This window comes from Oryzias latipes, chromosome 5 (assembly GCF_002234675.1).
Source record: "Oryzias latipes chromosome 5, ASM223467v1".
Lineage (NCBI taxonomy): Eukaryota > Metazoa > Chordata > Actinopteri > Beloniformes > Adrianichthyidae > Oryzias > Oryzias latipes.
In genome coordinates this window covers 13,665,012-13,788,774 of record NC_019863.2, presented here as the reverse complement: position 1 = coordinate 13,788,774, position 123,763 = coordinate 13,665,012, and the positions used below count along the sequence as shown (strand labels likewise).

Genomic DNA, 123,763 nt, shown 5'->3' with positions numbered 1-123,763 from the left:
TCAATGTTAAAATACAAAAGTTTACAATGTGCTTTGACTGAATCATTGGGCTTGAGGCTGAAAATGTCTTGGTAAATCTGGAATGCAAACAGACACTTTTAAGACCCACATGTTTGAGATGAAGACGTGATTTAACTTGCTTTAACTTTTCAGGTCTACCTGCATGCATTTGTCACTTGGATTATTGTTTTAATCTTGAGCAGCCCTTTAGTCCACCGCTGCGTCAGTAAAGTTGCATTTACAGTTTTGACATTTTTTTGGTTTGTTTTGTTTTTGAAATAGGGTTCTAAGTTCACAGACAGCAGTTTTGAATTTTGATCATTTATTTAAGGAGACTGTTGGAAAACGTCAACAGTGAATTTTATTTCTGCGAAGACTTTCGTAAAGAGGCTTTTTGTTGTTGTTACATAAACGTATCCACTTTGAACAGCAGTGGGTCATGGCAGTACAGTAGTCAAAGAAAGGGGGGTGTTGCTGAGATTCATGTTGTGAGGGCCTATTGTTGCTAGCTCCAATCGTTACATAACATGCTTTGCCACACACCTTGACTTTTTAAGGTGTTCATCAGCAGTGGAAAAAACCAGAAGAAATATATTTTGAAGAAAACCTGTGTCCCTGCCATTTTACTTGGAAAAAATTGATATAAATGACCATTTTCCTTTCATTTCAAGAACAAGCAACAGTCATTCTTTCTGGACTCCTCTTTGAACTTTCTCATCCTTACAGCCAGTCGTCACAGCTATTATTTTAGAAGAGCATAATCTAGTTGTTGATCTTTGCCGCTGGCTAAATGCTAACTTGCTGTGACAGACCCCACAGAGAGCGAGGAGGAGGGCGGATGCTGATCTCTGATCATAGATCTGACAGCTGGCTCCCTCAGTAGGACGCTGCCTGGGGTGTCAGGGGCTTTGATCCACTCATGGTCCTCTCAGGAATGCACAAACATGCAACTCACACTTAAATCAGTGTAGCTTTCTGATGTTTATAGTAAATGTACGCTCATCAGCTTCACGCTCACTCCCTTTCCTTTCTGACACTCACACACACATTGGAGCTCTGTTGGCACAGCAGTGCTGGAGTTGGCGTAAAAATCTGACAAATGGTCAACCTTTCTTATGACTAAATAATTTCCCAATCTTGTAACCAATCCCCTTCTGGGTGTGAGCTGCTGCACCAACCTCGGTGGGCTCTGTGTGTGGCGCGTGTTTGTTTGGGCATGTTTCCGACACTTCAGCTCACACGGACAGACACACTTCTCAACCTTCACTTGAGTAATCACGTCTAAGTTCACACGGTATGCAGCCTGACAAATAACTTTAGAGTCCATTCATATCTGTTGCTGACGTTGGTGAGGCCCATCAGCGCCCTCAGTAGGCATCTGACTTGATGTGCATTCCAGATTACATTGCACTTCTGCACTTATTTCTCTACATTTTAATTAGCAAAACTGAAAAAAGGAGAAAAAAACTAAAGAAGAAGACTTCAGATGTGGGACATTGAAAACTAAAAGCTTGAGATTGAAAGACCAGGAAAATGAATTTAACCGTCACCTTTAGCCCCGCCCATTGTTTGACATTAGAATTAGGGGAGAAAAGCGAAAAAGGTGTTTTGTAACAGCAGATCATTTAATCATTAATGTTTTACCCTAAAGTTTCATACCCGGGGGTGAGGGCGGGGGCTGTGGTTCTGAGAAAAAGACCGATTTCACAAAACCTGTGTGTTATAGTTAAACTTACCTAAAGCTATTTGATTTTGATCATTAACATATTTGAACAATTGTCTTTTTATTCTAAAAAAAAAGAAAAAAAGTTATTTAGATTCCATCTTGGAAGTAGCGAGTAATTGTTGCTTTGCTCACCGGTGGTGGGTGAGGACTGTGGGAGCATGGAGAGGTTACTCTGGTCTTCTGAAACTGATGTTTTGGTTTTTGCATTAGTTGAAGCTTTTGGGAAAAGCTGTTATTATTCCCTGAGAGAAAATGTGTTTTCTATGCTGTTTTGCTGGAAAACAAAGGCCTTTTATTTCTGCTTTAAGGGAGTTTTTTGTTACCCCAGCAGGGTTCTCATTATACCTACCCATGTTAAGATGCTTTTTACTTTTTTTTTCTTCAATCTTTAATGACTGTTTGGAAAATTCACATGTCAATTTCTACATAAACGTTGGATTGAAAAACCAAAGACTTGTATATAGTTTTACAATTCCAATAGATCTATATATAAAAAAAGATCTATAAAACAACATGGTGTGTCCTCACCACACCTTGTCTCCAGTCCTTTATTTTAAAAGACTTATGATTCATACCAAATCGTATTCATGACAAAAATTGCCCCACAGTAACGTTACAGAAACGTATTGATGGTGTCTGACTGTAGCAGGTCTTTGGTTTTATCAAAAAGTGACACGGAGCATTTACAAAGGACTGGAAGGACATGCAAAGTACCACAGCCAAGAAGGAGCGACTCTGTGACTTCTTGTTTGCAGGTATAAGAGTGAAGTTAATTGGAGCCAGGTAGGCAGCCATTAGGTGGCTTGATAGTGACACATGTGTAGGTCAGCCCCAATTTACTCTAATGTAAAACGTTTGACTCAAACAAAGATATTTACACATTGGTTAAACTTTTTTTTATCTTCTTTATTTGACAGTTCATTCATTCAATTGTCAGAAGTAACATGCTTTGACCAAGCACTTACATTCTTGTTTCTGGTTCCTAAAGTCTACCAGGAAAGATCGTTGTTGCAGTTTCTCAAAAGACCACCTGGGAAGAGAACAATATAATGACTCCCCTGTTGAAGTGAGATTTTACTCCAAAAGTAAACATTGACAGGCTGCTGTCAAAAACGTTTTAAATGTTTGTTGCCGTGTTTTCTACTCCTGACAACTGCAGGGTGTTATGCACGGTGTTTGAGCACAAAATTATGTATATTTAAGGACAGGGTCTTTCATTAGGCAAGTGGGTGAATCAAAAAGAGATTCAAGCTTTTCTTTGTTCGTTTAAAGGCCGGTCAATGTTCCTTTCCTCCATCAGACTTGTGTCGTAGAATCTTGTGTGTAACGTCAGCGATTGTATATGTAGTGTATTTAAATTGACAGTTCCAGAAACTAAAAGACTTATACTCTTGCCCTGCAGGAAAAACAAGTATTTTACGATGTGAGGACTTACAAACACAGTGGCAACCATACATTTGTAAACTGGCTTTAAATCATACTAATTCAAACCACTGAACCTTGTCACACCAACTTATCTTGTCTCATAAACTTGTAACCAAAATTCTGGCTAAATTTAAATCTAAGTGAAATTCATACAAGAAAACCTTTGCAGGGGAAAATGTTTTAAATATTAAACATTTGTCAGAAATGATGGAGATTCAAGTAGAATTGTGTAAAAATCCAATTTATCTGCATAAAACTCTATATGTATGTGAACACCAAACCGACTGGTACATTTTTGCTGGTGTGCATACAGACAGGCTGTTTTCCAAGTAATATTAAAAAACACGACTCATATTTGCTGGGTTAGGCTCATTTTTGATATAAACCTATGCTCCATTTAAAATCACAGAATCCAACTCTGACAACTTTAACCCTTGTGCTATCCTAGGCACTTTAACATTGGGAGTTGGGTCATCTAGACCCACTAGACAGTGCGTTAAAACTTTTTTCTTCAATGATTTGTGATCTTCACTGGTGTCCATGGATTACATGAAATCTTTCCACCTTTATCCACCTTTGTCATGGTAGGGAGAACACGTCAATGTAAGGGTGGGGTCATCTAAGATAGCACAAGGGTTAAATCAAACACTTTGGAGCAATTGTGACTTGTTTATTCTAAATGTTAATTTCAGACCCAATCCTGTGCCACCCATACATTAAAAAGCCCCAAACCAAACTTTTCTGCTATTTTATAACAGATAGACAGGTTTTTCTTTAAAAAGAAAATCCGCTTTTCTGTTCTTGTGTTATTGGACATGTCGTTGTGGGTGTGAGTGTTTCATAATAGGATTCAGAGGTTTTACTCTTGGCCACACCAATGCCAGCTGCAAATAAGACTATAATTAGCTTCACACATTCATGTCTTTGCCTCTTATCTCCAACAAGCGTAACACCAGCCATGAGGAAAGACAGACACCCACATGGCTTAATTCTTTAGTCTTTGTTCGTGTGGCTTCATGTTCCAAGAAATCCATCTACAGTCCACCAGCAACACGATTTACTCACATAAAGTGAACATCGGTGAACGGTGAACATCAAGCTCACAGCCATGTTGACAGTGTTGGGTGGTGGAACCAGATGAGATCTGGGAGACTGTGATGTTGTGATACTTTCTAAATGCACAGATGGAAAGATAGCGCACATGTGCATTTGATGTTGTAATACTGCAGATGTCTAAACATGTTACACTGAAATCAAGAGGAGGAATGTTATCATCTCTGCTATCACTACCAGAGCACACAAACATTTTGAAAGAGCAGAGAAAGATCCACTCTGCCTCTGTATAACATGCACTGACCGTACTGTAGATTTAAAGGAACAGTGGGGCTTCTCAGAGCAATCCCATGTAATCATTTTGCACTCAGAAATGTTTTTGCAATGAACTGTTTACATTTTTAAAGCAAATGTTGTCTTTTCTATAAAGTTTGTTTTATTTTTTAATTTGTGTGTGTGTGGTGGGGTATTTGCTGCCACGCATGCTTTCAATTTGACAAACTATCTCTCTTATCAGCTCAGGTTTAGGGTTTTTTATTCATGCTAATGTAGAGCCAAACAGCTACTGTTTCAATTGTCTTTGTTAGTATAATGGCAATTGTCCATACCTTTACAAGTGGTCAAACACATCTCACACTAACACAGCATGGCTTACTAACCAAATGCTTTTAGATCTTTTTAATGGTACTTTTTTGTTTTAGTTTCTGAAGTTGTTGTATTATAGTACAACCACCATCTGTTTCGTGCACAGAGGAAAAACCTAGTTTGTTGTTCCCCCATCGGCATATCCCTTCTGAGGCTGCCACAGCAATTCACTGATTGGTGGTTTGGCAGAGATTTTTACACCGGATGCCCTTCCTGGCACAACCCTGGATTTTATCCGAGCTGGGTGGCTGTATATTCAGGAAGTAGTCCGAAGGGTCTTGCCCAAGGACCCACACTGGATGAAACTCATCGCTCCCCCTGGTAAACCAACCCTGGTTTCCCATGCGCCAGTCCTACAACTGATCCAGCCAGCCGCTAGCTAAAAAACCTGCTTGAAGAGGTGAAATTTTACTTATTTTTTTACTGTGATTTTTTTTTTCTTCTCAGAGCCAATAATATTGCTTTGTGCCATTTGTTACCGTATAAGCAAAACAAGATAATAATTAAGAACAACAGGTAATATTAGATAATAAATGAGATTAATATTGATGATGGTTACATTTCATTTTAAGTCAAACATTCCTGCCTTGTTTCCTCTTCTTTTTTTCCGTCCGGTCCAAAAAGAAAAAATGATACAAATGCAATCAATTTAAATTTTTTTTAGCCTAAATTACCAGAGGGGTTCATACAAATACACACCTTGAGTCTCAGAAGATCCACAAGACCCTGTTTTAACAGTAACATATGTCCAACACAAGAGGCCTTCAGCTCTTCTGTCTGCCCAGCTGCTGGACAGAACAAATAAAAAAAAAAAGGTTTTTAGGACATGTTCATATTTCTTTCATATAGTTGCTTCATACATTTAATATGTTGTACATAAAGGGTTCATTTTTTTAATTTCCTCACCATTGTATAAAAACAGCAAATATTTGCAATTTATATACAATGGGGAATTATGGTGAATTGTTCTACAATGGTGAAAGGTGAATGCCATAGATACCTTAGTAAAAATAATAAGTTTCTTCTAACACACTACAAAGGCAAATTATCATTTTAAGTCCCGAGGCATCCTCTAAAACTGCATCACCCATGTGTCGCATAAAGGCTCAAGGGGTTCAAAGTGTCCAACAATGATGTGGAAAGGGGGGTAGAGATAAACCTGTCCTTTACATTGTCCCACTTCTTCCTTGTCATAACTTTCATGGCTTAAAATAATTCTGAGGGGCTCAACTGATGTGGATGAGCTCAAAGGACGTTCAGACATGCGAGCTCCAGACGTATTGATTTATCCCCAAAAGCCAGGCTCATTTGTCCTCCCCCACAGGGTTCACTTAGAGATCATGGAATTAATACATAATGCTTCAGAGGACCACAAAACTCTTTAAACTCAACCGTTTGCTACATTTTTAGGTTTTTCCTTTGTGTTTATGTTTATTGTTTTAATGGGAGAAAAATGAATCAATAGAACTTTACATTTGCAGCTTTTTTTAATCAGCAATTAAAATACCTCCAGTAACTGTAGAAGTGAATCTCTATATGTGGTGACTGATGGAAGCAGAGAGCTTTAATGTTTCTTTGCTCTTTGGCTTGTCTCGTAATGTCACATTACCTGGTTTTGCTCTCAGCTGGATTAGAGATGACACACAGCTCAGTCCTCATCCACAAATGTGCAACAGTAAAATGTGGCCACCTCCTTTAATCTTTTCAGAATTGTTGTTCTTTAATCACTCTATCTTATCCTATTATCTCAAATGCAACATTCTGCGAAGGAGCACAAGTGTTTTTGATTACTTTGATCTGCTGATTGGCTGCTTAAACTTTCAGGACCACATCAAAAATGTTAACTTAGATCAAGCTTTGGAAAAAAAGAAAAGTAAACTAAAAACAAAGTTATGGATTTCAGGATGCACTACGTAGTGCATGGGATAAGTAGTCATTTTCTAAATAAGAGGTCATCTCTGACAGATGTGAGTCACTTTTGCTTGATATAGATTACAAAATGGATCTAATGGAGGAAGAGGGTGGGGTTTCAATGCTGTCAGATGTCCACATAGGTTGCTCCTGTTATTGATAAAGCTGCCATCATTGCTCTTCTTTTCATCTATCAGCCAGATCTGACTGAGAAACCCCACTGCTGTGTAACATGACCCAGATGATGGATCTCCTGTCACGGGGAATGTGCGGGCACTCACACACAAACATGGGGAAAGGAAACACTTGAGCAAACATGGTCTATCCACACACACGGACACAAACGCACACATCCTACATTCAAAAGCTTTCCGCTGTGGATGCTGTCATCTGCTATTTGGATCCATATCGTCTGCCTTCCAAATCTGCCCGCATATTATTTTACTTGACCTCAGCCGGCAGAAGATATTTCATCCTGGGTCGCAAATGGGAACCTGACATGCGAAAGTCGTGTTGATCTAGATCAACAGGCAGAGCGAGACCTTATACACGCTAACTTGAAATGTTGACACCGCCTGCTCACTGCCACCAGTGATTTATGTGCGATGTGATGCCCAGTCATCACATTCTTTCAGCGTCAGCCTTCCAAAAAGTACAGGAGGAATGATAATTGTTTTTTATGTGCTGCACTTATTTAATTTTTAAAATAGGTCCGATCTGTGGAATTTGCTCTGAATTTTAAGGTCTGTGAGAATTTCTTGGATCATCCTAAAAGCCTTTCTGATGAACTTGCACGATGTATGCAAGTGAAAAACACCTTGATTTTTGTTTCAGGTGATTTCAGGTGACAAAGGTCAGGGACGTCTTATATCCTGTGATTTATAGCTCGTCTCAAGTCTTTGCTTGAAAGGACAGAGATGTGGGGGCGGAGTTTGCAGCAGTGGCAGTCTCATGACTTGTCACATTCCAGTGGAGGTCTCCGCAAGGGCTTCTGGTCCTAGAATGAGAGATTAGAGAAAGACATGAAGAGGCTGGCTGAGGTGAGAGCTGATCCTGACCACAGATTGCACCTCTGAGGGCAATGGTACAGCCAGGTCATGCTCTGTTTAAACTACTTTTTCTACTTCATAAAGCGCCATTAAGCTGTTGGTTGCCTCAAAAGAAAAATTGCACTATTACCACACAAAAAAAAAACTAAAAGAATGTTTACATGACGGATATTGTCCTCTGGATACAATTGGAAGGGCCGTAGTGATGCCAAACAATGCTCAGAAGATTAACCGCAGTTGGAAATCAAAATATGAAAAAAAAAGCAAGACAGTGACCTTTGTAGACTAACAGTTGATTGTTAAATTATTTTTCCTCAAGAGGAATCTGAGGTCTAAAGAGCCAGCGCTTTTTTCAAGGTGATCAGCAGCAGGCGGGGAAAGGGTGTCTGAAAAGCTCAGCAGGACCATGATCCTTCAGGGCAGGTCATCTAACTAAGACTTCTGAACTCTTACATTCACAAAGAATCAGCTCAAGACCTAGGCAAAAATCTGAAAAGAGGGGATATCCGAGAACTGAAGGTGTTTGATACACATCTACTAAAATTGACAGCTTCTGAAAGCAATGTATGTTTGGTTTTAAAGACCACTAAACTGTAGATATCTTGTCTGATTGGGATCATCATACCTTCAATTGTCTTCCAGGCCTGTAATTTAGTTGGAGATGTAGATGCTGACAGATGCAGTGAGAGGCAGATGAGGGCAGGCAGATAAGAACAGGGAACAGGCAGGTGAGAGCAGATATTGAATCTTTCTTTCATTTCATACCTGTAGACAGGTGCTCATAGGGGTTAAATGTGAATGAAGGATGTGGGAAAGGAGTGCAAAGGGAGACTAGGAATGATGAAGACTTTCTAAAGGGATCAAAGAAGGTCACACTGCCCCCCCCCCCCCCCCCAAAGTCTCCCTCCTCCACTGATCTGGAAACGATAGATTTCAGACCCTCTTTTGCTCTCGAAGTGGGGAAGTGGTGTCAGATTATCGGAGTGGGATCTGAAAATGAGATTTGGAATAAAGGCCAGGCTTAAGGGCCAATGTTACTTAAAAAAAAATAAACAAACAAAAAAAGATGCTGGCTACTTCTGAAGAGTTTGTGCCCTGTTCTGAAAAAAGAGGGCTGTGCAAATGAAGAGCAGCCGTTTTTTGCTCTTATTTGAACAGTGCTAGTAAAGCATTCTTTACAATATATCATAACTGTTTAATGAATGTGCTGTTGGAACCGGACAAATAAAAATGCTTTACTTGAATTACAGGGGTGATTGTGGCAGTCAGCTTAAAACTTTCAGACCACATAAAGCATATAAAGCTCAAGGACAGCCCGTAAAAAAGAGGGGCTGAAATGATTTAGAGGCAGAAACTGCGCGGCGTGGAGAGGGGACCTCATTTTCACTCACTTTAACCAGGACGCCAGTGTATTCTTTTGATTAAAAAAATGTGTCTTTATTAAATTTTTTGTTGACAAATCCTAAAAATGTAGGTTGATACCATTCATCTTGGACTGCTATACATGCTTATGATTTAAAATAGAAAAGCAAATTAAACAGGACAAGTTCATGATCATGCTTATGGTCTGTTTGCTTCTTTTCCTTTGTTTTCAAGCATCCAGTGTCTGGGTTTTATGGGATCTAATTACTGCAGACAGATCTGCTGCACCATAACTCTCATCTGTTGAGTCTACAGAGCGTGGATTTATTGCATCAGCTCCCTTTATGAATTTCTACTGTAAAGGAAATAGTCTGGCACAAAGGTGGAGCTGCTGGTGGTTATTTAGTGCATTCTACCTTGGAAACGCACAGCCATGATACGGGACAGCAGGCATGCAGAAATTACATTACACCAGAAATTTAGTGATCTTTGGAAGAATAGGCTCCCTTGTTGGGCAGGTTTTCCCATGTTGCAATAAAATTCCCACTTTGTAACGGCCAGCAAGAGCAAACACAAGATCAAGTCAAAAGCACAGGGGTGAGAGATCTTAAAGGGGTGAGAGATCTTAAATTAATTGTGAGGGTGGTCTGCAGGCACAGTGTGCAGCTGGCACACTGGCTTGTGTTTGGATTAAAAAAGGTTGATGCCTAATTATCTGTTCAGATGTGGTTGGGTTTGAAGTAGCTCTTTTGACAGCACGTCTATCTTCTTGATGAGGAAATCACAGCCTAAAGACCGGCTCGCGCTGCCATGACGTGCTTTCCAAGGTCTTCACCTGCCCCTGCTCTTCTTTGTGGGTCTGAGTGATGTGGTGGCAGGAATTCCTGCTCATCAGAAGTGAAGTGAGTTTATTTTCAATGCTGCTTTGATGAGCAGGGGGTTTTTAAAGCTTAATTTTGCATGAAAAGTATTTTGATTGCTTTTGATTAAGCCACACTGAACATCTGCGTCTTCTGAGCCAAACGTCGGGGTGTGTTAAGACATGACATCAAAAAGCACGTCACCTGTGGAGGATTTAAATTAAGATTGTGTGTTTGTGGACAACGAGGGCACACACAGGGCAGCACGGATTATCCGGCTGCCCTTGATAACTCACAGGTGGCTGATCTTGGGGTTTAGTCTCGAACGCTGTCGCTAAATCTGCCACTTCCTATGCTGTGCTCACAAAGACACACACACAGCTAGACAAACATAATTCCTGTCCAGGGAGTTCATGAAGGATCATGGCAGATCAGGTTACTGTCCAGGTGCACAGCTTTAGGATTGTGTAGAGTTAATAGTTGGATGAAATAGATAGTCAGTTTAATATTCTGCCAGTTCGTGCAAAGGTTAGGGGTTATTGATGGGGGCTTCGTTGTTTCAGAGGAATGTCTGACGTCCTCCGAATTCCTGTTTGGCTTGAAGTTTAATGGCCTGTTGCTGGAGAGATGAATAGCGCCATTACAGAAGAAGTGAGAAAAGAAGATTTTAAGACACAAACAAAATAAGCTATCAATCTCTCTATGTGTCTGCAGCACATTCTTCTGTGACAACGATTCATCCTCAATTTCACACCCGGGTTTTCCAGTGTAAGCCCCCCGTAAGGTAGTGATGAGGTGAGCTGAAACTCTGCTGTTGGTGTTAGCAGTGGGGGATGGAGAGCCAGAGCGTTGACATTTATGGATGAGGTTTTCCACGACTTTACTATCAGGTTTTAAGAGCAGCAGGAAGCACCTACGACTGCAGCGTTGAAGGCCGAGAGGCAGGATTCGACAGGGGGGATCTGCGCCAGCCTCACTGTATTCATGCAAACGTTGCAAACTGGAGCTGTTATGTCACCATCTATCACTGACCGGTGACGTGCTGAGTTTTGGGATGGGAATTCATTAGTTATACTGACAAGGCCGTGAGCATAAGAGAAGGAGGACGTTTATCAGTGGGGAAGTGGGACAGAGCAAGCCAGGGTCAAGATTAGGGTGTCGAGGTTGATTGGGGAATATGGTTTGGTTTGAGTGGTCCTGAGGTAAAAAGATTTTGTGAGGAAATACAGCATCATGGAAGCTGCAACACTCAGAAATATCACTACCTTCCGACACATTTCACAGTGTCAGGAAGAGAGCACTCTTGGTTACCAGACTTCACACATATTTTGCTGGAGAGAATGTTAATGAAACTTTGTTTACACACTTCAAAAAACAGAAAATCATTGTGAAAATAATTAAAAATATTACATTTCAAGTCAAAGTTGCTGCACAAATAAAAGATGTTGAGCTCAAAATATCCCCTGTACTCATCAATTCTATTGTTTACATTGTAAAGACCAGTTACTCTGGTATTTGTACATACAGAAGAGTACAAGCAAAAAAACACGATTTGTTTTTATCTTTATATAGTTTCTTGAGCTTCAGTGAAGCTCTGCATAACTAAAAATAGAGTGGCCGATTTCAGAAAACATTTAAAAAGAAAAATGAAGCAGCTGCCTTGGATTGACAGAAGGAAAACCCGAAGTGTTTTCAAAATGGTTTTGTTTTAACTATTTACAGTATTTTTGTTCCTGGCTGCATAAAGCTTCTTCAGACGGGTTGCAAGGGGGGGAATTACATACTAGAGTCCTTTAAAGAAAGTTTTTGTTTAAGATTGGTTTTGTGGGGTACGAAACTTTGATGAACTAGTAAAAAATTATACACAGCTACACATCTAGACAAAATAAGAGCAGAGTTTGACCTAATGCATTCAAACCTGCTCACTTTGTCTGGACCAACATGCGAAACCAACCCTGATCTGTTTAAACTGAGCTAATTACAGCAGGAATGAGTTTATAATATATTTTTTACCATGCAGAGCAGATCAAACAAAATCACAGCTTGAAAAAAAATGTAATTTATTGATTTACTTAAAGGTACTTCAAAAAAACAACTCAAAGTGTTCTGTAAGTATCTTCCTTTAAATTAACCCTTGTGCCATCCTAGGCACTTTACCATTGGGAGTTGGGTCATCTAGACCCACTAGACAGTGCGCTGAACCTTTTTTCTTCAATGATTTGTGATCTTCACTGGTGTCCATGGATTACATGAAATCTTTCCACCTTTATCCACCTTTGTCATGGTAGGGAGAACACGCTAATGTAAAGGTGGGGTCATCTAAGATAGAACAAGGGTTAAACACTTGTTGACCTTCATAAATATGCATTAAACTATGTCAATTTGGAATTTTGTATTTTGCAAAGCATCATGGGATCTGAGCGACAACCAATGACTTGCTAAAGTAGCTAAAAATGGTTGGAAAATGTGACTAAACTGTCTCTAGGATACCTTTCAGTAAAAAGTTGGCAGGCTGGTTTCACACTCGGGCTTTGAAGGATTTCTGTGTCCTCAGAGGGGAAGTGAAGACGGCAGCTGAAGGTGTTGAAATCTTTGCTTAAGCCGTTTCCTCACTGCCACTCAGAAAGTGGCAGAACATGGATAGATGGATCTCTCTGTGCAACAGAACCCCTTTCACGCATGTTTCCATGTAATCTCATAGACATCAAATCACTTTTTAGCTCAAAAGGAAGGAATGTTCAAACTTTTTGTGACACTTCTGTCAGCTCGCAAGATAATGTGCACTAACATTTAGAGGACAGCATTTCTTTTTTAGTTTACCGACAGCTACGACAGATGCATCTCCACTCTTACAAGGTTTAAACAGACATTTCAATGATTACTAGAGACACCACTTGAGATAACAGAGAAAGACAGGAACCCACTTTTCATGACAATAGGAAAATGACTGTTTGGTGAGTCCTTTCCTTTCTTCTCCACTTCCACCCTGTAATCTGGGCTAAACAGGGGGTCTGGTGTTGGGTGGTGGAAAAAAGACAGATAATGTAAAGGGACATCAAAGTGAATGGAGGAATGAGGGAAGGGGGAAGGAGAGGAGGAAAGATATTAGGGTGATAGAAGAGAAAGTATAGACCAGAAGCGAAGATGCACTCAAAACAAGATGAGAAAGAAGTAGCTCTGAGTTAAAAAAAAGTATTCTAAAACTTAGCAAAGTGTGGAAATTATACAGCGTTGCATGAAAGACAGAAGCCTCCTGCAACCAATTTGGCATAACTACTGATTAATCCTTGCTGAACAGGATACTGATACTGAGTTGTGGATTTAGACAGAGGGGCAGAGTCAGGGCTGATTGCTTTATCACAAATAGTGTGTGAGAGTGCTTGAGATGTTCACTGTGTCATATGAAGAGACAGTTAGGCTGTGCTCTGACATCCAAACACTCCAATCATACATAATAGTTTCCATTTGCTAGCAGCAGCCAGATGGGAAAATTGTGTCCATCTCAGCACAATTATTCCTCCATTCTTGTGCAGAAATGACTGCAAGCCCTAAATTCAGTGCTAAGTGAAAAATAACAGGCCTCAAATATCCCTGCTTTGATCAGAAGACATTTTCTCTGTGACATTTATAGAAATATGTTCAACTCATTGTTTGCAATTTCAGCATTGAATGGTTTGTTTATTTCCTTTTGCGCAGTAAAAGGAAGAGGACTTATGGAAAAAGGATTAAAAAGATAATTTAACTAAACAATAGAGCATTAATTTACAGAAATAAAGAAGATGGAAAATGTCTGAGCTGAGAGGAGAGAAGAAGAGACAGAGAGGGATAGCAGATGGAGCTAAAATGAGATAGGAGACAATTTAAAAACTGTAGAAGTAGAGAACAGAGGAATAAAAAAAAGGAACGATGAAAACAGGAAAATTAGAAGAAGAAAAGGGGGAAATTGAGGAAAAAGGGGAAAAATGACAGGGAAAAGACTGGATGTAAATCACCCTGAATGAAGTCTTTCTGTTTTACTCCACAGTCGAAAGCAAACATCCAAAAATTGAACATCTGTTAGATTGGGCTGGAAAAGTCTTTCTTCTTCCTTTTTTATTTCTCTTCCTTCCTGACAAAACCATCTGACTTTTCCCCCCACACAGTTCTATCTGTCTTTCACTGACCTAGAGGGGGGGGGGGGGGGGGGGAGAAAGAAGAGGGGTCCATGCACGGCTGAACGCAAAGAGGGGTTAAAAATACGTGAGACGAGCCCACCCTGTGAAGCCAAGCACACAGGACAGTCAAATGTTTCTTTAAACACAACCGTGGGAGGTTGTAACGTGTGGTTATCATGGATGGCAGCTCTGCTGATTTAGAGATGATCTCATGCTCTTCTGGCAGTAAACTGTCTCCCAGCTTTTCTTAATCACAGCTCAGATTTTTGTTTTTCTGGACATGTGAAGCACGGAAAAAATTAACCGTCCGTCCAGAAAAAACATTTATCTGAGCGTGTTAATGGAGCCCCAGTAAAAATGCTTTTCTTGCTGGAATATCAAACGAAGCCGGTCAGTTTAATTGCTCGTGGCTTTAGCTCGGAAAACATTAACACTTTTTGTTGGAAGCTTGTGAAAGCATCTCAGGTTTTGCAAAGAAACTGTAAAAAAAAATCTCTAAAATCAATTGAAGTAAGAAGAAAAGCTGTAGTATACTATTTGAAATATTAAAAAACTTGTCTTTCTGTAAAGAACCCAAATGTATGTTTGCTTTAAAATGGGCAGATCTTAAAAACTGACCAGAAATGATTAAAGAAAAAAACTTTAATGAAGCAAGATGATATGAAGTTGAAGATAGATGAATCTTAAATAAAGAATTATGACCTGAATTAAATTTTGACCTTATCATTCAATACAAATCAAAAAAAGGTTTTGCCAATATTTTTTTTTATTACAAAGTTAATGAGCTGTTTGTTGTTTTTTTAAGGATTTCTTTTTGTGCTGATTTAAAAGAGATTTTGTTGTGATATTACCATGTGTGCTCGGGTGCTTTGCAGTTTAGCTGAACAAATATAAAGTAATACCATGTAAATCAGAGGGATTTTATTAAAGAAAAATATAAGCGCTCTGCCTTTGCTCCTGCTTTGGGTTACCCAAACTGTGATAGAATGGTGACCTGCTGTTCTCTGCCTTCACCTGCAGAGAGCTGCTGTAGGCTCCAGTAGATCTTTTAGATCCTAAATAGAAAAAATGTGAGTAGAAAATTCATAGCATGCTCAGAAGTTTTATTCATAAAATAGAATGCAATGCAACTGAAACTAAATATATTCTTCATCCTAATGCTTATAAGTTTTTGCTCATCTAGTCAGGTAAAAGGATTTCAAGTGTCTCCAAAACATACTGGAGATGGAGAACAGCTGCGATCGTGGACACACATGCTCCCTCAGAACTCTGGTCTGTTTCTCATTGTCACCCTGAACGACGTCAAGCCCCATCTGGACAGTGGGCTAACATCAAATCAGGAAAATTGATGCACCTAACAGCAAACTTTTCTTTTTTAGAGGTTGCTGGACAATATTCCCAAGTCTTTACTGCCCTTCAGTAGTAGTATGTTAAAGAATGAAGTCATGATAGGTTTCAGCTGTATTTCAGGGTTTGTATCCTTACCTACTATGATGTTTAACAAAGTCCAGGTTTCTATTAAATGTCTAAAAAGGACTGTAGTTTCCTGCAATACTTACTAGTTTTCTGTCATTTTCAGCACCATCTAACACCGCAAAGAAGACATCAAACTAATTACCGAAAATAATTTGTTATAAAGTGTGTGAAAGCTTTCATGTACTGTTTATATACATATATATATATATATATATATATATATATATATACATATATATATATATATATATATATATATATATATATATATATATATATATATATATATATATATATATATATATATATATATATATATATATATATATATATTTAGCTTTATAATTTGTCATTGCATGCAATTTGTCCTTTATTAAAGTCATGTTGACTGTCATCTATCTGAACGGGAGCTTCTGTCTGTCTCCATCTGTTACTTATCAACCCACAGTCGCTCTTTGTCTCATCCCACCGTCTAGCACCCACAGTCCTGTCAGGTATGTGCTCCAATAATAGCACAGGCAGGTAGCTCAGCCATGTGGAATTTGACATTGTGTCCCAGAACATGTCCACTCCCCTGTGTGAGGGTGTGAGTGGAAGGGATGCAGCCAGTGTGTCAGGACAGTGGAGATCCACCCATGTTTAACAAAGAAATTTTTAGCTGTGAGATTTGGATCATCCATATCATTTTTTTAAACTTTTTTTTTGAGTCAAGGTACACAATAAGTTGAACCTAAACAATTTCCCATAACACACCAGACGTCCTCTTGCGGCGCACTAGTGCACCTCAGCACACTGGTTGAAAAAACGACTAAACTTTTCCCACTTTGTGCTCATTGCAAGCAATTGTGTCAAAATGCCTGGATCAGAGGGGCTTTTGTGGAAAGTACCATGTTAATAACATGCATTTATATCTTTTCTCATCGCTACGGTGGAGCAACAAGTGTTTTCAAAAACTGGAAATATCTCTGAAAAGGTGAGAGTTCAAATCCCTTTATTCCAGCATTTCTCACAGCGTGTCACCGACCAGAACTTTGTTGATGTCTTTTGGTGTCAGAGACATTGCACAGGTTTAAAGCTGAAGTATTGCAGTGTTTATGGGTCATACTGCAGACCTGAAATGTTACTGAAGGAAAATTTTACACCTGTGATTATTACATTAGACTGTTGCTGATTTTGAACATTTGTTTCTTAACAACCTTTTTGCCTTTTAGTGGTGATTGCTATTCGAGGTAATGTTGATTTTATAGTTACTGTTCGTTATTTAATTTATGATACTTCAATTGTCAATAAAGTTTAAAAAAAACATTTTTGCCTTTGATATGAAACCAGGGTCACAGAATTAGCATCTGATTGGACACCCACCTGTTCTCCTATCTTCTTCTTAGTTCTTCTCATAACGTTTGATTTGAAACTTTAGCAAAAGATGTTTACGCTAAAGTGATGAGCTAAAAGTACAAAAAACGTCTGACTCTGTCCCATCCTTTTCATGTCTCTAAAGAAATTCCTGTGGGAAAAAGGAGGGTGTAAATGATGCACAATGACTGATGATGGATTCTGTGTGTCTTCAGTCGCTTGCTTAGTTTAGAGACAGGTGCTGCACAGCACGAGAGCACCTGGCACTGCCGAGACCCCTCCCAATACTGGACTGACTCACAGTGCTGCTGAACTCAGTAAAGCTGTGTGTGAAGTACTAGACGTGACACACCCCATGTTTGTTCATAATGATGCAAACTCTTAATTCTTTACAGAAACGTCACTCACATTCTTTAACCGCTTGACACCTGAATTTATTCCAAGCTATGAAAAAAAAATCACTTGTGTTTTTTATGTAGATGCTGATTTAAGCTCATTTTTGATGCATATCTGCATCACTGGGCATCAAAGGGTTATCTGGAGTTTTTAAGGTAAACATGTATTTCTGTCCTGAAATAATAGTTATGATCAGTTCAGAGTAATAAGTAAGGTAAATCATTTTCTTTTTTCCCCTTTTATTTAAAAAGAGGATGACTGGTTACTACTCACTGCAGGTAATTTAGGTAAATGTTAGCATTAATGCTGAAGAAAACAATTACAAACTTAAGGGTTAATTGAACTTCAGTATTTAAAAAAATTAACTGGAAAAGAAAATAAATCCTTACAAGTAACATTACTACCACAACAAAAAATCCCATTATCACTAATAATCATAATATTAAATATACAATTGACAGTGATAATTACACCAATACAAATAAGGAATTAATACAGACATCATTGTTATTGTTAGAATTTTATATTGGCATTTGTAGGTTTTGTGGAGGAACCCTGTGAAGATGGTATCACAAGTTCCTTCATGAAACCACATCTGATTTAGCTCTCAGTGGTTGCTGAGCCTTGGAGTAAATTTTCCAAAACTCTGAGGTGAGGGGGATGAAGATTTTACAATAATATTAATGGACAAAGTTTTAAGTTCGATGTTGCATTGTGATGTAACTTTGAGCCTTTATGGTCTTGTTCTGGTTGCTGTCTGCAGCTCCGGGACTTGGGGCTTGTTGATGAATGAACCAATTACATGCTAGCTACATGATAAATGGACCAATACAGGTTGATGGATAACAGCAGAGGGAGCAAGGGAGAGGCTAGTCTCACTAATGCTCAAAACATAAAGTGAGGGAAAGCAAAAAGCTCAAATCAGGTTAAATAAAAAGAAGGGAGGAAAAGGGACTGAGATAAAGAAAGATAGAGGTAAAAAGAGAGTGTCTGAGTGTAATGATAAGTGAAGGGAAAATAGGAGTAAGTGGGAAAGATTGATGTGACAACTTGTTAGCAAGGAGAGGAAAAATGTAAAGCGGAGGTAGAATTTATGAGCAGGGAGAGAGAAAAAGAGCAAAATATAAGAAAGAACAGTCATGTTAGTAGTTATGTAAGACCGTCCTGAGGATAGGCATGTTATGGTGATCCTGAAGAGACACATTTTCCCTCAGAAGTAATTTGATTAATTTGATCACGCATGCTTTGAGTTTGTTCCAAGCCATTTCAAACCAATTTGTGTTTTGCCATCCATCAAATCAGAGAAAGTATTTTTATTTTTTTTTATTCTCACAATATTAAAAAAATGAATTGTGGTCCTTGAAGTTCTTAAAGGTCCAGTTGTTAAGGACAAATATTGAAGAACATGAGTTTGTAGTTATATAATGTATGTAGTGGAAAAACAGCTCCCAAATGCATTCTGTACGTCTGGCAGGTCTACAAAGGGATTATTTTGAACTAAAATAATATTTCTTGTTCATCCCAGGCCACGTTTCGTTGAAAACAAACCACAGTGAAGGGCAATGAAAGAGCATGACACTTCCATTGAATGAAAGAAAACCTATTTTTACAGAGATCAAATCCTCTCATTGAAGACTGAAAAACATTGGAATATGCGGGATGCATTTTAAGGTCTTTGGGAGGTGTGTGCAGAGGTTTTCAACCATATCAAAACTGCTGCAGCTTAGTTCCTGTTGGCACAACTGCAACAAGCTTAAATTGTTTTTTTTAAACCAATAATAGCGTCTAGGTGTGACTTTATGCCACAATTCCCTCCAACGGTTGCTCTTCACAACAAAGGCAGGCTGATCAAAGTTTGAGGTCCTTGCACACCTGTTCATCCCTTGATACAGAGAGGAATCTGTTATTACTGTGCACAGGCTTTACAGTATAAACTCTACAGGTCTGGTTCAGGAGTAGGAGCACAATGGGAAACAGCAGGGGGCTGTTTGTACACGTCGCTTTGTGATCCTCTGTGTTTGAAGTTAGTTGATGATGGAGAACATGTGGGCCAATCTCGACATCCTGTAGTGCGTCTTGTAGCTTCAAACAGAGCACAGAAAAGGAACGGGAGGAAGAATTAAGTGGGTAGAGATAAAGCAAAAAAGAGTTTTATCTGGATTTCAACAGCACAATCCACTGAGCCAGCCTAATGTCATGTCATTCGTTTTTCTATAACAGATAGCGGAAAATGAATATGCTCTTATCTCTTTTTAGCAGTCAGCGTTTTGGCAGAAGTCTCTGGTTTTCATTTGTGGCCCAAGTAGCTCTGACCAATCGAGTGTTAGTGTACTGGCTTGCATCCAGGTAAAAAGTCCCTTTGGAGTTCAGAGGAAGAACAGTTCAAATGCAGACTGAAATCACTTGGCTTTTTGCTTTCAAGCACATATGAGCCCCCAATTCCATGCTTATTTATGAACATCCAGAGAAACTTGTATTTGATGGTGCTAAACTAAGATTTCTTTTACAAGAATCGTGTTAAAAGTAATATTTATTCCATCGACAGATAGACATTAATGGGTCAAACTACTCTAAGAGAGTATTAAAATGTTTTGAACTTTAACCCCTATTTTTGGGAAATTTGAGTTAAGTCTGATTTCCAGGGCTGCATGGTGCAGTGGTCAGTACTCTTGACTCACAGCTAGAATGCCCAGCCGCCATTCTTACTTGGGACCTTTCTGTATGGACTTTGCATGTCCTCCTCGTGCTCGCTGGGTACTCCAGCTTCCTCCCACCATCCAATAACATGCTTCACAGGTCAATTGATTATTCTAAAATGTGTGTTAGGTTAGAATTTGTGTGTGGTTGTGCAGCCCTGTGACAGACTGGTGACATGTCCAAAATGTATCAGTTTTCTCAATTGTGCAGTTAGTATCTGGAGGCATTCATCTGACCACATACAATATGTTCCAGTATTTTTCTGTTTTATCTGTTTCTTCCCTGTCCTCTCAGACTCCACCAGGTCACAACAGATAGTCCCCTTTGGTAAATCTCATTCTTCTTATTCTTCCATTTAGATGGGGTTTTATCTCCGCTGTCTCCTTTTGCATTTTCAATGTAGGCAGCAAATTGAGAACTGGGGGTGTAGCAACAGTTCAATTAATTTCATAATTTGTGGTTGTTGATCTGATTCATAGTCAGTATTGGTTCTTTTTAAACGATCCTATTTGATCTGATTCACTGACCTAAAATCAATTCAGGACATCTTTAACCAAAATAAATACCTAGTACTGAATAGTACAACGGCAGGTTTCCAGATTCCGTGTATATTTTGTGAGATAGTCAGATTTAATTTAAATATGTTTACAAACAAACAAGTAAACAAGAATTAATGGTGAATACATTTAAACTACAGCTAAAGAACTAGAGCTTTGGCCAACACAATGGAAAGAAGAAATGCGTGTTGAAGAGTCTTAATGGAGAAGGAGCAAGACTTACAGATCGAAAATAAATTCAAGCTGTTTTATCAATCTGTAGATGGAAGGAAGACCAAAGTATGAATGATTCTGAACGAGGAGTTTGCTAAAATATGTTTTAAGGGGGAGGGGGTGATAAGTCTGAAACTGGAAGTTTAAGGTGTGATGTTGAATGTTGCAGTGGTTATGCAGCCAGGCAGCAAAGGATGGTGATGTGTTGGATAACTCTAGTGAGGAAGATTAGTGGCTGAGCAGAAGACCAACTGGTGGAAGTTTAAAAAAGAAGAGCGCTGTGTGGCTTTAGGGAGTAGTTGAAACTGGCATTATCAGGAGGTTCTTCCAGATGACTGGACAGCTATAGCTAAAGGGATCACGGATACTGGGAGGAGGATACTTGATGTGTCATCTGGAATGAGGACAACAACATCATCTTCAGAAAGCCCTGGGTCCCCAAAAAAATCCCTCTAGTGTTTGGCTGCTGGTATAGGTCTGCAAATTCACAAAACACCTTGTGGAATGGCTGGGTGAGGTCCCATGAGCCTTCAAACACTCTGTGTTAGGTGTTCCACAAGTAGGACAAAAAATAGACTGTTCTTCTCGAATCTGACGTTGAGCTATTGGGCAAATTCTCTTCTTTAAAACCCTTGTGCTATCTTAGATGACCCCACCCTTACATTGACGTGTTCTCCCTACCATGACAAAGGTGGATAAAGGTGTAAAGATTTCATGTAATCCATGGACACCAGTGAAGATCACAAATCATTAAAGAAAAAAGGTTCAGCGCACTGTCTAGTGGGTCTAGATGACCCAACTCCCAATGTTAAAGGGCCTAGGATAGCACAAGGGTTACTACTCTGAAATAGACTTTTCTAAGGCTGAGTAGTGTGACCCCTGGTAGATGAGGCAAACCCTCCAGTCTCCCCTCATAAAATGAAGGACTAATACCCTGGACTGCCATTCCAGAGGTGCTGTTCCTGATCACTAAATGAGGCTGCAAATCCAAGACATAGTTCCAAGGCTGTGTCATCCAAGACAGCCCTGCAACATTCAGAGACTTGAGATACTCGGGGTAGACCACATCATCCCTGTGCATGTAACCGGCCTAACTAACATCATTATAAAGAAGGAAGAATGGACTGACAGAAAATAACAAGAAATGTTTATTCTAAGTAGGTAAACACATTTTCATTGGAAACAAAATATAACTGAAAATATATATTTAGACAGGAAACAGTATATGACAAACAAAGATGACAAAACCTCATGATTTCTTGCCACCTTTTAGGCAATCCTGTGACTGAATACAAACAGTAACCATAGCAGCTGCTGCACTCAATAATTGTCAGTTAGTGTGTTTACAATTTCCATAGATGGTGTTCTGAAACTGTCTGGATAACTGAGATGAATGACTCTTACTGCGGCTTAGCAAATGGGATCATCTACAGTCAGCACACTCACACACACCTAAGTGAATGTGCTTGTGCATGCCTGTGCATTCAAGGAAACACACACGCATGACTGCACGAAAGTAAAACATACAGTGGATAAGTAGATTCTATCAACTGATCTTTCAGAGCGACCGTTGATTTCTTTTGGCATGGAGAGTGAGCGCTTTTTTTTTTCAAACCGATACATGTTGACTCCTAATCACAGCCGAGCAGAAAACCACAGGAAAGGGTAACTCCTCATTACTGGGGAAATGTCAGCTGCCGATTGACTCAATATGTTCTTTGATTTAAGTGAGAATAGGAAGAAGTCATCTGTGATCAATTACCATCTGCAGTCAGTTTCAGTGAATTTAACATGATGCAAACAAGTCAGATGAAGTGAACCACAGCTTGATTCATCCAAGGCATGGTTAATTTTAAATCACAGCAATCAGTTAGAGTTTCAAGGATGTGTTGGGGATTATATTCCATAGATGACAGCCAAAGTTTAATATTACATAGTGGAGGTCGCCACCATATATATGGTGGCTAAACTCCTGCCCACTGATGCCTTCCACCTTCTTGGACGCTGCAATGTCCCCAGTATAACTGTCAAACACTGCCACCATGTGGACAAAAGCGATCTGAGTAAAGCAAGAGCAGAAGGCTCAAGCACTAAGCTTAATTTAAGGGTGTAACAATTCAATTCATTTCATAATTTTTGGTGGACGGTATGATTTATGGTCGACATTAGTTAATTTTAAACAATCTGATTGGAACTGATTCACTGATCTAAAATAGATCCAGGACATCCATCCATTCCTTCATCTTCTAAACCCGTTTTGTCCCTTTCAGGGTCAGGGGGTTGCTGGAGCCTATCTTGGCCACTCATGGGTGAAGACAGGGGATTTCCTGGACAAGTCGCCAGTCTGTTGCAGGATCCAGGACATCTTTGGCCAAAAATTCAACCAGTGTGACTCAAACATAAATACCTGGGTACTGAACAGTGAAGCTTTGCACATTCCTCATATTTCTTGCAACATAACGAAATATGTGTAAAAATAGACAGCTAAACAAAAACTAATGGTAAATCCGTTCACATATTAGCTTCCTTATAGTTCAGCCCACTTTTGTTTTTCCACATCAAAATAATACAAACAGAACATTATTAGAACGTTCTACCACACTGTATGGTCACGTCTTTACAAAATCCAAAGAGTTTCCACACATTGGACTCTAATGGACTTGATCATTTGTTGCTTCCATCACATGTGTTGTCCACTGTCCACTAGTAAACCTACTGTATATTTCATCCAAATAGTATTACCCAGTATCGATATATTTTATTTTGAAATGATTTTTATAATGGTATGGGTCCATTCGATTAACAACTTGACTCAGATGGATCGATCTTTACACTCCATCATGGGTGCTCACTATAGATGTAACAATGACAAGTTAACAATTGAATGAATAATAACGGTTATCAGAGAAAACACAATAATTCAGACAGGAAACTCTCAGCTGACTCAGTTCAAAAATCAGTAATAAGAGCCTATCTTTGAATGTTATATTTCTTAAACGATTTTTCCTCCAAGCAGCGTGTCTTCAAACATAATTCAATAGTTAAAGCTTAGAGCAAAATGACAGAACAGAAGGTTTAAGACTAAAAAATAAATCATAAATGTAGCATCAACAGCAGTAAAAAGATTTTAGGTGAATAACTTTTAATGTGATGTTTAAAAGCATTCTGAAGCTGTAAAAAAAATCACTTTAACCCCTTGACACTTATTGATGCAATATGCATCCAACCAATTCTACAACCAAACTTACCTTAATTAAATATTTAATTGAAAGCAAAAAGAAAAATGTTTTTAATTTTTACATAGCTAGAAATAAATTCAGGTGTGAAGGGGTTCAAAACAGCAACTACAGAAGGAAGCTGTTTTTGCAGAAATTTAAATTATGAAAGTTTAATCATAAGTTCAATCACAAACTGTTCACAGTAAGTTTCAGATCCTCTGGGCCGGACCTCCCTCCCCCAGTCAGGTGTGTTTGAGCAAGGAAACAGAAAGCATGCAGGATAATACGTTTCCCGGACCAGAACTGAGGAACCCTGTTTTCTCACAGATGCACATACTTATTATCCATCCAAACCCTCTACTTTTAGTGGTTCCACTTCATCTATTGTCAATTAATGCTCAGGTGGTCCGTTCTTCCACTTCACACTCCGGCATCAGTTAGGTTTCCCTTTATATTACTCATGACAAGACTGCATCACTTCTTACTTTGTCCATCTCTGTGTAACCACAGCTTGTGCAAATTCTGACAGGTCAAGTTAATGATGAACACATGACAAACTTCCGCAAACACTTGTCACACAGGCCAGCTTTTCCTGCACAAGGAGGGTCTAGTTTTCAGGTAGAAAAACAAGCAGACACATTCACGCACTCTTATCAAAACACTTTTGAAATAATATAATTTATTGCACATTTAAAGATCAACATAAAGTGGCACAATACCAATTTCAATTCTTGTTACATTAGGAAAAAAAAAATAGTCTTTACAAAATGCTCACACCGGTTAAGAACTGTTTTTTAGTGGCCAAAAGTTTAGAGGGATGCAAGACCGAAAATGCATAGTTTATAAAAGCAAAAAGATTCCTTTTTAAAAGAGAGAAAGATTGTTACAGTTCTTAAAATGGCAGCCAAAAATACAACCTGACTTCACTGTTACTCATGTTTGTCATGAGCCTTCTTAACTTCCACAAAGTCTCAATGACTTACAGGCGGAAAGGAAGTGCCAAAAAAGGAGGGTAATTCCCCCATTCTAAATAAGCAAAGTATTATATTTTCATGAAAAGATGAACATCTACCCAAAAAAACAAATATAAGCTGTTTTATACCAAAAAAAACATTTTGAGCATGGCCTTTTATATGACAAGGAGCATAAGATATAAAACTCAGTCCCGTTTATGATTAAATCTTGTAGGAGCAGGCGTGTCCTCCACTTGGAGGTGCAATGAAATGAAAACTATACAAAAACAAATTACATGATAGTCACAGTCAATCGTTTAGGAAACTATTTACATCTTTGACCTCATTAATCACACGATTCTGTAACAACAGAACCCACACTCTATTGTTCTGGTTATGATAATCAGCCATGTTAAAATCAGTCAACATCACAGCTTGTCATTTCTTTGTGACGTGAGTGGGCGAAGACTGCTGTCTCTTATTGCTGCATGACTCATGTTATAAAAACTGGCTTAAACCATCTAAACTCTCATATCTGCTCCTGCAGATCTTTAACCTGTGACACCAAATTAAAATACCTGCAATTTGAGCAAGAAAAGAAAAATCCTAAAAACTCTACATTATGTACATTATGACTAAAAACAAATGGAAAAAAACTGTATTTAAAAAAAAAATGTATATGATGCCAAATCTTCAACCGAACCTTAAGTAATCACACATGTTCATGTACAACACAGCATAAATACAAATCCAGCCAATGATCAAGAGAAGAACAGCACATAAGCATGCTAACTGGCTTTAAAATCAACTCTCATATATTGAAGTCAAACACAGTTTTATTGGGGTTACCTGATCAAAAGTTTACAGTTTCAATAGAGTTGCCTGGTTGCATATTTTAGATGTAATAAAAGTTAATAAAACCTATCTAATTAGTTTAGCAATTGGTAAAAATGGTTACCTATCTGGTTTACTCACCAACAAACAGATCACCTGGCGGATTCAAGTAAATAATTGTGTGGTATTCAATGACAAGCTTCATAAAAGTAAAACAGTATTTGCACATTGACAGCAGGAAAGAAATGTTTGGCACAGAACACACCTTCTTGAGTTGGACGATGGCTCATACTGATTGGTTTTGTGGCCCCTTCAGGGGTTTTTTGTAGACCACCTGACGAATGTCACTACACTTATCTGGGACAGAAAGCTAAAACATCTTGAGCTGTTGTTTTTAGGTGGTCCTGAAACAGTGCTAATTGCTCCCACTGTAAGACAACAAGCATTCAGCCACAAACTGCATCAAAATTGGTTTTTAATGGAGTTTTGATCCAACATGGTTTAACACGATAGAAGGCCTCAAATGTCGAAATTCAGTAACTTTAAGAACTTGCCTGTTAGATACGTTTGGCATGGCTTCGTGATGATTTTAGCAACCTTCTCAACTGAGCAAACCCTTAGATAAGTCGACATCATTTTCCCAAAGTAAAAAAAGAAGTTAAAACCGCAAAGCAGAATTCAGAAAACAGATTTATGTGGAGACCAGAAGAAGCACTTAAAATCTGGAGAGACGTAGTGAAGGCCAGACAGAAAAAGAGGCAGAGAGGAGATGAGGCGTGTTTAAGGAGATGGATGGATGCCACAGCAGCAGAGCTCTTCTGTAGGCGGAAAAGGTACCAGACAAAGGTGGAGAAATGCGACAGAAAAAGAAGGAAATGTCACTCAGCAGCTGATGCCCAATTTAAATATTCTCTCTTGGCGGAAGGGAGGAGGTTGCATTTGAACTCCTCACATCATCAACAAATCTTGATGTTATTCCTCACATTGCTGCACCTTTTAAAAACAATTTCCCCCTCCAACCCCAAAGTCCAACCATGGTTCTTTTACTCCTCTGAACTTCTTCAGTGCATTAGAAATGGGGTAACAAGAGTGGATAGTTTCTGCAGCAGTTCCTTTAAAGCACAGCAGTGGGCTTCCACAGGTATCAGTCTCGGTTTAGCTTCCACTTCCTCACAGAAGAGTTTCACAGGCTCAGATCCTCCTCAGATGCTCCTTGGTTGGTTAGTGCAGATCATTCAGTGCTGAGACCCCCCCTACCATTTTTTTTTTTCAGATTTGATTCAGTGAGATTCTATAGGTTCTCCCCAGGTTGATACTGGGGTTCTGTGGAGGTGAAATAGTCCTCTAGGAAGCCTTGAAGGTACTCAAATGTAGGCCTCTCCTCTGGGTCCTTCCTCCAGCATGACAGCATGAGCTCGTGCAAGGAACTAGGGCACTCCGCGGGGCAAGGCATCCTGTAGCCACGCTCCACCTGATCCAGCACTTCACGGTTTACCATACCTGCCGGAGAGAACAGGAAGTTCACACTCAAGAGACAAGCTCTCTTCCTTTAATGGTAGAACTGCCGGATACAGTTAATTCATTAGAACTGCTGATAAATGTGAGAGATGTTTGGCTCAAATACTTTTTGATGAAATACAATGAATTACACCTGAGTAACCTGCAGATCAATTTGTAAAGCTTTGTTAAAGTGATAAACAAATAAAATGTTTGCAGTCATAAAATGTGGTGCCATAAAAATGACGAGCAATATGGGAGATATCCAGCTGTGCAATTTTGAGCCAGATTCCAGCTCGGATGAGGAAAACGTAGACGCACATCTACAAGTGGATGGATCAGAATGGAGCGGAGCAGGGAGCTTGTGGCTCGCCGTAGTAGCTTCTACTTAACAACTATAATCTTTTTCCAACTGCATTTTTTTGTCTGCTCTTGATTCACAGCAATATTAATAAAAATGCTCAGAAATACTAGATGAACCTTCATTTTCTTTATACATGTCCTCAATCATGAGAGAAATGCCACGAGAACATGTAGAAATCACAATTCTCATTGGAGTGGGTCTTTAGGAAGATCAAACCAGAGATCTCAGCACCTGAATTTGAACAAGTGCAGCTCTTACCTGGATAAGGAACTCTGCCTTTAGTTGCCAGCTCTGTTAACAGCACACCAAAGGACCACACGTCAGACTTGATGGTGAAACGACCGTACAGAGCTGCCTCTGGTGCCGTCCATTTGATCGGGAACTTTGCACCTAAATTAAGAAATCAAAGTTAATATATTCACTTCCAGATTGAAACCAAATATATATCTCTGTGTCTTATTTTAGCATTGCTGAGCTGATTTGATGGACGTTAAGTGACGGCATACCCTGTCTTGCAGTGTACTCGTTGTCTTCAATCAGTCTTGCCAGACCAAAGTCAGCTACCTTACAAACAAGGTTGTCCCCCACTAGGATGTTAGCAGCCCGCAGGTCTCTGTGGACGTAGTTCATCTTCTCCACATAGGCCATGCCAGCTGCAATCTTGTAGAAGAGAAAGGCGGTTTACAGTTTTTATCAAATTAAATAAAAAATAAACCTTAAAGAAAATCTCAGTGTACCTGAGCTGCCATGTCTACCAGCTGTGGCAGTCGAAGCAACTTTCCTGTGTCTCCTTTCAGGAAGTCCAACAAGCTACCTGGGAATGCAGGGGGATAATATGAATAACATTATGGGTGGCTGTGGCTCAGGTAGTTGGGCAGGTCGGCCCATGGTCAAAGGAATGGCGGTTCGATCCCCGCTCCGCCCGGTCAACTGTCGTTGTGTCCTTGGGCAAGACACTTCACACAGCCTGGCTCCAGCGTGACTCCAGTGGTGTGTGAATGCGTATGAATGTCCTGGTGATGGCCAGAGGCGTACACTGACAGCCACGCCTCTGTCAGTCTGCCCCAGGGCAGCTGTGGCAACATCAATAACTCACCATCACCAAGTATGAATGAGGAGTGAATGAATAATGGACACACTGTAAGCGCTTTGAGCGTCTGGAAAAGCACAGATATATCCAATTCATTATTATTATCAATATATCCTGTATTAAAACTAGACCTGTAACAGTGGTTATGAGTGCACTTCTGACTTTCATTCAATCCCTTTTTCTGAAGTGTTAAACATTGGTTTTTTTTGATAAAGTAGAGAAACCTGTTAGCATTTAAAACATATTCATCACAAAAAAAAGAGGACTTACTCAAGAAGTCATTGTTAGAGTGTGCTGTTCTGTTGTACCTTGGCTCATATATTCCGTGACGATGTAGATGGGCTCCTCAGACACAACAGCGTAGAGCTGGACCAGCTTCTCGTGCCGGAGCTTCTTCATGACCTGTGCTTCCTGAAGAAAGGCCTCTGGAGACATAGTTCCAGGCTTCAAGGTCTTAATGGCTACCCGTGTCGTACCGTTCCACGTGCCTGCCACAAACCAACGCCAAATGAGACGCTTTTAAACTGTCAAGCCTTAACTCATTTGAGCTGATATAGACTAACATATGTAAAGGCTAAATAATGAGAATAATTATGCACTTTATAGTTATCATGCTCGGATGCTGCATATTCAGGCTCTTCCTGTTTACTCTGACATGAATTGAGACGTCCTACCCATCCAGACTTCTCCAAAGCATCCCTGTCCCAGTTTAACGTCCAGGCGAAGGGACTCTCGAGGAATTTCCCAGGCATCCCTAGCGAGTCCCTGCGTCTGAGGTTTGGCCACTGGACAGACGTCTGTAAGGGCGTGGCAAAGGCCATCAGAGTGCTCTGAAGGTGGACAACAACAGAGAATAAGGTGGCAGCATTGTAGAAGCAGGATCGCCCGCACTGTTCGAGTACTCACTGCGGTAGTGGAAGACTAGTTGCTGCAGGCTTGTGAACTGGGTACGGGAGGTAATGTAGAAACCGCCGCTATCCAGTTTCCTGATCTTGTAATGCTTCACATTCAGGCCTTTGGCGTTGTCATAATCCAGCACAGACAGACAATAAGCCCCTGTGAGCAAACAGAAGAGCAGACAGAAGTTAAAACAAGAAAAGCTTGGGGCCTCTCTGACAGCTGCTCTGCGGAGTTTCCGAGCAGCTGTGCCTTCAAGCTTCAAGTGTCTTGGTTCCTGTCCTTCACCTTTGGAAATTTCACCACAAAAAAAAGAATTAAAACGAATTTAGGAAGCTAGTTCTCAGACATAAAATCCTCTCTTTAGACACAATGTGTAAACATGAGCTGCCCTTTCTCTTTCTTAGAGTTTTTATAAAACAATGACATTAAGAAAACTTTTATTTTTGAAGTATTTGTTTAAGCAAGCTGCAGCATTAAAACGTAGTGTAGTCCTGATTACTACAATAAATAAGAAAGCAAATGTTTACTATAGAAAATACGACATAATATCTAACTTCTTATTTCAGTCTGTATCACATGGAACCAATGTGGCAGAAGGAAAGTCCCCTTAACTCAACATATGATCCGGTTTCTCTGAGTCAAGCAGACATAGCAGAACTACGCGTTATTACAAATCCTTCCCTTTGTTAGGGTTCTAGTAAAGACGAGTGATCCTCGGCTAAGGACGACTTCAGAAAGATTCGTTCTCAGACAAAAAATACATTTGATTGAGCGCAAAATGAAAAAAAATTATTATACAGATTTCACAACGGAGAACAAACAAAAAAATCTATAAAAAAAAGACAAAGAATTAAGCAAAAAAATAATATCACATTTTTGGCCATTTAGCTATACGGTTTTCCAAAAATTAGCTTTAGCCGTAGAAATGATTGTGATAGTTTGTTTCTTTGACAATACAGTAAGTGGAGAAGATGATCAATTACTGCATTCCAGATCTGACTATTAGATGAACCTTTGGCTCAACTATAAAAGCATAAAGTTCAGCAAGCTGTTTCCAGACGTTTGAAAGAAGCTTTGCAAAAAAACATTGCTTTGTGACACTAAGTTAGTTCTCCAGCATTATTGATTTACCAGCCACATCATTTACCATCATGCAAGTGAGTTTCCCATTCTTAATGACAAGTGAAAATTATTCAATCTCTACAGATAATGTCCCAAATCCACATTTAGGTTGGAGCAATTCATGGCAAACAAAGAAACAAATGTAAGATCTTTCATTTGTGACAGCAATCAAACGGATTTAGGAAGTGAAGAGAAAATTGCCTTAACAAAGCTCAGCTCCACAGCGAAGAAATCCACTGTTTGATCTGGAGCTTTCGCTGACTGACACTCACTCTGCTTCTTATGTAGAAAGGAAAAATTTGGGGCAAGAAAAGGATGCACCTTAAATTCACCACATGTGCATCATGTATTAAAACAGCAATCCTTTGACAGCTAAACCCCTCAGCCTTCCATGATCAAAGGCAAACCATTTTTGCTTTTTTTTCGGCTGAGATTGTTTTGCGCTGTGCATGGATTCACCTGCAAGAGCTGAGCAAATCACAGCAGTTTTTTTCTTTGTTTATGCAGGCAAGATTAAGTGGCATAATCACATTTAACAAATGTCACTTGCAGCATTTGTGTTTGCAGCATGAGCCAAACGTATCACTTCCCTGCTGTAATCTAAGATCATTTGCACACTATGCAACATGTCATTGCAAGTTGGCGCTCATTTGTGAAAAACTGTGAACCCAACAGTCAAACTGAATACAAAATCCACTCCCGCTCAAGCTCCTCTTGCTCCCCTGATTCGCCTCCTTTCTTGTAGATTTCCCCTTTACAGTTCTACCCTTCCTTGTCGTCTTTCCACTGCTCTTCTCAGTGTGTGAGCATGGGAACACTGAGTTATAGCTGGGGGGGGAACAGCACCCTCCAAGGCTGACCTAGTTCCGGTGCAGCAATTCACCCCTGTTCATTTGCAAATCCAACCCACACCGTTCGCAAGTAATCTTGCCCACAAAACAACCTCCTAAAGAGCCCACATGGGTCACAATGAGTAAATCTGACAACAGAAAATGATGCAAAACTGTTTCAGATCTCAGGCAGTAAAGCTACAGCACTAGAGGCATGAAAGAGCATGGCTTTATTAAAAGGCTCAGCCTCTTTGTAATATAGTCCTTGAAGATTATTCTGTTTTTATAGCAAAAATCATGTCTATTTCTCTATATAGACTCAGAGAATCAAGAGACTATCAACTCGTTTGTGTTTTTTTTGGGTCATTAATGTAAAAACATTCAAAACTAATGCAGTTATTTAATGACAATCTGTTTCCCCCATACAAGCTAGGATCAATAAATCGTTAGTGGTAATTTTAGTGCAATTTATAAAATCTTTATTCTGCTATCTTTGATAAATGCATCACTTAAGCCAAATTTATAGACAAAAATATGATCTACCGTAAATCAAAACAGTAACTTAATCCCTTTATTCTGAAAGGTTGCCCAACCATAGGTCCCAAATTTAAGAAAAGTCATTTTATGCTTTATTCAAACATATTCTTAGAACTTGACCAAAAGTGCCTTTTTCCCCATGTGGCTTTCTCACAGCTTCATGTAGTCAGCAGTTAGAATGATACGTGGGACCTTTTAACAAGTTTTCTCCTTGCAATGTGGTGTCCATTAGTTGATGTGTCTTGCCTTAACCCCATCATGCCTGAGTTTATTTCTAATTATATAATTAAACATTTCTCAAATGCCTTTTCATTAAATCTGATGCCAAACTAAGTTAAGTTAAGGCTGCAAATTAGTGACGTGAGGTGGGAAGGGGTTAAACATCTGTTCGCTCACCTTTAGTGGTCTCGCTCTCCCGCACCAGGAAGGTTCCTCGTCTGTTCTGAAGGTTCAGAAGGAGCCTCTCTGAGTCACGCCGAGTGATCTTCCCGAAATACCACCTGCCGAAGAAAGGAAGTGATCAGAGGGAAGCTCCTGCTGAGCTGCTGAAGCACACCTCAGGGCTATGCATGCATTAAAACACCTATCCAAGAACTTCCACACCCATTGCTGGATGGATGCACACACATATACCTGCACTAAGTTACCAGAGCAGCAATTGCCAAGACTTGCATTGAAAACGTGAATAAATAAATGGGCTAAACTAAAGATAATGTACTCTTCTGCTTGGATGGAATCTGAGGGAGCCACATAGTTGCTGGGGATGTAACCACTTTCTCCTGTTGTCAGCGAGCGAGCGAGCCACCAGTCCCCTTCTCTGTGAAGCAAGAAGATGTAGAGCAGGAGAGTCAGTGATGAACACAACTTACGACAAGGAGGACATTCTTTGATTAAACACTCTTACATTTCTGCTAACGATACAACAATGAATTAAGCACGACCAGTGCTTAATCCCTTTTGGGGAAATCACAGGGTTGCTGGAGCCTTTCCCAGCGACTGCAAATGCTGGGAATATTCCATATGGTTGCCCAATCCATGGCAGGGTCACACACTCACATACACATCAAGGGACAATTTATAGTCATCAATTGACCTACAGTGCATGTTTTTCATCTGTGGGAGGAAGCCGGAGTGTCCGGAGAAAGCCCACGCATGCACGTGGAGAACACACAAACTCCACACAGAAAGGACCCAGCCAGGATCCACAGTAGCACCTTCTCTCTATAAAGGGGAGGGTGCTAATCACTACACCAATGTGCAGCCCTAATGGAAAGTTTAAATAAAAGAAGTGCAATAGGTAAATCACTTTTCATTGCTTCAGTATGAAATTACTTTTTCTATTAAACAAATGCACCAAACTTGTGAGATAAAGTGTAAACAAATGACTATATATGCTTTGAATTGAAACTGGGATATGACCTGACTGTCATGGAATTTTCTTCCTTCATGTCTTTCCCAGATCTGGAGTTTTACGTCGTAGATGCAAACATACAGGTCACTTGCTTACTCATAACAATTAGCTCTCAATGTATGTGGCTGTTCATGTCTTAACATGTCTCCATAGAGTAATTGAACACCTCATCCAATAATATGGCTAATGGCTGTTAAAACCAGTTTTTGCATGCATTTTTCTTTCTTGACAATAACTAATCTGGTAATTCACAGAGAAAAGAATCTATAATTTCTTGCAGATCTTAAAGGTTTTAAGATTTGCAATTATATTTTAGCTAAGATGTGCATACCTCCATGAGTTTAGAGAATGTGCGTAGACTACAGCTGCATTGTTGTTTCCATCATATTACTATCATTCCAACGCTTGGAGCAAAACGGAAACAAACACTGGGGTTCGCTTTCCAAGTACACTCTCATCCCTCCTCCAGGCTCCCAGAATGGTGTGAGAAAACCACAATGAGAAAAGTAAACAAGCAGCCTTAAATTCTGCCCGCAGTCCCTCTACTTTTCATTTGATTCATCAACAATAAAGTAAATAGTTGCAGGAACAGTAGGAGCTTGGTCAGATGTGGGTTGGAGGGTTTGCACACACAGAGGGACTAAACAAAAGGGTGAGTGAGGTTTTTCCGGGATTGAATAATACTGACCTGAAGCTGTACTTTTTCCTAGAAGAGACCATGAAGCATGAGAAAGAAAGGAGAGATAACAGACACAGCAGACACATCAAAACGCAGCAAGAAGACACAGCAAGGCAAGTAGCACAGACAGAGAGCAGAGGAGTTGGATTTGCCATGGGGCCACACAGTGGGGATGTTTTAGGCTGTTTCTAAAAGAGATTGGTTGCTGTTTTGTTTTTTTTATTCTCATGACAACACTTTTCAGGACTAACAAAATCCTTACTCTTCTTTTTAAAAAATAAATTGTGGAACTAGCGGAAAAACTAAATATTTGTATAGATTTCTCTAAGAGCTTTGCACTACCTCACAGCAAGTCATTGCTCACGTTTGACCCTTTTATGTTGGCCTTAGACTAAAGAAAAGGGAAGTAGGTCAGACATATAGCAAGAAGTTATGGGTACAGTACAAAGGCTATAAAACAAAACTGTATTTTTTCTGATTTAAATGCCCCCAAATGAAACACTTTGCTTTCAAATACAGACCTTGCTGTTTAACTCTGTTTTGTTTCACCCACCCTAACCATCTGTGCGCCAATGCCATCAGAGGAACACTTTTCCGGTGTTATCTTTGAAGGAATGTAAGCATTCATCTCAGTGAGGCACTTTGCAAGTGTCTTAAAGATTATGTTGATGGCAGTAGCCCAAGAGAAGCAGAATCCATTAGCAAAAGTGGTGCACTCTTCTGCTTTAGTAAACAGAGGGGAGGCACAGCTCCACTGTTACCAGCTCGGCCTCTCACCAAGTTTCCTGTGCTCATTCAAATGGAAATGCATGCAGTCTCATGTATGTCTGGACATCTGTGTGTATATATGTTTGTGAAGCCCTGGCATGGAGGGAAGACAGACATGATTGTTGATTCTTACGTGTTGTTGACAATCTGCAACCGGTCGCCTTTCCTAAAGGTCAGATCAGAGGCCGTCCGGGACTCATAATCATATAAAGCCACAAATGTGGTAACACCTCCTAAAAGAAACCAACACACAGACACCTGTCAGTCTGGTAATAAGAAATTTCATAGCATGAACAAGAAGTAACCTAATTTTATTATCTATCTATCTATCTATCTATATCTATATCTATAGATATAGATATTTGTTTGCTTGTAAGAACTTGTGATTTCATCAGTGTAACAGAAAAACATCAGAAATGTGTTCTGTGGTCCATCTGGCTTGTGGTAAAGTTCATATTATTGTATTTTTTAAGGAAAATGGGTCTGAGTTCTTATGAGCTAAATATATTTACTTTGTTTTACTGTAAAAATAAAGGAATTCATTTCAAATAATGTTAATGTTGAGGAGAAAGGAAACGTTGTCTACCATCAATAAAAAAAACAGTTGCATGTAAAAAAAAAACCATCTAAATACTGAGCAACATTTTTAATGTAATGCCAGATTTTTTGTCCACTAAGAACATAGTTAGTGGACAAAAAAGTGGAAAATTCATTATTTTATTTAATAAAATATAAGCAAAAAATAACTTTCCTTTGTTTAAAATCATTCTTGTAACAACAAGAATATCCTGCATAAGTAGAATAAATGGTATGAATGAAAGTTTTAAAATGCTGTGAAACAAATGTAACAAATTTGAATAAGAGGGGTGACTTTTCATCGCACATTTAATTGAATACAAGTAAAAAGTTTGCTGCCATTAGATTATCCAGAATGTAACCTCATTATGTGCAAAATATCTCTGCTATCATGGGCATAGCTAGTGCAATACCTACCTCACTGTGGAAAGTAAATCTTATTTAGCTTTTGTAAATTGGACATTTTTTGTGAAATTCCTTTTCTTATGCATGTCTGCACTGAACAGTGATCGGCTCTCATTTAACTGTATGCGCGTGTGATGCGAATTGTACACGTGTATAGTGACAATAAAGGCATTCTATTCTATTCTAATTTAGTACAACTTAGTAAATGTATTTTATTACGAAACCCCTCTGAATTGGAATGTATTGCTTGTCGACTTAATTTTAAATGAATTTTAAAAAATCTAAACTTTTGTTACTTTTTTTAAATGCAAAAGTCAGATTTGTTTGAAGTTTTGCTATGTTTTGGTGTGAAAAAAAATGGTTGTGTTTTTTTTCTCCTGTCTCAAACAATATCTGCAGCAACACACACTGAAAACAAGTGTGATCGGAGACTCATGAGTGAAAATTTAGTCTTTGGATCTTGTTAAGTCTTCTTCTCAGCTGTGTTGCTGTTCCTAACACGTACAGACCACGCTTGCATAAAAAACCCCAGGATGAAGCAATAATATCTGTTTTGCTTTTCCTTTAAAGCTCACAGATTATAGAGGGAACAAGGAGCAGGGGCCTGCTTCAAGAAAGAGGCTTTACATAGTCTGACCGTACCAGGAAACTGAGTTTCAGTATCAGAAAAGATGATCTGGGTGAGCTCAAACACTCTGACTAGCTCTGAGTTTATCACAGATACTAAAGCCACCATCATCATCATCATCAGTGTAGCTCTGATTGAAGAATTATCAATGGCAACAGGTAAACAAAAACCCAGTGTGTAGATTCTGACCTGCATTTACTCTGTATATGAGCCCATTTGCCCAAATTGAGAGCCAAATGAAATAATGTAGTAGTAAAGAAAAAGGAGCATTCAGACAGACAGGCAATGCTTCCTAAATACACTCTTAAAATTTATAATAAGACAAAGTATGCTACTATTGAAATTAGATCTGGTGGTAATGACACAGAAACTAAGGCTAAGTAAAGTCAACCAAAGAATCTTTATGATGAAAGGCTCTTATTTGTAAAGGAAAATTCATAACAATACATTACAACAATACAACTTTTTTTTTAAAGTACTGTATATTTATACATTTTAAATTCATGTTTATGTTTAAAATCTGAAATAACATTCACAACACTTGATAATGTGCTGCATTTTTTTTAGATATACAGTATTCATTTGAAATTACATAATATAGAATAAATAAAGCCACAAAACAATAAAGGTATTTTCTGACAGAGCTTTTATTTGAGTACGTCCTCAACTAAAGGGACAGAAAAATTACTGTCTGCATGATTATGAACAAACCTTCAGGTTTCATGCAAGGTGTTAGGATGAAAATGTGTGTTCAACTTTGGAAGCAATGACCATAAAAATCTGTTCTTTATGTAGATTGTTTACCATAACAGAATTGTTCAAGTTTTAAAACTTGCTTAAATCCGCTGGGTATATAAAAAATTAATCCTTGATACAATTTGTATTTTTAAAGATAGACAGAAACATGTTTCAGACTTTTAGAGGATAAGATACTTTTTCATCAAATCAAGGCAAGAAAAAAAATTGACATGAATTCTGTGGATGCAGAAATGAAACACGAGTCTGACAGACTGTCTCAGACTGACTCTGTCTCCCTCCACCACCTGTAACCAGTGATAATGAAAAACCTTTCATGAAGGAGTACTGTTCCTACCTGAAAGAGGTCCTCTCTGAGGTGACGTGAGAGTTCCCGTGTCATCCACCCCTCCAAACAAAGCCAACACGGGAGTGTTTGTGGGGGCGAGCTGCTGCTGCCCTTGATGCCCCCGTCTGCCTGATCCTACAGCAGGGCTCCGGTCGGGGGTGAGGGTCTGCTGGGCGGGACTCAGATGACGGAAGTGTCCACTGTCTGATCCTGTACCTATGGTGCCATCCAGGCTCATGGAGCGCGAGCCCAGCTCCTTGGGCTTGCTCTTGCCTGCTCCCATGTGCAGACCTGGAATGATAAGTAGTGATGAGCAGGAAAGCAATATCTGCCAACTTGCAAGCTTTACACTTTGTTTGCAGATTGGAAAACCTTTCAGTTCCAATCCCAATCTATTCAGTTCCTTTCATAATAATGTAACCAGCGTGGTTACTTGATCCAAGGACAGAACCAGTCCTTTTCATAGCAAAGTTCTTTTTTAGAAAGTCTATATTTATGTTAAGAATATTGAAAAAGTATTGATTTAAAAAGATACAAGTCAATCAACCAGCCCATTTTAAAGCTAGTTTATCTTTATATAATCACAATTTCATAAAATAAATGTGTACATGCACAGCATGCTGCAGCACTAAGAGGATGATGTACAGAAAACATGTATATGGGTTAATCAAGTCCATACTGAATTCCAAAAGCTTTAACAAGAGCAACAAAGCCACAAAGAAAACTTATCGACCAGGACACAAGCACTTCAAACACCTTTATTATGCCCTGATAGATGCAACAAGTCAAGAGTGTGCCATCATCAAGACGACAAACAGGATCAGAGTCAAGTGCACCCACAGAGCTGGAGTGCCTCGTTCACACCAAGTTCAGTCCTTCCCTCCAGGCACAGTGGAGTGACTCACTGTGAAGCTAGCTATTTCAGGCCGGCTGAAACAGAGACAGTCACACACACATGAAACAGCCTCGCTCCTTTGTGAACAGAAGAGCTCTCAGTTCCAGACAGAGTGTATGCATGTGCGTAGGTGTGTGTGCTCATGTGCATTAGCAGCTGTTCCCTGGCCGTTGGGAAACAAGACTCGCACACTAACACTGAACACAGTTGTGTCTCACATCCTTTTTCCAACACATGCATATAGTGACTGTCTCAAACACGCACTTGTGTCAGTCTGACAGACAAGACAGAGGAGGGTAATAATCAGACATGGAGGAAGGAACTGACTGTAGCCTTAAAAAGAACTTGTAGGCGGTGCACGGACAGCTGGGGCTTTGTGGGTGTTTAAAGTGTGATGTGTGAGCATAACATAATTACACAGGTATGGGAATTCTCAAAGATGTGGCAGGGTATCAGTGTGGGCAAATACGGATCTGAGAGAGCATGAATGTACTACAAGCAGTTGCTGAGGAACAATATAGTTGCAGGAGCTTCAATTTGACTTCTGGCAGCAAGAAATCTTGAGATAAGGTGACTGATGAAGACGAGGTGATGCAGAATAAGATGCAGGTCCTGTAGAAATTTGATGACTTTCAAGTAAAGGAAGCTGCACAGTTTCTGTCAGAAAAATTCTTGTCACAGTCCAAAACTGGACCTCGGCCCTGACGAGTAATCACTTAATCAGAGGTTGTGCTGCAAACTTTCAATTTCTTCTTGTTGATCCACTCAAAGGTACGAAAAAGAACTTTCTGATAATAATTGCACAACCATTAAAAAGAAAAGGATAAAAACCATCCAAAATGTTGTATTTGCTGCATTTATGGATTTAAAAAATAATATTTCAACTGATAAAATGCATGAAGTCTCCATGTCAGGCTGACATTTAGCTTAACTGAGACCAGATTCTTTGCGTTGTCCAGCTTAATGACTACAAATGGCGTATACTTAATAAATCACTTTTCTTCCTTCTTAGAAGGCCCAAAGTGCTTTACAGTCACAGTCCCATTCACACTCACTGATGGCGGCTCCAGGCCTCCACTACCCATCACTGGTGCCAACCTATAACCACCAAGAGCAATCTGGGGTTCAGCGTCTTGCCCAAGGACACTTCGACACATGGGCGGATAAAGCAGGAACCAAATCTGTGATCAGAGGTCATCCGCTCTACCTCTGCACCACAACCGCAAAGTCAAACATTTAAAACTTTATCCATTAACTTCTACTACTTATGACCACCTCACAATTTCAAAATAGGAATGCTTCACTTAAATCAATGGCAGCAGTTCTCCAAATCTCAAAAGCAGGAAAATAAATCCTGCTTTTTTTTAAAGTATCGTAGAAACCAAACCCGTCAGAGTAATAGTCTGTCCAAAAATAGCTGATTGTTTGACAAATTGAGTCTGAGCTGGCCACAACTCTAATTGGGATTATACAAGTATATAAAATGGGCAGAGGTAAACACTGGCTATCAGCTGAATGAGCCAGCCTTTCATTTTCACTGCCCTATGTGTACAACAAAGCATGCCTAATTCAATTTTAGAGCCAAGTGATACAGTCAATTAAATATATTTAGTGACACTCCATTACTGCATTCTGTTACCTTACTTGTCCACTGAAGGATTTATTTGTGAAAAATTAATTCCAGGGGAGACCAACTCCAATCCCTCCGGCTCATCAGTGTTCACCGCTGTGCAACACGGTCATTTCAAGAGGGAACAGACGGAATCTTTGAAGATCGGAATTTCAATCAGTAAATACCTGTACAAAGAATGGGACGATTATTTTGATCATATTATTATTTTAAAAAAATAAACAATAAATGAAAATGGAATACAAGTAGAGTTAATGTATAGTCTATCACTGGTGTCACATTTTTATTAACTGTAAACCAAACTTTCAGTATTAGCAATAAATCAAGTGCTTTGGAAGGCACTCACATACCAACTTTGTAGTTATTTTAGAATTAAAGGTCCGATTTGGTAACAAATGTGTAATAAGGTCACTGCAGATGGATGAGCATCTGTCTGTGTGGGGTCAAATATGAGAACATCCAAAAAAGGGATAGAAATCACTGCTATGTAATCATAGAATGACATGTGTGTTTTTTCGCGACACACCCTAAAAGCCCCCGATATTAAAACTAAACAACATATAGAAGGAAAAAAAGGGCAATTTCTGGGTGGCGTTACAAAAATTCACACGAGTTGTTTTCAGTGCATGGCTGAAAGCATTTATGGGATTACAGTTACTACTGCAACTGTACAGTTGTGGGAGTTGAGGTAAAAACTGTTTTACATCTCAAAATACTTTTTTTTGAATATGGGATTATATAAGTTTGCTTCCTCCCACTCCCTTTCAAGCAATATTTATTAATTATGTCTAATTATCCTAAGTTTGATTAGTTACTGTATGCATGTATAACTGATGATTATATTGTTTTTGTGTATTATTTCTATTTTGATAGCTTGAAATAAACCATTTCAAATCAAAATCAAATCAAAATATAGGAAAACAATATTTAGTGATATTCATACAACAACCCATCAAACTCCAGCTGAATTTGCACACAAACTTATTCTCTGCAAGGTTATTTATTCTAAATATTTAGAAGTGATTTCATGGTTCAGACACTTGGGATTTTTACATTTGTTCAATATACAAAAAAACCCTGAATTCATTAAATCTGGAAACATTATGAAATCAAATTTTATTTTTAAAGCACCCTTTATACCTTAATAACAAAGTGATTTACAAAATAAAAGCATATTTCAAAGTTAAAAAACAATTATATATATATATATATATATATATATATATATATATATATATATATATATATATATATATATATTTCACCTTTACACACAACACCCTCAACACCTCGACTCCACACAATGACGAAATGAATCATAGAATGACATATAGATAAGATTTGAAGTAGAAAGCAAAATAGAAATCTGGCTTGATGCTGAAGCTAAGAAATGTTATTTTAGAATCCTGACATCCGTTTGAGGGTCAATCGTCCCAAACTTTTCACGCTGCAAAACTGCAGCTGTTTGGACTGATGAGAGGTTTAGCAGAAGTACCCAAAAAGTGAAGGTTCAGCTTTATCTGGAATGCTTAAGTTTTAGTTTCAGATCACTTTATGTTCAGCAAGAACATTGAAAACAATTATGAAAACCTTTTCGACTTTAATATGGTCCTGGAAACCTTTTGTGCACATGCCATCATTAATATCTAAATGTTCCCATAGATAGACATAGAAACAAACTAAAAAGTGTTTGTCTCTTTGGATGCAGTCTACAAAATAAATAATCATAAAAGAAAAAAAAGGAACTTAATACCCGACAATTGCATTTCCTTTCTGAGCAATTTTGCAACGATCCCACAGCAAAATACCAAACTGCAAAGTTGAAATTAGTGTGAAATAACAAAGCTTATCAAGTATTGGGAGTAGAGCTCATTTTCTTCGTTTGGTCTGGTCTGGTTCACTAGATGCCTTGTCTTTGTGTTCTCCACAGAACAGTGACCAGCCTCCAAGCCCACATGTGTAAACAGTGATGCTGACTCAAACACTTTTCCTTTTAAGGGGATGGAGTGCCCCAATATCAGTAAGTGCCAACACTGCGATAATAAAATGAGCGATAGAAAAAAGATTATAAGTGGTGGTGAGTCAAGCACAAAAAGCTCATTTGTTAGTCAACAATCCCAAAAGGAGAAAACGTTAAGAGAAGTGGTTTAGTAAATTATGAACATGGATTCTTCATAGGTATGGAAAAACTGAGATTTTCCATACGACTAGAGTACAGAGGAATGTGGACTGAAGCACACAGCTTCGATTGCCAGTGACTGCAACAACAGGCATCTATGCGCAGCAGGAGGGCGAGATGGGAAGACAAGAAGAGAGGAGGGAGAATGAGATGGAGTGTGCTGTGCATGAGCCTATTACAGAGAAACTCCACTTTCTTGAAAGGAAAACCGAAATTCTAGTAAAATAAAAAAACAACTCCTCTTTTCTTACATCCTGTACCTTGCATTTCCTGCAGCAAAATAAAATCTTCAGAGTGTGAGGCGGTCATGTTGTGTTTCACCTAAAATTTAAACAAGTATAAATTATTATTTTCACACACACACAAAAATAAGATCAGGAAGTGTTGCGCTGGTAAATAGAGGAACAGAGTCAGATGAATGAAAATGAGGACTTTAATTAAGATCTATTTTTCTTTAATTATTATTTACCTCAGAACTGCAGTGGAGTTGAAAGGCATGTCATTACAGACTTTGCTTATTGCTACCCTGTGTCCCTCTCAGCTTCTGTGCTGAGTCAGCTTCAGAAACATCTCTGAACATGACTGAGTGTAGAGGTGTGAAATAAAAGCTGGAGAAAATGAAAATCAATTCAGAAGTATGCAAAATATGTATTCATCTAAAACCGCAACATATGTGGCCAACATGTCCAGGTTGTATTTATGTGTGCGCCGTGTCGGCCTAAAATATTCTTAACCCATTTGGTCATCTTGTTAGTTAGTTAGTTAGAGGAGGTTTAAGTTAGCATAAGATGAATATCTGGTGTTACAGCTACTGCATATTATCCAAACAGTGTGCCACAATGTCCCAGCAAGTTCAATATCTAAATCATCGCATTACTTGAAGTCATTGAAGGTATAATTTCCCAACATAGGGCTAAGGATTAAATTGATGTTATAGGCACTATTTTGACAGCTGCCATTACAATGTAGAGAATTATGCTGCAAAACACTTCCACGCCTTCTTATAAGCAACATGCAATCCAGGTGAAATATTTTTCAGCCCAAAAACTCTTCTTTGATATGTAAAATCTTTAGAAAAACTATGCTTTTGAACTGATTTTAGAGTGAATCTCTGATTTAGACTTTCTAACAGCTTTCTGTGTCTGTCAAGCACAGCACAACAATGAAGCTATTGTTTGAGGAAACAATACAAGACTCCACTTCATCAGATGAAGGCTGCTGTAGCCTGATAAATTAAGTTTCTGTGAATTAGCCACTGAAAGGAGGAATCTGTTACCAGAGGAACTGAGCTGGAGAAAACAAAACCAAGAAAAACTGTCAGAATGTCTTTCAAATCCTCGTTGCTCTACGATAAATAACATGCCCCCTGGGGTTAAAGTGCTTTGCCGTCCCCTCACATGACCTAAATCAAGTTAAAAGTGTTTTAAGAAGAAAAAGATCAAGTCACTTTATCAGGGTTTGGTATTAAAGCACTGAATGTAATGTGTTGGAAAGTCTAGTTTGGAAACTGAGTGAACCACTATTTTCACCACATGAACTCTAAAGATCCAAGGAAAACTGTGGATGTGTGGACAAGCATGAAAGGCCTCCTGTGGAGGTTCCCATTGGTATGTTTAATGTATTTTTGATTTGCACAGCTGGAATGGCATCAGCCTTTTTTCCCCCAAAACAGCTGTGGAAGATAAGAGGGAAGAAGAAAAAAGAAAAATCACTTCTGTGATTATAAACGACGACTAGTTTGGACTTGATACAAAAATTATTTTTTAGAGTGAATCTGATCTGCAAAAAAAAACAAAAAAAACGCTAAAATCCAAAACATACACAATGTACAGTTCCTATTCTGTCTTAACTAGTCATAACTTATTTGAAACACATTAAGTGTGACTTGATAAAAACCACAAATCAATGCCGAAAACACTTAAGTTGAATGAATTTTTGAAACAAGTTTAATTAAACAATAATATTTCCTGCTCTCAAGAATTTCCATAAAATGTAGCTCTCTCTCTTCTTCATTTTTAAAAAACTGGTCACTTTTGCTCTATGGTCTTTGACTTGGTTTATTGGCAAGTCATACTTCAAATATAGACCATAGTCTGGTTAAAGAACCATATTTACATGTTTTATAGCAACAACAAAATTCCCAAAATTTGCTCCTCAGCATGTCTGCATTGAGCTGTCATCTCTGACCAGAATCTGCAGGGGACCTTGATCTGAAACAAATAAGAGCTAGCAGTAAACAAATACACGCTGGAGAGAATATTTCAGCGCGAGTTTCATTCAGCAAACTGTCAGCTGACTTTAAAACCCGCTGTGTGCCTCCATACATTGTCTGATCCTTTGTAATGCAAAGTACCAGTAGTTCTTGGCTGACATGCTAGGATCAGAATTTTTTTTTTTTTATAAATATTAAGTTTTGAAATAAATGACCTTGATTTTTTTTTGCAGGAAAATGTGTCATCAGCTGCACAAGTATGCATGTAAATGCAGTTGTTTACAATAACAGAATGATAACTGGAGAAAAAAACTTTATGCAACATTTGTACAAAGTGGTATTTGGAAACTTTCTTAAAAGCTATTCTTCATCAATATAACATCTGTTGTTTCTCTAGTATCTTTTTTGCAATACTACAGTAAGATGCTAATTTAAGATCCACACTTTTGGGTGTGCTGCACATTTTGCATCTTCATTTTCTGATAAAAATCTTCTGTGATGATGATAACTTCATCGTATGGATTTTCAACTATGACGACTGCCTGCTGCAAACCCACATAATGACACTTCCCCCACAGTATACCACAAGGAAAAATGAGCTATTCTGACTGTGATTAATCATGTTGAAATTATATTTAAAGGAAAAGGAATGACAAAAGAGGTACATGTGCATTCATCTGACCACATGACCTTTTGTCCTGGCTTTGGAGTCAACTCCAGAAACTAAACTTCCTCTTTGGTTAGGCTGACTGCTGGAGCTTCCAAGGCAGGGATGAGATAATCCTCATTGCATCAGTTGGGGTGAAAAAAAGTTTGTTGAAATATATCCATCCGAGTATTACTCATCTATCAATTGGTATGTTGAAAGAATGACACAAATTATTGGTTGTTATGTTTTTCTGACAAAAAAAAAACATGCATTTTTTTTTTTTTGTTGATGGGTTGAATGTTTTGTTGTCTTGGTGTTAAGACCAAACATTCAGTGAGGGTTTTTCTTTTCTTTTGTTTTCTTTTTTGAAAGCCTGTGTGAATCTGAGCACACAAGCTGCACATTTGGCCACAACCAACCTCAACGACTCACAACAGAAGGTAACAGTTGTCACTGTGCTGTGGAAGAGCAACAGACAATGCCTCCACTGAAAAGGGAAATTATGTTTGCCCCTTGGGAGAGGAGGAAAGGAAGAAGATGTTAAGGGGGGGATTTAGTGGTGGTTTCTAAAGATCAAACAAGAAGGGAAAGAGCACATTTGCACTGCGCGTTTTTTTACACTAAGCCCCACAGCAACATGAAACAAAAAAATGCCCTGGGTAAAAAAAAAAATATATATATGGAAGCAGGTCTAAAGACATACTCCAATGAAAATTGTTTATGGTGTTTTTAATGTGTTCTTGTTGCCCTTTACTCAGATGGAGAACATATACAGAGACAATTAAGCATTTGTATGTCTTTATTCAAATCGTTGTGTCTCAGGAGCAGATGGAAAAAAATGCAGTTGGAAAAAGTTTGTAGGTGTGATGCAATATCTACAATCAGAAGGCTACAATTCTGATGCTTCCACTTGCAGACAAATAGATCCATGTATGTTTTCCTCGTCTGAGCTGGCATCTGGCTTAAGACTGTACAGCGGGATAGCTCCAGTATTGCTCAACATTTTTGTTGCCCAGGTAACGTTAGATTGGGGTTAGGAGGGGCTGTAAACTAGCAGGAGAGAATAAACGAAGGGATGATGGGAAGTGATGGCAGACTCACCCAACAGTTCCCTCCACAACTCAGAGGTGAGAAACTATCTCTTAGAAAATGACACATACTTGGGGATTTTGGCTAAAAACAGCCTAAAATTAATTTTAAAAAAGACCGCTGGGAACACTTTGAAAATAGATCAAAAGATGGTTGAAGTGGAACTTTAAGCACATCAAAGTGAATGGTAGGAGATTTATATGGTTCTAGTGTCAGAGAATGAGTCTTTTTCCATTATTTGTACTGTTGCAGTTCAATTGGGAGCGCGAGACTGTGTCTCACTCTACATCATCTCACACTCAGGAAAGGCGAGAGGAAGAAGTGGGAAAGAAGGAAGAGACTGGGACTGAGTCTCTCAGCTGATAAACTACCCCCCCCCCCCATGTCGATTTCTGACTGATGCTGTCAGCCAGAGATCCAGACCATGAGGAACTGCTGCTGCAGCATGATTAATCCCACCGGACATGAATGATGCTTTGTGTCAGACGAAAATTACTCTACAGAGTACAAAAAAAAGCAATGAGGAACTTTAAAAACAATCCATTTTCTCATTTTTAAATGTCCTCTTTAAACCCATCAAAATAGGAAATGTTTTAACAGGTCATCCTGACCGATTTGGGGGAACAAGGGCTTTTAAAAAAAATTAAAAAGCATTACTGCGAATTTAAAAATAAATCTGAACAAATAAGCTGAAATAAGACAGCAAATTACTATTTTTTTGAACTTTTTAAGTACATTATACTGCAAATACACGCTAATTTGCATTGCTTTGTATTTGTAACAAAGCTTTTCTTTGTCCATGTTGAAATTGGCAATTTCCCCCTGGGATAAATAAAGTATTCTGATTCTGCTCAAGTTACATCTTGCTATTATCTTCTGACCAGAGATCCAAAAAAACAAAAACAAACAGCTTTTGTATTCAGAAATGGTAACTTTCAGTAATCTTGTAACTTTAACTCCTAAAAATAAGTCTGGAATGGGTCAGCTGGTATATTAATAAAACATTTTAAGAATGAGTTTGTCAGCCCACCCAGTGCTTAGGTGTTAGTTTTTCTGATGAGGAGTTAAACATATCACCTAGTGTAAATTCCAGTACAGAGCTTTTCCACTCCTCAAGTATCCCATTCATGTCAACCCTGGAATCCGTGGCTTTGTGGAAATGAGCTGGAACTAAACAGCCCAAAAACCAACAGTAAACAGATTAGTCACATAATTAAAATTCTTTTTCCACGGGATTAAACAGCAGTTGTCTGCAATCTGCTCTCAGGGACACGCGGGGTGGGGTGGGAGATGCCTACAGGAGCAGCAGCTGTCAAACTAAAAGACGGCAGTGGAAGGAAATGAGAAATAAACACGCAGCCGGTGGGGGCTTTGCTGAAGTTTAGCCACGTTGGGGAGGAATCGGAGCTGTGAGAGTGGGCAGAGGAGGGGGGGGGGGCGTGGAGCACAGGCGTGCGGGCGGCGGCCTGATGAATCAAAACAGGTGCTGCCTGTTCCAGCTCCATTTTGAACGTTGGCTTGGTTATGTGCTCAGGCTGCATTCACTGCGCCTTTAATCACATCGCTGCTGGTGGAGACGAGGTCACGACAACGGTTTCAAACAGTTTTTGTGTTCGCCGGATCGCAGTTATTTGTGAAACAAGCAGCCCCCCGTTGGGGGCTGGATGGCACTGTCCTAATGGGATCCTCAGTGAGTGAATGAACGGCCTGTGCAACAATGAAATCTAAGTCTGTGTGTGCGCGTGGAGGGGCTTGCATACGCGCGGGCTACACCACACTTATCATCACAACAGCTCATATAAAATAATGTAAAAAACATTTTTTCTTTGTTTCCCGTAAACACGTCCCGCTCCAATCCACTCACCTTTGACGCGTCTTGAGGTTCGACTCCAAAGGTGAGACGCGCGGCGAGGAACCGTGTTAGATCCCCGTGGCTGTCCTCATTAGAAAAAGAATGGAAGCCGATGATGAGCGGTTACTGTGGAAACCTCGTCCAGCCACGAACCGCATTCAGCGAATTTCCGTAGGATTGGAGAAAGAAGACGAGGTCATGATGGCGAGCACTGTCTCTTCTCTGGACCACGGGCACAGCTGCAGGCGGCGTCGATGGGCCGGACGAACCACCCCCCCAACACACACTCACACACACACTCACCCCGTGAGCGTTCAACTGTGAAGAGTCAATAGCGCGGCGGGGTCGTGCGACCGAGCTGGAGAGGCGTGTAAAGACATGACTCGTAAGGGGGAAGCCAGCTGATGATGGAGCATCTCTGACGAAAATATCAGGAGGACGGACAGCTTTTTTACGTCCTTTACGGCGTTGGGAGAATTCACGACGTTTTTGCGTAACTCCACGGAGAAGTTTAAAACTGGGATTTTTGGCTTTCACCGCATCTTTAACTTTTGTTTTTTCGTCTTTAGCCCTTTATGCTATTATAAATATGAGTAACAGCACATAAAACGTGTTAAGGCAGAAAATATTTTCGAGAATGTAGTTTTTTCGACTGGTGAACTGGTTGCTTAGCAACACGCACCGTTTCACTCACGAGCCGAAAATGGCTTATTTTTACAACAACAAAAAAAAACTACACTGGTTCTACAGTCAAGTAGCCTATTATTAAAATGATTTTAATCGTTTATTTTTTTAATAAAAATAACTTTTTAACATCACATGTGAATCGCATATTTGGTTTATGCAAATAATCCTTAAATTAGATTTTCACAATAAAACCACGGGATTTAATATTAAGACATGTCCCAGAGCTGTTTTTCTGTGTTGACTTTTCATCAAATATAACAATTTTTGTAAAATACACTAAAACTTTGATTCTACATGTATCATCAAATCCCAAATTTTTTTAGTTTGTGATACAAAATGCTTTGATGTGGCTATTTAAACATGAGTGATTAGAAGTATTATACATATAAAGGTGACATTTCATTGATATATAGAAACAATGTATTTACTTCTACATTGAAAAATATATCCCAAAACATTTAAAGATCACTTTATACAAGCATCAAACCAAAAATTGCCAACACATTTCCTGCTATTTAGCCTACATGCGTTTGTGAAATGAACACTCCTTTATGTATAAAATGTTTATTTAGGACATTTCAGCTTACTAACTACTTTTTCCATAACCTGAAACAGCCTAATACTTTCAATACCAAAAAGTTTCTTTTAAAAAGCAAACCTTTTTAAGCACACAATTATATTGCTCATTACATTTTGACACAATTGTCGAAAAAATGGTCTGATATTTTCAAAAGTACCTCTGGTGTGATGATACCAGGGGGGAAACCTGAAATAATGAATAAAATAAACCTGAATTCATTTCATACCAAACACAATAAATTTAACTTTGGTAGTGAGTGCACTTAAAGACACACCTTTTCTCTCTGTTTCAATGTAGATACACTTTAATCATTAATACCCATAAAAAAGATAAGAAAAAAACACTTAATATGTTTCTCAGGAAAAAAAAAAAAAAGCAAAGAATGACTGCTTGATGTGACTTGAAGGTTGCTGTGAGTTGCAATACTGCTGTAAAATAGCATAAGTGTATTTGTTGTTACAGTTAAAACTTCTAGAAGAGTGAAAATTCTTCTGCATGGTAAAATGAACACAAATGTGCAACACTATCGCTTCTTTTTGCTTTCTTTCTTAGGCTTTTGTCGGCTTTGAGGTGCGGGTCCTTTGGATTTCTTCACCGGCTCGGCAGGCTTACTTTCACTGGGCTCCACCTCCTCCTGTAGAGCAAACATGGATAATCAACACTTTAATCAGTCAAGTTATGAGTGATATATTATATAAGAATTTATAGAAATACAGGGGAAAATTCCAAACATCAAGATGTGGTTGTAGAAAAAAAAACCCTGCAAAACAGCAAAGATAGATTTGAAGTATTAAATAAAAAGTTTAAAGGGAACAATGAAGTAAAATCTTGTTTCAAGTCAAACTTTTGTTTTATCTAATGTCTTTGTGTGTATGTTGTATATCTTAATAAAATTGGACCAGAAACCCAAATAAACATAAATCCATTGTCTCTTCCTGTTGCCATGCACTTCCTAAAAGAAAGTACTGGGCTTTTGCAAAAGATGGAATGGCAATGGTGTGAAGAGTTGTCAGAAAATCTGGTAAAAACATGAGAAATAAGAGTTAGAGAATATATATTAAGCTCGTAAATATATGTTTTTTTCTCAGTGTGCATTATGAGAGTACATCGTGTTCACAAATTAAAGGTCAGCACTTCCTTTAAAATGAGTTTTCCCTGTTTTTCTGACATACTGAAAAAAAATCTTACTTGAAATATTTGTGTTACAAAATTGTCACATTTCAATATAAGATAAAAATTATGATTATTAAATTTTAAAATATATATAAATCTGTAATAAAAATAAACAGTAAACAACTGAGCTGCAGAAGATCTCTGGCACACAACTCATACTCAGAAATATGTTATCTCTCTTGATATAAATATTCTGAATTTTTTTGGAGCTCATAGGACAGTGCAGACTGAGTTGTGTTAAATGCTCAAGGCTGAACCTACACTCAATGAGCTCAGGCTTGCTGGTGATGACACTTTAAACTCTAACCAATGATCAACCAGTAACCAAACCTTACAAATGAGAGGAAAAACGCGCCTCATATTCAGTGATCTGCCTTCATCTCCTAAGGTGGAATCTCTACCTGTTGTTGGCTCTTGGATGTGGGGAAGATGATAGCCAGAATGCATATTAGCTGGAAGATGGCGCCCAGAAACAGCCCGTAGCGCAGGATACTTTCAAGCAAAGTGGGTTCAGGGACTTCAGGAGGGGACAGGTCCAGCTGCTCTGCAGACATGGTTCCGATCTGCTCGATCTACTTCTCTTAATTAGTTTTTCTGCGACAACATACGGATAATTACCACCAAAGAAGGAAAGAAAGGGAGGAAATGGTGCCGTTTTATAGAAGTGGGGGCAGACAAATGATTGAAGCCACTATAAAAACAGTATTAGCTGTAACAAAGACTGCGCTCAAGATGCACATCTAGTATTTCTGATGACAATTTTGTGCTTATGTACGCCGCAGTTGAAGTTCAACTACACCAGCGTTGTGACAGATGTTATACGATGATATACTAAACTACTCACCTTTATATTCAGCCCCAAAATCATAACACCAAACACAAATTCCTGTAATCGGTCAGAAAATGCGAAAAACAAAAGAAATGACCTACCGGAAATGACGTGAACATTTGGGATCTATTTCCGCTCCATCACTCTATCGGTGTGGTAATGTCGCCCCCTAACGTCCAGAACATTGACAGAAAAATACAACTTGGATTCAAGCTTCTAATAAAATATAATATAATAATATTTTAGGCGTCCATAAAAAATTTGTTTGTGTCGTTGAGGATTTATGCTGTTAAAATCTACACTTTTCTATTGTTAAATTTTTAAACTTCAGTCATTATAAATATATAATTAGAATAAATGAAAACATAAACAGTATGAGTGTAACAAGTCATTGATTAATGATATTAGGGCTACCCGACCAGATTGATCTATCTGAGGCAAGCTTTTAATCGAATAGACCTATGCTATCATAAAATAGTTTCAAATTGCAATAAATTAATTTTAATCGACATTGCAAAATACCATTTGGATTGAGGCCCAGTAGGTTTATTTTGCTGACATAAAAACGACCAAGTACGTCACAGCAGACGACACACACGTGATGGCAGCAAAAACGGATCAAACCATTATTATAGTCCAATGTGTGGAAACACTTTGAATTTTGTTAAGACGTGATCGTACAGTCTGGTAGAATGTTTTAATAATTTTCTGTTTAAATTATTTTGATGTGGAAAAACAAAAGTGGGCTCAACTTTATCAAACTAAAATGGGAATGGATTTGCCAGAAGTTCTTGTTTACTTGTTTGTACATATGTTTAATTTGCACTTGATTATCTTGCAAGAAATACAAAGAATCTGGAAAACTTCACCTGTACTTTTTAGTTCCAGGTATTTCTCTCTGAGTCACACTGGTTACATTTTTGTCAAGATTATCCTGGACTGATTTTAGGTATGTGATCGGGTCAAATCAGATCATTCACAATGATCCAATCGACTATGAATTGCATCATCAACCACAAATTAGGATTTGAATTGAATTGTTATTCAAATGAATCGTTACACCTCTCATAAATAAATTGTGCTGCTGGAGTATTTTTTTGATTTTCTTCATCAGTTTTCATACTGATCTTTTAAATTCCCCTTATGTTGACAAGATTTTCCACATGTGCCGTAGTTTATTAGTTCCCACCTCTCACATGTTGATCAGAGTTTGCCAATAGATGCTAAATCTGAATGAAGTCACCATTATAATACAGCAGAACATCTCAAACATATTTTCAAGAGACATTTATTAGATATAAAATACACATGCTTACAGAGAACGATTGTACAAATATATAAACAAAGAGAATATAAAATGATATAAAAAGGACAATAGATACAATATGCTGTAGAGAATGTGTAGACATTTATATTTTTCTTAAAAAAATGTTGTTTTGTTAAAAACAACAAATGTGGGCTGTTTTCTATTTTTTATGTAGAAGATTTCAGCTGCAAACAAGAGTTTAGACCAAGACGCTTCCTGTAGCCCTACACACACGATGCAAACACAAATTTAAAAAAATCACAACAGATTGAACAGATGGTTTCTAAAAATCTCACCAACAAAATGAACCAAGTCTGACATTTACAATATATATAGTCAGAGATACGGAAGTGCTGCAGGATTACTCTCCATTGTGGCCCTTCATGTCTCTTCTTATGATATCATTTACTGGAAAACAAGAGAAGAAAACATTAATGTTTTACAATTTGCATTTTTAAAACAAATTGAAAAATATATAATATTTGCTGCTGTTTTGTTTTTCTATTCCTTATAGTTTTTGTACATGCAGAAATAATACTAATAACAATAATTCAGGTTTTAATCAAATTGAAGGATATTTATTCTACCACTAGGAGTCGCCAAATTTAATCTGTTTATAAGTTGTGGTGCACCCCAATAAAGTTTCCAATGTAGGAGGATAGATCAGTCAGACTCATTATGATTTTTAAGTCTCTAATAAAGTCTCTAATTTCTAATGAAGGCTAAAGCCGTTTATTTTTATTTTTTTCTCTTTATGGTTTATGGAATCGTTTTTGCCTGAATTGTTTAACTCAATGAGTTCAAAGGTGGACAAGCGAAGGGGGAGAAAAGGGAGAGTGAGAGAGACAGACAGACAGAGGGGGTTTCAGCAGAAATCTTGAGGTTTGTGGTTTCACCTCAGTCACCAGGACCAGCCAACCCCACCACTTGAAATCGTGACATTTCAATCAAAAATTAGCATGTTGATCTGAACTTTTCACTAATTAGTTTAAATAAAAACAAAAAGGTGTAGGAGGTGTTTAACATCTTCTTTGTGGGTTTGTGTTGATGAAAAAAGTAATAAAAAATACCAAAAATAACAAAACAACCAAGTATAAACTATTTGTAATTTCCCAGCCAAAAGACCTAAAATCCTAAGTTTATTATTTTATTTTAACATAGTTATTTATCATCTTTCATGCTGTTATTGTTGAGCCAACGTTTAGAACAAAAGACACTGATGTTCGCCACAGAGGCCTTTGCATATATTTGACTGTACAGCTACTTCCTGTCTCAATCCCTCTATTGCTCAAGTGTAAACAAAATAAACTTTTTCTGCAGGTAAAATGAGGGACTACTCATTCCCTCACTTCATGCTCAGAAACATGTGTGCAGGTGTACTTGCTTAGGTTCAAATGCAACTGGGCGCAAACTCGAGTCTTCAGAAGGCGAGGGTGTCTGTGTGACACGACACAGACAGGAAATGGGATAGAAAGGCCCTACAAAAAGCCGCAAGGCAGAATCTGCAAACGCACAGTTGCAGTGTGCTTGTGCGCACTGCAGACTGGACCACAAACACCCATCCCCCTGTCTTTCAGCACAGAGTTCATTTTGGAGCTAAAACTGCTGTGCTTTTTTATGGCAAGCTCGAGCTGTTTCCTGTAATAGTATCAAAGGCGTCTTCTCATAGTCCCACACCGATCATCACCGATCAGTGGTCTTTTAATTAACGAGGAAAACCAAGATGTACATGGATTTATTTGTCTGAAAATAGATGTGTTAGAATGGAGCAGAGCAGGAAGTGTGTGGCCCACTGATTGCAGCACCTTCATCACAGCCACAAGCTTTTTCCAGCTACATGTTTTCTCCTGATCCTGATTCACAACAATTTGAATAAAGAAATACTCAGAAATGCAATTTTGAGCTTAATGTTTGATGGATTTCCTCCAACATGCTATATGCTATATGCTACAAGAAGGTGGTAAAAACACCAAGAACACCACTTTTATTGGAGTGGTTCTTTTAAACAATATCAGTCAAATTCACTTTGTGATTATTGGAAGTTTTTTCTGCCGTTGGTAATTGGAGCAGACTGGATATCTACACTGTTGTTTTTATTTGGAAGTGATGAAGGGGAAAGTTCTCAATAATACTCACCATCCTCTAGGTAGGCATAGCTGAGGTTCTCCTGCTTGACCTTGACCCTCTCTGGAACTCTCTCATCATCACAGTTTTCTCGAGAGGACTTGATCTGGACCACATGATGGCCGATGGACTCTGTGTTGCTTCCAGGTTTCACTTGCGTGTATTTGGAAGGTGGAGACTTTCCCAGTGGCAGCGACGTCTGCACATAGCCCTGCTGCCTTGACATGTAACAAGCCTCAAACGAATCACAGACCTTTGGACCGTCACCCAGCTTGGTGGACACTGGGGTTCTGACACCCATACACTGGCTGGGAGAGAGGGCGGAATGGGACAGAACGGCTGGACCACAGTTGGTGTAATGCTGGTTTGGAGTGTGGTACATCACTGGGCTGCTGAGCAGAGAGCCCCCTCTGGACTGGTAATAGGCTGGCTCCTCCAGAGGATCAGTGGTTACTATTTGGGCTCGTGGGTCCACAGTGGCTAGATGGTACAGCGTTAAGGCTTGAGGGTTGATGTCCTGCTCCAGGTGATGATAGAGGGATCTCATAGACATGGCAGACACGGGCTGACTGTCAGAGTAGCTGTATGAATTCAGATGATAGTCATCCAGTGGCTCTGATTTTATGGCTGAAATGTAAAACCAAAGAGCGTGTTACAATAAAAAGGGAGTACATTGAAAACACTGGTGAAATATGTACAACACTGTTGTTAAACAGCATTTGATTAAGCCTCCAAAACTGAATCGTCATCATATAGTTTATTTTCAAATGTCCGATTATGTTACCAGGCTGATTTTATAAAAAATATAATAAACACAAAACCATATTCATAACAGTCAATGATTTATAAATTGTTCTATTAAACAAACAAGCCAGACGGATTCTGACTGCATTTGGAATCCAAATTCTGGCCAAATGTCTTTGATCTTTGTCCTCTTTTTTGTCATATTACTAAAACTGACTTTTGGAGCAACTTTTAAAGTAAACTTTTTTAAATAAACACACCTGTGCATTGAGAGAATAAAAAAAGTGTTTTCCTTATCACAGTGTTAGCACATAGACTGATATCAGAGAGGGTTTGGCATCCACAAAACCACTGTGTCAATCTGCCAGTGTGCATTCGTAGTAACTGAATTCTCTGTGGCAAATACGATCCCATAAACGTGTGGTGAGTCTCTGATAGCAGTTTTGTCAGAGCTACAACTTTTCTTTCTGCCCTTAGAGGTTGGGAATGTAGACCTTTTGAAAGCTTTTCTGTTTCTCAGGTACTCCAAGTACCGCAGGCAAATACAAACCTATCACAGGCGTGTAGATGAAGTGCTGAGGCTGGCTGCGTTTCTTCTTTCCATTTATGACGTAGAAGTTGACTTTAGCTGGCTGGCAAATCGTCCGATCTCGATATGGAGGGATTTCAACAAACAGCATGTTCTAGCAAAATTGAAATTAAATCAAAGATATAACATTTAAAAGACATACTTCAATACATTGATCAGTAGGTTGAGACAGATTTTCTGAAGAGCTGTATTTGAAACATATAAATGGAAAGATTTTTAATAAAAATCAATCCAACAATTCAAGAGGTCCAGGGCTTGCATGTTTCTTAGCAAAAGTACTGACTGTAACCTACAGCCTGGGTTTTATCTCTGTCCACTGTGGCCTCCACCTCCCAGATTTGTAGTCCATCTGAAAATAGAAGAAGCATATTTACTCATAAAACTGAAAATGTAAAACATCAAATCATAGTTTGACTAGTTATGTTTGTTATCCTTACACCCACAAATTATATTAAATTCGGCTCTCAGAGCTCCAAGTTGCAGAGTAAAAGACATATTTGCAGATAGTTGTAGTACTTACAATTGAATTGCTTGAACGAGTAAAAAGTTGTTTTGTTTTAGCCACTTCCTAGTTAACCATGTGGGTCACTTATTTCTGTCAGATGAAATAATTGCTGGCTCAGCAAAAACCTGACCATATCCATTTGTCTGAAGACTCCAACTTACATCACAATCCTCTTGCAATTGAGTCATTTAACCTCTTCCAAATCTCAAACTTGCTATCTGCTGCACATTTTCGTTTTAAATTGTCAGTTTTAATTGGAAGTGCAGAGTTGCGGGACCCAGATGAGAAGAGGCATATCCGGATGACGCAGCTCTTAGCAGAGGTTTGAACAGAATTTGCCTCGCACCCTAAAACTGTTTGTGATGAACAAAGGTGAACCTAGTTTCCAGAAGAAAAATTGTCTTAGTGAAAAAAAACCCAGACAGTTTATTGACTTTCAGCTAACTAGGTCAACTGTTGCTAACCAAAAAAACACAACTTAGTGAAAAATGTACTTTTTTGGTAACAATTTGGAGCACACTTGTTCACTTTGAAAACTGTGGTTTCTCTTTTGAAGTTTGATTTTCTCAACTTTAGTGTTACATTCCCGCCCCAGCTTCTACCTGATGTAACTCTGTTCCACCCACGCAGTGAAAAGAATTTTTAATCAGCATGTCTTACCACATCCTGTTGCACAAAACCCCCAATGACAAGCATCAGGGAGGCTTCGGGTTCTACCAACTGTACCAACGCTCAAAGAATGCAACAAAGCAACTTTGTGTGGGCCGAAAGAGCGACAACAAGCGGAGAAATTTCCATTTAAAAATGATACAAGTTTTCACTTTCAGGAAAAACATTATATTTTTATCAGAGCTCTGTTTCGAAGCTGAAAGAGGGAGCCGTAGGTAGATATACGTCAGTGAAAGTTCAGGTTTCCCAGGTGATATGCAAATGATCATAAAATGCTGTTACTAGATGTGTGGGTGGAGACACAGCATGATATAGCCTCACTTCACAAAATGATTATTAGTCACTTTCAATCAAAGTAACTGTTTTGTATCTAAATATAAAGTAATTTATGTCAACATAAGTCACACACTGCAAATGTTTACCACAATGCCTCTTACCTAATATAGTAAGAACTGTACTCACAAAAAATGTTTTGGCAAAGTGATCTGTTGGCTCTAAAATTTGTGTAAGCAGTAAATTTGAAAAACCTCAAACTGTAGCGTCAGAGTTGCAAAGATGACAAAAGTTGAGTCATTAAAAAAAACAAAAACTAACCTTGAGTCTTCTCTGAAAATATCACCTTGGAGTCAGACGTAAAATTCTGTCCAGTTAGGACCATTTGCTGACCCCCAAGCACAGAGCATCGGTCCAGGTCCTGCCTCTCCACTGCAGGAAGCTCCTGAGCTGAGCGCTGGGCTGGAAAGACATGAAGATGCACGTGTGACCACACACCATAAACAACACTGAAGGCAACCCAGAGGGGCTGCTGGAATTCCTATTTATTCTTTGTCATGAAAACTATCAACTTTCTATGCTACATATTTGGGGTTTCCTGGACTTTCCCTGTAAAGTCATCCACAAACTATGCCAACTTTCAGAAAACCTTCTCGAAATCATGATTTCTGTCTCAGTCTTGATGAAGGTTCAACAAAACAGTTTCAGTTTCACAGCCTTTTCTAGAAACGTTGCTACTAAATGTGTGAGTACTTGACACCGCTGCTGAGACGTTTCTCAGTCCATAAAATGGGAAAAAAATATGTCTTACAGCATTCGATGGGATTGGAAGCCACTTGAAGAGACACGGGCTGACCTCCATGTTGAGGAATGTGGACACGAAACACCAACCGGACTCGAGTGTTCTTTCGTCCGATGTCTGTCTCGCCGTTCCTTAGTTCGATGTCTGCGTTTCTGAGCTTCAAGATTCCAACACAGTCGATCCTGTGCAATGACAGAAAAGATGCAAAGAGATGTCAGTATTGCTGCTTGCTTGTTTTATTCAACATGCTTTAGAATAGAAAGAACAATAGAAAGAATGACAGTAGCTTTTAGTATAAACAGTTAGCAGCGCTGGTGATTCGGATCGCCATCCCTCTGTATCTATAGGCATTGCTTTGCAGATGCCAAAACAATCCATGCAACACTGTGGGATTTGTTAAACACATGTTTTGGTTTACTCACAACACTCTCATGTGGTTCTGTGGTTCCAAAGGAATCTCCAACACTTTAGTCCCATTGATCATCGTCTCGAAGCTGGGCGTGGTGACGGTTTTCCCTGTGATGCGGTGGACCTGGTAGAAAGCGTGGGGTTTTAGGAGCCTCTCATCTGCCGTTCCAATGAAGACCTGCAGCCCCAGTGGAGTCGTGCCTTGGTAGCCGAGCAGCTGGTGAACGCAACACAATGCTTTAGCACAACTTTTAACTCCGTAGGATTAACAAAAAACATTTTAAACTCGGCACCTTGTATCAGCTGACAAACCATGGCTTATTTATTACTGTTAAAGGTACACTGGTGTGGGATAAAGTGTCAGACTCTTTATTTGCATACGTGTTAGCTTACTGTGCAAAACATTTACCAGGAAATATCACCCAGCATTTACCATCCCTTACACCCCGTTTGGTCTTGTGGTCCTTGAGAACATTTGCTTTTATATCCAGACACCTGAATTTCGGGATGCCCTCCACTGGGGGTCTTGACGGCTCCTCGGCTGCCCTCAGTCTCATAGTGAGCTCTGTGGTGGGACCTGGGCTGTTGTTGGATCAGCAGCTCATACTGGCCGGACTGACTGGGCAATGTCCACTCCAAGGAGGGAAGTGGAGTCACAGAAAAGCCACTGAAAAAAAATTAAAATTATTTCATTTTAATATTATACAAATATGACCATTTGCACTTTTGAAAACTTGTGTGTTTTTGTGTTTACAGTTACCTCTGCCAGACCAAAATACTGTAGGTGGTAAAAACACAAATCACCTGAATGTGGACCTTCCAGCATGATGCCCTTGTTGAGTTGGAGACCACCTAGCTGGAAGCATGTATATGGTCTCAGATTTGACCTCGTGTCCAACTCTACAAGCAGTCTCCTGCTCTAAAGTCCATTCATACGTCTCTCCATATGCACGGTCCTGCCTCTGAGCCTGTGGCTGAGCTCCCCTCCCCACAGCATGAGGCACTGCTCTGGGCAGACTGGAGCTAAGGCTGCTTAACACCTCCTCCAGGCCTGGCACTGAAGTCTGAGCTTGAGGCTGAAACTCAGTTTGGGCCTGGTTTTGGTACAAGTAGTGTTGGTATTGGTGCTCATGGGGCACTGGGATAGGGCTGGGGCTCCTGGAGCGCTGCTTTACGGGCGTGCCTTCCTGACAGGAGCCTGCCTGCTGCAGACAGCGCTTTCCTTGGGGTGAGGTGGAGCGTGAGCGCCTGTGAGGGAGCGGCGAGGCAGTGCTGTGGAGATGAGGCTGGAGAAAGGTCTCGTCTGTGACGCTGTTACGAGGTGATGTACCAGGAGAGGAGTGCGCAGAAGAAGTGTTGATGTTCTGCATGCTGGGACAGAGATCCAGGGCGGGCAGTGAGGCTCCATAGCTTCCTCCATGAGGAGGGGTGACACATGGAGATGTAATGGGGGAGTATATATCTGCTTGCCAGCCTGTAGAGGAGTTACTACTCGCAGGGCTGACACACTCCCTGTAGGCTCCCAAAGACTTGGAGCCAGGGCTGGGCTCGATTGTTTGAGAGCTTAAGGAGTCCCCTGAAGGAGTGATCTCAATCCTGGGACTGGGGGCAGGGATGGTGTTTGCTCTGGATAACAACATTTGGGGGTCAAGCACAGCCCTTTGCAGGTTGTCTGTGTTGGGACTGTAGGTGGAGGTGTTCTGGCTGGTCACTGGCTGAGCAGAAGTTGACATGTAGGGATCATTCGAATTAATCCCAACCAGAGCAGGGTGGCTGTTGTTCTGGGGTACAGCATTTGGGTCACCTGTCAGTTACCAAAAAAAGATTTGTTTAATTCAAACAATCAGTCAATCACTTTGTTGATATAGTAACCTTTCGTGAGGATGCAGTCGAAAATGAGGAGCTTGAAATAAAAGATGTACAAAAGCACGAGTTAAAATAGTAAAAAGTCTTAAGATCCAATAGAATAAAACAATAAAAGGCAAACATGAAAAGAAAGAAAATGCTGAAATTTGGGGAGGCACTGTATAGATTATAAAACAGACAGGGTAAAAACAAACAAATTACAAATCATAAAAGACATAAAAAGGCCAAAAGCCCAACAAATAAATAAACCAATATATAAATCAATAAATATGCTGATTAAAAGCTGTTAAAAGGATTTTCAGAATTTATGTAGACTAATAAAACATTTACACTGAAAGAAATATTATTATAAAATATTTTACTTTCTTTAAAATATCCATTGTACTGACACATCCACACCCACCTGTTCAGGTCAAACATGTTCATAACACACACTCAGCATAAACAATCTTGCTCAAAATGGAGTAAATTAGGTACACAAAAGCATTTTTTTTAATTGCTGTGCACCTGAACAAATTTCACCTCCCTAATTACAACACACTTGCAGGCTTCTGAAATTGTCAAGGGAGAAGAAGTTGAAGACATTACGGAAAAGACTAAAAAAACATAACCAGAGGTGTCCTTTTTAATACCAACCTTTAGTGCAGCCAACAGTAAACTCATCTCCCGCTGTGTTGTATAGAAACAGGTCAGAAAAGTCCAATTCCTCCTGGTTTATGTCTTGCCCCAGGCCCTCACTGAGCTCCAAACCTCCCGAAGTCATCTCCAGCTTCAAAGGACTTTGTCCCCAAACAAACTTTTTTTTTTAAATTTCAAAATAGCCAACTCAGATAGTCCTCGGAATCAAAAATACGGCTTCAAAAAACAAAACAAAAACAAAAAGAAAACAATGGTTTTATAAAGCAATGTATTTCAAAGCTTGGCGCAGCTGCCGAAGAGAAGCATCAAACTGTGCGAAGAAAAGAGCGCTTCCTGGGAGCGCTGCTGATGAGAGGTGAGCAGAGTGAGCGCCTGCGCGCGCAAACACGCCTCATCTCTTCCTGTGTGCTCACTTCACTGATGGCCGCGATAGCTGCTATTTTTGTAACAAATCAAGAGACATGCATGGCCTTTCAGTCAGTTGAATTTTTGGTGAAGAGATGAAATTGATGAGTTATGTTTCCCCCTTTTTTGTTAATTTACGCAATTTAAGTCTAATAAAATAAAATATAATACAGATGTTTATGGCAGGGCTAAGTCCTTTCATGTCGACATTACAAGGTAACGTACGGTACTTAAAAAGGAAACAGCCAAAAAAGTTTTTTTTTTCTTTTTGTTTCAAAAACTATTTTCTTGCATGTTTATTTTATCAACTAGGTGGCAGTATTGTCTTGCTGGAGCAAGGCTGTTGGTACTTTGCTGATGGTCGTCTCCTAGAATAGAATAGAATAGAATAGAATAGAATAGAATAGAATAGGTCTTTAATAATCCCTGAGGAAATTTAAAAATGGCCATCTGCTCACACTCATAAAACACTAAAACTAAAAGACTAAAAAGATTAATAGATAAAAAAATTAAAAAGATTAACAATTTAATATCAGTGGGTAAGAAAAAATGAAATGAAAATAAAAATTACAAGAAATTACTTTTAAGATGCCCTGCCATATAATTGTGCTGCCTGATGGCACGAGGAACAAAAGATTTCTTCAGTCTTTCTGTGGAGCAGCGCTGGGACAGCAGTCAACTGAATGTGCTCCTCCTGCTGGTGAAGGCCTCATGTAGGGGATGAGGGATTTCTAACGATGACCCTGAACCTGATCAGAGTTTTCTGCTCAGCCACCTCCTCCACAAGATCCTGCTTCAGTCCCACCACAGAGCTTGCCCTCTTGATGATATGTTGAGCCTGCAGATGTTCTTCTTGCTGGTATTGCACCAGCACACAGCAGCATAGAGGAGAGCACTCTCCACCACCGACTGATAAAACATGTGCAGCAGTTTTGTGCAGATGTTAAAGGAGCGCATAGCCTCCGAAGAAAGTACAGCCTGGACTGGCTCTTCTCATAAAGCTGGTCCGTGTTGGTAGTTCAGTCATGCTTGTGGTCCAACACAACCCCCAGGTACTTGTAAGACTGTACCATCTCAACACTTTCTCCCTCTATGTGCACGGACTGAGGTGTCCGGGCTTTCCTTCTGAAATCCAGAACCTTCTCCTTGGTCTTCTGGATGTTCAGCTGCAGCTGATTCTCCCCGCACCAGGCCACAAAGTCCTGCACCAGCCGCCTGTACTCCCTCTCTTCTTCCCCTTTGATGTATGCCACAATAGCTGTGTCGTCCGAGAACTTCTGCATGTAGCAGGTCGAGGTGTTATAGCGGAAGTCGGATGTATACAGCATGAAAAGAAGAGGAGACAGCACAGTCCCCTGTGGTGCCCCTACACTGCAGCTGAGGGTACTGGAGACAGATCCCCCCATGCAGACATATTGCTGCCTGTTGGTCAGATAGTCCATGATCCAGGACACCAAGAATGGTACACATCTTGATTGGAGGGGTCTCCCAAACCAGTTGTTCTCAAATAGAGTTACTTTCAATGATTGAAAATGTGGTCTAAATTAATTTTAAAAAGCTCGTAAAATGTTTTTACAAACATGTTACATAATTCCAAGACAATAGAGAGTTTGCAGTTTTCAAGGGCTAAACTGTCACTATTCTTTATCTGTTGTGCTTTGATGGTGGTGATAGGGTTTTTATTGAAAATGCCCTGCAATTTTAAATACAATTTTAGCATGTTTTATTGTTACAATGCCACAAACATTTTGCAATTTTAGTTTATCTTAAAGACCCACTTCAATAAAAAATCATCTTTTGGTGTTTTCTTTTTTGGTGTTTGGTGTTCTTGTAGTTTTTTTTTTAATGATGGGGGTAGATATAAAGAAAGTTAAGGCTAAAACTATGCTTCTGTGTATTTCTCAATTAAAATTGTACTAAATCAGAAGCAGACGAAAAAATGTTGTTTTATAGGACATCATAAGCTGTTGTGCAAACTACAGTTGACATGCCACAAGCTGCCTGCTCAGCTCAATTTCGATGCATCCACTTGCAGACAAATAGATCCAGGTATGTCTTTGTTTCCATCGTCTAAACTGGCATCTGGCTCCAAACTGGACAACTCCAATATTGCTGGCCAATTTTGTTGCACTGGTAATGTTAGATTGGAGTTGTGAGGGGCTGTAAGCCACCAGTAGAGCATGTAAACAAAGGGATGATGGGAAATATAGGGAGGCTTACTCCATTGCCATCAGTCCCACCCACAACTCAGAGGCAGATTTGTAATGAACTACTGCCTCTCTGCAGTAACTATGTCAATGAAAACGGCACAGGTTTTATGACTTTGCATAAAAACAGCATAATCATAATTTAAATTACCACAGGAAACAATTTTACAGTAGATATAAAGATAATCGGAGTGGAACTTCAATTGTTTTATTGCTACCAGCACTTGTGGTTACTCTTAAAAAAGCTTTAAATTCTCTTCATGCCCATAAGATTTCAGAGCTCACTTGTTTGGAGCTACTTGGCTCATTGATGAAAATGCAGTTAAGAACCATTGTTTTCAATCGGCAAGCAGTGCAGAAATAACCAACCTTATTAACTCTGGCTTACACAGGTAGATATTTGACAACCACTTAAGAAACAACAACCCATTGCTGTATGATTATTTTCAGCATTTTTAAAGAAGTTTGGGATAATAGTGCATTGATATTTTCAGATATATTGTGAAAAGGAAAAACAGGACTATAAGGAATAGATTCATTTTTCTCTCTATTTAACCTTTAAAAAAAAGATTTCAAGCTTTTATCAAACATATTTTAGTCTAACCTGGCCAAATTGAGATCATGAAACCCATCTGATTTGAATAAAAGCGCATTACTATTTAGCAGCAGAATTTGACAAAAAACATTTTTTGTTCCTTAGTTTTTCTACACTTGCTGACCTTATTTTGAAAGATCCAGTGCTTTATTTACGGTCTGCAGAGTCATTAAAAGATCATTTACATTCCTACGTGTTTGATTTTGTTTATTCACACAATTTTTCCTGTTGGGTTCAACATCACCATGAAACAGTTTTGCATGAAGCCTGATGAGCAGCTTGTTTGGCCCAGTCTGAAACAAACAGAGACAGTTTTCAAACTGAAAGATCAGATCACATGAGGCATTAGAAGGATGGGAACCAATAGGAAACGCATTGCAGAAAATTAGATGGAAACATAAGTAAAAGGGATGGGTAGAAAAACCATCTCCTCAACAAACTTAAGCTTAAAATAAAGAAGAACAAAACGTTATTGTCCACAAGCATTATTTTTAGCTGTTGTGTTTTTGAAAGTTGTGCGTAGTTATCCGCCATCTATGATGTGTTTATTGTTCTTTTAGAAAAAGTTTTTTGTATCTCAGTTATTGTTTGAAATTTTAAAAAGATTGTATCAGTAATCAACTTTTGGACAATGTTTTAATGCAATCACAACTGTTTTTAGTGCACTTGTTCAGAAAATGCATTTACATCCAATCTTACAATTTATTCTACATGAATATGCACTTCTATCACATGATAATCTGCGATCAAGTGGAATCACAGTTGTGTCAGTGAATGTTGCTTTTCCTTGTTACTGTACAGACTTAACATTGCTCTGCAGTCTTGTTTTACTCATCTTTTGGGGACTTAGCCTCACAGTTATCATTTCTTGAACAATGTTTCAAAATATTTTTGCAGATTACTTCTGCTCTCTCTTTATTGCATTTTTAAGTGTTGAATTTAGTCTTTTATTTTAATTCAAACACTTTCAAGTAAAAGAAAGCACCTCATAACTCAGTTTCTCAACACAGGGCCCCTCTCAACCTCAGTGTACAACAACAGCAGACTGTGTTGTGCAACACGACTTTGTAGATGCTGGATTAGTTCAGAACAACCACACATGCAAATTGATTACAAAATTAGTGAAATAGATTAGATAACGCTGAAAATAATATGAGAGTGCACTGTTTCACTGTTTCATGCTTTCAGGCCAATATAGACACCACAAAGACAACGTTTTTGTTTGTCTCACACTGGACAGAGCAGCTGAAACACGTAAGAGGATTCAGTTCCCATGATGCTGGTATTAGGCAGCATTAGCAGTCACCTTCATATCCAGACAGACTTGTAATACTTGAATATAGTCAATTAATGATTTAATTCCTGGTCCCGTGGCAGTGTTGTTCCACTTGTATGTGACTCTGAGACTCAGGGCTTAGGTCTTGTAAATAAGTGCAGTCCCTTTTATCGCCTCCTGCTCAAATCAAGACCAGCAGCTGTCCAAAATCTGTTATGATTTCCTATTAAGCCAAATCTGCAAGGTTTGGAAAGATCAAATGTACAGCATATATAAAATGTGTATTTACAAATAAGTGATGGAATAAAGTATGGTCTTTGACAGTTCCAAACAGCATAACCACTCAAAATAATCTGATTTTGCATGAAAATAATCAGTTTTTAATGTTTTTTACACTTCTGAACTAGATTCTACTGATTTGCTACTTTAGCTCATTTAATTTTAAGTCAGTTTTTTTTCTGCATGTGTTTGTTATCGATTTTGCTATTTTTATGTTATGTTGTTGTCAAATGGAATATATTTGTGATAGGCTTTTTTCTGGGGGAGCCAACTCTGGCATTTGGGTAAAAAAATGTAATTTTCTACAAAGAATAGTGAGCTAATGTGGTAAAAAAAAAAAAGCTTTCAAATAATAAAAAAATATATTGTGGGATTACAAGTAAAAGTATTTGCATGTACTACTCTGAACCAGAATGGTGTGAAACATGACATATCCGGCTCCAATTGGTGGTTCACAAGATGAAAGACTCTCAATCGTCAAAATAGATGCCTGATTGATGTCATGCTTTGATTTCTAAATTTTAATTCTAAACTACAAATATAACCCTTTTAGATTTGAGAAATTATAGTAAAGTATGAGTTTAAAGCCCAAAACTGGTAAGATATTCCAAACCAGTTTGCCAAAATGTTAATAAAAAACCAATTCCAAACCACCTTGTAGGTAAAAAATAAATAAATAAATAAAAAAGCAGAACTTTTTTAAACAAAAAAGTATTGTTTGTGAAGTGCCTAACATATTTCGTAGCACATTTTCTACTTGTTGATTATTTATCATAAAAAAGTTTGGCTGCTAATCTTTTTATCTTGTCCCTTTAGAAATTGAACCAACAACCGCCGTGATACTGAAGCTTGAGCAGTCATAGCAGTTGCATTTTTTGATTTTCGTGAATTTCCAGCTTCTGAAATGGATACTCAAGTTTTATATATTTAATTAATTCATTAAAGAAAAGTTAACCTCATTTAACTTGGTCTTGATAGTTGTTTGCTGTGAAGGAAACACCCCTTGTGTTAGGTTAGCTGTAAAAAATATAATTCATCCATCTTCAGATTCAGTCTTGAAATGAGGAGAGTGAAGAAACAAACCATGACACATAGTTTATGGCTTGATGTATCAATCAATGCATTTATTTCAGAGAATAAAATATGTTTCTACATAATACAACGTACAGGAATACAATATTAATTATTGTAGTGATTCTCCAATAAACATTAAAAAGATAAACAGAATGTACGACTGATATATACATATATAGATCTATATAAATGGATATGTACAAACACAACAAAACAATAATAGTATAAAGTAATAGTTTAACATCTACATTCTACAAGTGTGATAATGAAGATTGAAAGACAGCTGCCTTGTTACAATCTTTAAATTGTACATAACATCGTGTGTTTTGGTCAGTCTTACTTAGTTGCAAAACCACCTTTAAATAATGATGAGGTATTTCAGGCGCAATCATGTCATTTTTTTATGTACAGAGCAGCAGTGGGTAGGAGTCACTGGACCATCAGGACCATCACAACAGACGCATCAGCTGTCTGTCGTCACATCCAGAACACTTTCACATGAGGCCTGAGACGAGAGGGAAGAAAAACATGGTGTTATTTTATCTGACAGTGGGTAAAAGAAAGTTCAGAATCTGGTTTCATCAGGCATTACAATTATTTGGGGAGGAAAAAACAGATACATTTTGCTTGTGTCAAAGCGCTTACATCCATTTTATGACTGGCTTTGTATTATTAAAGCTATTAATTTTGGCAGGAACATAATTTATTCTTACCCTATCGCTTGATGAAGGCAACAGGCAATTCTCTGCTGGGAACCAAAAGTCCAGAGTGTCTCACATCAAGTGGTTCATTATCTGTTGCTACGATTTCATAGTCTCGAACCAACTGCAGGAAAGGGAAAAACAAAAGATAGAAATTTATTCAATAAAACTACAGAGCTTAAAGTCATTTCGGTCTTGTGCACTGATGTGAAATGACAGATCTTACCCAGCACATTGCCAGCTGCAGCTGCAGCTCTGCCAGTCTCCGACCAATGCACATCCGCTTCCCGATTCCAAAGGGGACGTGGGCAAAAGGATTGATGTTGCTGTTTTCCCTCAGCCAGCGCTCCGGTTTAAACTGCTTGCTGTCATTAAAGTATTCTTCACTGGAGCCCAGTGCGTGGCTATTGATCATTAACACAGTCTGTAAATTTAAAAAAAAAACAAAGTATTTGTATTGTAGAAAATAATTGCAATATCTGTACTTTACTTGATCAGGTTAAAACCTAATAAAGACCTTGTTACCAAATGGCTCATGTTATTAGAATTGCCCAATTCAGAGTTAGTACAGTACGTGAGCGAAACTAAGCATGTTTCAAAAATCAAACGTACATTTTCAAAAGAATGTAAGCCACTTACCCCTTTGGGAATGGCGTAATCTCCCAACACAGTGTCTTTGTCCAGGGTCCTGCTGGTGAAGGGGACTGAAGGTGACAACCTGTAATAAACACAAAAGAACACATGGGAATGTGGCCACAGGGAAGTATGATACATGTGTCTAAGCTGTTTAACAGGAACCAGACATACACAGGACCAAATGAGGTGAGACATAATCTCGAGCCAGAGTTCATTTAAATTCCCTAAGATGTGCTTGGGTTATGGCCTTAAATAACCCTGTTCCACAACTCTCGTGATTACACGAGTAGACGGGGGCAGAGGGAGCCGAGTATGCACATTTGAATGTGACCACATGGAAGATTTTAAGCTACGACCACGTGCCGCTGGCGGTCATGCCACCGCATGACGTGAAGCTTGTTTTTGAGACCGCCATGGGCCTTTTCCCTCCTAATCCAAAGAGCTGTCAGGCAGATATATCTATATGTGCGACTAGCTTCTCCCAAGTTTTCTGCTGCATATGGACACTTGGGAGGAAACAGGTTTGTGTCTGCTGTTTACTGCTGCTTTTCTTTAAAAACTCCCGTCTTGCCAACAAAGTTGATGTGTCCGTGTGGTCCTGTACCTCATTGACTCTTTGAGGCAGGCTTTGAGGTAGGGCATGCTCTTGATATGCTCCCCACTTGGGTTCTGGTCTGAGGGCACCACCTCTCTGATCTCCTGCAGCAACTTCCTCTGAGCATCAGGGTTACGTGACAGGTTGAAAATGACCCACAGCATGCTGTTGGCGGTCTGTGAACACAGAGAGAGAAGTCAGAAGGGTGGCTAAGGGCAGGTATCCCTACTTGTGGGGCGCCAATGTCTTTTATGATGTGCTTTAGAGGCAAAGTAACATCTGCTTCCTTAAGATAGGAAAAACTTTTCAGAAAAAGAGGCAAAAGATGAAAAACTAAGTCAGACAAATTGGATTGCCTAACTTTAATTTAGTCAAGTCCATGAATTACCATGTACCTATCTATAGACAGCTTAGTCACTGACTTTCAGAAAATAAATGTATTCTAACTTTTAGGGCGGAAATCTTGGCACAAACCCGGGAGCCACGAATAAAAAAAAAATCTTTTTTTTTCTTCATAATTTTTGCATGTAATTCATAATCAATTAGTTGTGAAAGACTGAACTTATGACAATTTTTTTCTTTGCTTTTGCTTAAATAACCAAGAGCTAGTATTAGGTCATGCTCACGGAACAGCTAGTAGGTACAAAAAAGTACCTCTCCTGTGTGGGGACCCCTATTTCTTATCTTTACAAATATAGTTTATGCTAGCGGAGGACTACCTCAACACCAGATAATTAATCCTAAACCATAATTCACTGTCTTATTTTATGGGTTTAAACCAATTTGGGAGGTTTAAATTGAAATTTTTGACACTAATAAAGTTTTTATAGTAATGGCAAAGTCCTGCTTCAAAAGTCTATCCCCTAATATTGAATTTAAAAAAGAAATGCAATCTTCAGTTCTCATAACGTTCAAAATACAGAGTTGTGAATAGAAATTTGGGCTTTATTTAAAGTGATCATACAGACAGAAATTCTGCATTAGATAAACAAACTACGGCATTTGAGGATCTGTGCAGCGAAAATGATATTTTTGTCACAAACACTGTCAATATCAAGGAAAATCTTTCCCAATACAAAAAATCCAAATTGTTTATCTCAGCTCGCGGGTGCTGCTTTACTTTCTTGATCTTTCTTCAAGATCAATATGACTTCTGTCTCACTCTAATCCTGAGTCTAGCATAAGTGACAAAGATAACAATAAAAACATCACAGGAATGTGGTGATGAAGTTCAGAGAGGAGGGAAATCAACAGTGGGACAAAGTCTATGGTGCACGGCCCCCTTTCAATGCAAATAAGAAGCACTGGCTCTGTCATCAGCTGTTCAAGGTGATTATATTGTAGCAAGCGCCATGTGGTGTCAATATATTAACTGTTGGCTGCTAAGGATTGTAACACTTTTCCAGAAGGTAACTGTCAGGGGTGACCTTGTTGACCCTGAATCCATTGTAGGCCTTATGCAAAGCTGTTATTCAGCCTCGCCATGACTGACTCTTCTGCTCCTACTTTTTATGCTTTGGCATCAATATAAGTATGTTTCCTCTTGATTTGCACAGGCATAATTTAGGAAGGTTGTTGCTCACCGTCTCAACTCCTCCAACCTGCAGCTCGGTGATGGCTGCATAAAGCTCCTTCTTGGACAGACTGCTTTGGTGTAAGATGTCGCCGATTAAATCGTCAGGAGCTCTGATGGCATTCTTCTTCAACTTCTTGTCGATGTAGACTTTGGCTGGGAAAGGACAAAGCAATCACACTGTGAACCAACTGCTTTACATAGCTCTGTTTACATTTAGTAAACACTCATTTACATGTATCAGCAACTAATGATCCACTTTTGGCTTTAAGGGGCCATTATGCATGCAGACACAGCAACAGACGCCAAACATAAGCACGTTTTTGTGATACGACAAATCATTTGATGTCCGAGCATTGTTAGGTCTGCCTTCAGCTCTCAATCAATAGTGGTGGGTTGTATTTTAACGCTGATGAGTGTGAAACAATATGTTTTGTTCTTGATTATTTGACTTTTCTTATCAGGTAAATATGACAAACATCATTTTTGGTTCTTTTTAACCCAGTATGAGGGGTGTGAGTGTGGATTTTCTTGACTTTACATCACTGCAGATTTAAAAAAAAATAAGACATTAACTGTATGTATTGACATTTTTTAGGCTGAACAGCATTTCTTATTTAAAAAAATGGTACCCTTGATTTGAAAAAATAAGAAAAATTCCACCCATTGAAATCATGCTCAAAATTTTCTTTCATGTGTTTAGATTTGCCACCAAATCACAGCAAAGAATGTGCTTTAATGTAAAGGCTTAAATCCGGATTGTATTCCTCCACACTCTGTCACCCCTTCTCTTGCAAGCAACAAATATTTGGCATATTTCTTCACTGTGGGTCATCAAGTTTACTACAACTCTGAGCCATCATTTCCCCCTCGAGCACCAAGTACACACTTAGAGGCAGCCGGTTCAGATCAACCTCTCACCCACTCTGTATTTTCCTATCCATCATTTGACTGGAAATGAACTGACACTGTTTTGCGCGTCACAGAGGAGTGGAAACAAGTTGTACCGAAGAAACGGTAGCCAGTGATTGTGCTGCCGCTCACCTATGCTGAAAATGCTGTCCCACGCTGCAGTGTGATTCTGCCAGGTTTTGGTGTTAAAGCTCTTGTGGAACTCCACAGGTGTGACAATCATCATTCCAAACGTGCTCATCATCTACAGAGAAACAAAAGAGAAGAATTGGAAAAATAAATGGAAAATTCTTGGTCTCTTTGTGCACCCACTGCCCCAGACACCTTTGAAGGCCCCCACTTATCACACATCGTGATTGATAGGTTATTGTTTTTTCCCCAGTCTAACCAGCAAGACTAGACAGCTGTTAGCTGATGTGAATCTGGATGTTTCTGTAATCTTCTGGAGAAAATCAGCATCAGCTTCACACAGATCATCTCAACTGTCTTGTCTTACATGTCACAGTGTTCTAAGGAGATGAAAGATACTTACTGTTTTCACTGCTGTGATGAAGTGCATGGCTTCTTCATTGACTTTTTCCTGCAGCAGACCAAACCTCTTGTCATAGAGTACAAGACAAATGGCTAAGGAATAAAGAAGGAGCAAAAATCAGAAAAAGAACTTCAAACTTTGAAGAAGGGTAGATGTACATATTTTTACAGAAAGTTGTATAAAATCTGCTGTATTTCAAACTTTTTCAAACAAATTCTATCACAAAAAGACAAAAACAGAATGAACTTACTTTCAAAGGACCATTTATTAAGTTCGAAGTACAAATCCTTAATTCTTCCATTTTTGTTGATTCTTCCGATTCTTTCGACAAAGTCCATCATTACCTGTTGTACGCATGCGTTGTAAAAAAAAACCAACAACAATTAGGTTCACAACAACTTAACGTCATTAAACTCGAAAATGGCGAAGTAACAAATGAGAATCTGACCTGATTTACTTTTCCGTCAAGTTTCATCACTTCTGTCGGCTTCATGAGCTTCTGCTGAAACGCGCTCCTCACTCTCTGCCAGTCTTTTCCCTCACTACAAGTTAACCAGACGCAATCTTCAGCACACTTTCCTGAAAAACTCTCCCTTGACTCTCCCCCTCTAGTTTTTTTTCTTTCTGTTATCCAAGAAAAGGTCTGAAATATTACTTACAGAATGAGCAGTCCGTACGCCTCGTTTCGCATGTCTCTGTATGCTTTCCAGGGTTTGATCTCCAGCCTTTGAGGGTAACTGCCCTCCTTCCTGTAGAGCGCCTCCAGCAAGCAAGGTGCGCCAATGTGCACCGACTCAAAGGAGCCCAGCTTCATCCGGAAAATCTTGCCAAACTTTTTGTGATAATCGATCTAAAGTAAGAAAATAAAAAAGGCTTTTAATTGAAGTCAAAACTAAAAGTTTATTCAAAAATGAATAAAGAGAAAACATTTTAATTAAAAAAAACAAGCAGAAATGGAGGTGTTTATAAGGATACTGTACCAATGCCTCGTGCTGTCTGGTTAAGCCTCCTTTGCACAGGAGTTGAAACAAACTCCCAACCAGCGGCCAGTTTGTGGGTCCCGGGATCGTATCCAAGCCGTGCGTCCTGGAGGCAGCGTGAGGGCACTGCGCCGGCGCCACAGCATCCTTCTCCTCCAATACGCACACTGAGGATGTTGGCTTGAAATGCTGCAACCCAAAAGACTTCTTCTTCAGCAGCTCCACAATCTGTGGAACTTTTTGGACCTGCGCCCTCATTCTCAGCTGTGTTTGTTTCCTGTTCTGATGTTGGACGGCAGCTCTTCAATGGGCTATCTAGAAGTGGGTTCTAGTTTCTTGGAAGTGACACACCTTGCTCCAATATATATACCTTGAGAGTGTTTATTCCTGCGGTGCACCGAACCAATCAAGGACCGCTCCTGCATGGTGTGGCTGTCGAGCCCACCATTCATTTATGGACCCACGTTGAGAGGATCGTATGACCTCAGATAAATGGTGGATGTGCCGTGAACCCACCCGCCCCCACCTTTGCTTTATAAATAAACACGCAGGTCCCAACGAAGGTGACGGTTCGTTTGAACCCGGACTCACAGAGACCCGTGATTGGAAGAACCGAAATCAAACACTCCTGTCACACAACAGCGACAGGCAAATATTTGACCGATTGCAAATTGTGTGTTTGCGTTCTTTGTGTTTGTTGACGAGGGAAGGAAACTTTTTTTTTTGTTTCCTTAGAATAAGTTTATTCTAAGACACTTCCTTGCTGAAAGTAAGGGTGCTTTTAAAAAGGCAAAGTCTGCTTGATCATCTTCAGATTTTCATGACGCAAAGTAGAATTGGATGCTCTAGATGTGCCCCAGTCTTTACATTCAACATTGGGGCTGAACATCGGTTGATACGCTGGGCTCTTTGGTCAAGTGCAGTTCCATACAACCTGCGCTTAAAGACGCAGAAACGTCGCACCAGCATCAATACTTTGGGCAAAACTCTTAATTTCAGTGAATCCGAGGTTTCAAATCGGACCAAACAAGTATAGGTGGAAAAGTGCATTTTTAGGCGCCTTTACCCCAACCTCTACCCCCCCATCACCCCTTCCCCTGTAGAGCTGGTGTGGCTGAGGAACATGGAGCCAGTGTTCCAATGCCCCGTTAAAGTGCCCATTCGGTGTCCCTCAGGTGACATTTGAACAGCCTTGAACTCATGTTTTTCGGCATACTGAGTGAGCGAGCAAAAGTTTCCAGGTGTAACGCACACATTTACACCCCCCCCCCCTCCCCCGCGCTTGCTCCGCAACCCCTCCCAAAAAAACAAGAGGGAAAAAACACCACCCACGCACACTCAAACGCACACAGTGTTCCTTTCCTCCAAACTCTGATTTAGGGCAGGCTTGGCTCTGCATCACATGATTTTTTCCTTTCTTTCTCTTTTTTTCTTAAGTGATGTTGATCTACATTCGTGTAGAAAACACGCAGAAAGAATGCGCTTCCACCCCTCCACTTCTGGGAAGAGGTGGTCAAATTGCTGGGAAAATACTCTCTGATGAGAAGATCAATACAATTCTTGAAACAAAAAAGAAAGAAACAAGTGGAAAAAAGATGGATCTTTCGAAACCTAAAATTCCAAAATTTGCAAAAATAGAAAAAAAAATAGAATTTCTTTAAAAAAAAAAACCCACACACAGTCAGTCCAGCGTCAACTGACTGAGTTGCACGTAGACGATTTAACAACAGATGTTGTTGAAAGTAGAAACATGACTGATAAGCTTATTTTCGCCTCTTTTGAAGACGATGTAACAACAGATAACGGCTTGTCGCCAAGACTCTTGTCATTTCCGACTGAGCTCTGGACCACAATCATCCAGCCAGCGTCAGTCCTAAACTTTGTGACGTGACTAACAGCAAGTGTCCCCACACAACAGCCAAGTGACATTTTCACTCATTAACGAATTAACGAACAAAAACAAATAAAACAGAACCAACTGGTATGATAGATTCCAGTTTGAAATGAGGAAAACGTGTTAAAGATTGATCAGATGTTTTTCAATTAATTGCGCTGATTATTAAAAAAAAACATTTAGGAAAAATGTAAGTGTTCAGTGGTAAACCAGCCAGTTGGAGGGGAAATCTGCTCCTCACCTTCTCCTTGCCCTTCTGGTTAAAGGGTTTATGGGAAAAAGCTCAGGTAAACCAGACAACAAGGCATTTCTTTATGGACGTGTCAAGCAACTTCATCCTTTAAATGTTGAGGTTACACAAAAGACAGACATGGAAAACCACCGTCCAGCCATATGCTCATAATCAAAAGGCAGCTGGTGTTTTTGAGTAAAAGATTATATGAGCAATTTCAGTTTCATCTGGAAGAGCCTCCCTGAATCTCAGTGTGTGATATCTTTCGTCCTGCTGATAAAGTATGGATTCAGCGAGTGGAGTGTGTGCTATCCTGTTCAACTGATAATGCAGAGGTTGTTACCCGTTGTTTCAATTTGAAGTTTTTTGTTCGTATATCAGCTTTAATCTGAAAATGCCAGATTTATTCTGTTGGTTTCTTTGAGGCTGAACCAGTTGTCAACCTGTGATCGTTTTTTTGTTTTTCGTTCAGACTGTGAAGTATGAAGTGTCTCCAGGATGGCAGAATAGAGGTGCAGGAATAAGTCCACCATCTTCAGGTTGGGTGTGCCTTCCACATCATAGTTTATAGTTTATAGTTAGTTGTTACTCAGGCTTTTTGTTTTCATGCTGTCAAATAGTATATGATCTAAAAATTGATCAGTGTTTGTTATGAACTCATCCAGCCGTGCATCAGACAGAGCAATGATCCAGATGTATATAAAGTCTTTTCACAGTGGCATCTCATATGTTGCAGATCCATTGTGTTACTGGGGAAAGATCTGAGATGATGAGGAGATGGGGGCTGTGGGGTCTTCCTTGATTCTTTGCTCTGCAGAAAGAAAGATGCTTCCACCAACACCAGTCCTCTCAAACGCCGGTCAAATCAATTGGTCAAAGTAATCATTGAGAGGGATAATTTTAGTTTCTGAGATTAGATTTTATGATTGAATGTATAAGAGAACAGGTCAGAGTGACCCCTACCTCCTCGCGGTCCAAATATGAAGTATCTGTTGGCTTCAGGAAGTCAAAATCCTATAGACTATAGAGAAACAAACAGCTAATACTCAGTCACTATATTTGTCAGATTAACCAATCTTGCTCTATTGCTAGGTTTTAACATGTTTTTTGCTTTTTTCTGTAGTGCAAGTTTTTCAAGTTATAAACTGACCAATCCGATGCCTCGATACAAGTATGTGGTTTCCACTGGGTCCCACATCGAACGTTCAAAATGCTTGATTGACAGATTCTCCTGAGCCCACTTTCAAGTGGTGGGAGTGTGGACTTCCAACAAGCTCCCTCATGACTGGCAAAAGTGGTTGCCATAAAAACTTTGACATAGACTGACTCAGACCAATTGGTGGTTCCTGATATTGTCTGGCTCCAACATGGCGGCCCCCATATTGTGAGAAAGTGGCGACTGAATTGACTTCCTTTGGTTGGAGCCAGAGGTAAGTCATTTTCTATTGGTGACATCACAATTACTTGGTCCAGTTCTCTTATACTGCCAATGGACTTTACAGACAAATGTTTGTCACTTTTCACATCAGAAAACGGATACCTGTCACTTGACAATAATTTTATGATCAAGCAGCATATAGCCCTGATTTTACCCTGTCACCATGGTAAACACGGTAAATGCTGTGGTCCAGACTAAGACATGGGAACTTCCTCTAAATCGCGCTAATCTGAACCTCAAGTATCATTCTTGTTTCAGTCTTTTACCAATAAATGCCTGCCAAATACACTTCAAGGAATACAACTATAAAATCGTTTAAAATGACTATTCCTCCGCAATCTCTCTCTATTTTTCTGTGCCATAGCCCTTGACGGCAGAACCGCAGCAGGTTCGGTGTTACTGAGCAGTGATACCCACTGTGATCACGAGTTCAACTGTAGATGAGAGGGCAATTTAGTCTGTGTTGACACAGTCTCAGTACAGCACTATTTCTTTTCAGCTACATAATTCCAACAATGGGAAATGTCAGATAAAACAATGTCATTGTTGATTATTTCAGGTGTGTTTTCAGCTCAGAAAAGCAAAGATTTAACTCAGTGTTTACAAATACAAATATTACCAAGTGCTGTTGATGCAAAGCTTCCTAATTTTAGATAAAAACAAATCACCTGACAAATTGCTTACTTCCAGTGATAAATTCCTTTTTGGGATGCTTTGATAATATATATTTTTGTTGTAAACCACAGCTTTGAAATTCATGGGAAATCTCCAGTTTGCTAGAAAAATAAATGTATTGGATGGTCGGGAAACCAAAACGACAAATTTTTCAAATTAAAAGTAAGCCACCATTGATTTCCCCGCAGCTCCTATAGCAGTTATGGGTATACATCGATCTTGTTTATAGTTTCTTTAAGTCATAAAGTGGACATGGCCCTTATTTAAGACTTCTGCCACACATTGAACAGGCACAAAGGTTGGTATCAACCAGTGTTCAAGTCTTAGAGAAAACATATTTCTGTGATGCTGTCTGTGTGTAGAAAATTGCACAACACTCCCCTCTGTGACCTTCAGTACAATATGAGACTCAAGGTTTCTTTTATTTTACTCAATGTTTGTGACATTGGTAGCCACCACTATTATTGGTGCAATTCTGTGTTAGAAGTGAAACCACAAACTGATGAAATAGATGTTTTTGAAACAAGGACAACGTTTTTTAGGGGTCATATGAAATGTAGAGCACATGCGAACAGTATTTTTCCAATGGTTAGATGCATTTTTGTGGCAGCATTCTTCGTTCTGTTAACCCCCCCCCCCCTTTTTTTGGCAAAAGACAGCATCAATTCTGTCTCGGTCAGGAGCATTTTTGAAATTCTTCCCCTCCTTAGTTAGGTCTGTTTTAAACTAGAAAACACAGAAGTAAAACAAATATATATATAGAAGAAATTGTGAGGGTTATTTTCAACATTTAAAACCTTAAGCAGTTTTTTCTTCTTTGTTCTCCAACAAAGTATAGTTTGTATAGTTCAAATTGAACTATACAGCCCTTGTACCATCTTTAATCAGTTCATTTATTTTGAAAATGTAAACAATGGCCATGGATGTGTGCAAAGCAGAAGAAATACAAGGCAAAGTGTTAGCCAAGATCTCTAAAATTCAAATTTTGAAGTTAAAGTGCTTCTCTTTATGCATCACACAGCTAAACAGCTTGTTCCGTGGTAATCAAATGTCATATTTGCATGCAAGGTGTGTGGTAAATGGTGTACACCTTTAAAGTATACACAATTTAATAATGTAATAACCTTAATTAAGGCCCAAAGTGCTTTACAGTAGTAAACCAGTCAACACACATTCAGACATGCTGCCATGCAAGGTGCCAACTTATAACCACACTACAAAGGGAAGGCAGGGGTTGACCACTAGCTTTTCACCATACAACACCAACTTTCATGTGACCACAAAAGGTTACAAAAAAGACTTACAAAATACATTACATATTTATTAAAAGAAAAACACAACATGAACAAAAACAACAACACATGTCTGGAAAAACCAGAGATGAAAAAACACCAATTGCATCGCAAAATATATTAAAGTACCACTCCAATAATCTTTTTATCTATTTTGAAAGCATTGTCAAAACCGTTTTCTAGGACTTAGGACAGAGCGACAGCAGTTCATCAGCACTTTGCCTCTGAGTTGTGGTAGGGACTTCCCAAGATCACTTTGTTTACACTCTCTCCCTCTAGCCTACATTTCTGAAGTAGTTCCGGTATTCATACTTTAGCTAAGCAAATGCAAGCTGGCGATTTTGTCTGGTTCAGAGATTCTGAACTCTGAGGAAATGGGAGGCAGAGCTAGAAGTACCAGAATTGATAAATTATTTATGAGAGGATGCGTTAGGCCAGGAATAACCAGGCCAGGAAAACCAGACGGACATGGTCGGAACATTACAGAAGGGGGCGGGCACTAAACATGCTAGTAAAAGAATGTTGAGCACCTAGAGTAGCTCTGGGGGGAGGCATGATATGTAATTGTGAAAGAGACATTGACACAGTTGCTGTTGCAGAGGATGGAGAGGATAAGATTAAACAGAAGCAAATTCCTTGAGATAATTGATGAAAGAAGCAGAGAACAAGACAAAATGTAATGTACACATCATTTCATGATTTCAACTCAAATATGTAGTTTTTAGATAGTTGGAAATCAGTTTCAGTGTTAATACAGACAATAAATATGTGTTTTGCAAAACAGCATTAAGTTGGTATTGCAGGTACTTTGATTATTTTCATTTAGCTTTTGTTTTGGTGCTGGAAGTGTAACATAATTGCTGAATAATCCCTTCTTCATTTGTAACCTCCTGACTACTCAGCCTTCATCTTTTAGATATCTTAATGATTACAGTCTGAGTCAATTTATCTATTTCCCGCAGTGAAATTTGCAAGGGTAATTTAGCCAGGCTCTCAGATAAGCAATGAGCTAAGACGGCAGCTGAGCTCCTCGTGCACCCATGGAGTCATCAATGTACATACCAGGCAAACCTGATGACTTTAAGTCTTTTATTTCCATGCTGACTGGTGGGTCAGTGGGTTCACATGTTGGGTCCAAAGTGGGAAGCCACTCTATTTGGGTCCAGGAAAAAAAAGCCATGTATGCATGCAATAGATGTCCCCTCATAGATGAAAGCAGAAATACATACTCTGCATTGGCACAAGATGTACTTGGAAAATAGTACAGAGGCCACAGAGGTGATTAGCTGGGACCCATGGTGTAGCTGTAAATACATTGCACTGTCACATCACGTTAGTCGGTCGGATAACATCTTTGACCCAGAATGTGAAGCAGCCTCTTTCTCAGAGACCAGCCTTACAATAAGATTGAAAATATTTACGGTTAACGGTTAAGTAATCCTGGGAGACCCCCATCACCACCCATCACATCACCCACTTATTAGTTGGGGCTTTTGGGGATTGTAAAATCAAAGAGTTTCCAAGTATAACAGAGTTAAGTATCTATTTAACATTCTGGCATTACTGTTGTACTTTTGAAAACACAGCACCATTTTTCAGAACAAAAATTACAGCTTTTCTAATTCCTTTAGAAACGTGAATGGTCTTTGTACTTACAACATTTTTGTTGATTATATATGTTTTATCATGAGCAACAACATATTATTGGATCTGCCAGGAAAGTGGGTCATCCCTGTGTAAAGGGTTTGAGGTGCAAGAAAGGAAATTTCCCTGAACTCACTGACCTCCTCCTGTGGACTGGGGTTGCATTGCTTCCTGCTTGTATTCAGCACCGCACAGGGGAAAGCAAGCTCAAAATCTGGGTCAGGATTCCCCTGATTGGGGGCGAGCACCTCCCTCAATTTTAGCACAAAATAATAATAAAAGGACCAGAGTGGATCTGAAGTCACAAGGAAAGCTTTCTTTTGAAGTTGCATTAGACAGTAAGCAAGCTGAACTGGAGCCAGAGAGTTCAGCAAACGCTTAATGGAAATGATGAAAATAAAGCTGCATTAGTGTGATTTACTGTATCGTTAACTTTGATGAGGAGCTGTTAAGGCAGAGGTGGCTGAGGTGGGCCGCTGCTAATGATCCAGCATATAGAGGTAATTGACTGCATACTGCTGAAAGAGATCTATGGAGTGAGAGAACAGAATGTCCTGGGAAAGCAGTGCAAAGTATATTATAAAACACAACCACACCTCAAGTCATCACAATTCCAAGAAAGTCAGAATACTGTTAAAAATGTAAACACTCATGCACGGGCAAATCATTTGAATGTGGCCTGTATGAACTGAAACTAGTGCAAAAGGGACATCTGAGCGCAGCCTCATTTATCCAAACTATTTTATGATCTTCTAAATCATTCAGACAGGCAGAAACTCACTCATTGTTATTTTTTGTATAAAATTTCCACAAAACCATGAGAACCTTTTTTTTTTACATTGTATTCTGTGTGTTTTTTGTCTTGTGTCTTTTGTTTTGTATAATGTGTACTGGGAACAGCTGATGAGGACGACTGTAGGATTTCCTGAAGGCGCAGATGTTTTCAGGATGGCTGTGGTTTCAATGAGTTAGTGGATCATAACCCCTACTGAGGCCAACTTTGTTGTTTCCAGATTTTCTATAATGTTTTCTTTTTTTTAATGTTCAAACACACAGTAAGAAACAAGTGACCAATAAGACTGCATGATATTAGAGTCCTGTAAAGGTAGGCCTACTGTACATGCTGAACTCTGTCCTGCATACACCAATCCAATAGGTTAACAGGTATGCTTGCCCGCATAGAGGCCACTAGCGAGTGCATTGAGTGCAGTAGAATTTGACTGGGCAAATGTTTACTATAAAATATTGCATATTGTTATTTTTCACAGTTTGACCCTTTTAACAAAGCTTGACACACAGATCAGGATGGTAAATTGATTCTCAATCCTTTGATATTATGACTTTTAAATCATGGCTATCAAGCCCACATTGAGTTGTTGAAATGGCATAAGCAGGAACACTCTGACCCAAGCTCCACAGGAAAATTTGTCATAATAGTGACCCTTAGATACAGTGCACCCCCATGGCCCCATCAACCCGTCAACTCATCGCCCTGCTGCTGTTATCTTATCATTATCGACGTAAGCTGAGGGAGAATGTCATCATGAACTGCTGTCCTGTCAGCTTGCCTGCCGATGGGCACTCAAAGGAAGCTGCAGAAAACAAGTTTGTTTAAGGAGCAGCCCCGCAAAGACAATTTAGGAAAAATATTTTTGTCTGTCAGACAAAAAATGTTTTAGTTGGAGATGAGGAAAAGTCCCTCTGTGGCGTGCCTCTTTATATTTCACAGTATTAACCTTGAAGATGTCTTCAACCCACAATAATTCCACGGTATAAAAAAAAGACTATAAAAAAATATATCTCAGCTATTTTGCCTGAAAATTTAAATTGGTCAAAACTATATTATTCTTTTTAATTTTTACCAAAAAAACGAAATAAAAGTGTCAAACGTTCACAATAGACCATGAGAATGAGCAATCCAATCCCAGAACAGCTTCTAAGGTAGACTTACAGAAAAAGAGTTATGACATCCTGCGAAAGCAGATCATTGCGACTCTAGAACTTACATCTGTGGCCAATTGCCAACAGTAAACCCTAAAGATGCAGAGATGCACAGCAAGCACTTTGAACCTTCTCTGCTGTGGCCTCGTGGGTGCTCAGTGGTCACAGTAGTCTTGCGGAAGGGTTGAAAAACAAAGCCAATGGACTGCTAGCATTCACTTTTTGATCACTCCCTTTTAGGTGTTCACTCACCTAAACAAAAGCTTAACAAAGGAGTGACATTAACTTCGTTAGCATCTTCATATTGAACTTTCTGTAAATAATCTTATCATTGTGTGCTACTAGAAAGAAGTACAAGTGAGAGCAGTTTCAGTATCTCATCTCCCAGAAAGTCAACACGGTCTTCCCACTCGTCGTTACGGGCAGCAGCAAATGCATCATCATGTTGGGAGTAAAGGCAAAAAAGCAGCTGATACCAGGATTCTCTGAGTTTTACCAAATTGCTGAAATTGCTGCTTCTAAAGGAGCAGTTCTACTTTAACATTTAAATGTGAGCATGGCCTGCAGCTCCCCCTTTCCGATTACGGGGCTAAAACCTGCTCTAAACCACATCCAGAGACATTTCTTTGTGTCAACAAGCTGTCTGTAAATGCTTTTTAAAATGATCCACCAGCATCAAACTAGATTATTATGACCAAATTTGATGTCGATCCTTCTGTGTGATTGTGTTTACAACACAAAATTGCCAATATTTCAAAGTCAAATCTGCAAGAACTAAGTTTCCAGCACTCACATCAGAACCTGACATGAATCCTTTCAACATTTACAAGAACCAAAAGATTTCCAGAAAGCAAAGGCACAAATGAATCACAGTTATTCATGCTATTCTTCATGAAGTGCTCAGCAAATATGTGTGTGGTTGGAATTGAATTGCACTTTATTTATCTCAAATGGAGAAATTCACTCATCATGATAGCTCAAAGAAAAAAGTAACAAGTACAATTAAAGCTCACCAAATATCAGATCAAACAAACAGGTAGACAATTTGTTGCAAAATTTTGATGACCTGTTTATACAGAGGAGTTGTGCAGTCTGAATGAATGACCTGCAATAACGCTTGTTCCTACACTGTGGGTGTCCGAGTCTGTTGCTGAAAGAACCCCTCAGTCCCTTCACAGTTAGCTGCAGTGGGTGAAAGCTGTTGTCCATGATGGGTCTGAGCTTGGTCAACATCCTCCTCTCACCCAGCTCCTCCACAGAATCTAGCAAGCAGCCCAGGACAGAGCTGGCCCTCCTGACCAACTAACCAACTAACTGCTCACTGCCCAGCAGATAACAGCGTATAGAAAAGCAGCTACCACAGAATCAAGGGAAGTGCTGAGCAGGGATCTGCAGACTCCAAGGGACCTCATTCTCCATTCAACTTTGATTAAACTTTGACTCTTCCTGTACAGGTCATCAGTGTTGTGGGACCCGTCCAGTTTGTTATTGAGGTGAACACCCAATTACTTGAAACTGTCGACTTTGTCAATGTCACTTCCCTGGATGTTTACCGGTGCGTGGGCCACCAATCTTCATCTTCGGGGGTCAAACAATCCTGTTTTGTTCTCATATGAGAACAAAACATTTTGAGGGGATGTTGACAGTTATGCATAAGGCTGATATGGTGTACTATTCTGAATCCGGGTTAATGTGTCCTGATTCTGATGAAATTTTACACTCATGACAATCTTGTGCTTTCATCTGTGGTCATTCTTTTATTTTGGCTTTGGGAATGTAAACTAAGAGCAGTCTGACACTCAGCCCATCCCAAGCCTTATTTTCACATTCTTTGTTGTTGAGTTCTTGGAAAACTTAAGAACCAAGAAACAAATACATTCTTAGGTGGTTTGAATAAATGTGGGAAGTTGAAGTTTGTAGGTCTGTATAAAGAGAAAACAAAAACAGAATGTACTCTTTCCTAAAAATGTTACAATAGGTATGCCTTTTGATAATATAGAAAGATGCATAAAGTCATAATAATTTTTAAGCCTTTGAAAAGTTGAGAAGACGAAAAAACTTGAGTTTTGAGTTACCAGACATTGGTTCACTCCAGATGGGTAATTTCTGAGAAAGCACTATTAAATCTGAAGGTTTTACTATACAGTTTATGGTGTAACATATGCCTCAATCCAGATGTTTTAGGGGAAGACAATTTATCGATGTGAAATCACAGCGTGCATAAATTATAACAACATAACTGAAGTCCAGATCCAAGAGCTGAAGCAGCCAGACTTCATTTCCAACCTCTCACATTCTTCAGTATTAGGAAACAAGCAGTGTGCAGATGGAGGCTCCAAACTGTTGAGCAACCAGAACTCGTGTGTCTGTGGCTCAGTGGCTTGAGTTCTTAAGGTCAAATTGTGTGACCACTTTATCTAAATAAATAATAATAATAAAGATAATAATAAAGATTAGGATCCATCAGTGCTGCCTTTGCTCTGATGCAGCTGGGATAGGCCCCAGCAACCCATGTGACCAAGAGAAAAAAAAGGTGGATGGATGGATGGATGGATGGATGTGACAGACTGCTGAACTGTGCACCCTGCCTTTCCCCAACAGTAGCTGGGATAGGCTCCACCAACACTGTGACACCCAGAGGGGTTAAGTGGGATTAGAAAATAAATGAGTGGATGGATCTGGGGATCATTGTTATGGATATCTTGTTCACATGAATGCACTGTAGCTACAGAAAGCCTTCATCTCCATCAGGGGAAGGAGTACTAAACTCTATTGTTTGCCTTCTTAGTGTGTATAAAGTATTGTCTTCAGTTTGAGTGTATTCAATAGAATATGCATCACAATAAACAATGTCAAGGCCAAAAGCTTTACACCTCCATACTGGATCAGTGTGACAGATAGTTCTGCACCCGTTTAACAACTGTTACAACATTAACCAGACCACGTTGTTACAGAGAAGAGCAATTACGCTCACTTCCAGGAAAAGCTTATAGGCTCTGTTTTTGCATGACATGTGGCATGTGTTACGTCTCATTCATAAAGAATGATTGAGCACATGGAGTAGAAGGGAAGAGATGTGAAAACAGCCTTCTCTCACCGGGTGAAAAACATTCCTGAGCGTACAGTAACAGCATCAGATTTCACGAGGAGAAGAACTGTGCGGCTCAATGTACTAGTAAACACGCGGAGGAGGACATGGAAATTGGGATTTCAACCATCAAAACAAGCATGTTGAGACAATTTGGTAAATCAAACTTAACACCCACATCGAGGAGAAATGTGTTTGTTCTTTTAGAGCATGCAGGAAACAGGTTGTGAAGAAATCTCTGGTAAAAAGGAGTTTTGCAAATACTAAACACATATGACAGATGGGGGTGTGAGGAAAAACAATCGAGCAGAAATCTAAGAAATCTAATCTTCTGAGTTTTTTTTTATTTTTACTCTTTGGCTTTGTGATTTTTTTTAACTAAAAGCATTTTGTTAACAGTTTTCAAATCATTATCTGAGTAACTATTTTATATTTTTAGTCATCAAATATATACAGATTAACAGAGGAGGCTATTCTACATTAACACCCCTCACCGATTATTTACAGTTCCACTGTAATGGATCCATAAAGCATCCAGTCTGCAATTACTAACTTTCATCAAATTATTGTTTTTTTTTCTTGCTTGCTTTAATTTCTACCTTTCCACACACAGCTTCAATTATAAACATACGGTATGATATTTAAATATCATATCTTTAGGCCTGCACAATATACCGCAAATTTATCGTTATCGCAATATCAAGCTGTGCAATATGCATATCGCGAAAGACAGCAAATTTGCAATAAATGGTTACCTTAGATGTGGCCAAACAATCTTATGGCAGCTTGAAGTGTTTAATGGATTGAAAGAATCCCTTTCTGCATTTGACCAATCAGATGGACCCCTTCACGTTGTTAACTAATCGGATGGCGCCCTATTATGTTGTATGTTCGCCTCCTATGTCAACAAGGGTCATTTGTAGTATAATTTTTAAGCTGTTGTAATGGAATTGGAATAATATTTTTGGTTGTTTTGCTAATTGTTTATATACCGCAAATTATATCGTTATCGCAATATTAATTACTAATATCGCATATCACGAGTTTTCTTCATATCGTGCAGCCCTACATATCTTGTTTTTGCTTGTTTAGAGTCGGCAGATTAAAACAAAATGTCATTGACTATTTGTGAAATATGATAATTGTTTCTTAGAAACTAATTATGCAAACAAGCAAAAAAAAGAAAAACTTACAAAGGTCACAATTACACTGCTACAACCACGCAGAGATTGGTCAACCACATTGGTAAAATAGTTGGTTGTAGTAATTCTGTTCCTTGTAAGTGATTTCATTTTATCTGTTTACTTGGAATTCATGCATAACAACAAAAAAGGCTTTCTAACAATCTACCAAAATGTCTGTTTTCATCCAGCTGCTTTCAAGCACATTTCCAGCCTTGATCCGTGGAAAAAGAAAGAGTATTCCAAGACTTTATATTGCTTGGTTTTCCATTACCTCAATTTCTCAGTCTGCGAGTATAAACAGCTTTTGTTTAATGGTGGAACAGAAGTAATCTCACTGCTCAATGCTCTGCTTCCCACTTAAAATTTAGCAAGTGTTGTGGAACTAAAAAAATCATTTTTTTTTGTACTTTAAGATCCCTTTGGCTTTCTTTTTTATTGGCACTTTTTTTTTATTAAAAAAAAGAAAACTGTTTAAAAGAAGAATTGTCTATTTTTTTTTAAAAAATAACAACAAACTGGCATTAAAGAAAGTTGTTTTAAATTAAAAACTTTTAAATTTTAGCCACTTTGAAGTAGAAAAAAACACCTGTTGAATAGTCAGCATAAAATGGAAAATCATTTTTTCAAGTCTCTGCCGGCATTGATTTTCCACATTTCTCCTTTGAAAACACACATAAAATAAGTTTAACAGAGCTGTTGTGTGGATCATGAACTGGTGACTTCTCTCAAATGAGCCAGGATAAGCCAAAACTGAACAGCTGTGAAGGGTGAATCTGGTTGAAGCTTGTTGAAAGATTGGCTGAAGTCATTTTCTTTCTCAGTGCGTCAATGTGTGTAAAAAATAATCAACATTAGTTAAGATAATTTAAAACTGATTTAAAAATGGGTTTAAAGTAATTCTCAAACCAACCATAAAAATGAAAAAGTTTAAGATGCCTTTTCTTTACTTTATAAAAGCGCATACCATGATCCGGGGGAGTACTCGATTCTGATTGGCTGCTGGGTCTGCATTAAAAAGTGATAATGCACAGTGATAATGCACACCTAAAAAAGAAGTTCCAGTCACATAGCTTAAATGTTATATGTCACTCTTTCTTCAAAACAGACTTTTATATTTAGAAAAAATACTCAGACATGCATTGAGTTGGTCTTTAATGTAAAATCCTTTTTTTAATTTGAACAATCTGTCTTTATAAATGTTTGGGTAGACCTGATTCCACACTGCAACCCTGCAGTATGGTTTAACAGAGAAGTCAGAGCAGTTTTTCTTTTTTTAAGTTAAAAGTAATGATGATTTTGTTTTTATTTATTTACTTACTTATTGATGTGATGTGTGATGATAATGTTTGGACATTTGTCTAACTCTAAATGCACTCTGATAAGATAAAGAAAACTGGAATATTATCTTTTATTTTTTAAGTTCATCGAGTGTGAGGTTGTACTGTATGTGTCCCATGTCACACACGAGCACACGCATTCTTGCTTCAGCATGTGGGCGGCTTTTCTATGCGTTCTTGCCTTGGGATCCAACATCATTCCCAGACATTTTCACCTCTTATTTTTTTCCTTGTGCCTGTTTTACTACGATCTTCACTCACGTTTACCAGGCAAAGTGTGGTTGGAACAGAGTCATCACTCACTCTGGCTGTTACAACATCTGTCTGACTTTGATGCCAGGGCACAGGGTGTGCTGACGATGTGTGTTGCTGGCACAAAGAAAGGCAGCCCTGAGGTCATGCAGCTTGATCAAAAGAAGGATTTAAAATGTTGTTTAGTACTTTTGGGCTGGGCTAACCTAGGTTGTTTTGGAAAATACGGCAGTATATTAACTTGTGTTTTTCAGCAGTGTATAGATGTGTGTGTGGACATTCTCAGGAGGGCATAGAGGTTCTGCTCTGTTATGAGCTGTCCAACTACAGTGAGATATTTGTTGGCAAGGAGCCAAACTTGTGGAGTTCAGAGGGGTCCTTGTGTACCCTGCTCTGAACTCTTGCAACCCCGGGTGTGTGCGTGAGTGTGTAAAGGGGGGTTAAAAGACTGGTGGTAGTAGGTGAACGAGTGAATGGGCTAAAAAACATGCACCGGTCGACCCCTCTTGTGCCAACAGGGAACAAAGTGATGCCCCCACCCACGAACGAACACTTTGCCTACCATGAGCAAAGAGTGTGTGTTTTTGTCAGAGATAACAAGCTGTGCCTCTTGGATGTTTTCACCGTCAATAAACCCACAAAGCAATAGCGCATCTACAATTCTGGGTGACTGTTTTTATGTTTTAAAAAGGATGTTTTCTGTCAAACAGCAATGGTTATGGTACTAAACATAAGACAAAGCAATTCAAATGTTTATTAGGCCTCATTTTAGACACTTAATGTCATACAACAAAGACAGTGAAACGAAAAACAGTAAACAATTTCGACAACATCGTTTCAAAATAATAAATGTTAAAACAATATTAATAGCATTAATTACATGTTCAACATTGTTCTTTTACAAACAGTGGGAAAATTGAACAAAATAGTTTTAAACTTTAATTTAAAGAGTAATAGTGTAGTATTTGAAATACAATATTTAAGTAATGTTACATTGAACGACACTCTAAATAACGGTACAAAGAAAAAAAACCTGAAAGCTCGTCGGAGCTGGTATATGGATCAAAACTGTACAGCTGGATTCTTAAGACATTGCTTGCCATTTTTGTTGCACCTCTGATGTTAGGTTGGGGATGTGGGGGGCTGGAAGATAGCAGGTGAGAGTGTAAACAAAGGGATGATGGGAAGTCCAGACAGCAATATTCCCACTCACAACTAAGAAACCATGTCCTAGAATACCAATTTGTTTTTTTTGATTTTGCATAAAACAGTTCAATAAAAAGAGGTCTTGAGAGTTTGACTAAAAGCTTTAGTAGTGAAAAGATTTATAAGTGAAACATGTGCAGTCAGAAGTCTTTGGTGCTCAGGCCTGGAGACATCTTGCTTGATTGTGATGAGCTCAGACCTGAGCACCAAAGACTTCTGACTGCACATGTTTCACTTATAAATCTTTATCTTTTTTGATTGTGATGAGCTCAGACCAAGTGAAGAGACCCCAGAGCCCAGACGCTGATGGTGGTGAAGGCCAGACCACGCCAAATCAAAGAGCCAGGAGGAAGAATAATGAAACCCCAAGCAATAATTTCAGCAAGTAAACGAACAGAGAACCTAGCACTGACACACAAGCTAACCAAACACGGTATCATTTGAATGACAATAAACTACCTAATACACCAGTATTGTTGCAGTAAAACAATGCAGCAAACTACATGAGTGTTTGTACAGCAGGGAGGTTAACCTTATATAAAATGCACAACAGTTAAACACATTTTGGAAAAACTTGATAAAAATGTCAGGATGAACTTCAGCAGGCTGTAACAACCATTCCTCTGTCACATCAGAGGCTTCTACTTGTTCCAGCTTCAGTGAAAGTCAAGGTCCTCAATTGTTTAAGGTGATAAACATTTTTTGTGAAATAAGCCTTTTGGAAAATCATCGTCATAAACAAATTTGTTTGTCCAAAAATGACTAAAATTGCCTGTACTTGTTATTTTTTACAGAATATAGTCATAATATTGATTAGGTTTTTTAACAATCTACTGTTGCACAGATGGTAATTACAAGTGATTTACTTATTCATAAAAGATTAGGGTTATTCTATGAATAAAATGCTTTTCACCCAACATAATGTTTTTATAACAAGATTAAAAAATAAATATATATTGTTTTTCTGTTTGAAGAACCCTTTAGAGGACAGGGTAAAGCTTATCTTTCTCTTGACAGTTTGAAAAGATTTTTCATGTTCTGTAGTACTTCTTCATCAATGTTATCAATAAAAATGTCTGTAATAACATGCTGTGAAGATGGGTTTAGTTAAATATTGTTTAGTCTTTTTGACTGCCCCTTTCAGAAAAATGGGTCAAAAAAAACTAGTGATAAAGTTTTTGTATTCAGACAAAAAATGAAGGCTCTTAAATCAAAAGGTCAGGAACGGGTCTCTTGGATTTGCTGAATTTGTCCCTGGTTCAAATTCTGGAGAAGTTCAAGGAGAAAGCGCTGGATTAAAGAAAGCCCTCCAAAGGAGTCCATAAAGTGGGGTTTTTTATTACCAAAAATAAAAACCATGAAGACTTTGGTGTAGACTTTATGCATTTACATTTTACTCTGTTGACAATAAAAAAGACTAATGTTTAAATAAAAATCTGTTTTCTTGGAGACCACAGGCCCACACATGCAGTTACCGCACCCATGACATGTATTGCACATTATTTATTACAATGTTTAACAGTTTATGTAGTTTAGGTATCAAACATTAAACACATTGCTTTTTAAAATAATAAGTTAACTTTCTAGTTACTTTTACAGACACTTCCTTTCTAGCAAACCTCGCATTAGCTGCATCTGGGCTTAGGCAAACATAAATTGAGTGAGAAAGGAATAAGATGAATGGAGTGTTTGGTCATGTCATCTATTGTTTTTTATTGGGTGTACCAGTAATTAAAATATTCTTTGTTTTTTTAGCTCTGGGGTCATTGCTATCTAGCTGACCGGGTCATGAACAAACTGAATACTCCCAAAATGGGCAAAAAGCTGAAACAAACAAGTATGTCAAAAGGGAAAAAAACAAGTATTTAGTTTAATGATGGATTTTATTTACCCACATGTTTTGTTAAAACCAGAAGTCAAAATATTTCAGTAAACTAAAACAATGACAAAGTAATAGAAAAAGCAAAAGTTTGGGAGGATAAAAGAAACCAGGTATTGCATGAACTTTATAAAAGTGTCTGATGAAATCTGCACCCACAGAGACGAAGGCAAACCTTTCAAGTCCAGAAACAATGAAATAAACTACACTAGGTACCTTTGGATAAAGTGAAAAAGGCCCCTGTACTGTCTGCATTTCAGCAGCAGCATAAGTTGCAAACGCCCTTGAGCTCGCTGCATGAAAAATTTCAGGATTTGAGGATTTTTTTCGTGTCATTTCACCACAGGGGTGAAACATAATCTGTGACTGGTCCCGGACCAACCAATTCCAATGCAAAGTGTGGCAAGAAAAAGATATATCAATGTGATACAAGTAACTTGAACTTAGTACAGTTCCTGTTAAGAATTGAACAGATTCAGCACACGTTATATATATAAAACTGTTGTGTGTTTGTCCATGAAAGGGGGAAATGATCCTGCTACTACTAGAGATCTCACTGAGCTACAGATAGAGGCTTGAAGCTACAGGTGGAAGTGCAGCATGTGCCTCTGCTGCATTTGACTATAAGCATCCCATATTTGCAGCCTTGGGACATTTTCAAGCAAAATAAGAGGCTTTCATTGCTGCCTTTATAACAGCACCATTTAAAGAAGCATCTCTTACCTGTACAACAAAAACCCTTGAGCCACTCACAAGTCACTGTGTAAGCAGTGTTTTCCTTCAAAATGGCTAAACAAGTGCTTTTTGTGGAATTTAATCATATATTTTTAGATAAATTGTTTCAGATAAACACAATTTGTTCTTTTTTCTTGTTGTCATAATATCTATGGTTGTGTTCAAGCATATTTTGTAAGGTCTTATAGGCATTATTAATTGCCTTCCTTTTTTCCATTTTTTTTCCCCCTCATGCATGCCAGTCTGTACTTTGGCTTGTTTCTCTGTGTGTGTCCTGCTTTTGTGGTTTCCAGCTCCCTGGAAATCATCCTGCACGCCTTAGTGCCATCAGCTCATTATCCTAAAACACTAAGCACAGTCTCTTAGCCACTCTTGACTGGGTTGTTGCATTCAGGTAGCCTCAGGTGGCTTTTAAAAAATACTGAGACAGTGTAATCCATGCCAACCTGTTACCCGTGCCCAGAAACAATCACATCGGGCTGAGGTTTATTGCACAAAAGCAAAAAATCAAGGTCTGTCATGTCACAAAAGACATGTAAGTTGTTTGACAAAATTTCTGTAGAGCAACGACGACAAACTTGACAAGAATTTGTGTTCATTTGGTCTCAGTGACGTTCTAATAATTCTATTTGTATTCAATGTCTTAAATAGATTAAACCTGTAATGTTTTCATTCCAATGTGTGCGCTCAATGTGAGTCTACAATTCAACAATCTGTTCACATCACAGATTCCTAAAGAAACTATATCGAACCTGCCCAAAAGGTTTGCAACAAGACGATGGACTCTTTTAAAATACATTTTTAAGCAGAATCCATTTTTTGCTAGATATTCCCGCCACTAGAGTTGATTAAAATATGTCTTTAAAGAGGATTCTTGGTTTGGAATAGGAAAGACCATGAAAGGTGGCAACAGAAACATGTCTGTATTGTAAGTGCAGCAGCAGCACTGATAGCATGAGACTTGTTTGTGACATCAGTCGATGTTGTCCTGCATATGCAATGTTTTGGGCAGGTGTGAAAAGATGCTGAAACCTAAGAATTATTTCCAGCTTGAAAGGATAATCGTTCATTCTCATCTAACAGTAAAATGCAGTGAATGAACAAAAGAGAAATCTAAATCAAATTAAAGGTTGGCGAGATTCACTTCAAAGCAGCATCAGTTCTTCTGGGAACACTTGATCAGTTTTTGAAGAATCTTGAACGTTTGCTTCAAACATCAAGGAGAACTAACCTCAGATTTTCTGTGAACTAACCACAGATCTACAGTGGAAGTAGGCTCCTATTCTTCTTTGTCTTCATGTAATTCCAGACACGCTTAATGATTTCAAGATCAGGGCTCAGTAGAGGCCATCATTTCCAGTACGTCTTGTCCTTCATAAGGCGAAGAAAGTTTTTAATGGCTTTGGCTGAATGTTTGGGGCTGTTTTGCTGCTTTAGAATAAATTTGGGGCCAATCAATCCCTGTTAGGGTTGCTTGATGAATATGTATTTGCGAGTATTTCTCAACATTGAGAACAATCCTGCCAAAATCTATTTGCAAACGCTGAAGAAACTTCTATCATTTGACACTGTTGCCTGTAGATGCTAATTATTGTACCACTGTCCAGCCCTTCAACAAACTACCAGTAGATGGGTGTGTTTTTAACTCCAAACACAGCTGTTACTATTTCCCTTTATGACTGGGTTTCAACCTAAGTGGAACACCTAACAATATATGAAACGGCCCTTGGTTTCTCCCCCAAGCTCGGGTCCTCTACCAGAGGCCTAGGAGTTCCAGGTATCTGTTGTAGCCACTCCTCCAGCTTGGGGGTTACTGCCCCGAGTGCTCCAATTACCACAGGCACCACTGTCACCTTCACTTTCCATTCTTTCTCCAGTTCTTCTCTGAGTCCCTGGTATTTCTCCAGTTTCTCATGTTCCTTCTTCCTGATGTTCCCATCGCTTGGCACTGCCACATCCACCACAACGGCTTTCCTCTGTTCTTTATCCACCACTACAATGTCTGGTTGGTTCGCCATTACCATCCTATCAGTCTGGATCTGGAAGTCCCACAGAATCTTTGCCCTCTCATTCTCTAACCTTCGGAGGTGTTTCCCATTTCGACCTTGGGGTTTCCAGTCCATATTCTGCACAAATGGTCTTGTATATTATTCCAGCCGTTTGATTGTGGCGCCCCATGTATGCTTTCCCTGCCAGCATCTTACATCCTGCAGTTATGTGCTGGATTGTTTCAGGTGCCTCTTTGCACAGCCTACACCTTGGGTATTGTCTGGTGTGGTAGATCTGAGCCTCTATTGCTCTGGTGCTCAGGGCTTATTCCTGAGCTGCCAGGATGAGTGCTTCAGTGCTCTCCTGTAGGCCAGCCCTTTCTAACTATTGGTAGGACTTCTTGACATCAGCCACTTCCTTTATGGTCCAATGGTACATCCCATGCAATTGCTTGTCCTCCCATGATGATCTGTCATCCAGTGCCGCATCCTCAGCTCTCCATTGCCTGAGACATTCACTGAGCACATTGTCAGTTGGGGCCTTGATGTATTCATGCATCTTGGATGTTTCATCGTGGATAGTGGCTTCCAGGCTCACTAGTACTCGGCCTCCTTCCTTGGGGCTAGCATACCATCACATACAATGTGGGATGGAACCCTCCATGAATGGTAAGTGGTTTTCATGTCTTAACATCCATATATATATATATATATATATATATATATATATATATATATATATATATATATATATATATATATATATATATATATATGTGTATATATACATATACATATACATATATACATATACATATATATGTATATATATGTATATGTATATATATATATATATATATATATATATATATATATATATATATATATATATATATATATATATATATATATATATATATATATATATATATATATATATATATATATATATATATATATATATATATATATATATACATATAAATATTAAAATACATATAAATACATGTGTGTTTGTGTGTATGTATAATGAAACTTTTTAATTAAACTTAGGAATGATAGAAGTAACAGAATCTCTTCACTTTTACACTGATGGCCTGTAATAGAGGGAATGACTCAACCATCCAGAACTTGTAATAACATTTTGCTTGAACTCTGAGATTGTGAGGGGACTTATAGATTCAGTTGAAACACTGTACACTTATTTTCTTTACATTTTAAGTATGAACTATATGTGTACATTGGTGTTTGAGTGCAGAAAGGTATTTAAGTGCATGTCGGATGGTTGTTGGGGGCCAGTGGGGCCACATAGAGTGACTGACCTCCAAACAGATGGTATTACACATCGATGAGGCTGTCCATTTGATCATTAACCCTCGCTGCATAATCACACCAACATCTCTGTGTTTGTGTGACCCTTTCTCCTGCTCTCAGCTTGTTTTCTAACGCTGTTTTTGCTACTGTATTTCATTTAACACTATTGATTTCTCCATGAACCTCCTCCTCAAGGTCTCCTCCAGCAGGACTCTGATCAGGCCTTTATTGATGTGAACTTGTTGTGTTCCTGTCTTTTTAGAATGAACATGGACCTGAAAAAAACAACAGTCCCAGAAATTAGACATTTCTTCTTTGTTTTTTGTTGTTTTATTTTTTTCAAAATCAAAGAAACATTAAGTTAGTTTTCACTGCTGGTATAAGTGCCTTGCAAAAAAGGGTGGTGTAGTCATTCTTAATAATCCATCAGTGACATTTTATAAGGTGGTAAATATTATTTCACCGTAGCGGAAATCCTTTTCTCTGAAAGAGCACCGTAAAACTTTAATTGCCCCTGCTCGGCTTTATGCTAAGCCTCTTAGGGGCCTAATTTAAGTGCTGTCATTTGTGTTCACTCACAATGTGTCTCAGAATGAAAAGTTCAATTTTTGTTGCTGTGCAGTTTAGAAGATTAGAAGAAATGGAAACCAGAAGGATAAGGGATGAAAAAAAGCGAGATTTGAAAGAACAAGAAAAAGAACAAAAGTACTGTTTAGTATATTCTTCAAAGGATATTGATCCTAAAAGAAAAACATGTTCGGCATTAAAACCAACAACAAAAATGAAGCTGACTTTAACATTAAGGATTATTTGCCTAAATCATTTTTTTTAATAACCTATACATTTGAATGAAAAGTGGATAAATTCTATCACAAAATTATACCAAACATTTTACATATTGGTTGGTTTAGAAAGAGTCTAGAAATAATCTAGCTATTGAAGTATTTATAAAGCAAAGCAGGAATCAAAAGCTCTAAGTTACAAAACACAAAAAACAATAAAAAATACTCTGATGGGCCTTGAACCACGCTTCACAATTGCCATAAATCAAACTTAACTAAACTACAATAATGTGAACGTCATGGAAAAAATAGTGAGATCTTGTGCCCTGGAATTTGGAGAAGAACTATGTAAAGCGACAAACATATTCAAGAAGAGTATGGCTAACATACATAAGCTTAATAGTTATGATGCAACGATATAAAAGCAGCTGGAAAACTGTTTTCTTTCTTTTAAATTGAATATAATCAGCAATCGAATCACTCTTTTATGTTTTTCCTTCATAGTCATTCTCTCTCATATGATTTTTGTACAATAACAGTCCTCTACAGAAAATATTCAGTAAGCCAATTATGTTTTACAGTTAACCAAAAAGAAAATCAACAATGACAAAAAAGAAAATCTAAAAGCAAATTTAAGAAATTTGCATTTCTACCAAATAAATATATCTAAAACAATAATAACAAGAAAATATATCATTTTTTAAAGTGATTCAAAAATGACACAATAATTGGGCTACATCAGTATGACTGTTGCAAAGTAAGATTGTCTAAAAACATTGGTGTGGGAACCAAACAGCAACAAGTCTTGTGATGCTGATGTCTTTTGAATGGTCACCCATTCAAACATCGGAATAACTTTGTTAAACAACATAAAAACCTATTCATATTTTTGATATTTTAAGAAAGTCTAGCCTTGATAAAGACTGTTTGTTGAGGCATTTGTGTCCGACTTTAATTTTACTGTAAGTGAGTGTACAAGTAAAACTCAACTGAGCCTTACATTACGTTTTTTTATCTGACCCCTTATCAAGTCGTAGTCTCAAAGGGTCAAAAGAAACTGTTTGCTGATGTCACCCATTTACGGTAAAGCTCAAAGTAAACCTGCTGATAGGTGGTGTATGTGAGAGTTTGTGATGGTGTGTGTGAGTGAGTGCCTCACCAGCAGAATGTTTATTTGTTTTACCTGAGCTGTGTTCCCTATTGGAAGCTGATAGAAAGTCTGCTGCCTCCCTGGTTGCACAGAAGCGACACTCATCTGTTTATCATTTGACAGCCGTTCAGTCAACATGACCCAATGAAATAACTGTTGGCATTTTGGCAGTTGTGCATTTGTGAATGCAGATGGAATGATGTGTTAGGGCAATTAGTAGTTTGTTGAAAAACCCCTGTCAGAAGGTGGGCATGCCTGTGTATGTGTGTTTGTTTGTCTGTTGTGTCACACTTTGTCGCTGTTAAAGGGTTGAGTAACTCCACTAGCTTCTGGATTTTCCTGATTGAAGACCTTCTAATTTGACCTGAAGAAATCCCCTTGGACTGCAAACATGTTTATTTGAGTTTGTAGACCTTGATTTACCTCACAGACAACAAAACAAATATCTGTCATAGTATTAGCACTTGTCTTTAAACTGTAATTTTAGGTATTCTCTTCTAATGTTTAATGAAACACATTTTCTATTAAAACTTTTACTTTGAACTCTGCTATAAATAAACTAAATGCTATGAACTCCAACTGCATCTTATTTTTATGATGTTTCCTCAAAGAGAATGAACAACAGTTGAAATGTATATTTTTAACAAGCTTTTATCAATTAATAAATAAGGTATTGTCATAGATTAAAATCTTTCATCTCAAATTAAACCTAAATATCAGTTTTGCATGCCCTGTAACAGGCTGCCGACCCATCCAACAGCAACTGGGACCCAAAAAGGGATACAGAAGGTCAAGTAAAAAGCACTGGTTTTGTATAAAACAAAATTTATAAAGAGAAAATAAAATCTGGTACAGTTTTTCCTTTTTTATACAAAAAATATAGATACATATTGCAAAACATGCTGTATTTTTTCTCAAGTTATTTCCCTTATATTAACATGTAATTATAAGGTAACAGCTTCTTTTTTGTTCTTAAACACAGTAAAATTCCAGTCACCTACAGTTTTTACCTTGAAATATGTTTATTAAGACATAAACATTCACTGATTAATCTGATTTGATAACTATGACTTTATGGCACACAAACAAATAAAGCAAATTTCAAAAGAAGATGTGGAAGTTTATCAGAAAATACTAACTCTAAGGGTTTTCTCCGCCCTTTCTTTTCTATTTTTTACGTACAGATCCATGCTGTTATCAGCACAATCAGTTCTCAAGTTCACTTTCATTTGTATTTACAATGGGTGGGTAATTGAAATAGCATTATAACTAATCAAATTATAAAAAATAGAGGGGGAAAAATCACAAAACTGAAATAGAATGACTTCATTCCAAAGATGTAAACCTAAAAATAAAATCAATAATTATAAAAATTTAGGATCATGTTTAGATGAAAATGACAGGTTAGCGTCAAGTGCCACTGGGAGCAATATTAAGGTGCAGTGAGATGAGAAGTTGATTCAGATTTTCATTCCATGTTGAGTTTGGATGTTGTCACATAGCAAGTGTTTGGCTTTTTCCAATATTTACCTTCACGGTGCATGTAGGTGTGAACTTCAGTGCTGTATGAAACTCCAATGGGCAGTTGAGCCGTCAAGGAAATGCAGATTTATAGTGAAGGAAAAGTACAAGTTTTCTTTAATCTTTAAAAGAATGCATATGTGCAATGTGTTTGAGCAAATTTAGCAAAGGGTAGCTATTTAGATTCAGTAATTGTTTTTTTTTTTAAACTGTGGTAAACTTTTCAACCTTAACAGACGTTTTGTCCAAAGCTGTTCAGGCTCACACAACCATCTCCTGTGGAGTGAAGGCGGAAAGTTTCAAGTTCATCAGAGGGCCACAAAGACAGACAGCTAACACATATGTTTTCAGAGTGCAAAGCAAAACCACCTTAAAAACTCAGTCGTTTTTGTAATCAACACACCACTTATAACGGTTATCGGATGTGGCAGTGGAACTTTACAAGATAGAAAAACTGACAATCATTTTTGAAAAGCCCACTTGCTTAAACTCGAACCTGATGGACTGAACAGGTAAATCTAGCTCAAAGACCACATAATCAAGTCTAACGTCTCATGTGGGATATAACATAAAGACAGGCAAATAAAACACCGCCCACCATGCTGGCACCCATTAAGTGTTCACACAGTGCAACTAGTTGTTCCTGTCTTCAAAACTTAAAGACGGATTCAAACTTAACAACTTCCTATCCGACATGGAGCATAAAGTTTGACTTATCTACTTGACGTGTTAAAAAAGCCATGCTCGTTTGAAACATGAAAGCTAACACAGGCCATAAGCTCAGTTTGTTCAAATTTTCCTAAAATTCTTGATTTGTGAAGACATGAGCTATATTGTTACTGAAAACCAAAACCAGGTAACACGTGTGCTGTGCTGCTACACACAGACAATGAATAATAAACTGTGTTTATGGCAATTGAGGAAACTAATAGAATAAAATAATAAAACTTCAATTTGAATCACAAAAGGATTCTGAAAGATTAACACTTTTGAAACATTTGAATTAGATTTATAAATGCAGCCAAAACAATTGTCTTTTAAACAAACATTGCATTCGATTTGATAAAGCTTCTTTCCAAAAATCTCATTTACAAAGAATTTTAAAAAAGCTTTCTGACTTGTTCATAGAAAACTGAGTTATTTTTTAATTCATAGCAGCATTTTACTCACAACAGGGGGAAAAAAAGTTTTTTACAAGAAAAATGGGGGGGGGGGGGTCCATGTGCTGCTAATTCTGTTTTGTCAACAAGGGAATCACAAGGCCAGAAAAAAAATATGAATTGAGTTTTTGAAGTTTTATATTTTTCACCTATTATTCAAGAGACTTTTTTAATTCTAGATTAATTGAAAAAGCATATAATTGAAAGTTGCAAAATTTTTAACTTAAAAAAGTGAATAAGACCATATGACTTAAAAAAAAAATCTATGGATCCGTTCTGGCTGAATGAGTGTTTTCACAGATACATAAGGGCATTTCTGCATTAGACACAAGAAATTAGCCTATCCAATATAGCGGCCCAGACTTGGTCCGTGGTCATAACACTTGCTTTGCTCTGCTTTGCTTACAAAATCACCCTTTTTATGTGGACAAGTCTCCCACAACAGTTTTTTGTAAAACCTGTATGGGGTGCATGGCTACTTTTTCAAAATATGCTGGAATGGGAACCTCTGCATTGTAATGGACAAAAATAAATAAAGTCGTCAAGATGTGCAGTTAAATTCTGGGTGGGCTGCAAAGCATCTCTAACTTGTTTAGTAGGCAGATGGGGAGGATAAAAGCATTTGGTTTAATGCTAGAACTCCAGACTTTTCCTTTTGGAGCTAAATTATTGTGCCCACCTGTAAAAAGTAACAGATATAAACATTTCTTTTCTCAGAGAAAAATCAAAATTTAGGTCAGACAAGGAATCCTAACTTGGTAAAAATTATTTAAATCTTTACATATAATTTTTATTGACACTTAACTATGTTGCCTTTGTCCATTATTTCCTTGACATTTATTGTTTCTTGCACTGTGGTCTTTTGATGGCGCATCAGTATTTTGCTTTTTGTTGGTAATGGCTTGTGTTTGAGTCTGTGTTATTTTGTTATGTTTTCCTGTAACTGTTGCAAAACTGGGAAAAAGAATATTCACAGGGGGAGTTTATGGTAAATCTCAACTTTTTTTGCACGAGCTGCAGACAAACAGGAACCTGCCATTCCTGATTCTTGTGGTTCCTTGCACAAGTATCTTGCAAAACGAGCAAACGTCAGATAAAAATGAGTGCGTCTTCAGCAGGAGCTTGTATTTCCCTAAAGCAAGTTTAGTGTGGACCTCGGGAAAACGTGCTTGCTAATTAGTGTATTTTCCTTCAGTTTTTGCTAATCACCTTGTTATCACATACACATTTAACCACCACAAAACACTTGTTAAACTGTGTTTGGTATATTTAATTTTGTGTGTTTAGTTACAGTTTTGCAGACCACAACTATGATAGTCGGTAAAAAAGAATACCATTAGTTATTTTCTAACGACGTCTATTGTATTTTCTGTTTGCTGCAGGACCTTGAAGGGGATGTTCATCACTGTTTAGTCTAATTTTTCTTAAACATCTCTAATAAGTGTTGTCTCTCCAATGCCAGAGCATATCAAGCATAAAAGTATTGGTGTCACGCGGTGTGCACATGCTTGTTATTGACTCCCATCCAAGGTCTTTGCTAGTACAAACTTTGATATGTTTGCCCCATCTGCCTCTTCTGACACAAATTCAACATTGCCACTTTGTTTGGCATTTACACAAATGTTGGACTTGAAGCCTTTGAAGAACAGTCAGAACACACAAAAGCACTGCCAAGTGTTATAACCAGCAGGAGGTACTTTACCTTTGATTTCTCAATCGCTATCTTTACATAGGAGATCTGCCCGTGTCATTAACCCGAAATGTGTGGAGATGAACTCAAAACAAGTGTCTTGTGTTGGTCTTACGGGTACAGCAATGGGGTAAGGTTTTTTTTGGAAGTTTAGAAAAACCAAATGGAGATTGACGGAGAGAAAAGTAGACCTGGGGAGTCAACGGACCTTTAGGAGCATGACTTCTATTTAGATTATGTGACATACACATCTTCTGCATTTAGTGAAATAAAAAAGCATGCAAATATTCAATTTTTAAATAAAAAATAAAAGTTATAAGACAGCTTTATATTTGACTTCTCAAATGTTTAATGCCAGCCATCAACTTCAAACCCTTTTAATGTAGGGTATTTCAGCTTTTACAGTCAGTCGGTAAAAATAATTCAGTGAAAATAAATAAGGATTTCTTTCTTGTGCAGACATCAAAACAAAAATAAATAAATAAACAGTGCTCCGCTCATTCAAAAATAAGTTTACAGGGCCTATTAGGTGAAGTCAACAACATTAAATACCCATTGGGACTTAAACATTTATTATATGTCTGACTAGAGCCTTTTCCGCATGGTAGTAAATAGGGTAATAACATGTAGCATAGTTATGTTGCTTTAAATGAGCCAGCAGGGGTTTATCCTGCTGAGTGAGTTGTTGACTGATATTCTTCTGGTACAGACCATCAGTGAAAAGCACATGTGGTGTTGGTATGCGTGTGAAAACGTTTGGCTTTTTTTCATACAAACTACTGGAGCAATAGGACAGCAAGGTGCTTTCTTTCCTTCAAAACTATATAAAGGTGAACAAATAAATGTCTCACAAAAATACCTAAAAAGAATAGAGGGTTAAGTAATTAGAAAAACATTTTGTTTCCTTTTTGTATATAGATTTTGTAAAATCTATATGCATGGTTTTTGCCACCTATTTAAACCAAAAGTTACAGCAATGTTATGTAAACAATAAAAAGTCTTAACACTTTCTTGTATTTTGACTTGTTTTGCTATCTTCTTATTACAAGAATTGTCTTGACTGGAATTTGGAGTATTACTAAAAGGAATTGAAAAACCAAGCAAAAAGAATTTTGTCTAAAAACTTCATGGCTAGATTAAACCTTAGACTGAAGGGATAACATTTAAAAAAAACAGCGGAAAAAAACATTTATGAAATCAGTGGAACTTGAACATTTGTTATCAGTAAATGACATGTTTTATAGTGGTTTTAAACAAAAAGTTTCTAGAAAACTTTATTTATCTGTGGGTTTATTTTATGTTGACTATTTTGCCAGAATCAATAAAACATTGTTTTCAAACTTTACATAATACATTAATTAAGACATTAATTCAGTATATTATACTGAATTATTGTTTTTTTTTTGGTTTTTTTTGGTTTTTTTTATACTGAATTAATGTCTTGAATGTGGTCAAGCTTTCATACATTTACCACCACCTAGTGGCACTCAAAGAAAACTGCACACAAATACAGAAACTAGTAATAGTCTTCAAAAGTTGCCGTTGAATTTTATTGCAATAATTTAGCCCCACCTAGTGGTTTAGGCTGAAAAAGACACAAGACAAATAGACAAAATGAGAGAGTTCCCATGGAAGCCTACTGCATTTAATATGAAAAATTGTGATATTTTTCTACTTTTGTCTGTCTTTTTTTTGTTTTATTTTTATTTTTTCTGATTTTTGTGCTCATTTTCCACAAACTACAAAAGCAACAAACTACAAACAGGCTGGACATAAACCTCATCTGCTCGTAAAAACGATACGATAACCTGCAGTCAAAAGCCGAAAAGCCACAATGTGTCGCTGTCATAGACATCATCCTTGTCCATTTTGTTTATGTACTTTCTCACAAATTCAGTCTGTTTTGTTCTTTCTACTTTATCCACAAACATTACAGAGCAAAATGTTGGGGCAGGTCTTATTCCAGTATCAACTATTTGTTTTTTTATTCATTTTATTTAACCTTAATTTAACCAAGATCTCTTTTTCGATGTTGACCTGGCCAGCAAATGTCACATGAATAGTGTTACAATATAAAACAAAACTATGACTTTAGAATTTTACAATTTAAAAGTTAAAAGTGAGGTGATTATTTTGGTGGTTATTTTGTTTGAGAGTCAATGCCTTGGAAAATACTGTACATCAAACAAAACAGTGCATGTGCTCACATTGTGTTGTTGTCAACCTTGTGACAGGCAGTTTTCTTATGATGTGATTTTTTGTTTTCTTTTTTCGAAATTATTTTTTTTATTTTACAAGCATATACATGTTTGTCGTTGGGGAGTTTGGACCAATGGGGTTCAGCTAGGGGCCAAATAAGTGAAATAGGAGGGCTGGTGCAGCAGCGGTGGAATAAAAAGTTGGGAGAAGCGCTCTCGGCAGGAGAGATTAAGGAGTTGCTGAATTAGTTGTACGGCTTTTGTTACAGCCTGCAGTAACCAGAATAAAGAACCTTAAAAGAGGTTAAATCTCCGTGCCTCAGTGTGGGAAAGGGACTCCACAATATTGTATGGGTCTCACGAAATGACATTTAAAAATATGTGGTGTTCATGGCTCTCTCGGCCAAAAAGGTTCCCGACCCCTGGGTTAGAGTTTGGGGCATGACTGGGAAATTGCAATGGAGGAAAATGGAAAATAAAGTTTGGAGCTAAATCCAAGTCCTGAGACTCCGCTAATGCTTCTACCATGATGATGGCCTCTGAGACTAAGAGCTGAATGTGACAAGGACATTTCAATGGTTACTTACTGGGGGACAGGGGGTATCTTTGTCTGCCATATATGATGACCCCCCTACCCTGAACCTCAGCCTGGACCACAGGTACAATTACAACGGACCCACAGCCGAACCCGGGTCAGGGTGGATACGATTATAGGCATCCTGAAGGCAAGATTTCAGTGCCTACGTGGGCTCAGGGTCAGGCTGGAGAGGGCATGTGGCATTACAGCTGCATGGGTTGTTCTTCACAACATCGCCACAATCGGAGGTAAGAGGGTCCTGCCACCTCTTGAAGAAGACGGCCAAGTGGATGCCCCCTTGAACCAAGCAGACCAAAGAGATGGCAGGGTGGTACGGGACACAATTTGTCAAAATTATGTCTAAAAAAATCAGTCAATCAAGAGTCAAAGGCTGATTGCTCTTCTTTATGTCTTTATTTGCTGTAATAAAAAAGTGAATGTAGTGCTTTATACTGCATTCAACAAATGACAGATTACATGTTCACATATTGTTTCTCACCTTAAGCTGCATGGTGCTCCATGAATTCTATTTCAAGACTGGTCTTTTTTGCTTTTAAGTTGTTTACGGTCCATCTCAAGGTCACATTTTCTAATTTGCCTTAGAAGGTGGACTTTATATACCTTTCTGGCAGGCAACTACAGAGACAAAGTAATTCCACATAATTGGAATTAGACGTTTACAATACAGACCAAATATTAACATGAGAAATTGTAGCAGCAGAAATGTTCTTACACTGCCAAGATTCATGGTGGAGGTACACTAACTCTCATCTGCACTGACATCCCCGGCAATATTCTGTAAAATTGCAATGACAATATTTATCTAATTAAAAAAATTAAAAAAGAGGGGGGCCATCATATACCTTGATGGGTTTCGCTGTGTAAATTTCTGTGAAAGCAGAAGTGGACTCTTCATCTTCATCCTGCAGTGTAAATATGTAAAGATGCTTGATCTACCAAACAGAAAACTAAAGATCTAAAGACAAAGATCACTTACAATTATGACAGTGTGGTGATGCAGGAGGCTGCAGTGACCAAACTGGTGTTTTGGAACCGACTTATCCAGAGTAAGCAAGTTTAGGCTTACTTTAGAGAGAATTCAGGGTTAAAGTCTGGGTAAGTTAACCTTGCTTTCTGGAATACCCCTCAGAACAGGTGGATCCGACTAATCAAAGAAAGGGTTTTCATGTGTTTTGCTGATTGTGTTTGTTGATTATGGACATTTTTGAGTTATATGAGGGTTGTAGGGACACTTAATCCTCCTAGGTGGGGGCAAAGTGGCGACCTGGGGGTTAGCCCTGCCTTTAGACACTAAGACTCATGGGAAGTTTAAAATCTTATCATAAGTGAGGAATCTGTGAAGAGAAGTGACCTTCATGTTGTCACACTGTTTGTAAGTTTTTAAAATATATTGGGTTAGATACTAGAAAGAAGATTGGGGAATCAGCTTCTTTATCTGTCACTCCCTCGCTGAGACTTTTTTACTTTTTTGGTCAGAGAAATTATTCAATGCTGAGAAATGTTTGGTTTCCTTGGTTTATCTTGTTGAGGAAGTGGTCAAAAGCCAAGGTTGGCTCAAATCTTAGATAAGCTCTTTTCGAAAGTGGTATTTGATGAGTGTCATTTCTCCTGAAGGCTGAACTAAAAGCTTCCCTCTAAAAGTAGAATATAACCTAACCAGGAATATTTTAGTAAAAACCACCAGGGACTTGGCTTCTCCTGAAGACAAACCTAATGATTCATTAGGTTCCTTGTAAAGATGTTCAGTTCCCTGACTGGGAATTGAACCCAGACCGTGGTGGTGATAGCGCCAAATCCTAGCCATTATACCATCATTGAAATTCTTGCCGCTCACAAAGAACATTTAGTTGCCAGATTACAGAAGTCGACGTTATTTGCAAAAGACCATGATTTTGATGTAGCCTACTTGTAGGTCATTGTCATTCTTGAAACAGTGTGCATATTTTCTGTGCTTTAGCAGTTCTCTATACTTTGTTGAGTTGTTCAATTTGTATCAATTCTTCTTTTTCTGTTGTAGATTGGAACAGTCAATGCTGAGCTTTAAGTGGTTCCACAGAGGTAGACTTAAAATTTGCTTGCATTTTCTTCTCTCTTTGAACAATGTCAACAGATCGATATTTGTTCCTAGTCAACAAACACTCAACATTTTATTGTTTACGTTGTATTCCAAAAGCATATTGTATTTTAATGTGAAGTAAATATGAAAAAAAGTGCATTGGTGGTATAGTGGTAGCATAGCTGCTTCCCAAGCAGTTGACCTGGGTTCAATTCCCAGCCAATGCAGTACTTGTAGCTTTACTTATGTAGCCTAACCTTCTTGTTGAATGCTTTTCAAGTAAAACATATAAAACATCAATCTATAAATGTGAACAAACTGGTTTTGCTAGATAGAACTGTAATTGATAAAAGGTTAGGTTAGTACCCTTTCAGTTTCTTGCACACAGAAATGAATGAATAATGACTCAGAGACAAAACTAATCTTTAGTGGAAGTTCACTCCGTACAAGAAGCACAAATTTGTACGAAGGGTTATAGACAGATGAACAGGCTGCTGCAAGTCCGAACAACGGAGCTCAGAGATGGGCTTGGTATAAGAACCCTGCATTTGCATAGTCAGAAGATCATACACTGGACAATGGTGTGAAAATTAGACCCACAGGTTGTTGCAGGCTAAATGCTCGAAGGTCAGGAAGCTTCAAGTGTCAGATGTCTCTGATGTTCTCACAGACATTTACCAGAGCATAAACACCAGCGCACACAAAAAGGAAAAAGGGAGGATGAGGAATGCTATGAGAAAACAATCTGGGTTGTGCTTTCTTCAAATGTAATATAATTTTGAGATGATATTACATGCTTAGTGAATTAAGTTTGAACCATTAGTGTAATCATAAAAAATAAAAAGGAGTTTCAAACTATTCTGTTTCTTACTATTCTTAACAATAAAGAACAATGGTATTGTCCGACATTGAAAACATGTTTTATACAGCGTCAAAATGTATACAAATTTATGTTCCTTTTTTTCAAAGAAATTATTCAATGCTCACAAATGTCTGGTTTCTTTGTTTTCTCTTGGGTCAAAAGCCAGGTTTGGCTCAAATCACGGATAAAGCTCTTTTCAAAAGTCATTTTTGACGAGTGTCCTTACTCCTGAAGACAAACCTGATGATTCATTAGGTTCCTTGTAAAGATGTTCAGTTTCCTGACCAGGAATTAAACCCAGGCGGTGAGAGCACCAAATGCTTCCTAATAGACCATCAGGGAAATTCTTGCCAATCACAAAGAACATTTAGTGGGCAGATTACAAAAGTCGTCATTATTTGCTAAAGACCATCATTTTGATGTAGCATACTTGTAGGTCATCGTCATTCTTGAAACAGTGTGCATATTTTCTTTGCTTTAGCAGTTCTCTATACTTTGTTGAGTTGTTCAATTTGTATCAATTCTTCTTTTTCTGTTGTAGATTGGAACAGTCAATGCTGAGCTTTAAGTGGTTCCACAGAGGTAGACTTAAAATTTGCTTGCATTTTTTTCTCTCTTTGAACAATGTCAACAGATCGATATTTGTTCCTAGTCAACAAACACTCAACATTTTATTGTTTACGTTGTATTCCAAAAGCATATTGTATTTTAATGTGAAGTAAATATGAAAAAAAGTGCATTGGTGGTATAGTGGTAGCATAGCTGCTTCCCAAGCAGTTGACCTGGGTTCAATTCCCAGCCAATGCAGTACTTGTAGCTTTACTTATGTAGCCTAACCTTCTTGTTGAATGCTTTTCAAGTAAAACATATAAAACATCAATCTATAAATGTGAACAAACTGGTTTTGCTAGATAGAACTGTAATTGATAAAAGGTTAGGTTAGTACCCTTTCAGTTTCTTGCACACAGAAATGAATGAATAATGACTCAGAGACAAAACTAATCTTTAGTGGAAGTTCACTCCGTACAAGAAGCACAAATTTGTACGAAGGGTTATAGACAGATGAACAGGCTGCTGCAAGTCCGAACAACGGAGCTCAGAGATGGGCTTGGTATAAGAACCCTGCATTTGCATAGTCAGAAGATCATACACTGGACAATGGTGTGAAAATTAGACCCACAGGTTGTTGCAGGCTAAATGCTCGAAGGTCAGGAAGCTTCAAGTGTCAGATGTCTCTGATGTTCTCACAGACATTTACCAGAGCATAAACACCAGCGCACACAAAAAGGAAAAAGGGAGGATGAGGAATGCTATGAGAAAACAATCTGGGTTGTGCTTTCTTCAAATGTAATATAATTTTGAGATGATATTACATGCTTAGTGAATTAAGTTTGAACCATTAGTGTAATCATAAAAAATAAAAAGGAGTTTCAAACTATTCTGTTTCTTACTATTCTTAACAATAAAGAACAATGGTATTGTCCGACATTGAAAACATGTTTTATACAGCGTCAAAATGTATACAAATTTATGTTCCTTTTTTTCAAAGAAATTATTCAATGCTCACAAATGTCTGGTTTCTTTGTTTTCTCTTGGGTCAAAAGCCAGGTTTGGCTCAAATCACGGATAAAGCTCTTTTCAAAAGTCATTTTTGACGAGTGTCCTTACTCCTGAAGACAAACCTGATGATTCATTAGGTTCCTTGTAAAGATGTTCAGTTTCCTGACCAGGAATTAAACCCAGGCGGTGAGAGCACCAAATGCTTCCTAATAGACCATCAGGGAAATTCTTGCCAATCACAAAGAACATTTAGTGGGCAGATTACAAAAGTCGTCATTATTTGCTAAAGACCATCATTTTGATGTAGCATACTTGTAGGTCATCGTCATTCTTGAAACAGTGTGCATATTTTCTTTGCTTTAGCAGTTCTCTATACTTTGTTGAGTTGTTCAATTTGTATCAATTCTTCTTTTTCTGTTGTAGATTGGAACAGTCAAAGCTGAGCTTTAAGTGGTTCCACAGAGGTAGGATTAAAATTTGCTCGATTTTTTCTTCTCTCTTTGAACAATGTCAACAGATCGATGTTCGTTCCTAGGTAATTGTCATTTTTGAAACAGTGTGCATATTTTCTTTGCTTTAGCAGTTCTCTATGCTTTGTTGAGTTGTTATATTTGTTCGGTTTCCTAGGTTTATCCTGTTGGGGATGTCTTTAAAAGTTAAGGTTTGTTAAAAAGGTTTGTTGTCTTGGAGAAAGCTGCTTTTGAAAGTGGTTTTTGATAAGTGTAATTTCACCTGAAGGGTAAACTAAGGGTTCATATGAGTTTCCGTTAAACTTAGTCTATTCCCTGACTCGGAATTTAACCTGGGCTGTGAATTTAACCAAGTCACTGTGGAAACTGTCAGTGTTTAGCACCAAAACAACTGTGCCACCGTGCGACCTATTCTGGCTTATTAGGGAAATACAACAGTGGTGAGAATTGCAGTTAGGCTAGCCAGACAGTCTATGGCTCCTGTTATGCATACTAAGGAGATTAAAGGCTCACCTGGGCAGGTCATCCTTCATGTTTGAACTTCAGAAGCATATGTTATATCAAAATGTCAACGCTTGAAATGGAGAAAGAATACAGACTGCATGTTTTCTAATATTTACACATGAGAACAATCAAAGAAAGACCCGGGGGTAATAATTTAAATGTGTTTAAGGAGAACTACTTACTTTGTTTAATCTACAAAACCTGCTATGAGTGAAACGCTTTTAAAATATTTATTACTTCACATCTTGAAAAAAAAAATTACAAACAAATGTGCTCTCTTTTTTTGTAGAGTTCTTTTTTGAAAATAATTAGGTTTCTGTTAAAAAGAAATGCAATCAAGCTGTAAATAAGTTCCGTTTTTTGTAATCTTACTCTGCATGAGGGTGTTTTGTTTTGTTGGTGCTCAAATGTATGCATAATAAGGAGCGTGCTTTTTGATTGGCAGGTGGTTGGAACCAATTTTACTCTGAACGTGCTTATTTCGATTTCTAAATATTAAGGTTGACCGAGTAAACACCAGTCAACAGAATATTTTAAGAATGCAACAAGAACCCATTGACGACTAAGATCAACCAGTTCTCCTGCTGGGCTTCTGGAAAAATGTAAGCACAATGCTGCCCATTGGTGGACAACCAAGGATGGTAGGAAATTCTGCAGTGCAGCTCAGCTGTATATACTTAAATATTGGTCTGGATGGTAAACCACCACACCATAAAATATGACTACTGTAAAGCTAAACAGTTGCAAATGAAAATGCTTCAGAAAAAAAAACTTTGGTGGATTGCAAAGAATCTGAAATATATTACATGAACATATCAGAAAACATAGAAACACCACAGAATTAGGGCATATTTATTTAGTAAGACAAAAGCATGACAGAATCTCAAATTATATACGTAAGTAAATGTTATTTTATAACTAGCTGTGCTACCAAAGTCAGAACGAAATGGATCATAAAGTTAAGTGTCTTCTATTTTTAAAAAGTGTTAAACATGGAAATCAGATTAGAATTTATTTGTACAAAGAGTAAAAATAATCTGGAGCATCTATGTGTCACCACAATATTCAATATAGAGGAATATCCAATGTATTACATTTCCTTTGCTGTGACAAACGCTCAAAGACTCTAAAAATATACATTTTATGTACTTATATAGACTTACAAAGTTTTTTCCATTTTTAAAATTGTGACTCTAGTCAGCAAAAAAATCCAGGGAGCAGCATGTGTGTCTCTATGTGTTAACATGAGTTTGAAGCCCAATTTTTTGTACAGGGCGACAGCAGCCATCTGGGTGGAGGTTGTTTCCAAAACCACTTTAGAAAAGCCTTGATCCTTGCAAAAGTCAATCACAGTCTGAGTCATCTTCTTGCCCAGGCCCATGCGTCTGCACTTTGGTGAAATTATCATTCTAAATAATTCCCCTACTTTTTCTTTTCCGCTCTGCTTGGCCATTACAGCCACAATGCCAAGAATCTGGGTCTTCCCATCCTGTTCGGCCTCAGCAACCCAGAAACAGTCACCTGGCCTGCTTAGGTAGTTCCCAATGATGTCTTGCATATCTGTCCGAAGTCTTTCCTGGACGTAGTCGTCAAACAGTTTGTAGCTGCAGTAGTAGATGAGAGTTGCCCACGCTGCTGGAAACAGCACTGCCACGAACAAAGAGCCGACGAGGTAACCCACAACACACAGAGTTAGGCTGATGAATATGTACAGAGGGCTGGTCATGGCATTTTGGAAACATGGATGGATATGCTCTCGTATGCCATCGCTGAACAAGGTCAACACTACGTCCTTGTCCTTTGGTTGATACCGTCGAATCAGCAGCAACATGATCAGGAAAGCTGCAGAAAAATATTTGAAAACAGTTTCATGTTAATGCAGCACATGTTACTGTCAACTTTCTGATTGAAAAAACTACCAAAATTAAGTCATTGAAGAAATATTTACCTAATTTTAACTTCATTTAATAAAGAAACAAGTCTGAATTTCGGCTAAATGTGAATTTTATAGTATTGAAAATACGTGCAGAACATTTCCTATTTTTTTCGTTCATAATATTCATACTCATATAAAACCCGAAAGATCATTTGTTTAAAAATAAAAAGCGATTTTTCAAATTATGTTACATACTGTAGCATAATTTACAGCAGCCCTTTAAATTTGCAGATTTTTATTTATTTATTTTATTTTACAAGCATTTATCTTTAATTTCTTAATTAAAAAAACAAGACAGGTTAATATACCCATTATTCTTTCAAAAGATAAATAAATAAACTAACAGAAAGTATTCTGCTGTTTTTCAGAAAGTGCATGTAATTTTTTTTGCAGCTATTTACTACCCACTGTTAGCTAAAGTACTTCCGGTGCCCACTCCAGTGTTAGCATTACCGTTCGTTATCACGTCTGAAAACAACAGAAAGGCTGTTAGTTTAGCGGCTGAAAAATAGTTTAAAAGGCACCACAAGAATGAACGAGCTAGCTAGCCTAACGTCAACACAGGCCTACACGTGAACCACGAAGCACAACTAAAAGCAATTCATTCATCTGACAGAAACATATGAACGCCTCACAGCCAACATGCAGTTTGAAAACTGAGAAGTAAACTCCCTTACGGTCCAACAGGTGTAAATTATGTCCGTAAAGAGACGTGCTTCCAACCAAGATTAGTGACTCGAAGTGAATGCAGAGAAGAACCACAGCGAAACGCGGTTAAAAGTTAACATTTAAACTTAGAAATGTGCAACCGGTGTGTGTGTGTGTACAAAAAGATGCCCCTTAAACTTTCTACTTATTAGGTCAAAGTACAAGAGACAGACTTATCTCATATCCATCTTCCACACTCACCTGTAAATGAATCACTGCCATGATGTGTTAGAGCAGTGTTTTTCAACCTTTTTTGAGCCACGGCACACTTTAACCTTGACAAAAATCCTGTGGCACACCAGCATCCAAACATTTTTTTTGAAAAAGGAGAAACTCATAGTCTGTATTGATCTACAGCCCCTCCGCAATCTCACATGCATTTTTGTGATAATTGTGGCAGAGAAAGCTGGAAGTTGCAGCTGTTTTTTTCTAAAAGATGTAATAAAAGTTAGAACATTTAAAAACTGTCTGATGTGTGTTCATTGTTGTTTCAAGACGTTAAGAGGAGAGACCCATTGTGCGCCGAGAGATGTGGTGCAAAAATTCGCCGAACGCAGAAAGACTAGCGTCTCTGACCTTCATTGTTTTGTTCACTCATTCCACGGTCTGACACCGGATTCATTGGAAAGCTACAACGCTAAAGACGAGCTTTAGCTGGTTTTTTTGTTAGAACTGAAAGACTTATGAGCAGATCAGAACAAGGTAGTGAAGACTTTAACCACTTCTGATTGGTCAGACTGATGATGTGTGATTAAACCTACAAGAATGATTGGCGGAGATAGTTAAAGGGGCTGGACTTTTCCGAATATAGCTTTAGTTGTAGCTAAATCGCGGTAAATCGCGGTACCGTCATTCTTTTTAAAAGCTCTTTAATGGACTCAAATAAACACAAAGAAATAAGTATTTTACGATCTTACATATTTCTAATTTCTCCATGTTTTATCAGGGCCTGTTTGGATGAACACAGAGCTGATATCATGGAGATGGTAAATGTTGTTAGATCAGTTAATGAGGGCAATTTCCCACGAACAGTTGACCATATCCCACGGCATATTGGTGTGCCGCGGCACACTGGTTGAAAAACATTGTGTTAGAGGACAGTCAATGGGAAGGTAGTGAACCGGCTTTGGAATTACTGAACACATAGCTGAGGTTGTGATAACACTCATGAACATTACTGAGGTCAATTTCTTCAGACTGACTGCTAGAGGAATTATCTATGGAAGGAACGGCGGAGCGGAGGCAATTGGCGAGACATAACTCACTCCAGTTTATAATACGGTGATTGGCCCAATTGAACTGTGGATTGTGTTTCTTAAGCCACAAGAAACCTAAAACCACGGGATTTTGGGGGGTGTGAGTAATGAAGAATTGAAAGTCTTCTCTATGGTTACCAGAGGTGATTAGCAATAAGGGTTTAGTTCGATGGGTGATGAGGGAGAGGTGTTGTCCTCCCAAGCCGGCTGCTCTAACCGAAGAGTCGAGCTTTTCCACAGGGAGCGAGAGACAGGAAACAATACTGTGGTCTAGGAGGCTTTGTTCAGCGCTGGAATCAATAAGGGCCTGAAGGTCGATAACATTAGAACGATTACATAACTTGACAGGGAGGAAAAGAAAGTTTTTAGCAGAGATGATTGGAGTACCCGCCTGCGGCCTGTCTTTTAGTGGGGGGTTCTGGAGTTTAAACGCAGCTAACATTGATGTACCTGGTGTCCTTGGTTTCCGCAGTAAAAACACGCTCCTTCCTCTCGGCATCTTTTACGTTCCTCAGCGTAGTTATCTCGAGATGCCGATCTGCATGGGCTCCTCATGAGAGCTGCGTGATTTTTCCGGAGCAGAAGTAGGGGAAAAAAGAGCATCAGCAGCCGGTAGCATGGGTTTAGGAGCCTTACATGCCTGAGAAGGTCGTTCGTGTTGGCGTTCCCTAAGGCGAGCGTCGGAGCGGAGGGCTGCGGAGACTAGCTACTCGAAGTTATTGGTTTCAGGCTGCGTGCACAGGTGATCTTTTATGGATTCATTGAGAGATTGATAGAAGACGCCGCGGAGCGCCGGATCAGACCAGCCAGCTTCCACCGCCAGGATTCTGAAATCGATGACGTGATCGCTGACTGAGCGGTTACGCTGCCTGAAAGCGAAGAGTTTTCTGGTGGCTTCTTCCTGCTTCTTTGGCTGATCGAACACCAGACGAAACTCATTTATGAAGTGATCAAAAGGAAGGTGAGTAATGGGATTGACTGCAAGGAAGGCTTGGGCCCACTGCAAGGCTTTATTTCTCAGAGAGTTGACGATGAGAGGGATTTTGCTGGGATCAGAATAGTAGTACCTGGGAGCTTGTTGAAACAGAAGTTGACATTGGAGAAGTAACCCGCCGCATGCTTCTACGTCACCGTAGAATGGCTCCTGTGGCAGGCGATAGTTTTCCGGGATAGGAAAGGGAGCGGAAGTGGAAGTGTTGCCGGAAGTAGGAAGAGTCGCTGTGCTGACAGAGTTCGTCATTTGACCGGTTAAATCCATTAAAGTTTGTCATACCGTCCAACCGCCTGAAAAGTTCCTGTTGAGCAGTGGTGATTTGTGAGAGAACGTCGGCTTGACGGCCTAGTGTGATGCCTTGCTGGCTGATGGCGTGGCGGAGTCCTTCTGGGTCAGCTGGGTCAGGAGTTTGGCCAGTTCGTTCTGTCATGACTTGAAGGATGGACAAACCCAGATGCTGAAACCCAGAATGAGGACAAGGGTAGGTGAAAGGTAAGTAATAGTTTTTATTTTCCTTCCAGGAGAAATAGTAGTTGCTTGGTATAATGCTGGTGAGGACAGCGGCCTGTGGCGTGGCTGGAGGTAATAGCGCGGTTTGGCAAAGCTTGGGTTTTCCACTGGACTGCTGGAGGGCTTGGACTGGCATCCACACTGGAGACACTTGGAGACTGGAATCCTGAGGCAGGGAGAGATTGATTAGATTCGAGGCCAGACTTGAACACAAAAACATGAACTAGACTGAGACCAGGCTTTAGTCACCATAAGGGGCAACGAACTGGCATTGTATACTGAGGCTGGATTTTATTAAGAGCAGAAGCAGGTGATGAGGTGAATTGGTCCCAGCTGGTGGAGTAAGGAGCTGGAGGGAGGAGACTGACAGGCACCATAACAGTATTTTTTATTCTACTTTCATAATTTCATGCTCCATGCAGATTTTACAGAGTGCATTGCAGATCCCTTCAGCTCATGAAACTATATAGTAGCGGTGTAACAGTACACTAAAATTTCAAATCGGTACAATTCAGAATTTCATAGGGCTCGGTTTGGTACATTTTCAGTATTTTTTGGGTACAAAAAGGCAGAAAAAACTTTCTTGCAAAATGCAGATTGGTGCAATGTATTGCTAGAAGATAGCTACACAGACATTGCCTTGAGTTTATAGTTCTAAAACATGAGTACACAGCTCACGCTTTGTGTGATCACTCCTCATAATAACCTAGTACCAAATGCCTATTATATTACACACAATTCCCACAGGAGAGCGTTTAATACTTACACATAAAGTGCATGTGGAACGTTATGCAAAAATGTTTTTTAGAGGCACACATGCACCAAAAGAAGCAACAAAGTTTGTTACACGGACATGTTTTGTCCCTCCAAGCACAAAAGGAGAACTTCAAGTAACCAGTTCTATGAGTTCAAATAAATGAACTAAAATAAACTGCAAAAAGGCTGTGAAAAGCATCACCGTTTGCACAAAACAGCATTTAAACTCAAGGGGATATTTCCAGAATAGTATCAAACTTGCAAATAGCCGACACAGGCTTTATTAATGTTATTATCACATGGTCTTTTTGAAAGGGTACAATGCAGATCACAGCATCATTGCTATGGGACAGTCTCTTAGCAACTTCTGTGCAAGAGTACCGTATTTTCACGACCATAGGGCTAACTGGGTTATGGGGCGCCGTGTCAGTTACGGGTGCTTTTTCTGTGTTTAACACGTACAGAAGGCGCACCGGGTTTTAAGTCGCAGGCACGTTAAAACATACTGGTAAAACATGCATGCTAGTCTGTGTTTTAAAAAAGGCAGTGGGGCAAAACTGAATTGGTTGGGATTTATTTTTTCAGTACTCAATCAGCATCCAAAAATCCATCAAAGTCCTCCACTTCTGTATCTGAAATATACAACTGGGCTAAATGTCTCTTTGTCATCATCAGAGTCCGTCTTGTTGCCGTGCGGCTCCTCATGAATGGATGATGGAGATATCTATCATGAACAAAAAGTGAAATAATTCATTCATTCATCTTCTTCCGTTTATTCCCTTTCACGGGCTGCCGGAGCCTATCCCGGCCACTTGTGGGTGAAAGCTGCGGACACCCTGGACAAGTCGCCAGTCTGTCATTGAAAAGTGAAATCAGTTGTTCTGGAATAATAATAATAATAATACCCTTCCATGGAAATGAATATTTATATCTGTAGACATTTCAATTCAGACTAATAAACAAGAAACAGTTTTATTATTAGGGCAAAAAAATTCTAACTTCACCTGTTGGTCCAGGAACAGGTCGAGGACTTTTTGCTGAGTTCTGCCTTGCTTCTCTGACCAATGATGCCGACTGTCCCTTGCTGATGCTGTGTCATCTTTGTCTTCCTCATTATCTTCTGTCATTCATGCTGGCTGTGGATCATGCTGCCCTGGTGGCACCACTGGGTAGAGGAGCTTCATAACCCTTGTTCTATCCTAGGCACTTTAACATTGGGAGTAGGATAATCTAGGCCCCATAAGACAGTGTGCTAAACTTTTTTTCTTCAATGATTTGTGATCTTCCCTGGTGTCCATGGATAACATGAAATCCTCTTCAACTTTATCCAAATGTGTCATGGTAACAAAGAGTTACAAAGGTATAACACGTCAATGTAAGGGTGGGGTCATCTGGACCCCATAAGATAGCACAAGGGTTTTAAGGAAGAACTAACAAGTCTGAAAGGGCCACATTTCTTGCTTATTTTTAGCTGCTAATTATTTTTCTTTTAAATTTTGTGTCTCACAGCTGAAGTGTATCTGTGATAAACATTTAGTCTTTTTGGACATGCAGGACACAGAAAAAATGGCTATTTAAAGAAGTTAAAAACATTTAGCAAAGTAAACAGCTCTATCAAATTAAACGTCAACTTCACTTAAAATAAACTATTTTTAGCTAAGATGCTTATAAAACATACATCAAAATGAGATTTTGTAAACAAACATAAAGGGAATGCTTTAAAACTTCACAGGTAAGGTATCATGCACTACAGTGATCAATGGAATGTGATTGAGAAAAAATGTAAATGATCCATGCTGGATGTTCTTTTAATAGTAGGATTCCACTGATAAGTGTTCGCACCAGTTATGCTCTGGGAATTGTGACCCTTTTTCCCTATCTTCAAGATCCATACTCAAAAAACGGATTTGTAAGTTCTATAAACTTTTGTTGTCTATGTTTGATCATAGTAATAGTCTCTTGGAACTTTTAAGTGTCTCTGTCCATGTGTGTTTATTCATCTATAGCAGGAACATTATTATGAGCCAATTCTGGCTATCTTGCCTGGAGACTTAAGACGGTCCAGCGAAACACCAATGTTGGGGCTCATTTGGATTCAAAGCATTAATACCAGGAAAGTCCAAGAACCAAAAGAGATTCTCTGTTAACCCTTGTGCTATCTTAGATGACTCCACCCTTACATTGACGTGTTCTTCCTACCATGACAAAGGTGGATAAAGGTGGAAAGTTTTCATGTAATCCATGGACACCAGTGAAGATCACAAATCTTTGAAGAAAAAAGGCTCAGAGCACTTTCTAGTGGGTCTAGATGACCCAACTCCCAATGGTAAAGTGCCTAGGATAGTACAGGGGTTAATAGATGGACAGCTGTTTGGTGAGGAGTGTAGAGAGGCTATCTCCATAATAAGACACTCTACAGATAAATCTGTGATTAAAAAGATGAGAGCCACCTTTGAGTACAGACAGAGGCTGATTTGTGACCAAGGTGCAATATTCTATGAAGTCTTCCCTCATTTCCTTGACACACCAGAGTTGTAAAGAACCAATAAAGATTATTATTCCAAAAAATTATAGAAAATTTGAAACCTATTAAGTTTTATTTCTGTTTCGTCAAAGATCGACCAGGACTTTTCCATGATGTTTTGGGATGAAGTATCAGAAAGGTTTCTGGCAATCTGGCCATCCTATTTCAAGTACAAAGTGATTCCTGCAAGCCAGTGTCTTCCATCGAGTTCCTAAAGAGGAGTTACCGACGTCTATTGACCCCAAAGCTGAGGATTAATCAGGTAAACATGGGCAGTTTGTAAAACAGTTTCAGTTTTATGAATTTGTTACAGGGGTTCTGTCAATTTAGGCTTGGTTAAATATTTTCCCTTTGCCAATAAAGACATAATTCATTTCTGTTTAAAACAGTTCAAATAATTATGAAAATAATTTTTATACAAATAGGTCCTTTAAAAAAATATATGTTTGAGGCTTTGATAGTGATGATCAGTTTTTCTGCTGTATTTCTTGCCTCCTACATCAAAAGGATAGCTCAGCACAGGCAGCCCACCGTCTTGTAAAGGTGTGTTCCATTAGCATCCTAGATATCAAAATTAACAATGTCTGTTTGTTGTTGTTGTATGCTACTTTTTGTTTTCAGAGTAAATGCAACCATTCAAGCATTACATCTTTGTCTTTAACTCCAGTCTCAATACATTTTTGGAGAAAGTTGATGCAAGGCAGCTCTTCCTACTCTGTGTTGGGGAGCAAAGAAAAGAAATCCAGAGGTTCCTCTTCATGGTGGACCAGAAACCAATCCCATACAGTGTCTTGACATCAATGGCTGCAGTTGATGTGGTGTTCAAAGCACATTTTTTCTTTAGCATCTCCTATGATTAAGCCCTCTCCAGTTTCTACGCAATTATCCAAACCACAGTGTATATGTGACACAGGTAGAATCTAGAAGATCGGATTCTGTGTAAGGAGCAGAACAACCAGATCCTCCTGAGACCCGGCCCACTCATTTATGTCCATTATAATGGACATTTTGTTTACCTGTATATTTCTAAGGAATTAAGAGATACATTTCCAAATACACTGTAGAGGACATCCTGGGCTTTCCAGTAAATGTGTCATGTGATGACTTTGCTTGCTGGGAACTTTAAGTTTTACATCTACCAAGATGGCTGCCATACCATTTACCTCATTTTATGGAAAGGTAAGTCAATTACTCTGTATCTATTCCTTTTCTTTTCCATGATAATTATATATATTCTTGGTCATCAACATGTTAGGAACAAAATTTTTATATCGGAAAACGGTTTCATGTTTTTTGTTTTAAAACAGCAGGCATTTAATGAATGTCAACTGTAGTGGACACGAGGACCATTTTAATGTATTTAATGGCTGCACATTATTTTAGGGAAAAAAAGTGAAGCAGAGTGGATTCTATACCAGATAATCGAGTGAGATTCGGATTTGGAGCTTTCGGATGATGAAAAGGATGAGGAGGATTAGATTCAGTCTGTAATAGGTGATGATGAAGATGAAGATTCATCAGTCAGAGAAGGAGCAGCAAAGTTCTCGTGCTCTGTGGACCAGGACTAACTTGTATGTTTTATTTAGTTTCAGGCTAATGTCTTACATTTTATGACCATGTTAGAACATTGTAGTGTTTGTACTATGTGTAAATGAAAAAGATAACTGTTGTTTTTTTTATTTACTTGATTTATTTGGGTTTTTTACATCCATAACAGTCATGGCCGCGTCCCCCGTATCCTGTGGAGGGTGCTATGGGAGTATGGGGTCCGGGGAGCCTTACTGAGGGCTGTCTGGTCTCTGCATGACCAAAGTAAGAGCTTGGTTTGCCGGCAGTAAGTCAAACCTGTTCCCGGTGCATGTTAGACTCCGGCAGGGATGCTCTTTATCACCGGTTCTGTTTATAGTTTTTATGAACAGAATTTCCAGGCACAGGCAGGGGCCTGAGGGGGTCTAGTTTGGGGACCACAGGATTTCATCTCCGCTCTTTGCAGATGATGTTGTCCTGTTGTCTTAATCAAGCTGAGACCTCCAGCGTGCATTAGGGCAGTTTGTGGCCGAGTGTGAAGCAGCTGGGATGAGGGTCAGCACAGCTAAATCTGAGGGCATGGTTTTCAACCGAAGAAAGATAGTTTGCCCTCTCTTGGTGGGTGGAGTGTCCCTGCCCCAGGTGGAGGAGTTTAAATATCTTAGAGTCTTGTTCATGAGTGAGGAAAGACAGGAGTGTGAGATTGACAGAGCAGCGTCTGTAGTCATGCGGTTGCTGTATCGGTCCGTTGTGGTGAAGAGAAAGCTGAGCCAATAAGCAAAGCTCTCAATTTACCGGTCGATCTTCCTCTGTAGAAGATGGTCCAACAAGTAACAGAAGAGTGATATAGAATTTTATTGTTATGGAACAAAATGTAATGTTTTTTGGGTGAATATCACTCTAGATATTTCGTTTGGTCCTTTTTACTGATTTTCCAAATTGAGTTCTATTTTCACAGAAATATCATCCTGTCGTCCTCTACAAATGGTTGGCAAATTAAGATAAAAATATTTTTTTTAAAAATTAAAAATGTAAGGTGTTTTTTCAGGCCCAAATAGATAGGAAATCACACAAAAACAGAAATTGTAAGACACTTTTTTTCCTCGGTTCTCAGCAGGAGATACAACTACATACTATAGAGCAGCTGCTGCCTCTTGGCCAGGACGCTCTTGCAAAAGAGATTTTTAAGAGAGATTTTTAATATCAATGAGTTTTTTATCCTGGTTCAATAAATGTGAATAAATAACTTTTCAAAAGGTTTATTGTCCCAGTGTCCAATAGTGTTCAGCCTCAGGCTCCAAATGCTACAGGATGATTAGAGGAGAACGCAGTCCAAACCCCAATCTGATAAATTAAAAAAAAACAAGACACACACAGAACCAAATAAAACCCAGTATAAAAACAGTAAAAATAGTAAACCAGAACCAGAAAATAGTAAGAAAAACATGCAATAAAATCCATTTGAAGGGGTTAAAAAAAATCTTGTTGTCTTGGGCTAATTTTGACTTGCACTGAGAGGATAAGTTCCTTATCTCGAAGAGGGGTGGGTCGCAACCACACCCCTCTGATGTTGTCCATCGCATCCCCTCTCCACTTGGTTCCCTTTGCTGTCCTAGTCATGTGGCCAAGCCCAGCAGTCTCCACAACGTTCAATTCCTGGGGCTGGCGTGCTTCAAGTACCACCATTGCTGATGCTCCACAACACCACACGTACAGCTCCCATTGCTGGTGCTCCAACACCGCTTATGCAGCTCCTGTTGTGTGCCTTTTTTCCAAGTCCAGCTGTTCATCCTTTTTAAAGGATCAAAACTACTTTTTATAAAGAAATTAGGATACTATTGGTTTTTCTCCACTACTTTTATTAACAAAATATCAACACAAGAACAAACAAGAATTGACAAGGCACTAGTTGCCACCCTGAGCAGCTGCCCCCTGAACCGCAGCGTTAAGACCAGCTCTCCCTCCGTCAGCACCATCGTCTTCCACAGTTGGACCCGCGTGCCCAGTTGGCCAGGTGAAACGCCATGTTAGGGTGATTTCTGGCACCAGTAGCAAAGTACACAAGATCGGTGTGTTCAGCTTTTATCTCACGCACCAAGTTAGGACCATTGCCCCTATTTGCGGTGTACAGGGCAATCCAGTTTGCCACCTGCTACTTCATGGTTGGATCCTCCCGTGTCCCGCGGACGTTTCGAAGAGTTTTGTTCCCGTTAGAGATAAGAAGCTCACAAGCAATACACGCCACCCTTCTGAACAGGGACCTCTGAAGAGCTACGAGGTCACCAGCAAACCCTGCATAGACTCGACCTCCCACTGCATGCAGACATGCAGACCTGCTCATAGGGGTAAGATACCATGATACCAGATACCATGGGAAATCCACATGCATCACCACTGCTTCAGCAATGATATCCAGGGATGTGATTTCAGATCCTGCGCCCTGACCCAAAAGCAGGCGGAGCCTGATAGCCTCTTTGGGGACCTGTCCTAGAAATCGGCCGAAACCCTGGTGAGTGTTCTGATAGTCGATCCGGTGGCCAAAGTTGGCATAGGTGGCAGATATTTCAGGCAGTTGGAGCATTTCCACCTCTCCGGGCATCGAGTCGCGCAGTTCTGCTACAAGCATCTTATTTATTCCCACTGACATTGTTCCTTTAGTTGCAATGGCGACAAGCAGCAGTAGCAACACATACACGCTCCTAATGGCCCAGCAGTTAGCAGGGAAGGTAACAACAGCCATGAAGAATGTGATGCGGGCGGCAAGATCGACACTGGAAACCCACTCTCGTGTGTTACGGTTTTATGTGCCCAGTATCACTCCCTGTGGAGTCGCAGGCATTAGACCGATGACGTCAGCGAACCACTGCAGGTTAGCGAAGTTTCAGGGTTCATTAGTGATCCTCAGAAGCTCAGCTCTTGCATAGTTCTGGTTCATGCAGTCTTCATGCAGGACTAATGTTTCGGCTATTACTTGTTGGTGTGCCAGAATGACGGAGCGTTGGTAATCAACTCCTACACGGAATGTGCAAATCTGGCGAAGTCCAGTGGCCAAGGCAAGGTGGTGAATGTCAAGCTCATGGTTCTGCATCCTTTGGTCAGTGAACGGCTTCATGTCACAGCGGCGAAGGATGCATGGGTTTAACCCTCCTCCCCCGAAAAGATGCGAGTAGACTCCAATGTTGTCAGCTCGTCCAAATGGTATACGCTTTCCAAGGTCTCGAGGAGGTGGAACTAAGGTCATCTGTTTTACAATGGGACATGATACAATTCCGTGTTGGCGGTTCCTCTCGGCTATACGTTGGAGTTTCTCTCTGGTGAGGCCAGCATCCCCATCAGGCCATTTCTGTCCATATCTGAAAACCACCACACCATAAACTATGACTACTGTAAAGCTAAACAGATGCAAGTGAAAATGCTTCAGGAAACAAAACTTTTGTGGATTGCAAACAATCAGAAATATATTACATGAACATATCAGAAAACACAGTAAGACCACAGGATTAGAGCACATTTATTTAGTAATAAAAAAAGCATGACAGAATCTCAAAATATATATTTAAGTAAATGTTTTTTTAAAACTAAGAAAGATCCACCATTAAGCAACCCGAGTTGGAACAAAACGGATCAAAAAGATAAGTGTCTTCTATTTTTAAAAAGTTTTAAA

At 38.7% G+C, this 123,763-nt stretch overlaps 6 protein-coding genes and 2 non-coding genes across 10 annotated transcripts in view; 2 read left to right on the top strand and 6 right to left on the bottom strand.

Annotated features, from left to right (window-relative positions):
- Nucleotides 1–24,745: 24,745 nt before the first annotated feature.
- Nucleotides 24,746–48,899, bottom strand: src (SRC proto-oncogene, non-receptor tyrosine kinase). Of its 2 annotated transcripts, XM_011474984.3 has the most exons (13): nt 48,292–48,899; nt 37,783–38,064; nt 35,214–35,313; nt 34,322–34,339; nt 32,941–33,039; nt 32,619–32,722; nt 29,740–29,889; nt 29,508–29,663; nt 29,142–29,321; nt 28,481–28,557; nt 28,250–28,403; nt 28,002–28,133; nt 24,746–27,382 (listed from the first exon to the last, which is right to left on the bottom strand). In XM_011474984.3, the coding sequence occupies exons 2-13, from the start codon at nt 38,054–38,056 to the stop codon at nt 27,174–27,176; spliced, it is 1,653 nt and encodes a 550-aa protein (XP_011473286.1). In that variant the 5' UTR covers nt 38,057–38,064; nt 48,292–48,899; the 3' UTR covers nt 24,746–27,173. The 2 variants fall into 2 exon arrangements, with proteins under 2 accessions (XP_011473286.1, XP_004068853.1); XM_004068805.4 differs by lacking the exon at nt 34,322–34,339.
- Nucleotides 48,900–49,419: 520 nt separating this feature from the next.
- manbal (mannosidase beta like) lies at nt 49,420–51,665 on the bottom strand. The gene is made up of 3 exons (XM_004068804.4): nt 51,564–51,665; nt 51,121–51,313; nt 49,420–50,180 (listed from the first exon to the last, which is right to left on the bottom strand). Exons 2-3 carry the CDS (start codon nt 51,271–51,273, stop codon nt 50,070–50,072), a joined length of 264 nt encoding a protein of 87 aa, XP_004068852.1. The 5' UTR covers nt 51,274–51,313; nt 51,564–51,665; the 3' UTR covers nt 49,420–50,069.
- Nucleotides 51,666–52,820: 1,155 nt separating this feature from the next.
- Nucleotides 52,821–61,834, bottom strand: LOC101165879 (nuclear factor of activated T-cells, cytoplasmic 2). The gene is made up of 10 exons (XM_011474982.2): nt 61,471–61,834; nt 59,773–60,772; nt 59,464–59,635; nt 58,983–59,185; nt 58,570–58,742; nt 58,080–58,220; nt 56,605–56,660; nt 56,273–56,405; nt 54,991–55,605; nt 52,821–53,262 (listed from the first exon to the last, which is right to left on the bottom strand). Exons 1-10 carry the CDS (start codon nt 61,595–61,597, stop codon nt 53,216–53,218), a joined length of 2,667 nt encoding a protein of 888 aa, XP_011473284.1. The 5' UTR covers nt 61,598–61,834; the 3' UTR covers nt 52,821–53,215.
- Nucleotides 61,835–67,338: 5,504 nt separating this feature from the next.
- Nucleotides 67,339–73,689, bottom strand: LOC101165632 (1,25-dihydroxyvitamin D(3) 24-hydroxylase, mitochondrial). The gene is made up of 12 exons (XM_023954958.1): nt 73,239–73,689; nt 72,918–73,108; nt 72,707–72,800; nt 72,509–72,602; nt 72,259–72,350; nt 71,859–71,970; nt 70,825–70,970; nt 69,251–69,417; nt 68,650–68,728; nt 68,237–68,434; nt 68,023–68,134; nt 67,339–67,814 (listed from the first exon to the last, which is right to left on the bottom strand). The coding sequence occupies exons 1-11, from the start codon at nt 73,494–73,496 to the stop codon at nt 68,024–68,026; spliced, it is 1,542 nt and encodes a 513-aa protein (XP_023810726.1). The 5' UTR covers nt 73,497–73,689; the 3' UTR covers nt 67,339–67,814; nt 68,023.
- Nucleotides 73,690–106,648: 32,959 nt separating this feature from the next.
- Nucleotides 106,649–106,719, top strand: trnag-ccc. The gene has a single exon. It is a non-coding gene; the product is annotated as a tRNA-Gly (tRNA).
- A 1,371-nt stretch (nt 106,720–108,090) lies between these two features.
- trnag-ccc lies at nt 108,091–108,161 on the top strand. The gene has a single exon. It is a non-coding gene; the product is annotated as a tRNA-Gly (tRNA).
- A 2,727-nt stretch (nt 108,162–110,888) lies between these two features.
- LOC101173383 (N-acetyltransferase 8-like) lies at nt 110,889–112,674 on the bottom strand. The gene is made up of 2 exons (XM_004068803.4): nt 112,502–112,674; nt 110,889–111,730 (listed from the first exon to the last, which is right to left on the bottom strand). The coding sequence occupies exon 2, from the start codon at nt 111,717–111,719 to the stop codon at nt 111,048–111,050; it is 672 nt and encodes a 223-aa protein (XP_004068851.2). The 5' UTR covers nt 111,720–111,730; nt 112,502–112,674; the 3' UTR covers nt 110,889–111,047.
- A 10,920-nt stretch (nt 112,675–123,594) lies between these two features.
- LOC101173140 (N-acetyltransferase 8) overlaps nt 123,595–123,763 on the bottom strand; it is an 8,873-nt gene continuing 8,704 nt past the window's right edge. For both annotated transcript variants that reach the window (XM_023954957.1, XM_023954956.1), the window contains exon 2: nt 123,595–123,763. This exon is cut by the window's right edge and continues 851 nt beyond it. The gene's annotated coding sequence lies outside the window, so the exon portion shown is untranslated.

What these genes read in the sequence shown, in the direction of transcription:
- src (XM_011474984.3), bottom strand. Translation starts at nt 38,056, where the DNA reads ATGGGAGCAGGCAAGAGCAAGCCCAAGGAGCTGGGCTCGCGCTCCATG. An exon ending in GGAGAGCGAGACCACTAAAG is followed by an intron (nt 29,890 to 32,618) that starts GTGAGCGAACAG and finishes GTTTGCTCACAG; the next exon opens with GGGCTTATTGTCTGTCTGTG. An exon ending in CGAGTACACTGCAAGACAGG is followed by an intron (nt 28,134 to 28,249) that starts GTATGCCGTCAC and finishes TTCTTAATTTAG; the next exon opens with GTGCAAAGTTCCCGATCAAA.
- manbal (XM_004068804.4), bottom strand. Translation starts at nt 51,273, where the DNA reads ATGTCTGCAGAGCAGCTGGACCTGTCCCCTCCTGAAGTCCCTGAACCC. An exon ending in CATCCAAGAGCCAACAACAG is followed by an intron (nt 50,181 to 51,120) that starts GTAGAGATTCCA and finishes TTTGCTCTACAG; the next exon opens with GAGGAGGTGGAGCCCAGTGA.
- LOC101165879 (XM_011474982.2), bottom strand. Translation starts at nt 61,597, where the DNA reads ATGACTTCGGGAGGTTTGGAGCTCAGTGAGGGCCTGGGGCAAGACATA. An exon ending in GCTGGAAGGTCCACATTCAG is followed by an intron (nt 59,636 to 59,772) that starts GTGATTTGTGTT and finishes ATTTTTTTTCAG; the next exon opens with TGGCTTTTCTGTGACTCCAC. An exon ending in ACAGAGATAAAACCCAGGCT is followed by an intron (nt 56,406 to 56,604) that starts GTAGGTTACAGT and finishes CAATTTTGCTAG; the next exon opens with AACATGCTGTTTGTTGAAAT.
- LOC101165632 (XM_023954958.1), bottom strand. Translation starts at nt 73,496, where the DNA reads ATGAGGGCGCAGGTCCAAAAAGTTCCACAGATTGTGGAGCTGCTGAAG. An exon ending in CCAGACAGCACGAGGCATTG is followed by an intron (nt 73,109 to 73,238) that starts GTACAGTATCCT and finishes TTCTTACTTTAG; the next exon opens with ATCGATTATCACAAAAAGTT. An exon ending in TGCAGCTGGCAATGTGCTGG is followed by an intron (nt 68,135 to 68,236) that starts GTAAGATCTGTC and finishes CCTTTCCTGCAG; the next exon opens with TTGGTTCGAGACTATGAAAT.
- LOC101173383 (XM_004068803.4), bottom strand. Translation starts at nt 111,719, where the DNA reads ATGTTGCTGCTGATTCGACGGTATCAACCAAAGGACAAGGACGTAGTG.